Source organism: Phascolarctos cinereus, unplaced genomic scaffold, assembly GCF_003287225.1.
Source record: "Phascolarctos cinereus isolate Bilbo 61053 unplaced genomic scaffold, phaCin_HiC Scaffold_1;HRSCAF=81, whole genome shotgun sequence".
NCBI classification, from domain to species: Eukaryota; Metazoa; Chordata; class Mammalia; order Diprotodontia; family Phascolarctidae; genus Phascolarctos; species Phascolarctos cinereus.
Window position 1 is genome coordinate 198,970,061 of NW_027555514.1, and position 144,179 is coordinate 199,114,239.

The window sequence follows — 144,179 nt, forward strand, 5'->3', positions numbered from 1 at the left end:
TTCCTAAGTGCATATTTCAAAATGCTTATAAAAATAATTATTAATAAACAAGGGGAAAAATGGATGGAGAAAAAGACAGATAGTAATTGTAACTGTGAATGTGAATGGGATGCACTCTCCCATAAAATGGAAATGGATAGCAGAATGGATTAAAAACCATAATCCTACAATATGCTGTTTACAGGAAACACATTTGAAAAAGAGTGACACATACAGGGTAAAGGTAAAAGGCTGGAGCAGAATATATTATGCTTCAGTTGAAGTAAAAACAAGCAGGGGTAGCAATCCTGATCTCAGACCAAGCAAAAGCAAAAATAGATCTAATCAAAAGAGATAAGGAAGGAAACTATATCCTGCTAAAAGACACCATAGACAGTGAAGTAATATCATTACTAAACATATATGCACCAAATAGTAGAGCATTCAAATTCTTAGAGAAGTTCAGGGAGTTACAGGATGAAAGAGACAGCAAAACTATACTAGTGGGGGACCTCAACCTCCCCTCTCTGCACTAGATAATCTAACCACAAAATAAACAAGAAAGAAGTTAAGGAGGTGAATAGAACATTAGAAAAGTTAGGTATGATAGACCTCTGGAGAAAACTGAATGGGGATAGAAAGGAATATACTTTTTTCTCGCAGTACATGGCACATACACAAAAATTGACCATGTACTAGGGCATAAAAACCTCACAATCCAATGCAGAAAGGCAGAAATATTAAATGCATCCTTTTCAGATCATGATGCAATAAAAATTATATGTAATAAAGGGCCATGGAAAGATAGACTAAAAAATAATTGGAAACTAAATAATCTAATCCTAAAAAATGATTGGGTCAAACAACAAATCATAGAAACAATCAATAATTTCATTCAAGAGAATGACAATAATGAGACAACATACCAAAACTATGGGATGCGAAAGCAGTTCTTAGGGGAAGTTTTATATCTCTAAATGCTTACATAAATAAAATAGAAAAAGAGGAGATTAATGAATTGGGCATACAACTAAAAAAACTAGAAAAAGAACAAATTAAAAATCCTCAACTAAACACAAATTAGAAATATTGAAAACCAAAGGAAAAATTAATAAAATTGAAATTAAGAAAACTATTGAACTAATAAATAAAACTAAGAGCTGGTTTTATGAAAAAAACAATAAAATAGATAAACCTTTGGTTAATTTAATTAAAAAAAAGAAAGAAGAAAACCAAATTACTAGTATCAAGAATGAAAAGGGTGAAGCTACCACCAAGGAAGAGGAAATTAAAACAATAATTAGGAATTATTTTGCCCAACTATATGCCAACAAATTTGACAATCTTAGTGAAATGGATACATATTTACAAAAATATAAATTGCCCAGATTAACAAAGAGGAAGTAAAATACTTAAATAACCCCATCTCAGAAAAAGAAATTGAACAAGCCATTGATGAACTCCCTAGGAAAAAATCTCCAGGGCCAGATGGATTTACATGCAATTCTATCAAACATTTAAAGAACAATTAATTCCAATACTATATAGACTATTTGGGAAAATAGGTGAAGAAGGAGTCTTACCAAATTCTTTTTATGATACAAATATGGTGTTGATACCTAAACCAGGAAGAGTCAAAATAGAGAAAGAAAATTATAGACCAATTTCTCTAATGAATATAGATGCAAAAATTTTAAACAAAATACTAGCAAATAGATTGCAGCAACTTATCACAAGAATAATACACTATGACCAGGTAGGATTTATACCAGGAATGCAGGGTTGGTTCAATATTAGGAAAACTATCAGCATCATTGAGCATATCAACACCAAAACCAACAGAAACCACATGATCATCTCAATAGATGCAGAAAAAGCTTTTGATAAAATACAACACCCATTCCTATTAAAAACACTAGAAAGCATAGGTATAAATGGAGTCTTCCTTAAAATAATAAATAGCATCTATCTAAAACCTTCAGCAAGCATTATATGTAATGGGGACAGGCTAGAAGCATTTCCAATAAGATGGGGTGAAACAAGGATGTCCATTATCACCACTGTTATTCAATATTGTACTGGAAACTTAGCTTTAGCAATAAGAGAAGAAAAAGAAATTGAAGGCATTAGAATAGGCAAAGAAGAAACAAAGCTATCACTCTTTGCAGATGACATGATGATATACTTAGAGAATCCTAGAGAATCAAGTAAAAAACTACTTGAAATAATAAACAACTTTAGCAAAGTTGCAGGCTATAAAATAAACCCACATAAATCATCAGCATTTCTATATATTACCAACAAAGCCCAACAGCAAGAGATAGAAAGAGAAATCCATTTAAACTTACTGTAGACATTATAAAATATTTAGGAGTCTACCTCCAAAACAAACCCAGGAACTCTATGAACACAATTACAAAACACTTTTCACAAATAAAATCAGATCTAAATAATTGGAAAAACATCAGTTGCTCATGGGTAGGCCGAGCTAATATAATAAAAATGACAATCCTACCTAAGCTAATTTACTTATTCAGTGCCATACCAATCAAACTACCAAAAATTATTTTATAGAGTTAGAAAAAATAATAACAAGATTCATTTGGAAAAAAAAGGTCCAGAATATCAAAGGAACTAATGAAAAGAAATGCAGGGGAAGGTGGCCTAGCAATTCCAGATCTTAAATTGTATTATAAAGCAGCAATCATCAAAACTGCTTGGTACTGGCTAAGAAATAGAGGTGGATCAGTGGAATAGGTTAAATATGCAAGACACAGTAGTCAATGACTATAGTAATCTATTATTTGATAAACCCAAAGACCCCAGCTTCTGGGATAAGAACCCACTCTTTGAAAAAACTGCTGGGAAAACTGGAAAAGAGTATGGCAGAAACTAGGCATAGACCCAAATCTCACCATATACCAAAATAAAGTCAAAATGGGTTCATGACTTAGATATAAAGGCTGATACATAAGTAAACTGGGAGAACAAGGAATAGTTTACCTATCAGATCTATGGAGAACAGAAGAATTCATGACCAAACAGGAGATAGAGAACATTATGAAAAGCAAAATGGATAATTTTGATTACATTAAATTGAAAAGTTTTTGCACAAACAAAGCCAATGCAACTAAGATTAGAAGGAAGGTAGAAAATTGGGAAAGAATTTTTACAACCAGTCTCTCTGATAAGGCCTCATTTCTAAAATATATAGAGAATTAAGACAAATTTATAAGAACACAAGCCATTCCCAATTGATAAATGGTCAAAGGATATGAACAGACAGTTCTCAGATGAAGAAATTAAAGCCATCTATAGTCATATGAAAAAATGCTCTAAATCATTATTGATTAGAGAAATGCAAATCAAAACAACTCTGAGGTACCACATCACACCTATCAGATTGGCCAACATGACAAAACAGGAAAATGATAAATGTTGGAGAAGATGTGGGAAAATTGGAACACTAATACATTGTTGGTGGAGTTGTGAAATGATCCAACCATTTTGGAGAACAATTTGGAACTATGCCCAAAGGGCTAAAAATGTGCATACCCTTTGATCCAGCAATAGCACTTCTAGGGCTATATCCCAAAGAGATCAACAAATGGGAAAAGGACCCACATGTACAAAAATATTCATAGCAGCTCTTTTTGTGGTGGCAAAGAATTGGAAATTGAGAGGATGCCCATCAATTGGGGAATGGCTGAGCAAGTTGTGGTATATGAATGTAATGGAATACTATTGTGCTATAAGAAATGATGAACAGGCTGACTTCAGAAAAACCTGGAAAGACTTGTATGGTCTGATGCTGAGTGAAGTGAGCAGAACCAAGAAAACTTCGTACACAATAACAGCCACGTTGTGTGATGACTAATATTGATAAACTAACCCTTCTCAGCATTACAAGGATCTAAGACATCTCCAGAGGCCTGGATGGAAAATGTTATCCACATCCAAAGAAAGAACTATGGAAGTTGAATCGCTATCATTTTTTTTCTCTTCTGTTGAGTTTTGTTTCCTCTTTCTGATGGTTCCTCCTATTGGTTTTAATTTTTACTTACAACTTCACTAATGTGAAAATACGTTTAATAGGAATGTAAATGTATAGCCTATATCAGATTGTGCACTGTCTTGAGGAGGGTGGTAGGGAGGAAGGGGAAGAAAAATTTTAAACTCAAAAGCATAGGGAAGTGATTGTTGGTAAATCAAAATAAGTTAGTAAAATTAAAAAAAAATAAAAATAATTTTTTTAGGCAATTTGGGTTAAGTGACTTGCCCAAGGTCACACAGCTAGTAAGTGTCAAGTGTTTGGTCTGAGGCTGGATTTGAACTCAGGTCCTCCTGACTTCAGGGCCAGTGCTTTATCCACTGCACCACCTAGCTGCCCCAATAAAAATAATTACTAATATCCATAATTTTCTCCCAGAAGATACAGATTCCCAGGAGACTTACGGTACTACTAAAAGATATTTTGTTGTTGTCTGTCCTTCATTCTCAAAGAGGACCATGACATCAGGGAGGTGATGCCATGACTTGCAAGTGAATTGGATTTAAGTGAGGGAGGGCTGTGCAAAGTCACCAACCTTACTCTCTCCTCCAGAGCCATCTGGGTCCAGTGGTAAGATATAGATCAGGACAACTGGAGATGGCCCTGGAAAAGATATTTTATATTGACCTTGGATTGGTACTCTCTGAGCATCTCACAAAGTCCCAATCTTTGGCCAGCTGGGCATGACTTGATCTTGTTTTTTCAGCCAAAGCATCCTCCTAGTGGTAATCATCTTCTCTTGCCAAGAAGGATGTAATTGCAGGAAGCACTTGCAGAGGAATAACTAGCACCAACTCAGAAACTCTAGTCCTCTTGAACTTAGGAGGTAGTCACAAATGCTAAAGATGTCTGTTATTGTTCAATTATTCTGCATATTACCAACACAACCCAGCAAGAAGAGAGAGAGACATTCCATTTACAATAATTTTAGAAGCTATAAAATACTTGCCAAGACCCATATATAAGATTGATATGACTATAACCTGAAATGATTTTTATATAAATACAGATCTAAATGATCAGAGAAATATTTCTTACTATTGGTTAGTTGAAACTAATATAATAAAAATAACAATAAAACCTAAATTAATTTACTTATTTAGTGTCATAGCAATCAAACCACCAAAGGATTACCTTGTAGAGCTAGAAAAAAAAAATGAAATTCATCTGTAGGAACAAAAGAATCAAATGTTACTAATTAGAAAAGTGGGAAGGGGGTCTAGCAATATCACATCTCAAACTATGCTACAAAGCATTAAACATTTTAAAAAATGGTCCTGAGCTTAGATTCTTATAATCTAGCCAGTAGCTCACTAAAATTCAGGCTTCTTAAGATTCTGCCCAATATGACAGACGTTCTAATAAACCTTGTCTTTGGCTGAAAGAAGGCTGGGGTCGAATTCTTTCAGGCAGGACCCGTGTGTTGTGATTTCGGGGCACCCCTAACCCTCAACATTTTGGTGGCCCATATGGGGAAACTACCTAACTCCAAGTTCTTCTCTGGCCAAGACTAGAAGGTATGTAAGCCTCCCCCCTGCCCTTTCTTTCTTTGCAGTTGAGGTCACTCTCCAAGCACCAAGGCTTGGAGTTGCTTTTTCAGGCAGACAGTTACAAGGCTGTCTCACTCTCAGCCTGACAGTCCACTCAGCTCTCGGTCTACTGGTTTGGTTCGAGGCCATGGACCTGGGTACACCTTCTGTAGCATAGAGAACAAGGACAGACTCCTTATCCAGAAGGGTATGCCCAATGCTGTCAATTCTCTCCACTGCTAGAGAATTGGGGGAAACTGCAGTTGCTTTTTGGTTCCCTGAGGCTTACTAACTCCCTTCCCTCTACACCCCTGAATACTCCTTCATGGAGGTTTCAGGGATAAATTAGAACAGCTAAAAATATCTTGGCAGATTCTGGAGGTTTTGTGATTGATCATTAAGGAGTTTTGAAATTCCTCCTTACAACTCTGGTCATTCCTTTCTCCCACTCCCTTCCCTTCAGTCAAGAGGGTATCTGTTAACCCTTCTCATAGGAGAAGAGAGTTTTGCCTTTTATCCCTCACCTTTGATTTTGCCCTCCCCCACCTGGGAAAGGAAGGACGGGGGAACAGCAGCACCTACAGTGTGGGCCCCCCTGCCAATGGCCTTGGGCCCTAGGGCAACCTTTGCCTGGAAGCATCACCCAGGTTCAGCACATCCTGCTCAAGGTAAAGAAGTTGTCCTCTTAACTTGGGTAAGCAAGCTTTTTTTTTTTTAGGCAATTGGGGTTAAGTGACTTGCCCAGGGTCACACAGCTAGTAAGGGTCAAGTGTTTGGTCTGAGGCCAGATTTAAATTCAGGTCCTCCTGACTTCAGGGCTGGTGCTCTATCCACTGTGCTACCTAGCTGCCCAGGCAAGCTCTTTTAAAGTTGTAGTTTTAACTGCTAATGATAAGATGTTAATTCTCTTGTATAAAGTAATTCATTTTTGTTTTTGTTTAATATAAATTTATTTATTTTTAGTTTTCAACATTCACTTCCACAAATTTTTGAGTTCTGAATTTTCACCCCATCTCGCCCCTCCCCCCACCCCAAGATGGCATGCATTCTGAATACCCCTTCCCCTACTTTTATCTCTCCCACCTTCTCTTATCCCCTTCCCCCTTCTATTTTCCTGTAGGGCAAGATAGACTTCTGTACCACATTTCCTGTATTTCTTATTTCCCAGTAACATGTGAAAACATTTTTTTAAACATACATTTTTTAAAATTTTAGGTTTCAAATTTTCTCTCTTCCTCCCTCCCCACCCACACTCATTGAAAAGGCAAGCAACTCAATATAGGTTACACATGTGCAGTTATGCAAAACACTTCCATAGCAGACATGTGAAAAGCTAACTCTATTTCCCTTCATCCTATCCTGCCCTCCCATTTATTCTATTTTTTGACCCTGTTTCTCTTCAGAAGTATTTACTTCTGATTACCCCCTTTTCCCAATCTTCCCTCCTCTCTATCATCCCCCTGCTCTCTTGTCCCCTTCTCCCCCTATTTTCCCGTAGGGTAAGACAGATTTCCATACCCAATTGAATGTGTATGTTATTCCCTCCTTAAGCCAAATCCTATGAGAATAAGATTCACTCATTCCTTCTCACCTTCCCCCATTTCCCCTCCACTGTAAGAGACTTTTCTTTTTTTGTGAGATAATTTACCCCATTCTACTTCTCCCTTTCTTCTTCTCCTGAGTATAATCCTCTCTCATCCCTTAATTTTATTCTCCAGATATTACCCCTTAATCTTCAACTCACCCTGTGCCCTCTATCTATCTATCTATACATATATATAATTTTTTTCCTCCAACTACCCTAATACTGACAAAGGTCTCATGAGTTATAAGTATCATCTTTCCATACAGGAATGTAAACAGTTCAATCTTAATAAGTCTCTTATGATTTCTCTTTCCTGTTTACCTCTTCATGTTCCACTGGAGTCTTGTATTTGAAAGTCAAATTTTATATTCAGCTCTGCTCTTTTCCTCAGGAATATTGAAAGTACCTATTTCATTGAATTACCATTTTTTACTCTGAAGGATTTTACTCAGTTTTGCTGGGTAGGTGATTCTTGGTTGTAATCCTATCTCCTTTGCCCTCCAGAATATTATATTCCATGCCCTGTGGTCCTTTAATGTAGAAGCTGCTAAATCTTGTGTTATCCTGATTGTGTTTCCACAGTACTTGAATTGTTTCCTTCTGGTAACTTGTAATATTTTCTCCTTGACGTGGGAACTCTGGCATTTGGCTACAATATTCCTAGGAGTTTTCCTTTGGGGATCTCTTTCAGGAAGAGATCTGTGGATTCTTTCAATTTCTATTTTGCCCTCTGGTTCTAAAATATCAGGGCAGTTTTCCTTGATAATTTCTTGAAAGATGATGTCTGGGCTCTTTTTTTGATCATGGTTTTCAGATAATCCAATAATTTTTAAATTCTCTCTCCTGGATCTATTTTCCAGGTCAGTTGTTTTTCCAATGAGATATCTCACATTGTTTTCTAATTTTTCATTCTTTTGGATTTGTTTTACAGTGTCTTGATTTCTCATAAAGTCACTTGCTTCCAATTGCTGTATTCTAATTTTTAAGGAAGTATTTTCCTCAGTAAGCTTTTGGACTTCCTTTTCCATTTGGTCAATTTTTCTTTTTAGGGCATTTTTCTCCTCATTGGCTTTTTGGGCCTCTTTTCCCATTTGGGTTAAGCTATTTTTTTAAGGTGTTATTTTCTTCAGTATTTTTTTTGGGTCTCCTTTAGCAAGGTGTTAACCTGTTTTTCATGATTTTCTTGCATCACTCTCATTTCTCTTCCCAGTTTTTCCTCTACTTTCCTTACTTGCTTCTCAAAATCCCTTTTGAGCTCTTCCAAGGCCTGGGACTGATTCATATTTTTCTTGGAGGCTTTGGATGTAGGAGCTTTGACTTTGTTGTCTTCTTCTGGTTGTATGTTTTGATCTTCTTTGTCACCAAAGTAAGATAATATAGTCTGACTCTTTTTGTGCTTCTTACTCATGATTCTGGCCAATTACTTGAGTTTTAACTCTTTGTTAAGGTACGAATCTGCTTCCAATGTGGAGAATGTACTGTCCCAAGCTACAGGGGTTTGTGCAGCTGTTTTCAGAGATACTTGTAGGGACCTGTATATTTTCAGTTCTTGCAAGGTGGTATGATAAGGGGTGAGGTGTTTACTCCTTTCCTGGCCTGTGACCACAAACACTCCTTTCTGTCCTGGAACTGTGAGGAAGGTTTCCTGTCCAAGGACACTATAAGCTCCACTGTGCCAGTGCTCCTCCTCACCCCAGCACTGCTGCCCAGAACTGTGACCCAGATCCAAACACGGGCAAAGCAAAATATTCCTGCCTCAGCACTGGCAATGAGATCCCTGCAATCCCTCTCTGATCAGCTACTGGATTCCCCCTCAGTCTATGTGCCAGAAGTTCAGGAAGCAGCTGCGCCCCCCAGGGCTGGGCTGTTGAGGAACTGGACCTGAGACCCCACGTTCCTCTGTCAGCATCGCAGAAACAGACTTTTCCCACTGACCTTCTAAGTTGTCTTTTGCATTCCTGGCTTGAGGAGTCTGGAAACCTCCACAGCTACCAGAGATTCAGTTCTCTGAGGCCTGCTCCAGGTTTGCTGCGGCCTGAGCTCCCAACCAGGCGCAATATACCTTTCTGATCAACCATCCAGGTTGTCTTGGGCTGGAAATTTGTTTCACTCTGTCTTCTTGTGGGTTCTGCTGCTTCAGAATTTGTTTAGAGCCACTTTTATGAGTATTTGGAGGGGTTTGGGGGAGAACTCAAGCAAGTCACTGCTTTCCTCTGCCATCTTGGCTCTGCCCCCCTTGTGTAAAGTAATTTGGTAATGTATTTAACAAAACTGAAGTCACCTGATTGGTAATGGGTTTGTTTCAAATTGGTGAACTTTTTGTATCAGTTACATCAAGCAATTTTTCATAATTTGATTACCGCTAAAATAAGTTGGCTATTGTTGGTTATTGTTTTAATGTGTAAACTTATTTGGGTTTTATCTTGCTGAGAATTTGCAAGTATGCAGAAATAATTTCTAATGATTGGCTTGTTACACCAGGACAAATTTGAATTTGAGATATGAATCCTGGAAAAGTTTTTCCTAAGCTGTGATTAGTAAAACTTGCTGTGTGAGGTAAAAGCTCATAGGATTTTATTATGAGTTGTCTGATGGATCATAATAATACATTGATAATCAATAATCCACCATCTGAGAAATTCCACAAGCTACTCAGAGAATGTGATGGGAAGTCAGCATCAGGGAAAGCTGAGCACAATTTTAGCCTCAGTCTAAAAATGGGATCCTCCCGGCTCAGTCTCCCCATTATGTTCCTTTGAAAAGGAATGTTACCCACCTGGCTATTCCTGAGTCTGGCTATGAGGTGGATTTGATACTCTATGGTTGGAAAACTGAGTTATCTGAATCCAAACAGATCTAAGGATGTTTTTATCCTGTCATTTGGGCCCTGCAGCCTTTTCTGTAATATTTGTATCTTCCAGGCTACAGTCCATTTACCTACAATTGATAGCAAACAGCAGGTACCAGCCAATGTGCCCCCCATTGTTCCCTGGATGCAGCCTGTGCTAGGTTCCAGTGAATCTGCTCTTTGGGACCCCCTCGAGGCAGGGATAGCTCTATGCCCCTTGCCAGCAGGAAGCAGCTTCAGAGGCCGAGACCTTTGCCCTTTACCCCAAAAGAATTTGGGTCCCATTTGTTTGATGGGCGAATGATGAGGATGGGATCGAGACCCCAAAAAGGCAAAACCTTGGACTTTCCCACATGGCCAAATTTCTGGTGTTGGCCTGAGGCTATAATCCCATCAACTGGCCTTACTCTCAACCTTGCCTAGCCCTCCATTGTCTTACCTCCCTACAGCCCCCAGCCACTTCCCACCCTTAATTCTAGCTAGGCTCCATTCTCCCTTGGCCACATGGTCCAGGTCCCTGGAGTTCTGTTCTCTCCAGTTTACTGGCCACTCCCATTCAGATCTTCCTTAGACCCCTCCTCCAGTCATCCCAAACTACTTATATACAGAAAGACTGTGGGAGGGATCTAGGAGTCTAGATCCCTCCCACAGTCTTTCTGTATATAAGTCCATCTTGTCTCCATTAAGGTGCTTAGATTCTTAAAATCTAGACACTGCTCAGATTCTTATAATTTAGCCAATAGCTCACTGACATTAAGACTCCTTAAGAGTCTGCCCAATATGATGGATGTTCTAATAAGCCTTTTCTTTGGCTGAAAAAAAAAATTGGTACTGGTTAAAAAATAGAGAGGTCAATCAGTGGAATAAATTAGGTACACAATATACAAAAGTATATGTGTGTGTGTGTATATATCATATGCATATATATGCATATATATATATACATATATATACATATATATACATATATATATGCGTGTATATATATATATATACATATATATACATATATATATATGTATATATATATATATATATATATATATATATATATATATATATATATATATATGATATATACACACACAATTTACAGCAGCTTTTGGCTAACCCAAAGATCCCAGACATTGGGGAAGAACCCACCACTCACCAAAAATTGCTTAGAAAACTAGCAATCAGTCTAGCAGAACCTAGGTATCGACCAACATCACAAACCTCATACAAAAACAGGCTTCAAATGGTTACATTACTTAGATGTAAAAAGTGACATTATAAACAACTTAGAGGCACAAGGAAGAAATTACCTCTCAGATTTATGGCTCTGGGAAGAGTTCATGATCAGATAAAGGATAAAGAGAATCACAGAAGGTGAAATGGACAGCTTTGATTACATAAAATGAAAAGTTTCTGCACAAACCAATTCAGTTAAAATTAGAAGGGAATCAGATAACTGGGAAGAGGGTTGTGGTGAAATCTTTACAGCAAATTTCTCTGATTAAGGTCTCATTTCTAAGATATGTAGGGAACTGATCTAAATGTATAAATAAGGAGCCATTCCCCAATTGATAAATGGTCAAAGGATATGAATAGGCAATTTTGAGAGGAAAAAAACCTAAGCTATCAACAATCATGAACAACTGAGGAAATATTCATTGCCCTTGGTTAGTCTAGCCAATATAACAGAAATAAAAGTACTAACTAAATTAATTTATTTATTCAGTCCTGTACCAAACTGCCAAAGGAATATTTTATAGAGCTAGAAATATTATGATATTTATCTGTAGGATTCAAAGGTCAAGAATCTCAAGAGTAATAATGAAAAAAAGTTGGATTAAAAAAAGTAGATTTTTTAGTATAAGACAGTCCTGTACATCACACCCATAGGCCACTTGCAGCCTGCCAAAGGATTTTGGACAACCCGCAAAAATGTAGAGGTTATAAAAGAAAGTAAAGATGTAATGAGTGCTTTGTTCATGCCCTTCTTAACCCGCCTTCCATTAGTCACTACTGTGCCCATCATGTAACTTGGATGGTGGGTTGCCACTATACACGCTCTCCTGTTTGTCACATCACCCATGGCAACCAACCATTGTCAGTATGTCTCCAGTCTGAGAGGAGTGAGAGTCCTACCTTATAGATGTATTTTCCATCATTACTGGTGTTGGAACAGGGACAAATTGAGTGCAGCAAAGCACCAACGCAGCTGATACCCACTATGTAATGAGCCACAGCAATGCAAGGGCTTCTTCCCCTCCCTTGCTGCATAGCTGCCCTCCAAGTTACATGAATGTCTGGTGCTCTCTCCAAGTTCAGATGCTCAGTTCAGTATTTCTTTGTATGCGAGCATTTGCTGTAGAGATTTTTTGTTTCTAACATTAAAATTTTGGGGGTAACTTTTTAAAACGGGCAATAAAAAGATATGGAAGATCAAATCAGAATGTAGTGTTTAATCCAGAGTGGACAAATAGATACTTGTTTACTTATATGAGAGACAAAATAATATGCCTTGTTTGCTGAGAAGTAATAGCCGTTCCAAAGGAATACAATCTTTGTCACCACATAGAATCAAGACATCCTGCCTTAAGCAAATCGGACACCAATGAAAAACAAGTTAAAGCATCCAAATTATTGAAAAATCTCAGTAGGGAATGACAGCTTTCAAGAAAGTAAACAGAAAATGAGGTAGCTACTAAGGTTAATTTTCAGATTTTTAAAGAAATTGCTGCTGCTGGGAAGTCTGCTGAAAGTGATTTCATAAAGAAGTGTTTGCTGATTGCAGTTTCTTGATTACGTCACAATAAAAAAAGAAGTGTTTCTGAGAAATAGTTTAACCATTAATTATATCTTTACATGTAAAGTGAGTCCTTAAAAACCTATCTGCAGCCCAAAGGAGTTTAGCCTATTTTAATTCTGGCCCCTACCTATACCAGGTCTGGTATAAGATCTCAAATTGTACTATGAAGGAATAATCATTAAAATAATTTTGTGGTTGTTATTGTTCAGTTGTATCTGATTCTTCATGACTCCATTTGGGGCTTTCTTGGCAAAAATATGGGAATGGTTTGCCATTTCCTTCTAGACTTAGTGACTGATCAATACAATGATCCACTACAATTCAAAGGACTCATAATGAAAAATGCTATTCACTCTACAAAGAGAACTGAGAGACTGAGAAAATTAAAGTGTGCTCCCCCTCAACCCCCCTTTTTTTTCTTTGCTTTTTTTGGCAGGGGTGGGGAGGGGGGGTGCTAATGCAGAAATATACTTTGAGTGACTTCATAGGTGCAATGAGTATTGTATTTCTTGCCCTCTCAATGGATGGGTGAGGGGCTGAAGGGAAAGAAAGAATTTGGAACTGGAAATAAAAATAAAAAACAAAACCAAAAAAACAACATATGATTTAAAAAACCCATAAAAAAGTAAAAATGAATACATGACCTAGATTTTTAAAAATGTTACATCATAAATTATAGGAACAAGGAAGAAATTATCTTTTAGGATCTATGAATATGGAAGAGATCATAAACAGAAAGTGGGCAATTTTAATTATGTGAAGTTTAAAAGTTTGTGCACAAATAAATCTAATGTAGTTAAACTTAGAAGGGAAATGAGTAACTGGGCAAAAATCTTTGCAGCAAGTTTTTTTTAGCAAGTTTCTTTAAGAATGGTTTTATATCCAAGATTTATATATAACTGGTTCAAATGCATAAGACTAAGAGCCTAATTGATAAATGGTGAGAGGATATGAACAGGCAGTTTTCAAAGGAAAAAATCCAAGCTATCAAGAACGGTAAGGAAAAAAATGCTCCAAATCACTAACAATTAGAGAAATGCTCATTTAAAGCATCTTTGAGGTTCCACCTCACACTCATTAGCCTAGCAAAGATGATAAAATGGGAGAATGGCAAACACTGGGGTGAGGGACTGTGGGAAAACAAGTGCATTCCTGTACAAGTACACTAGTGAATTGCTCCAGCCATTCTGGAAAGCAGTTTGGAACTATGTCCAAAAAGTTACCATACTGCGCATACCTTTTGGCTTAGGGATACCAAGACTAGTCCAAAGAAATCCCCCCAAAAGAGGGAAAAGACACATATGTACAAATATATAGTAGTTCTTTTTGTGATGACAAAGAACTAGAAACTAAGGGGGTTGTCCTACTGGGTAATGGCTAAACAAATTGTATATAAATGTCATAAAATATTATAGTATTGTAAGAAAGGAAGAATTGGGGCAGCTAGGTGGCGCGGTGGATAGAGTACCAACTCTGAAGTCAGGAGGATCTAAGTTCAAAAACGGCCTCAGACCAAACACTTGACAACTAGCTGTGTGACCCTGGGCAAGTTACTTAACCCCAATTGCCTAAAAAAAAAAAAAAAAAAACAGGAAGGAAGGAAGAATTGTCCAATGTAGAATTTACTTTGCTGGCATTATATTTCAGGAATAAAACAAAATAATAATTTTTTAAAATCTCTTGGTGTGTGTATGGCAGGGTGGAGGGACAGATTAATAAAATAAAAAACGGGGTTATTCTCTGGGACTGTAGGCAATAGAGAAATTTGCATGATGTGTAAAAATATTATTTTTTTTAATAAGACTAGAAAAGTAGGAAACGGCTGGGTTGTGAAGGGTTTTAAAAGTCAGAGGATTTTACATTTGATCCTGGAGCTAATAGAGAGTCCCTGGGTTTAGTAACTTAAAGCTCCTACACGCATCCTCGTCTCAATTTCTTCTCTTGTAAACTGAGACAAAGGGCGGTTGTTGTTTTCTCCGCAGTCACGTCGGTATTAAGCACTGAAGTTGAAATTTGAACCCAGGTTCACTGACTCCCAAGCCTGAGATCTTTTCTCTATCCCAAACGTCTCCCTGATGTAAGATAACAACCAGTTATTCAAAAGTGCAAGGAGTTGCCTCGGAAGCGGCGGGTTCCCCTTCACTGGAGTTTATCAAAGACTAGACAACCATTTTTCCTGCGCAGGGAATTCTTGTTTAGGTAAGGATTGAACTAGATGACCGCTGAGATAACTTCCTGCTCTGGAATTCTTGGAGGAGCTGGTGATGGATTCAGGAGTAAATTCCATGAGGATGGAGGATGTGCCGCCCACGGTCAGCCTTTTAAGGTTTGTTTGTTTTTTTAATATGAACTAATTAATTGAACCCAGCCGTCTCTCCTTCCCTTTTCCTTCCCCTCTCCTCCTATACCTTCTCTTTCCTCCCACTCCCTTTCTTTCCCTTACCCCCACTCCCCCTAACTTAAAGGGAGGAGCTCCTCAGAGGAGCAACAGCACCGCCCCCTGTTATACTCGACTCGATAGGAGGCGGGTCCTCCTGCGTCTCCTAGCAACGCCTTGCAGGCCCTCGCTGATTTGCTGGCTGCTGCCCTGCCGCCATTTTTCAAACCCCTAATGTTGACTATGGTGGCTCCTTCCTGACAGAAAGCCTTCCGCGGAGGCCTCAGGCCGGATCCTTGTTTCTTCCGCTCTCCCCAGCCCCGGTGAGCCCCCTCCCCCGAGATCTCTCCTTCTGCCTCCCGTCCTTCTCCCACGGCCATGGAGCTGGAGCCGGCGGCGGCGGAGAGCCCGGCCCCGGAGCCCGAGCAGCCCCAGCCTCGGAGGCGCGGCAGCCGAGCGGCTGGGTCCCGGACGAACAGCGCGGACGAGACGGAGGCCCGGCCAGATGATCCTGCCTCCGGGCCTGACCAGCGGAGGAGGTGGGAGCCTCGGAGGAGGGTCTGGGGGGAGGGGGAAGGGGGCCGCGGACGGAGTGAGGGTGGGGGGAGGCTTGTTTACGTTAGGACGAGACCTCCACCAGCCCACCTCGACTCCTCGGGGGGGGGGGAACGACCTGTGGGGTAGGAGGCACCCACCTACCCTAGAGAATGGAAGGAGCCCATGGCAGAGGCAGCGTGGCCTAGTGGGCAACGTGCTGAGCCGGGAATTGTCCAGACCTGGGTTTGCATTCTGCCGTGGACACCTAGCAGCTGTGTGATCCTTGTTCGGCAAGTCACTTAGCTTTTCTCAGCCTCAGTTTCCTCATCTGCAAAATGAAAGGTTCTGAGGTTCCTTCCATGTCTATGATCCTTTGATCTTAAGAAATAGAAGACTTGGAGAACCTTACATGTCTTTTATCTGATCCAGGACTCACTTTTTATATATTATACTTTATTTTAGCATTTTTTTTAAAACTCTGGGTTATAAATTCTTCACCTCCTCCTCGCCCCTTCCCCACTCATTGGGAAGGTAAACAATGTATCATTTATACACAGTGAAGTCATGCAAACTATGTTTCCATATTAACCATGTTGCAAAAAACAAGAAAAATAAAGATGAGAAAAGTATGCTTCACTGTGCGCTGGGAGTTCATCAGTTCTCTCTCTGGAGGTAGAATTTTTCAACACAAGTCCTTTGGAACTGTCTTGAATCAGTATTTTGATCAGAGTAACCAAGTTCTTCACAGTTCATCATTGTTAAAATATTGCTGTTGTTGTGTATAGTGTTTTCCTGGTTCTGCTTGTTTTACTTGGCATCAGTTCATATGAGTCTTCCCAGGTTTTTCTGAACCACCCTCCTCCATCATTTGTTATAGCACAGTAGTATTCCAATCATAATCATATGCCACAATTTATTCAATCATTCCCCAATTAATGGACATCCCCTCAGTTTCTAATTTTTCGACATCACAGAAAAGAATTGCTATCAGTATTTTTGTACATATAAACCTTTCCCCTATTCTTTACTCGCTTTGGTATACAGACCTGGTGGTGGTATTGCTGGGTCAAAGGGTATGTATAGTTTTATAGCCTTTTGGACATAGTTCTAGATTGTCCTCCAGAATGGGTATACCTGTTCACAACTCCACTGATAGTGATATTAGTGTCCCTGTTTTTCTACATCTCTTCCAGCATTTGTCATTTTCCTTTTCTGTCATGTTAATCAACCTGATAGATGTGAATTGTTTTTAATTTGCATTTCTCTAAACCATAATGATTTAGAACATTTTATATGACTATTAGTAGATTTGATTTCTTCTGAAAACTACCTGTTCATATCCTTTGATATGAATTTATTTTCAGTTTTCAATATTTACTTCCAAATTTTCACCCCATCTCACCCCTCCCCCCACCCCAAGATGGCATGCATTCTGAATATCCCTTCCTCTAGTCTGTCTTCTCTTCTATCTCTTCCCCCCTTCTCTTATCCCCTTCCCCTTCTACTTGCCTGTGGGGCAGGACAGACTTCTTTACCCCATTTCCTGTATTTCTTATTTCCCAGTAACATGTGAAAACATTTTTTTAAACATGTTTTTAAAACTTTAGGTTTCAAATCTTCTCCCTTCCTCCCTCCTCACCCACCCTCATTGAAAAGGCAAGCAGCTCAATATAGGTTACACATGTGCATTTATGCAGAATACTTCCATAGTAGACATGTTGTGAAAAACTGTTTCCCTTAATCCTGTCCTGCCCTCCCATTTATTCTATTCTTTCTTTTGACCCTGTCCCTGCTCAGAAGTATTTGTTTCTGATTACCCCCTTTCCCAGTCTGCCCTCCTCTCTATCATCCCCCTGCTGTCTTGTCCCCTTCTCCCCCTATTTTTCCATGGGGTAAGACAGATTTCCTTACCCAATTGAATGTGTATGTTATTCCCTCCTTAAGCCAACTCCTATGAAAATAAGATTCACTCATTCCCTCTCACCTTCCCCCATTTCCTCTCCACTGTAAGAGCATTTTCTTTTCTGTTTTTTTATGAGATAATTTACCCCATCCTACCTCTCCCTTTCTTCTCCAAATATAATCCCCTCTCATCCCTTAATTTTATTCTCCAGATATAACCCCTTAATCTTCAACTCACCCTGTGCCCTCTGTCTATCTATCTATCTCTCTGTCTGTCTATCTATCTATCTGTCCATCTATCTGTTTACCTATGCATACATATAATTTTTTTCCTCCAACTACCCTAATACTGACAAAGGTCTCATGTGTTATAAATATCATCTTTCCATGCAGGAATGTAAACAGTTCAACCTTAATAAGTGCCTTATGATTTCTCTTTCCTGCTTACCTCATCATGTTCCACTTGAGTCTTGTATTTGAAAGTCAAATTTTCTATTTAGCTCTGTTCTTTTCCTCAAGAATGCTTGAAAGTCCTCTATATCACTGAATGACCATTTTTTCCCCTGAAGGATTATACTCAGTTTTGCTGGGTAGGTGATTCTTGGTTGTAATCCTATCTCCTTTGCCCTCCAGAATATTATATTCCATGCCCTGTGGTCCTTTAATGTAGAAGCTGCTAAATCTTGTGTTATCCTGATTGTGTTTCCACAGTACTTGAATTGTTTCCTTCTGGTAACTTGTAATATTTTCTCCTTGACGTGGGAACTCTGGCATTTGGCTACAATATTCCTAGGAGTTTTCCTTTGGGGATCTCTTTCAGGAAGAGATCTGTGGATTCTTTCAATTTCTATTTTGCCCTCTGGTTCTAAAATATCAGGGCAGTTTTCCTTGATAATTTCTTGAAAGATGATGTCTAGGCTCTTTTTTTGATCATGGCTTTCAGATAGTCCAATAATTTTTAAATTCTCTCTCCTGGATCTATTTTCCAGGTCAGTTGTTTTTCCAATGAGATATCTCACATTGTTTTCTAATTTTTCATTCTTTTGGATTTGTTTTACAGTGTCTTGATTTCTCATAAAGTCACTAGCTTCCAATTGCTGTATTCTAATTTTTAAGGAAGTATTTTCCTCAGTAATCTTTTGGACTTCCTTTTCCATTTGGCCAATTTTTCTTTTTAGGGCATTTTTCTCCTCATTGGCTTTTTGGGCCTCTTTTCCCATTTGGGTTAAGCTATTTTTTAAGGTGTTATTTTCTTCAGTATTTTTTTGGGTCTCCTTTAGCAAGCTGTTGACTTGTTTTTCGTGATTTTCTTGCGTCACTCTCATTTCTCTTCCCAGTTTTTCCTCTACTTCTCTTACTTCTCAAAATCCTTTGAGCTCTTCCAAGGCCTGGGACTGATTCATATTTTTCTTGGAGGCTTTGACTTTGTTGTCTTCTTCTGGTTGTATATTTTGATCTTCTTTGTCACCAAAATAAGATAATATGGTTTGACTCTTTTTGCACTGCTTGCTCATGATTCTGGCCAGTTACTTGAGTTTTAAACTCTTTGTTAAGATAAGAGTCTGCTTTCAGTGTGGAGAATGTACTGTCCCAAGCTTCAGGGGTTTATATAGCTGTATTCAGAGATACTTGTAGGGACCCGTAAATTTTCAGTTCTTCCAAGGTGGTATGATAAGGGGCGAGGTGTTACTCCTTTCCTGGCCTGTGCTGTGGTTTATTAGTGACCACAAACACTCCTTTCTGTCCTGGAACTGTGAGGAAGGTTTCCTGTCCACGGCCACTACAAGCTGCACCGTGCCAGCGCTCCTCCTCACCCCAGGACCCCTGTCCAGAACTGTGACCCAGAGCAAAGCAAGAGATTGCTGCCTCAGCACCAGCAGAGAGATCCCTGCAATCCCCCTCTGATTAGCCCCTAGATTCCCCCTCAGTCTGTGGGCTGGAAGCTCAGGAAGCAGCTGCCCACTCGTTCTCTGGGGAACTGGAGCTGAGACCCCGCCTTCCTGTCTCAGCACCGCAGAAACAGACTTTTCCCACTGACCTTCTAAGTTGTCTTTTGCATTCCTGGATTGAGGAGTCTGGAAACCGCCACAGCTGCCCGTGATTCAGTCCTCTGAGGCCTGCTCCGGGTTTGCTGTGGCCTGTGCGCCCACAGCTTGCTGCGCTTCTCTCTCAGCCTGGCGTGATAGACCTTTCTGATCAATCATCCAGGTTGTCTTGGGCTGAAAATTTGTTTCACTCTATCTTTTTGTGGGTTCTGCTGCCTTAGAATTTGTTTAGAGCCATTTTTATAGGTATTCTGAATTGGGCACTGGCCTTTCAGGGTTATTGGGCTCAAATAGCTGCCTAGATGCCATGGGAAAATTTTCTTCATCCCAGCAAAATTTCCACTGAGGAAAAAAAATTGTAGCTAACAGTACACAATCAAAACAGTTTGGATACTGTTACTCTAGAGCAGAAAACGTGGATGTTTAACCTAATGTATTGGGATTTTTTGTTTATTTGGTTTTTTATTTATTTTTAGTTTTCAACATTCACTTTTATAAGATTTTGAGTTCCAAATTTTTCCCCCTCCCCAAGACGGCATGCAATCTAACGTGGGCTATACATGTACAATCATATCAAACATATTTCCACATTAGTCATATTGTGAAAGAAGAATCAGAACAAAAGAGGAAAAAAAGAGAGAAAGAAAATAGTATGCCTTGATCTGTATTTACACTCCCATAGTACTTTCTCTGGATGTGGATAGCATTTTCCATCATGAGTCTTTTGGAATTGTCTTAGATTATTGTATTGCTGAGAAGAGCTAAGTCTATCAACCTTTGATGAGTAACACTGATAGACTTAGCCTTCTCAGTAGTGCAAGGATCTAAGACATCTCCAAAGGTCTCATGATGGAAAATGCTATCCACATCCAAAGAAAGAACTATGGAGTTTGAATGCAGATTGAAGCATACTATTTGCAATTTTTTTCCTTCTGTTTTGTTCCTCCTCTTGGTTCTAATTCTTTCTTATAACATGACAAATGTGAAAATATATTTAATAGGAATGTGTGTGTATACACACACACACACACACACACACAACATATACATACATATAGCCTATATCAGATTGTGCACCATCTTGGAGAGGGAGGTGGAGAGGGGAGGGGAGAAAAATTTAAAACTCAAAAGCTTATGGAACTGATGGTTGATAAATCAAAATAAATTAATAAAACAAACAAAAAACCCTCCTTTTATGAAACAAATATGGTGCTGAAACCTGAATCAGGAAGAGCAAAATTTTAGACCAATTTCACTAAGAATATTGAAGCAAAAATCCTAAATAAAATACTAGCAATATTTGAGTTTGTTTTTGCTGTCAGAAAGCATGATTGCAGTTCTTGCTGTTTTAGATTCATTTAGTGAATTGTAAATATTTTTAATCCTTTCAGTTTCAATTTGTGAATATCTTTGTTTATATATATGTATATGTTTTTGTATATATACATATGTATGTGTGTATATATATATATATATATATATATGTGTGTGTGTGTATATGTGTATTCAGTCATCACTTCTTCCCTCTCTCTCACTTCCCATATCCAACCAGTTACTAAGCCTTACAGATTTTTTTCTTCACATGCATTGTATCTGTCCTCTTCATTCTCACAACCTCCGCTATTTCAGGCCTCATTGTCTTTTACTTGGGCTACTGCAAGTATCCCCATTGGTCTTTCTATATCCAACCTTTCCTTTCCCTAATCTATCCTACTCAGAGCTGGAAAATTGATATTCCTTCAGTATAAATATGACTGTATCTTCTACTGAAGAAGCTTTAGCAGCTAAATAAAGAGGTCACTAAAGGGAAGTTGAATTCTAAGTAATGGAAAAACCAGTGAAGGTCCTGGAGAGATAACTAAACATACCTTCTTCCTCATGTCAGAGAGGTGTGGAAACTAGGGCATCCTATTATTTACATTACCTGAAAAGGGTTTTGTATCTGATATTTTTTGCTTCTTGCTTTTATTTACCTGAAAGCTGGGTTCAAAGGAGGAATGATTGCAAGCAAAAGACGAATACGTTCTTTTTTTTAAAGAAACTTTAAAAGTTCTCTACTACCTCTCAGATGAAATATAAACTCTTCTGTTTGCCATTTAAACTTCTTCATATTCTGACTTCAACCTGTCTTTCCGGGCCAATTACCTTTTGTATTTACTTATCTGTATACATATTGTTTTCCCCTGGTAAAATATAAGCTGAGTACAGAGACTCTTGTTTTTGGATACACTTTCTATACCAGGCCTGCACGGTTTGCACCCAAGGCCCTCAGTTGCATGCCACATGCCAAAGGATTTCCTCTATAAACAAATGAAGTTTTCCTCTATGATTTTCAGGGGCTGCCCAAAATCTTTTGGCGTGCTGCAAGCGGCAGGAAGGCTATAAGTGGCCCAGAGACCACAAGTTGTGCAAGCCTGCTCTGTACTCTTGTATTTTGTATACTCTTAGGAATATTTTTTGTGTGCCTATGCCAGAATACTCACTTGATCACTACTTGTTGAATGAATAAATGAATTGTAACATGGCTTTGATGGATGCCCACGTCACGTCAGATGAACCTATGTGGGAGATACCAGGGATCTGCTTCTAGTGGAAGATATACTGCATTTCAGGCTTTGAATCTGTCTGAAGGAGGCACAGTCCAGAGATGAAGATCTTTTTCTCTCATAGCATGGACACCATGTACTTAACCTGGGCAGTGGTGGGGAGGGTGTTTGGCGGAAAGAACATCTTTTCCTTTCCTCTTAGGCCCTATGGTCCCAGGAACCAGTCTTGGTATTTTTCATTAGTCCTTTTCAATTTTAGATGCAGGGGGTAGAGTTCTCAGACCCAGAAGGTTAAGCTGTGATATCCTTGGAGCCAAGGCTTCCAAGTCAGATGTTAACTATATAACAGAGTTTACCAAACTATTCTTAGCATGCAGATCATACAAAAACAGGTACAAGGCCATATTTGCCTCATGGGCTATAGTTTGCCAACTGTGCTATATTGAGCTGAGTTAAGCCATGAACTTAATCCTCTCCCCTCCCCAGAGAACAATGCCCTCCCTGCCTGAAAGCCAGGTCTGTTACATTTCATCTCTTCTTCCTGGTTCTCCAGTGTCCTTAAGGAGTTTTGGAGGTATCTAGTCTCTGCCATTGGCTCAAGCCCCTATTGATTGTGTTTCCCTAATTTTACGAGTCTAATCATTTCAGTTCCATTTATCCCCTTAACAGATTAGCTTTTACAAAGGAATATTTACTTCAGAGGTATAGCAAGAATAAATATATAACTATTCCTTCCCCCTCACCCCAGGTTGTCATCTTAATCCCTTCCTATTCTTCCATGGTCTCTGGAGAGTGGAGAGGGTGTTCAATTTACAGCTTAATTCCATTCCTGTATAACATTAATCCAATCAGGTTCCAAGTCCAAATTCCCACCTCTTGGGTTTGCATCCGAGCACCCTGGCTTCTCAGGACTTCTCTGCCAGGCTGGCTGCAGCATCTGGCTTGGAATCTGGGGCTCCAAGGTTATGGTTCAAGCTCCCAGGTTCAGGGATTCTACCTTCTGCTTCTAGAACTGAAAAGGACAAGGGAAACAGACTAATGCCCAAACTTTTTTTGGCACCAGAGGGTTTAAGGAAAAAGGGAGAGTGGCAGGCATGGTGCCCATGATGTAGGTGAATGAGATTTTCACTCCTTGATGCCATCAGAAAGATAGAGCTACTCTGCCTCTGGCAGGTAGATTTAAAGACTCAGGAAGTTCTGCCTACATAGCCAATGGAAAAAGGTTACTCCTACCCACATGGTAGAGGAACTCAGAAGCAGGTTCCTGGCATTTTCCTGGCCTCCATTTTAGGTTATCTGGATCCATCCCCAAGCTATGTGACAGAATGTCATTTAACTTGTCTGAATCTCAGTTTCCTCATGTGTAAAAAATCGATAATGCTTGTAAAACAGTACATACTTTGTAGGGTTGTTTTACAAACCTCATGATACTATATGGTTATTACATATTATATACCATTTTATTTTTGTGTTTTGCCTTAAAAAAAGACAAGAATTCTGCATTAGTGGAGAGTTTTTATAATAGGAGCACCAATGAAGTAACCTATTTAAATTACAACCCCCATCAAAAAAAACACAAGAGAAAAACATTCTTTACTGTGCAGTTGTAGCTATTAAAAGAATTACTTTAATCTCTAGCAAATTGTAGAAGCTAATTTTTAAAAATAGAATATTCCTTCTAAATTTATTTTAAGATTGAGTGGTATTATTTTTATGAGTTGTAGTTCAGGATATAATAAACAGTAGTTTGAATTGTCTTCCTCGAGGTGGCAGTAGAAGCTAATTTTATATTTAGAATGAAGTCAGAGTTGAGAAGCTCCTCAACAGTTTGTGAGAAAGCAACTCAAAAAAAACATATGTAGAATATAACATTATCAGGCACTGAGCGATTGAGTGATTTCTTTCATTAATTTTTTTGGTTAAGGTTAAGGAGTTCACATCTGTTGAGCTGTGTTTTCCTTTAAGTGGCTCTTTTTTTCTTTTTAATTTTTAAATAATCAATCTATATTCAGATAGAGTAAAACATCCTTTTAAAAATAAAGACATTTGGAGCCAAGATGATAGAGTAAGCAGTAAATGCCTGTGACTGTCCCATATTTACCTTCAAACAACCATAAAATAGTGCCCCAAAACAAATCCGGGAAGAGCAGAATCAGCAAAAAGGCAGGGTGAAACAGTCTTTTAGCTCGAGAAACTTGGAAGATTGGCAAGAAAGGTCTGTCTCACTCAGGCAGAAAGAGAATGCAGTCCAGGACAGGGAATGTCCAAGCAAGCCAGCAGCAAGCCCCATCTCAGCAGACCAACAGGAGATGCTGAACCCCAGTGCAGTGAAACAGGCAAATGCCAACCCTAGAGCATGCCTCAGCATAGCGGGGGAAATAGGCAGACTCCAGTTCAGAGAATAGCCAAGTGCTTCAGCATAGCCCCAAGCAAACAGGCAATCTCCAGTGGCTAGCCCATGTGATTCAGGGTACCTAAGCAAACAGGCAGCTGCCACCTTAGGGTCCCCCACCACATGCTTCATTGTACTGCGGGAAATACAGAAACACCCCACTAGCCTCAGCACATACCAGACACCAGCACTAGTACTCTGGCTTAGCACCAGGTAAGCTGCCAGACCTCTATGGCCTCCAGCAGTGCCAGCCACCACCCCTAACCCTTACCCCCTCAGCACAGCACCAGACACAAGGGTCCGCCATGGGCCTCAGGGCAACATCAGGTAAACAACCTGGTACGAAAAGCCTGAGGTAGTGCCCCTATCACCTGAGAGCATAGCTCAAATTTAAAAGAAAGGGAAAAGGCCAACGAAGATGAACAAAAAACAACAACAAAAAAAGAATCAGACCGTAGAAGGTTATTATGGTGACAGGGAAGATCAAGACACAAACTCAGAAAAGTAAGACAGTGTCAAAACGCCTATGGGCAACACCCCAAAGAAAAACAGGAAGTGGTCTCAAGCTCAGAAAGAACTCATGGAAGAGCTCAAAAAGGAGCTTAATGATCATATAAGAGAGGTAGAAGAAAAATTGAGAAAAGAAATGAGTGATGCAAGAGAATTATGAAAAAAGACACAACAGTTTCAAAAAAGAAAACAATTGCTTAAAAAGTAGAACTGGCCAAATGGAAAAAGATATACAAAAATCCACTGAAGAAAACAACTCCTTAAAAAGTATAGTTGGCCAAATAGAAAAGAAAGTACAAAAACTAATTGAGGAAAGTTGGAATAAAAGTTAGAATTAGGCATCAAGAATCAGTCTAATTCAAAAAAATGAAAAAATAGAGGAGAAAATGTAAAATACCTCATGGGAAAAAACAATTGACCTGGAAAATAGATCCAGGAGAGACAATATCAGAATCATTGGACTACCTCAAAGCCATAATCAAAAGGAGGACCTGGACAGCATCTTTCAAGAAATTGTCAAGGAAAACTGTCCTGATATCCTAGAACCAGAGGGCAAAATAGGCATTAAAAGAATCTACTGATCACCTCAGGAAAGAGATCCCCAAATAAAAACTCCAAGGAACATTATAGCCAAATTTCAGAACTACCAGGTCAAGGAAAAAATAATGCAAGTGGCTAGAAAGAAACAATTCAGATATCAGGGAGCCACAATCAGATTTACACAGTACTTAGCAGCTGCAATATTAAAAGATCAGAGGTCATGGAAGATGATATTGTGGAAAGGCAAAGGAGCTAAGATTACAACCAAGAATCACCCACCTGGTGAAATTAGGCATAATACTTCAAGGGGTAAAAGTGGTCATTTAATGAAATAGAAGGATTTCAAACTTTCATAAGGAGAAGACCAGAATTGAACAAAAAAATTTGATCTCCAGTATCAAGACCCAAGAGAAGCCTAAAAAGGTAAAAAGGGAGAAGAAAACATAAAGGATTCAGTAGAGCTGAACTGTTTGTATCTATACATGGGAAGATGACACTTGTAATTCTTTCAAATTGTATCACTAATAATACAGCTAGAAGGAATATACATCAACAGAGGGTACAGATATAAGGTGAATTTGAGGGAATGACAAAGGAAAAATAAAGAATGAGAAAGAGGAGTATACTGGGTACAGAAGGAAGGGAGAGGTAGAGTGCGGTAAATTATTTCACATAAAAGAGGCATGAAAAATCTATTACAGTAAAGGGAAAGGTGGGAGGATGGGCATCACTTGAAACTTGAACCTCATCAGTATTGGCTCAAAGAGGGAATAATATACACAATCAGTTTAATAGAGAAATATGTCTTACTCAGCAGGAAAGTAGGCAGGGAGGAGATTAAGTAAAGGGCAGAGCAGGGCACCTACAGAAGAGAGGGCAGACCCAGGGAGGTAGCAGACAGAAACAAAACACTGTTGAGGAGGGAAAGGATGAAAGGAGAGAGAAAACAAACAGAAGGAAAAATAGGTTGGAGGGAAATACACAGTAACCATAACTGTGAACGTGAATGTGAATAAAAGAGAAGCGAATAGCGGAGTGGATAAAAAAAACAGAATCCTATAATATATTGTTTACAAGAAACACATTTAAAGCAGAGACACACACACAGAATAAAGGTAAGAGGCTGAAGCAGAATCTTTTATGAACTGAAGCTGAAGGGCTGAAGTAGAAAAAAAAATGGGTAGTAATCATGATTTCAGACAAAGCAAAAGCGAAAATAGACCTAATTAAAGAAGATAAGGAAGGAAACTACATCTTGCTAAAAGGTACTGTAGATAGTGAAGTAATATCAATATTAAACATATATACTCCAAATGGTATAACATCCAAATTTTTTAAAAAGTTTTTTTAGGGGTTTTTTTTGCTTTTTTTTAAATTTTATTGATTTATTTTGATTTTACCAACAATCACTTTCATATGCTTTTGAATTTAAAATTTTTCTCCCCCTTCCTCCCCACCACTCTCCCCAAGAAGGTGCACAATCTGATATAGGCTATACATTTACATTCCTATTAAACATATTTTTGCATTAGTGAAGTTGCAAGAAAAATTAAAACCAATAGGAGGAACCATCAGAGAAAGGAAACGAAACTCAACAGAAGAGAATAAAGTTTTATTAACAAGTGTTTTTAAAACTTTGGATTACAAATTTTCTCCCTTCCTCCCTCCCCACCCACCCTCATTAAAAAGGCAAGCAACTGGATACAGGCTATAGATGTGTAGTCATGCAAAACACTTCCATGGTAGTCATGTTGTGAAAAACTAAGTATATTTCCCTTCATCCTATCTCACCCCCCATTTATTCTGTTCTTTCTTTTGACCCTGTCCTTCCTCAGAAGTGTTTGCTTCTGATTATCCCCTCCCGCAATCTGCCCTCCCCTCTGTCATCCCCCTGCTCTCTTGTCCCCTTTCTCCCTTATTTTCCTGTAGGGTAAGATAGATTTCCATACCCAGTTTTGTATGTTATTCCCTTCTTAAGCCAAATCCTATGAGAATAAGATTCACTCATTGCCTTACCGTTTCCCCCTCCACTGTGAAAGCCTTTTCTTGTCTGTTTCATGTGAGATAATTTACTCCATTTTACCGCTCCCTTCTTTCTTCTCCCAATATAATCCTCTATCACTCCTTAATTTTATTTTCCAGATATCACCCCATCATTTTCAACTCACCCTGTGCCCTCTCTCTATATATATATACATACATATAATTTTTTTCCCTCTCACTACCGTAATACTGACAAAGGACTTATGAGTTACAAATATCATTTTTCCATGCAGGAATGTAAACAGTTCAACCTTAGTAAGTCTCTTATAATTTCTTTTTCGTGTTTACCTCTTCGTGTTTAACTTGAGTCTTGTATTTGAAAGTCAGATTTTCTATTCAGCTCTGGTCTTTTCCTCACATATGCTTGAAAGTCTCCTATTTCACTGAATGACCATTTTTTACCCTGAAGGATTATACTCAGTTTTGCTGGGTAGGTGATTCTTGGTTGTGATCCCATCTCCTTTGCCTTCCGTAATATTATATTCCATGCCCTCTGGTCCCTTAATGTAGAAGCTGCTAAATCTTGTGTCATCCTGATTGTTTCCACAATACTTGAATTGTTTCTTTCTGGCTGCTTGCAATATTTTCTCCTTGACCTGAGAATTCTGAAATTTGGCCACAATATTCCTAGGAGTTTTCCTGTGGGGATCTCTTTCAGGAGGTGATCAGTGGATTGTTTCCATTTCTATTTTGCCCTCTGGTTCTAAAATATCGGGGCAGTTTTCCTTGATAATTTCTTGAAAGATGATGTCTAGACTCTTTTTTTGATCATGGCTTTCAGATAGTCCAATAACTTTTAAATTCTCTCTCCTAGATCTATTTTCCAGGTCAGTTGTTTTCCCAATGAGATATTTCACATTGTTTTCTAATTTTTCATTCTTTGGGATTAGTTTTACAGTGCCTTTAGTTCTCATAAAGTCACTAGCTTCCAATTTTTCCATTCTAATTTTTAAGGAAGTATTTTCTTCAGTAAGCTTTTGGACTTCCTTTTCCATTTGGCCAATATTGCTTTTTAGAGCATTCTTCTCCTCATCGGCTTTTTGGACCTCTTTTCCCATTTGGGTTGGGCTATTTTTTTAAGGTGTAATTTTCTTCAGTAATTTTTTGGGTCTCCTTTAGCAAGCCATTGACTTGTTTTTCATGATTTTCTTGCATCACTCTGTTTTTCCTCTACTTCTCTTACTTACTTCTCAAAATCCTTTTTGAGCTCTTCCATGGCCTGGGACCAATTCATATTGTTTTTGGAGCCTTTGGATGTAGGAGCTTTGGCTTTGTTGTCTTTTTCTGGTTGTATGTTTTGATCTTCTTTGTCACCAAGGTAAGATAATATAGTTTGACTATTTTTGCACTGCTTGCTTGTGACCCCAGGCAATTACTTGAGTTATAAACTCTTTGTTAAGGTAGGTATCTGTTTCCAGTGTGGAGAATGTACTGTCCCAAGCTTCAGGGGTCTTGTGCAGCTGTTTTCAGAGATACTTCTAGAGACCTGTAAATTTTCAGTTCTTCCAAGGTGATCATAGGATCAAGGGCAAGGTGTTTATTCCTTTCCTGGCTTATGCTCTGGTCTGTGAGTGACCACAAGCACTCTTTTCTGTCTTGGAAATGTGAGGAGAATTTGCTCTACAAGCCACTACAAGCTCCATCTTGCCGGCACTCCTCCTTGCCCCAGGACTGCCACCCAGAACTGTGACTCAGATCCATGTACGGGCAAAGCAAGAGAATCCTGCCTCAGCAAAGAGATCTCTGGGATCCCCCTCTGATCAGCCACTCGATTCCCCCTCAGTCTGTGGGTGGGAAGCTCAGAAGGCAGCCACCACCCCAGGGCCGAGCTCGGGGACTGGAGCTGAGACCACCATACTTTTCCCTCACCACAGACACAGACTTTTCCCACTGACCTTCTAAGTTGTCTTTGGGTTGAGAAGTCTGGAAACTGCCACAGCTGTCCCGATTCAGTCCTCTGAGGCCTGCTCCAGTTCCCTGCGGCCTGCGCCTCACACTGAACTGCATTCCTTTCTCAGCCTGACACGATATACCTTTTTGATCAACCATTCAGGTTGTCTTGGGCTGGAAATTTGTTTCACTCTGTCTTTTTGTGGGTTCTGCTACTTTAGAATTTGTTTAGAGCCATTTTTTATAGATGTTTGGAGGGGTTTTGGGGAGAGCTCAAGCAATTCACTGCTTTTACTCTACCATCTTGGCTCCGCCTTAGCATCCAAATTCTTAAAGGAGAAGTTAAATGAGTTATAGGTTCATGACCAAACAGGAGATAGAGAGCATTACAAAATGTAAAATAGATGATTTTGATTATATTAAATTAAAAGGCTTTTTTGGGAGAGGTTTCTGGGAAGGTGACAGAATAGGTCAGAAAACTTGACACTCCAAATTTCCTCCACAGAAAAAGACAGAACGTTGCCTCAGAGGAAATATAGAGCATTGGAAATAAACAAAAGTCAGGGTAAAGCAGTTGTTCTCGTAAAACAACTTAAGAAGACCCCAGGAAAGACCTGACCTCCTGGGGCAGATGATTGTCATAATGAAGTGAAAACACCTCCAGGCCAACTCTCTGGAATCAATAAAAATAAGCCCTGGGGGCAGCTGGGGTTGGGAGGCAGCCTCTGCCTTAGAAACTTTCCTCTCATGGACTGTGTGAGGGTCTGAAAGCTGAGGAGGATAAGATTGAAGCACCCTTCCACTGTCTCTAAGGACACTAAGCACAGCTGTGCTGATCAGATTTGTCCCAGGCTGTGACTACAGGGAGGAGCTAGCACACACCTGGTGAGTGCAGTAGCAGAGGGGCTGTAGGCAATTGCAGGAGAGCAGAGCCTCTGGTTTCAATTCCAGGGAAGTGAGGATAGCTGTAGTTTGCAGCCACCAGAGGGTCCACAGGGAGTAAGATCATTTGCAGGACAACTTGACTGGGGGCCCTAGTGGTAGCTTAGGAGAGGAGAGCCCAAGGTTGAGCCTCAGGACAGACCTCAGGAAATAACAGTAAGAAGGACCTGAGGCTTGGGGCATTATTCCCCATACCTTGGGACTAGAACTTGATCACACTAATAGCTGCAAAAAATAAATAAATAAATAAATAAAAATGAGCAACTAAAGGAGAAAGAACCCAACCATACATGGTTGCTATGGGGATAGAGAAGATTTGGATTCATATCCACAGGAAGATAATGGAGCTAAAAAAGCCATTCCTTTTTCAATGAGAAATGTCAGATGGTCCCAAGCACAAAAAGATTTCTTAGAAGAATTTAAAAAGGACTTTAAAAATCAAGTAAGAGAGATCAAGGAAGAATTAGAAAAAAAAATTAGAACAATCCAAGAAAATTATGGGAAAAAAAGTCAACCATTTGAAATAAAGAACTAAAAAATTAAAGAAGAAATTCCTTGAAAACTAGATTTAGGCAAAGGAAAAGCTAATGACAATCTTAAATAATAAAACAAAATCAAAAGAATGAAAAAATAGAAGAGAATATTAAACATCACATCAAAAAAGCAACTGATCTGGAGAACAGATCAAGGACTGCCTGAGAATTATGATAAAAAAAATAATCTTGATACAGTATTACAAGAAATTGTCAAGAAAAATTGCCCTGAAGTTCCAGAATAAGAAGGCAAAGCAGAAATAGAAAAAATACGCCAATCACCACCTGAAAGAGGTGTCAAGTGGAAAACTTACAGTAATATCATAGTCAAGTTTCAGAGCTCCCAGATTAAGGAGAAAATATTGGAACAAACAAGAAAAAAACAATTTAAGTGTTATGGAGCTGTAATAAGGATTGCACAACTGTCGGTTTTGGAATACTGTATATCACAGAGCAAAAGCACCGTCTCACATACCCCAGGACTAAAGGTGATTATAAAAATAGCTGTTACAAATAAGGGTACCTTACCCAGAAAAGTTAAGTATAATCCTGAATGACAAAAATTGACATTTAACAAACTCAAAAACTTTCAAGTATTTGTGACAAAATAGCAGAACTTAAGGGAAAATGCAACATATAACATCCAGAAGAAATATAAAATAAACATTAAGGACCAATTATAAGGGACTCAATAAGGTCAAATTGTTTACTTCTTATGTATGAAAATATCAGTTCTATTATGACTGTCTTTTTTATTTGGGTAGTTTGAAAGAAACGCTTGGGCTGAGCTGAGTGTGATGGGGGTGATTCTAAAAAAAGTAAAACTGTAGGGAGAGAGAAAAGGAGAAATTATATCATGAACGAGGCAACAAAGGAAAAATTGATACAGAAGCAGCTAGTGGGGGGGAGCGGGTAGTGCTGAAATCATACTCTCATTTGGAATGGGTTAAAGAGGGAACAACATATATCAGAAGGGTATAAAAGTCTTCTAAATTCAGGAAGAAATAAGAGGGCAACAGGATAAGGTGGGAGAAGAGGATAAGGGAAGGGATTGTTGAAGGGGATGGGTGGGTTAAAGAATAGGAGGGCAAGGTAGCAGGTAGAAGTAAAGCAGAGGAGTGACTTGGAATAGGAATAGGGTGAGAAGGCTAGTAAAAGAAAACAGAAAGAAGGAAAATATATAACAAGTAATTACAGCTTAGAATGTGAATGGGATGAATTTACTCATGAAAAGGAAACTGATCGCAGATCAAAAAGTTTAATTTAACAGTATGTTGCTTTTAGGAAATGCTATAAAAATGAGAGATACACACAAAGACAAAATAAAGGTCAGGAGTAGAATTTATTATATAAAAAAGCAGGGGTAGTAATCATGATTTCAGACAAAATTAAAGCTAAAATAGATTTAATCAAAACAGAAAAAATAAGGAAACTACACTGTGTCAGCCATGTTATTCAAAATTGTTTTAGACCATTTAAAATACCTAGATAGCATGAGATACCTGAGAATATACCTGCCAAAACAGATACGGAAATTATATGAATGTAAACATAAAATACTTTTTATACAAAGTTAGAGCTAAATAATTAAAGTAATATTTATTGTTCATGGGCAGATAAAGCCAATATAATAAAAAAAAAATGACAAGTTTACCTAACTAATCTATTTATGTAATGCTATCCCAATTAAATTACTAAAAAATTATCTTACTGAATTAGAAAAAAATACAACAAAATTCATTGAGAAGAGCAAAAGGTCAGGAACTTCAAAGAAACCAAGGGAGAGAGGGGATTCTGGGAAGATGGCAGAGTAGGTCAGAAAATTCCAAGCTCTCCAGATTTTCCCCACAAGTGAGATAAAATAGTGCCTGAGGGCAAACATAAAATGGTAAAAATAAATGAGAGTAGGGGCAAACAGTGGTCCTCCTGGGAAGATCAGAGAAGATCTGAATAAAAATCCCAGGTTGGTTGGTCCCTGAAAAGAGTAAACACCTCCAGGCTAGGTCTGCTTAAACAACAAGCAGCTAGCCGAGGGCTTAGCCCAGGTAGGAAGGCTGCCTTGGCCCCAGCCATAGTAACTTTTACCCACTGGGACTGTGAGGGGAGTTGAGCTTCTGAGCTGGGGAAGATCTAGAGAACCTCTGCTGACAAGGAAAGCCAGACCCAGCTGTGCTGGGAGACAGGGCTGGGGATGAGAAGGAACCAGTACACAACCAGTGAGTGGGGAAGTAGTGGGGCTGGGACGCTGCTGGCTATGGGTACTTACAGGAGGCTGGAAGGTTTGATTTCACTTCTAGACTAGAGGAGGAGCTAAGGCCAGAAGCACCATCTCACATACTCCAAGACCAAAGGTAATTATAAAAATAGCTGTTACAAATGAAAATTTTTTTAAATGAACAGGCAAAGGAAAAATAATCCAACTATAGTTACTATGGGAACAGAGAAGACTGGGGTTCATCTTCAGGGGAGGATACTGAAGCAAAGAAACCCTCTTCTACCCCAAAGAGTAACATAAATGGTCACCTGCCCAAAAAAGAATTCATAGATGAACATAAAAAAAAGATTTTAAAAATGAAATTAGAGAGATTGAGGAAAAACTAAAAAAAAAAATCCAAGAAAAACAAGATTATGAAAAGAAAGTCAACGAATTAGAAAAGGAGATCCAGAATCTTAAGGAAGAAAATTACTCCTTGAAAATCAGAATTGGGCAAGGGGAAGCCAGCAAAGTTATAAGAGATAAAAAATAATAAAACAAAATATAAGGAATAGAAGAGAATGTGAAACATCATATAAGAAAAACAACTGATCTGGAGAACAGATCAAGAAGAGAAAACATAAGAATAATCACACTACTTGAAAGCTATGATAAAAAAAGAATTTTGATGTAATAACACAAGAAATAATTAAAGAAAATTGTCTTGATGCATTAGAACAAGAAGGGAAAGTAAAAATAGAAAAAATCCACTGATCACCACCTGAAAGAGATCCTCTGAGGAAAACCCACAGGAACATTGTACTAAAATTCCAAAACTCCCAGCTCAAGGATAAACTACTATGCACAACAAGAAAAAAAAGCAATTTAAACATGGCAAAGCCACAATTAGAATCACACGAGACCTGGCAGTGATGACACTAGAAGACCACAGGTATTAGAACACTATATATCAAAGAGCAAAAGAACTGGGGTTCCAGCCCAAAATATCTTACCCAATAAAGCTAAGCATAATTCTGAATGGGGGGGGGGGAGGACATTTAATGAATTGTCAGACTTTCAGGATTTTGTTTTTTAAAAAAACTGAACTTCATAAAAGATTTGACATACAAGAGCCAAGAAAAAATATAAGGTACATAGCAAAGACTAATTATGAGGGGCTCGATAAGGACAAACCGTTTACCTTTTATGTATGTGAAATGTAAAACATATGTCCAAGATTGTTCTTAGTAATTGGATAGTTTGTAAGAAAGATTGGGGTAGACCTGAGTATAGTATAATTTTAAAAACTTTTAAGCTGTTTAGGAACAGCTGAAAAGAGTAATAATTGTCTTATATAAATGAGGTGTGAGAGGAAGAACCAATACAGAGGAATTAGATGGGGGAGGAGTGATGGTAGTTCTGGAAATCTATAGGGAACAATAGGTAAATATCTAGAAGAGTATAAAAGTCTTCTAAATTCAGAAAGAAATAAAATGGTAAGGAAATAGAGAATGGGAAAAGGATAAGGGAGAGATCTTTACAAGGGAGGGTGAGGGAATCAGTTAAATAGGGGTATAGAAGGGTGTTTAGATTAATGGGAATTGGAGGATAAGTGAGGGATCTTTGGAGGGGGGAGGTTAAATAATAGGAGGCAAGGTAGTGAATAGAAGTAAAGTAGAAGAGTCAGGAGGGATAGGAAATAAGAGATATGCACAAACATAAAATAAAGATCAGAAGTAGAATTTATTAGGGAAAAAGGAGCAGGGGTGGTAATCACGATCTTGGAAAAAGTTAAAGCTAAAACAGATTTACTCAAAAGAGAAAAATAGGGAAACTACACTATGTGTCAACCATATTTATCAACATTGTTTTGGACTATTTAAAATAACTAGACAGTATAAGGTGGGAATATTGCTGTGGTGTAGGAAATGATGAGTTATTGGACTTGGAAGAATATGGACTTATGAAGGAAGAGGTTATCCACCCTCAGAGAAACAGAGGATAAGTAAGTATAGTACAGTCTTCCATAGGTGCATATGAATGTATATGTCTATATATGACTGATTATTGATAACTAAGTATATGTATGTGTATGGGTATATGTGTGTATATGTATATCTTTGTGTGTATTTATCTATGTGTGTGTGTATATGTATATATCCGCACTTAATTATAGCCTGGTGAGGGGGGAAGGGGGAAAAAAGAACACAGTAAAAGGTGCACAGCAGAGAACAAAAGAAAACCTATAAGGAAGCAAAGAAAAGCTGGACAACTTTGAAAAAATGTGTAGTATTTATTATATAGGTTGTGATATCCTTCATGCTGTTCCTACATAACTTATTGGTAATATATTGCAGTATACTTATACACACCTGCACTTCTTCATTGTTCTTTGAGTGATCTTCAACTTTTAATTCTTTAGAAATTGTTGTATGATCTTAATCCTTTAATTCTTAGAGATTATGATATTCCATGACTTACAACTACGTAGTATCCTTGGATGAATATTGACATTAAAATGATCAACCTTTCTTTCAGGAGAAGCTTGGAATCATTAAAAGTACTATAGAACTCCTCAAAAGCAATCTAGTTATAAATATAGATTTTATTTTGGATTTTAAGTGCTAGAAACAGGAGGAGAATAAACTGGATAACCACTTGTTGATCCATGCCAGTTAAAAAAATTATAATAAGAAAATACCCACTTACTATGCTTTTGTTATAATAATGTTAAAATAACATTAATCTTACTGCTGAAAATGTATTTGTCAACCTGGGGGAGAAAGAATAAATGGAAGTGAGTTTTTTATTCTGTTGTTAAATATCTTAACTGTTTCTTCAGAGTATTTCAAAAGTATCCCAAAATTATAATCAACTTTCTCTTTAGCTGCTACTGTAGCTTAGTATCTCATAAATTTGTTTTATGTATTTTCTATTGATAGATACTCCCTTCGGAGAGGCAGTTCCTTCACATTTCTAACACCTGGGCCACACTGGGATTTCACTTTGGTGGGTAAATACCTTTTATATGTTTTAAAAAGTTCTTTAAAATTTGCTAGCATTTGGAATCCTATAGAGTTAACATTCTTCATAAAGTACATACTAAAGTATTATTTCAATTGCTGTAGCATAGTTTTTTATAGAAATAACACAGCCATGGCAAACAAACTTAATTGGCATGTAGAAGTAATAAATCAAGAAGCCTATTTAAATTAACAATAAAAAACTATTCCAGAAACCCAAATGATGAATTTTAAAATCAGTTGGAGGTTTTATGACCCCTTGGTAAACCACTTCAACCTTACCCTTTCCCCTTCTCCTTTGTCCGGTGCCTCCTTTTCCTATAGATCTTGCCTTGCCAAGCCTTAGCCTTGGATCACTCCTACCCTCCACTGCCCTTGGTCCTACTCACATGCTGATGAACAAAGCTGAAGATCTGGAAACTGCTTCATTGGGTCCACTATGTATTTGTTACATAACTGAGGCAGGGCAATTCTTTTGTGCCTTCCTAACTGATTCACTATCTCACTTACCACAGTGACCTTTCCAAACCATTTCATCTTCTTAAAATGTGAAGTCCTGGGACCAGAGTCAGGAAGACCAGAGTTCAAATTAGACATCAGACAACTTACTGGCTTGTGACCTCGAGCAAGTCACTCAACTTCCACCTACCTTAGTTTCCTCAATTGTAAAGTGGGGATAATTATGGTACCTAAAACCTCTCCTCCCTCAGGGTTGTTGGGATCAAATGAAATATTTGTACAATGCTTGGCATTTAGTAGATGATTAATAAATGCCTGTTTCATGCTTGTTTTACAGCTCCCGTTCTCCACTCTTTTCACCTGAGAACCTTGCTACTTATTTCACTAAAAAGTTAAAGCCATCAGTGGATTGGCCCTATTCTCCCCTCCTCCTCATTTCATATCTCCTAGATGCTTTCTGCTACTCTCTCTTCCTTTGCCCATTCACATAAAGAGATAGCCCTTCTTGCCAAGCCTAACCCTTCTGCATGCACTCTTGATTCCATTCCAGCCTGTCTTCTCCAGATGATTGCACCATCTATTATTCCCCCTCTCTCATTTGTCTCCAGTTTCTCACTTTCTATTGTCAGCTTTCTTACCATCTACAAACATGCCCTTGTCTCCCCTGTCCTCAAAAATCTTCATTTGATCTGTCCATCTCTCTTAGCAGTTGTCCTGTGTTGTTCCTCCCTTTCATGGCTAAACTCCTTAAGAAGGTTGTCTGTAGTCTGTGCCTCTACTGAGTCAACAAGTATTCATTAAGGACTTAATATGTAGGAGGGACTGTGGGGATACAACTACAAGCAAAATGAAGACCGTCTGTTCTCAAGGAGCTTAATTCTAATGAAGAAAGAATACATAAAAAGGGACCTGAAAAGCAGGAGGGATAGAAGAAAGAAGTGAAGAAATTCAGAGAATGAAGGATGAAGTCCATTTCCTTTCCTCCCACCAACTTTCTGTAACCTGGCTTCTGACTTCATCATTCAACTGAAATACCTCTCTCCAAAGTTACCAATAATGTCTTAATCGCCGTATCTAATGGCCTTTTCTCAGTCCTCATCCTTTTTTATCTCTCTGCAGCTTTAGACCCTATTAATCACCTTCTTCTTGTCTCTTTAGCTTTTCATGACACTGCTCTTTCCTGACTGTCTTCCTCCTCCCCAGTCTCCTTTGCTGCATTTTTATCCAGATTTTACCTGCTAACCATGGATATCCCTAAAGCTCAGTAGTGGGCCTTCTTTTATTCTCCTCCTCTTTGTCCTAGTAATCTCTTCAGTTTCCATATATTCAATTATTATCTCTATACTGATCATTCTCAGATGTACTTGTCCAGCCCTGACCCCTTTTATGACCTCCAGTCTCACATCTTCAACTTTCTATTGGATATTTCAAACTGGATATCATATAGATATATGAAATTGACTTGTCCAGCTCAGATTCTTGGGGCAGCGAGGAGGCACAGTGGATAGAGCACCAGCCCTGAAGTCAGGATGACCTGAGTTCAAATCCGACCTCAGACCAAACACGACACTTACTAGCTGTGTGACCCTAGGCAAGTCACTTAACCCCAATTGCCTAAAAAATTTTTTAAAAAAGAAAAAAAAAAGAAATTGACTTATCCAAAACAAAACTCTATTTTTCTCCCAAACCCTCTTCTGAACTTCCCTGTTCCTGTCAAGGATTCCCAATCACACACAGATTTGAAAGTTAGGTGTCATCCTCTCCTTCTCACTCACTTTTCCCCCATATCTAATCAATTGCTAAATCCTGGGTACCATGGAAATATTTCTCAGGTATACCCTCCTCTCCTCTAACACTACCACTACCCTGCTGTAGTCCCTTATCATCTCCCACCTAGAGTATTGCGGTATCTTGCTGATTGGTCTCACTGCCTCAAGTCTTTCCCTACCCAGCACATCCTCCATCAACTATCAAAATGATCTCACAGGTCTGCCATATTACCCCCTATTGAGGAAACTGCAATGGCTCTTTATTACCTCTTGTTTTAAATATAAAATTCTCTGTCTAGCTTTTAAAGCTCTTTATTTATAACCTAGCCCCTTGCAGTTTTCTTATATTCATTTTTCCTCTACGATCCAGTGACACTGGTCTCCTTGCTGTTCCTTGCATAGCACACTGCATCTCTTGACTCAAATACTTGACACTTACTAGCTGTGTGACCCTGGGCAAGTCACTTAGCCCCAATTAACTTAAAAAAAAAGAAGAAGAAAAAGAAAAGAAAACAATTGTCTTCTGAGAACCCTAACATTTTCAAGAGTTATACAGAAAGATAAATATGACAGACAGGGTCCAGGAATGGTTTTGTTCTCTTTTAAGGAGAAGGCAGAATCAGGAGAGATAGGGATCTATATTGGGGAAGAAAGGAGTAGGAAGGGTAAAGAAAACGTCAAATAATAGAGGTATATACGATGAAGAGTGTTCAATCATGGAAGAAGGAGCAGAATGTATGAGTGCCCCATTAACCTCAATTTCATCTGAACCAGAGGAAAAAAATGATTGAGCACATAAAGATTATAGCATAAAAATACATTAAGCTCAACAGGGAACCTCAGAGAGGGAAAGAGGAGTTTGAGATGGAATGTAAAATAAATAACAAAAAGGTATAAGCAAAACAAAACCCGATGTCCAGGAGAGGAATATGAAGAGAAAATTAAAAGGGAAAGAAGTTAAAAACTTGGAATCAGAATTAGGGGAAAGGAAAGAGAAAGCAACTCACAAATAGAAGTAATCCTCTTCCTTTATAGATCATAAATATTAAAGAGTTTTTCCTTTTACTACCTTCTTATTTGTAAAGAGAGGGAAGGAACTAAAGAGGGAGGGGGGACATACAAGAGGACAAAATGGAGGGAAATACACATGAACCTTGGACATGGTTGACATGAACTTGCCCCCATAATGGAAGAAGATCACAAAATGGATTAGAAAACAGAATCTAACAATATGGTGTTTACTAAAAACACACTTCAATCATAAAGATTCACACAGAATTAAAATGAAGGGCTATTAATACTCTAGCTGAACTTGAAAAAGGCAGAGTTTGCAATTTTGGTTTCAGATAAGGCTACTATAAATTTTTAACATGATTAAAAATAATAAACAGTGAAATTACATGTAAAGTCACTATAAACAGCGAATCGATATAAGTGCTCGTTGGTGTGGCTTCTAGATACAATGTATCCTCCTCAAGCCAAAAAATGTCTGACAGAAGATAAACAAGGAAAAAGTTCAGAACTTGAAAAGAACTTTTAAAAAATTAGAGGTGATTGATCTCTGATTGATCCCTAATCTACTGAATGGAAACAGAAAGGAATTTAAATACCTCTCAGCTGTATTTGACGCTTTTACAAAAATTCACTATATGCTGGTGCATTAAACCCTCACCAAAGCAGAAATGTGAAACACATAATTTACCATAATGCAACAAAATGATATTCAATAAAGAGCTTTTGAAGACAATTTAAATTAATTGGAGACTAAATAAATTTTTTTGGAATTTTTTTTCCAATTGCAAGTAAAAGCTATTTTTAACATTTGTTAGAAATTTTGAGTTCCAACTTCTCTCCTTTCTTCCCTTCCTTCTCCCCTTCTTTAGACAGTAAGCAATTTGATATAGGTTATACGTATGTAATCTTGTAAAATATAGTTCCATATTAAGATTAAATAACTTATTACTAAAGAATTGGTGGCTCAGAACAAATTATAGAAAAAATAAAACATTTCATTAAAAAAATGACAATAACAAAGCAATACACTAGATATAGCTAAAGCAGTCCTTAGGGGAAAATGTTTATCTTTAAATGTTTTCATCAGCAAAAGAGGGGGAGAAATCAATGAATCAAATATGCAACTAAAAAAAACTAGAAAAACAAATCACTCCTCCCGACTAAACAACAACAACAGAATTTGTATTGCTAAATAAATTAGGTTTAGATATATAAACTAATCTGTTTTTTTAAGAGAAAAAAATAAAATTATTCTTAACAAAGATTTAAAAGATTAAGAAGAATTCACAATTGAAGAGAAAATAAAAGGAAATAATCAGAAACTGCTTTGTCTAATGTCATGCCAAAAAATGATAATTTAAAGGAAGTGAATAAATACTTACAAAAATATAAGATACTTAAGTTAACAAACATTAAAGAGCTTACTTAAATAGTGCAATATCAATAAAAGAATTTCATTTTACAATTCAAATTACATCAATTACAAAATCTTCACTACCGTACAACTGGGCCTGAAACATAGACTTTCTTATTTTGAAGGAAGGTAATTCTGATCCGTACTTACCATCATTTCACAATGAGCTACTAAAGATGTGTACTCCTCCGCTTTTGTATCTTTTGATAATGAAAAAGAGCACTCATTCTCTTTGTTGTGCCTTAGAGTGAGTGTTTATGTTATTCTTTTGGTTGTCTAAATGTTCTGTTTCAATAATGACATTTCCTTACTAGTGATTAATATATGCCTTTGTATCTGTTTTTTTATGCCTTTATTTCTTAAGCTGTTCTGAATATAGTTTGCTTCCCTTTCCAGTGGTTAATATTACCAGCCTTTTCCTTCATACAAAATCTAAATGCCTCCATTTTACATTAGGTACACCTTACGCACTTGTTTATATCTAACTGGTCAATTATTTTTAAAATTTAATTCTGTATTCTTGTCTTACTTATCTTATAAAAGCGCAAAATATTTAATCATGAACTTCTTCCCAGTAAGTAGTCTTTCAGTGCCCTTTCAGTCCTCAAAATTAGCATCATTGATAGCAATATTATCATAATTTGTATAACATGTTTTACTTTCCAAGGTTTTTCCATATGTATATACTTATATATCTTTGTATCTTTTGTATAGTTCTGTTAGGTAGATAGAACAAATGATTTGATCATGATTTTCCAAAGAAACATAGATTTAGAGCTGGAAGGGACCTCAGAAGCCATCTAGTCCAGCCCTCTTATTTTATAGGTGAGGAAACTTGAGTTCCAAGGAGCGCTTGCCAAAGGTCACATAGAAAGTAAGCATCAGAATTAAGCATTAGTATCCAGGTCCTCTGACTCCAACACCAGTGTTTGTTCATACTGCTCGCCATAGAAGTATAACTTTCTTTTCAGCTACTAAATAACATGATTACTAACTTTTCTTAGTCAAACCCTAAATGAGCCCTGTAATTTTTGACATCAGTAGTAACATTTTTTTAATAAACAATACATAGTAATGGGGGGGGAATGGAATAATTTGTTAATATTGACCATTAAAAATATGGATAAAGCTCACCTAAACTCTAACTTAAGACCATTATAATTGCCTTTGTAACATCCTTTGAATTAAATCAATTAAATTAAATTAAATTTTAATCATTTCTGGATATTGTTCTGTTCTTTTATCTGACATTATTTTCTCAGTACTCATTCTTTTTGATCTATCTGCTCCATTTGGCCCTGTTGAAGACTTTTTTTTTCCTCTGGGTGTTCATAACACTGCTTTCTTATAGTTTTCTTCATATTTGACTGCTATTTCTACATCTACTTTGCTGTCTTATACAAGATAAAAAATGCAAGAGGGGAAAAAAAAGCAACAAAATGAGAAGTAAAGAGAAAATGGGGGAATTTTTAAAAAATATTTATTGATTCTTTGTAGTTCCATATTGTTGTATGAAATCCTAAATTACTGTAACATGCTAAGCCTCATGTTTTATACATATTAATTTTTTTATGTTATGTACTTTTTTTTGCTTGATTTTTACCTTTAAGGATCAAAGCCTTCAGTTTTGATAGGCAAATTGTGCTTGCCAAAAACTGTATGTAAATGATGTTGTTTCATATGAAATTTATCTGTAGAGTTCTTTCCCCTAATATTAAGGAATCTCTTAAAGATCACCAAATTTCTATGGCATGGTTTTCTTGTTTATATTAATGCATGTGACCTTATTGCCTAAAATCTAAATTTTGTAAGACTATATTAAAAATTAATTCTGATTAGTACTGTAGATTAATCTATTTAGAAACATACTTTTAGACCAAATCTATCCAGTTTTAAAATAATTTTGATTTCTTCAGACCAGGGATGGTCCCATTTCCATGTACTCAAGATTTTTCTGTTTACATATCCTATACATGTCAATCAGTTATTAAACATTTATTAAGTGCCTGCTTTGTCCAGACACTGTACTAAGAGCTGAGGATACAAAAAGAGACAAAAGATAGTCTCTGCCCACAAAGAGATTACTATTTGATGGGCGGGACAACGTGCAAACATCATACAAAGCAAGCTATATGCAGAATAAATAGGAAATAATTAACAGAAGGAAGGCACTGGAATTAAAAGGGGTTGGGATTTTAGTTGTAACTTAAAGGCAGCCAGGGAAGTCAGGGTGGAGGAGAGAAAGAATTCCGGGTTCTGGAGACAACCAGAGAAAATGCCTGTAGCCAAGAGGTGGAGTGTCTTATTCTTAGAATAGTCAGCAGATCAATGTTGCAGGATCAAAGAATACATGTTGGGAAGTAAGGTATGAGAAGATTGGATAGGTAGGAGGGGCCTAGGTTTTGAAGGGCTTTAAATAACAAACAGAGCATTTTGTATTTGATCCTTGAGTTGAGAGGAAGGAAGCCACTGGAGTTTATTGAGCAAGAGTGGGGCAGGATACATGGTCTCACCTGCACTTTAGGAAAATCACTTTGGTGACTGAATAGAGGATGGATTGGAGTGGGGAGAGACTTAAGGCAGGCAGACCCACGTAATGAGGCCTGCCCTAGAGTAGTAACCTGGTTTCATAGGAGAAAAGTGAGCATATTCAAGAGATATTCCAAGGGTAAAATCAACAGGCTTTTGCAGCTGACTAGATTTGGGAGGTGAAAGATAGTGAGGAATAGAGGATAACTCCAAGATTGCAAGTCTGAGTGTCTGAGAGGATAGTGTTGCTCTTTACAGTAACTAGGAAGAGTTTAGGGCAAAAGAAAATAATTTGAGGTGTCTGGAAGGTCGTTGGAGATTAAAGGTTGGAGGTCAGCAGAGAGGTTGGGGCAGAGTAGGTAAATTTGAGAATCATCAGCATGGAGATGGTAATTAAATTCATGGAAGCTTATGAGACCATTAAGTTGTATAGAGACAAGAGGAGAGGGCCGTATACTTATGTACGCATACATGCATACATATAAATGGTCATTTGAGAGAGCTTTCATTTTAAATTTTTTAATTTGAGGATTGATGATTTCCTCACTGTTTTAATAAATGAATAATTACATATATTACCAAGTTAACTGGCTCACAGGTACATTTACTACTATTAAAGAAAGTAGTTCTTGGTCCTTGGTGAATGTATGAGTATGTTTAGTTTTTTTCACTAAGAAGAGGGAGAATATTGAACAGAAAAGCTTTGCAAATTAGTTGAACTCAACCAGAATTTTAAAGTACTCTCCAAAACAATTTTACCAACCTTTCTCCTCTTAAAGAATCTTATATTCTGTCTAAATAATCTATTTTAATCAGCATAGTAAGGAGATGCCCCCCCTCCATTCTCTTTTAGCAAATCATTTTATCTGTAATCCTGTTTACCATGCTTGAGAAGAAACCATTTGATTAAAATTAGGGATAAATGGAGTAACATCCTCAAAGGGCAAAGGTGGTTAAGAGTAGGGGCATTTGCTTTCTTCCCTTTAGAAAATGATCATTTTTCATGTAACCAAAAATAGAGAAATATTTGGGACCTTAACTTTTTATTTTTTCATTTTAAAATGTATTTTGATTAGATGATCATTAAGGTTCTTCCTAGCCCTAACATTGTATAACTCTGTAAACAAAATGTACTTTTAAATTGTAGACAAAAAAATTGTGTATATGCAGCTTATATATGATGGTGGTAACAAAAGGCTGTGTTAAAGATAACATTTATCCAGGCAAATAAATTAAGCCCACCATTCCTTTTTTCCTGCGTCCTACATTTTGCCATTAAGAGACAGACACTAAACCTCTGGCTTAGGCTCTCCTGAAAGCTATAGTTATAGAGAGTTGCATAGTCCTAGAGGATTGACAGGTTAAGGGAGTTGGCCCATTGTCACACAGTCAATATGAACAAAGAACTGGAACCAAGGTCTTTCTGATTCTGAGACCAGCTCTCTGTTCATTACACCATCCTGCCATTTAAGGCTGTTATTTTATAAAACTATATTTTCTCATGACTTTCCTCCTGAATTTTTATATGTAACAGAATATTTGTAATGGTGCAACTTAACTCTTTTTCATATGACTTTTCAGGTTATGTAGAGTTGCTTATTTTTTTAAGTGTTAAATCTTCATATTGAATTTGAGAATTTAAATGAGTTTTTTTCTTTTTTATAGAAAAGAAAACGAAGAGAAAAAGAAGATGATGTTGTAAGTCTTAGCAGCCTGGACCTTAAGGTAATTGATTTCTTGGTTGTCTCTGCTAAAGCAAAGCACTGTGTATGTGTGTGTGTGTGTGTGTATATATATATATATATATATAAATGATGTCCAGACCTGTGACTTCAGTGTTATCAAGAATTCTCAGTGAAGAAGCTCCTTAACCAAGGCAGATTAGCAATTTTTCTATAATTTATGGTCTTAGATAATTATCTGAATATTTGAACATGTTCAGATAACATTTTATTAACATGTTTTAAGACACTAACTTGTAGTAATTGTTGTATTACATTAGAATGAAAGAATGGTATCTAAGACTCCTCCTGAGTAATATAGGTTCCTTCTGTGTCTTATTTTGTAATTCGTAGCATCCTTTTTTAATATCACTATCTAAAACAAAAATGAAAGACAGCAAAGGAATATTGAGGTTTAAATGATTAAATGACATTTATATACATGTAATGGTGAAAGCAAATCCAAAAACCCAATACCTGGCCATTCAGGTCTAGATGAACTTGACAAATGATGGAGAACATGTTTGATTGAAGCCAATCAGTTTTTTAAAATATATTTTAAATATATATATATTTAAATAAATATTATTAAATATGTATTGTGCATTTTAGAAATCAAAAACTTTTGTAGAACTTCTTAAGACATATTGATTAGGAATTAAATATTTTTAGAAATGTTATTTTGTGAGGAGCCTGAGCCAAGATTCAAGAAAAGACAGGGACTCACCTGAGCTCTCCCCTAAATGCCTCCAAACAACATTAAATAATACCTCAAAACATATTCTGGAGCAGCAGAACTCACAAAAGGATGGGTTGAAACAATTTTCCAGCCCAGGACAACTTAGAAGGGCAGCAGAAAAGGTCTGTTGCACTGGATTAGGAGTGGAATGAAGACTGCCCCAACAAAACAGCAGTAGAATTTGGGGGCAACAATCAGTGACAGCAGTGGTGGTTTCTGACCCTCTCAGCCTACAGACTATAAAGGGTTAGTAAACTGGTCAGAAGGAGATTACAGAAGTTCCTTTGCTGGCAACTGGGGGAAGGACTCTTTTGCATTACCTATACTTGGACCCAGGTCACAGGCCTGAGTGGTAGTCCCAGGGCGAGGAGGAGGACAAAAACACCAGAGCTTGGGGCTGCAGGGGAGCCGGGACCCTGATCACAGTTCTAGTGTGGAAAAGAATGTTTATAGTTGCTCACAGATTAGAGCACAGGCCAGGAGAGTAGTAAATACACCTCTCCCTAGATCATACCACCTTGGAAGAACAGAAAACTTACAGGTCCCCAGAATTATCTCTGAAAACAGCTATACAAAAAAATCTGAAGCTTGGGATGGTAACCTTTCCACCCCAGAAGTAGAGTGCTACTTTAGCATAGAGTAAAACATCAAGAAATAGGCTGGGAAAATGAGCAAACAGCAGAAAAAGATCCTGACTGTAGAAAGTTACTCTGGTGATAGAGAAGATCAGGACCCAAACTCAGAAGAAGACAACAGAATAAGATCTAAATCCTCATCTGCTACATCTAAAGCTGCAAAGAAAAATATGAATTGGTCTCAGGCCATGGAAGAGCTCAAAAAGGATTTTCAAAATCAAGTAAGTGAGATAGAGGAAAAATTGGAAGGAGGAATGAGAATGAGGGAAGAAAATCTTGAAAAAAGAGTCAACAGCTTGGTAAAGGAGGCACAAAAATATAATTGAAGAAAATAACATCTTAAGAAACAGAATAGGCCAAATGGTTAAAAGAGTCACAAAAATCTAGTAAGAAAAAAAATGCCTTGAAAAGCAGAACTAGCCAGATAGGAAAAGACAAAAATTCACTGAGGAAAAGAACTACTTAAAAAGTAGAATTGGCCAAATGGAAAAGGAGGTACAAAAGCTCACTGAAGAAAATTATTCTTTAAAAATTAGAATTGGGCAAGTGGAAGATAATGACTACATGAGACAGCAGGAAACAATAAAACAAATTCAAAAGAATGGAAAAAATAAAAGACAGTGTGAAATATCTCATTGGAAAAACATTTGATCTGGAAAATAGATCCAGGAGAGATCATTTAAAAATTATTGGATTACCTGAAAGCCAAAATCAAAAAGACAGCCTAGACATCATCTTTCAAGAAATTATCAAGGAAAACTGTCCTGATATTCTAGAACCAGAGGGTAAAACAGAAATTGAAAAAAATCTACTAATCACCTCCTGAAAAGGATCCCAAAATGAAAACTCCCAGGAATATTATAGCCAGATTCCAGAGCTCGCAGGTCAAGGAGAAAATACCTCAAGCAGCCATAAAGAAATAATTCAAATATTATAGAGCCATAGTCAGGATCACACAACTTAGCAGTTTCTACATTAAAGGATCAGAGGGCTTTGGAATATGGTATTCCAGAGGGCAAAAGAGTTAGGATCACAACCAGGAATCACCTACCCTGCAAAACTAAGTATAATTCTTTAGGGGAAAAAAATAGACTTTCAGTGAAATAGAGGACTTTCAGATATGAGGCTCAAGAGCAGCATAAAAAGGTAAACAGGAAAGAGAAATCATAGTGATTCAATAAAGTTTACATTCCTACATGGGAAAATGACACTTGTAACTCCTAAGAACTTTCTTATTATTAGAGAAGTTAGAAAGAATAAACATAGAGGGCACAGGTGTGAGTTGAATATGATGGGATAATTATCTAAAAAAATAAAACTAAGTGGTGAGAAAGGGAAATATACTGGGAGAAGGGGAAAGAGAGAGGTAGAATGGGGTAAATTATCTTACATAAAAGAGACCCAAGAGGAAGATGAGGGAGGTAAGAAGCAGGGAGCATGTGAACCTTACTCTCATAAGAATTGACTCAAAGAGAGAATAACACACACATAGAAGTATATCTTACTATACATGAAAGTAGGTAGGGAAGGGAATGAGGGGTGGTGGGTGGAGGGGGTTGCTGATAGAAGGGAGGGCAGATTGAGGGAGGTAAAAGTTAGAAGTAAAACATTTTAGAGAATGGACAGGGTGAAGGGAAAGAGTAGGATAAACAGGGGGAATACATAGTAATCATAACTGAAAAAAGTTTATAGCAAATTTCTCTGATAAAGGTCTCATATCAAATATATAGAGAACTAAGTCAAATTTATAGAAATAAGAGTCATTCCTTAATTGATAAATGGTCAAAGGATATGAACAGTTTTCAGACAACTAATCATAGCTCTCTATAGTAATATGAAAAAATGTTCTAAATCACTATTCATTAGGAAATACAAATTAAAACAACTCTGAAATACCAACCCATATCTATCAGATTGCCTAATGTGACAGAAAAGGAAAATGACAAATGTTGCAGGGAATGTGGGAAAAAAGAGACATGCATACAGTTGGTTAAAGTCGTATTCAGCCATTCTGTAGAGCAATTTGGAACTATGCCCAAAGGGCTATAAAACCATGCATACTCTTTCACCAAGCAATACCAGTACTAGGTCTGTATCCCAAAGAGATAAAAAAAAAAAGGAAAAGGGTCTATATGTACAGAAATATTTATAGCAGCTCTCTTAGTAGTGGCAGAGAATTTGAAGTTGAGGGGATGTCCATCATTTGGAAAATGGCTGAACAAGTTGTTGTATAAGATTGTGATGGAATACTATTGTGTTATAAGAAACAACAAGCAGGATTCTCTCAGAAAAACCTGGAAAAACTTACATGAACTGATGAAAGTGAAATGAGCAGAACCAAGAGAACATTGTATATAGTAACAGAAATATTGCATGATGATCAACTGTGAAAGACTTAGTCATTCTCAGCAATATGATCCAAGACAATTCTGACGGACTCATGAGGAATAATACTGTCCATCTTCAGAGAAAGAACTGATGAATTCTGAATGCAGATCAAAGCATAATTTTTCTTTACTTCATTTTTCTTGTGTGGTGTGTGTGTGTGTATTTTCTTTCACAACATGACTAACATAGAAATATGTTTTGCATGACTGCACATGTATAACCTATATCAAATTGCCTTCCCTCTCATTGGGGGAGGGAGTGGCTGGGGAGACAGGGAGAGAGGATGAGAATTTGGGACTCAAAAATTTTAAGAAACAAATATTTAAAATTGTTTTCACATGAAACTGGGGAAAAATAAAATATTAGTTTTTTTTTTAAAAAGTATTTTGCTTTTATGCCTTTCTGGGTTTGGATAAATCTATCAAATGTTTTTCATTGTTATTGTAGGTATATAATATCATTTTAGACATATGACCTGGAAATTTTACAGCACTATTTTAGTTGCAAGAATAAACTTGCTGTAGTGGAAAGAGAGTCAATCTTCAGAGTCAAGAAAATTAGGGTAAAAGACTTGCCTCTGACACTACTGAACATTATGATCCTAGATATATCATTTAAACTTTCAGTGCCCTAATCAACTCAGAGACTGTAAGTTGCAGAGAAGACAGTGATCTGAATTAGTATGTGTCATTACAAAAATGGCTACCATGTAAAAATGAATCTTTTCAGATTTGTGTAAGTCTAGTTGAGAATTTTTTCAAAAGTGTTAATCTGTTGGGGGGGCGGGGTTCTCCTTCAATACAATGATGAATTCTATTCAGTATGAGTGGTCATACTAATTTATGGACTTAACTTGTGATATTTGTATTATTACATTGGAAGAATTGGTATCCTTCCTCTTCCAGTGATGATTCATCCTTTGACATATTTTACATTATTGTGGTTTTGCAGGTCATGAATCAGTTAGAAATTTTGACATCAAATTTTCAGCTGAAACTAATATGTAATTATTGAATTAATATAATGGAATGATTGTCTTTCTTAAACTAGGGCAATAATAATTGAACTAAAAATTACATATACAAAGTTATGGTTCCATTGTATTTGGAAGTTAGAACAGAAAACAACCAAATTCACATTTAGGTGTCCATGTTAGAGGTTACTCTTATGCCAGTATTCTCTTAGATGTTAGCACAGAATGAGACATTTTCAGTTCATTGAGTAGTTAACAGAAGTCTATTTAACCACAGAAAAAATATGTAACAGGAAGAGAATAAACATTTATTAAGTGCCTACTATGTGCTAGTCATTGTAGTAAGCACTTTACAATAATATCTCATTTGATGAATGATCCCTGATCAATAAGGATATATTGGCACTCAGCTTCTCTAGATGTGGTCCTTTTCATCTCCATATGGAAACTTTCCTGGTCCTCAGGAAGGACGTGGTAAATAGAATGTTATTCATAAATCCACCCTGAGTCTGAGGTCCCTTGACTGTCTGTGGCTGGGACTTTTTGTGCCTCTGGGTGTTTTAGGTAAGCCTGGGCTACTTAGGTCATAACATATACTATATAGTATATATAGTAAATGCTTAAGAAATACTTCTTGACTTAACATGTTGACATATGATACTTTATCCAAATACTCTCTAACTTGTTTGCTCCCATATGGTTCATGAATTTCCTTATGCGACTAGATCTTCTTAATATAGAATATTAGTACTTCCCAACCTTTACCCTATCCTGTGCCTTTCAAATAAATTATATCTTCCTAGTACCATTTATTCCAATCATAAGTTACATCATATCACATCAGAATGATAAATCTGTGAGGTCAAATTTGCCTCCTTGCATTTGCATCTCTAGTTCACTTTGCTTCTTACTCATATTTTGCATGTGAATTTAAAGTGTTAATAGACAGGTGAAAAAAATTTTTATCTTGGAAAATAAAATGGTCAAAATGTTCGTCAGTCAACAATATTTATTGAGCTTCTTTGGGTAAATGCCAACATAGGACAGTGTAATAGAGTTTTGTCCCAATTCTTTAAAAGCCAACTATAGTAGGAACAACTAAAGAATAATTTAACAGTAAAAAATATATAAATAAGTACTAATCAACATACAACAGAGTGTTTAAGAGTAAAATAGACAGTTATAAAGAAGGGGCAAATCATGGAAGCATTTCTGAGAGGTGTTTTTGAGTTGGGTATTTAAAGTAAGTAACCTAGACTGACAGTGCAAAGCAAAGAACATGTGGTAGTTCAGGCAGAGGTACTAGCACATACAGAAGCAGAGTTGTGTACAGGGAAGAGCAAGCAAAATAATCTCATTAAATTCCGTGGGTTTAATTATATGTCTATAACTATAGCTATACAAGTAATTCCCAGATCCATATATACAGCCTCTAGTCTGTCCCACATCAGCAATTCTTATTCAGTATTTCAAACTGGAAAAATCTTAAAACTCAATATGTCTAAAACTGAATTTATTATCTTGCTCTCTAAATCTTGCCCTCTTCCAAACTTTCCTATTTTTATCAAAGGCACCATCATTCTTCTAGTCTTCCTGGTTCATAATCTCGGCAGTATTCTGGATTCTTCATTCTTCCTCACCCCACACATCCAATCACTTGCCATATCTTACTGTTTCTACCCTCGTATCTCTCACATCTGATCACTTTTCTCCACTGGTGCAACTGCCACCTTAGTTCCAGATCGCATCGCCTCTCACTTACATTTTTGCAACAGCCTGTCTCACTACTTTCCCTGCTTCAAGTCTCTGTCATTTCCTGTGAAAGTGTGCAGAGCCTGGCTCTGTCACAAAGTCCCAATTTAGAAAGTAAGGCTGTAAAAAGAAATAAATAAGATACTGATAATTAAAAAATAAATTATAAATTCATGGATTCCTAAGGCACAAATCTAGATGAAGAGAATGAGTCCACAACATCTATAAGAGAAGTCTCAAACAAAAATACAACTTGATTTCAAGGTTAACTAGAATTTGTACAAGAGTTGAAGTGAGAAATTTTGAAATGTTATTAAATATGAAAGCTTTAGAGCAGTAAGTGTGAAACTCAAATAGAAATGGATCCTTGTTGCTGCTAACTTAGGAAACCACAAATTAACATTATATTTCTTATATCTTTATTTATTTTGTTAAGCATTTTCCAATTATATTTTAATCTGGTTTGGGCCTCACTTGAGAGTTTGCCAATTCAGCTCTAGAAGAACAAATGGGAAAAGAAATGAGAGATCTAGAAGACTTAAAGGAAAAATTCTGAATACACAAAGAAGTTCTTCAGGTGAGGAAGAAAAGAGAGAATTTTCCAAGGGTAATGATGTGTATGCACACAGCACATCAAGCAGCTTACTTTTTTTTTTTTTAGATCACACACAGAAGATGGAAGGTAACAAGGATGAATACAAAAGGGTGGCAGAATCTGGCAAAATAGCATCAGTACTGCTAAAGTTTGAAATAACTATGTCTGGCAAGGAAAACTAATGATAGAAAAATGGGTGTATCCCAAAAGTCTTAGTGCAGTTTTAAGCTTCATAAGTATAAGACTACTAATCAGGGACGGTGTAACAGACAGTAGAAAGAAGGCATAGCTGCTCAACTCCTATTTTGCTTCTGATTTACCTGCTAGGAAGAATGATGTTTGGACTAGAAAAGGTAGTATATAAATAAGTGACATTTATGTAGCACTTTAATGTTTGCAAAGCACATTAAGTACATTGTTTCATTTGAATCTCATGGCAACCTTGTTGATATTACATGTATTATCCCCATTTTATAGATGAGAAAACTAGGCTCTGAGAGATTAAGGTGACTTGCCAATGGTCACAAAGCTCATAGATATCAGAAATAATATGTGAACCTAGCTCTTCTTGTCTCCAAGTCTAGCACTCTATCCTCTATGCCATTCTAGAGAGATAATAAGAAAGTAGTCTTTGGTTAGTTACATCTTAGGGTATTGAAAGAGGGGTCAGATGTCTTTGCTGAGCCACTGTCAGTGATCTCTGATAAATAAAGTATAGCAGGAGGGATGCTATAGAAGAGCATATGTTATCTTCCCTTTTTGAAAAATCAGAACAGTATGATCTGCATATGGTAGGCAAGCAAGTTTGACTTTTATTCCTGACAAAATTTTAGGTTTGGAATGAGTTTAATGTCTAGACCCAAAGAGTAGTTATTAATGGTCTGGTGTCAAATTGGAAAGAGATCTCTAGTTAAGAGGGCACCAGGAATCTATGCTTGATGTTTTTATTAATAACATGCATAAATGCATAGGTGACATCTCAAGTATGCAGATAAGACAAAGATGGGAGGGACAGCCAACAGACTAGAGAGTAGAGTCGGGATTGAGAAAGACCTTGACAAGCTAGATCACTAGACTGATAAGTAAGATGTAACTTAATAATGATAACTCTGAAATCAGTTTCACAAGTAAAAGATAAATGGAGTGGGGCCACTCAGTAGTTCATCTGAAAAAGTTTGCTTGGTATGAGTCAGCAATGTAATGTGGCGGTCTGAAAGGCTATTTCAGTCTTAGGCTACATTTAGAAAGCAATATATACTCTGCCCTGGTCAGATTGCATTTGGAATACTGTATTCTCTTCTAGATATCACAGTTTTGAAGGGTCATTGTTAAGCTAGAGATCATTAGAGAAATGCATCTGGGGGGCAGCTAGGTGGCGCAGTGGATAGAGTGCCAGCCCTGAAGCCAGGAGGGCCTGAGTTCAAATGTGGCCTCAGACCAAACACTTGACACTTACTGGCTGTGTGACCTGGGCAAGTCACTTAACGCCAATTGCCAAAAAAAAGAAAAAAATGTTAAAAAAAAAAAAAGAGCGAGAGAAATGCATCTAGATTAGCGAAGTGCCTTTAACATGTACTTAGTTTAAAACATATGATTATTTGCTAAAAGAACTAGGGATATTTAACCTGAAGAAGAGATTTCATGAGTGACATTAGCTATTCTCAAATATTTGAAAGGATTACCATATAGTTGAGTATTAACCACTGATTTTGGCAAAGCATCCTCATTGAGCCTCAGTTTTCTCATTCGTAAAATGAGGATAATTGGACAGAAAGTAGGCAGGGAGAGAGAGTCAAAGAGTGTGAGTGAGTGTGTGTGTGTGTGTGTGTGTGTGTAAATAATACATGGTAAACTAAAGTGGAGTACTAATAGCAAGGGACTGGGATAAGAAGAGGTAATGATAAAAGTGGGAGTGCATCCTAGGATGCATAGAAAGTGGCTTACACACATACATTTAGAAATGAGATAAAGTATCAGGTTTGGGGAACAGCTAGTAGTCCATTTTGGATGGTTCCTAGGGTGAATGAAGGGTACTTGTGTTCTTACTCTGGAAAGTTGAAGTTGGAAGTGGTTTATACTCTAGATCTAAGTCAATAAGTACCTGGAGATCAAGTATCCAGAGACCACATCAGAGCTCAGTAGCTACATGCTAAGAAGAGACAATTCCAGAACATAGCTACATGTGAAATTCAGGCTTTATGTCAGGCAGAGTCCGTACTCAGATGGATGTATACTTTGTAAAGTGCAAAACACTTGTATAAATGTAAACTATTATTCCTTTACTACTTCACAGATCTGTGATTTCACTGATATGAGTCCATGCACAAAGATTAGATTCCCATACCTATATGAATTAGTGAATGGTCTTAGTTGTTATGGTCAAAAATTCATCAAACTGCAACCAACCTTATGATGAGCGTCTTACAATTTAATTAGGCTAGTTAGAGCAATCCAACAAATATTTATTAAGTTCTTACTGTGTTCCAGGCCCTGTTTTAGAGATATAAACAAAGCCTAAAACATGGTCCCCTACCCCAAAAGAGCTTCTGTTCTAATAGGGAAGATAATATGCAAACAACTATGTAATATAAAATGTTTAGAGGATTACTTGGAAGTAATCTCAGAGGAGAGGCACAAGCAGTTGGAATTAGGGGTGGGGATGAGGGTCTTCTTGCAAAAGGCAGAATTTGATCTGAGTCTTGAAGGAAGACAGGAGACAGAAGTATGAAGAGGGAGTACATTCCAGTTATAGAGGTAGCCAGTAAAAAGGCACAGAGTTGGGAAATGAGGAAAAGTATGAAGAGGCCAAGTTGCAAAGCTCTTTAAAAGAAAAATAAGATTTTATATTTGATCTTGTTGGTAATAGATAGAGCCGTGGTCAGACCTGCACTTGAGAAAAATCACTTTGGCATCAGAGTGAAAGGTGGACTGGAGTGAGGAGAGGCTTGTGATGATCTGATCTACCAGGAAGCTATTGCAATAGTCTTGATGTGAGGTGATAAGGGCTAGCCTCAGGCAGTGTCAAAGGAGAGAAGAGGGTATATTTTAAGAGATGTTTGTTGTTCAGTTATTCTCAGTCGTATCTGACTCCTTGTGACCTTATTTGGGGTTCTCTTGACAGAGATACTGAAGTGGTTTGTCATTTCCTTCTCCAGTTCATTTTACAGATGAGGAAACAGAGGCAAACAGGATTAAGTGATTTGCCTAGGGTCACAAAGCTAGTTGTGTCTGAGGCCAGATTTGAACTCTGGATGACAAGCCTTCCTGCCTTCCAGGCACTCTAGTGCTGCTCGCTTAACAGATGTTATGAAGGTTAAATTGACAGGCCTTGGCAAAAGATTGAATGGGGGGGGGGGTCGGTGAGGGGGGTGGAGATAAGAAAGAGTAAGTAGTGGAAGATGATGCCTAAGTAAAGAACCTGGGATGTTGGGGAGTATGGTGGTACCCTCAACAGTATTATGGAGGTTTGGAAGGAGGGAGGGTTGGGGGGATGATAAGTTTGGACTTATTGGACATTTTGAGACATGTGTGAAGTAATACAGAGTGAAGTGAGTAGAACCAAGAAAACAATATATATGTAAATAGAAAGAACAACAATCATAAAACAATCAAAAGTGAATGTTGCAAAATTACAAGAAAAAAACATGGCCCCCAAAGAAGAGGTGTGATAAGACATCCTTCATCCTACTCCTTTGCAGAGGTGGGAGTTCAATGAGTGTAGAACCACTGTATTTATTTTCAGACTTTTTTGATGTATTTATTAGTTTTGTAGTTTTTTTTTTCTCTTCCTCTTTTTCTTTAAAAAGTATTTGTTATATGGGATGAGTCTGGGAGGGTTGGAAAAGGAGGGATATTGAGATAAGCTTTATTAATGCCTAAACAAAAAATCAATTTAAAAGTACTTATTCTTTGCAAACATGGAGTGGTAATGACTGAGAGGAAGCAAGCAGGTTGGATGTTAGTAGAATATTCATGCTGGTTCTTTGAGTACTTATTGGGAAGACCAGGATGGCCATGGGAGCTAAGGCTTTAATCACACTTAAATAAGACCCAGAGGCTACAGGGGCAAATGGCACAGAAAGTACAGAGACAGGCAGTGAAAGGATTACAGAGGTAGATCACATGCAGACTGGGAAGGGGTGGTGGAGGAAGACAGGAAGCCTAGGGAAGAGAATGGGGAGGAAAGGCACAAAGAATAACTCACATAATATATTAGAATTAGGAGCATTCAGCATCATGGACTGAGATGGAGATGGAAGAGGGCTGGGGGAGAGAGGCCAGAATTCGAGTTTGAGTTTTTATAGGTTTTTCTTTTGAGGGAGGGGGACATCAACTCATTTGTGCACCTTGGTGTTATTCCATTAACATACTCACATGATCTCAGAATTGTCAGTAACATGCTGATCTTATTGCAAGTTATATGGAACTTATCTGAGATTTACGTACCATAGGACAAAAAGGCCCTGACAGTGAATCCTAAATGGCTTTCCCCAATTTAGCACATAATACCAGGATGTGAGTTTTGGTTAATTTCTAATAGTTTGCAAATTATGTTCCTTTGATATTTGGAACAGTCTGTATGTGACTTGTAGACTTCCCTATTCACTTCCTGCTATTGTTATTTTATAGAAGCTACTTATAAACTTACTGTACTGAGGAGTAGGAGAAAGTGGGCAGTGGTCAGGGGGCCCAGAACAAGATACAATTTTAACATACTATGTCAAATCATAGTAGAAAATATCTATTGGTATCAGCAAAGAAAATTGTGGGAGTAAGTGCAATATCTGTGATTTTGTTTGCATGAGAAACTCTTTCTGTGGGATTTTCCACTTGTAAGATCATAGTTCTAGAGCTGGAAGGGACCTTAGAGGCCATTGAATCTAACCCACACCATTTAGGAAATTGAAGTACAGAACAGTTAAGACCCTGTACCCAGCAGCAAGATATTCCTAATTCTAAACTCAGCACTCTATCCTCTGGAAAGAAGGAAAGGAAGGGAGGGAGGGAATTAAAAGATGGGGATAGAAATAGAAATATGGATAGCAGGTAGGTGGGATATAGTGCCTGGCCTGGAGTCCAGAAGATTCACCTTCCTAAGTTCAAATCTGGCCTCAGGCACTTACCAGCTCTGTGTCCCTGGCCAAGTCACTTAACCGTTTGCCTCAGTTTCCTCATCTGTAAAATGAGCTAGAGAAGGAAATGGCAAACTACTCCAGTATCTCTGCCAAGAAAATCCCAAGTTGGGTCATGAAGAGTCACACACAAATGAAATAACTCAACATCATAATAAATAATTCAGCTCCAGGCCATATGGAAAGGCCCTAGCTATCCTGGATGGTCTCTTCCTCCATCTGTCCAAGAGGTGAAGAACAGAGGCAAGACAGGGAAGGGCACCTTCAGTAGTGGAAGGAAAAAATGATTATGTGTTATAACACTTTTCCAGTTGCATCCAACTCTTTGTGACTCCATTTGGGATTTTCTTGGCAAGCGTACTGGAGTCCAGTTCACTTTACAGATGAAACTAAAGCCAACAAGGTTAAGTGACTTGCCCAGGGTTATACAGCTATGAAGTGTCTGAGGCTGGATTTTAACGTGGTCTTCCTCACTCCAGTCCAGGCACTCTATCCACTGTACCACCTAGCTATTAGAATTGTTTAAAAGCCGAAAGTTTCCAGTTTTCAATTTTAACAATAATAATATAAATATTACATTGAATGAGTATTATATTGAAATAGCATGGGGGCAGCTAGGTGGCGCAGTGGATAGAATACCAGCCCTGAAGTCAGGAGGACCTGAGTTCAAATTTGGCCTCAGACCAGACAGTTAACATTTACTAACTGGGCAAGTTACTTAACCCCAATTGCCTAAAAAAATTAAAAAATAAATTTAAAATAAAAAAAAAGCATATAAAAAAAACTTGGCTGTTTTGATTAAACAATGAAACATGACCCACTTATTAGAAACCCTATAACAAGAAACTAAAATTTTATTTTATTATAATTTAATATTCTTCCTAAGTGGCTATTTTATCTTATAAATCATCACTGAACTGCGTCATTTCATTTTTTTTCCCTTAGCTAAAGTTTTATTATACTCAGTTGTAAATCCACCTTTACTATTTCATTAGGTTTCAAATGATTCATTTTGAAAAGGGCGCAATGTTTGTCTTTCTTGAGGTGTGTCCTTGTTAGCATCCCTTGCCATTGTTATCTAACAAAAGGGGCTGTTTACCTTCAGGAAGTAAAATGATACTGTGTTGAGAAATATTGAGTCTGGGTTTTTGACCAAAGTCCTTCAACTGTGATTGTCAGTTATTAACCTAGATTTCTTTTTTTTTCTTTTTTTTTTAACTTGGATTTCTTACAAAATAAACTCTAAATACTTAGGAAATAAATGTTAAAAGATAATGTTTTGTGTTACCACTTTCTTTAAATTTTATTTTTAATTTATGGAATAAAACAAGTGTTTCCATGACATGGTACAATAAGAAAGATAATTGCACACTAAACTACAAATCTACTATGTACAACCTGCTATTGCTTTCAACTATACAACAAAATTATCATATAAATTTCTTTTTTTCTTCTCTCCCCTCCAAGATGACTACCATTAGATCCAAATGGGTATATATGTATGTGTGCGAGTGTGTGTGTGTGTGTGTGTGTGTGTGTGTGTGTAAAATTATTCTGTACTTCTACTTATCAGTTCTTTCTCTGGATGCAGATAGTATACTTCTTTATATGTCCTTCAAAGGGAATTTGGGTATTTATAATATTCAAAACAACTCATTCACTCAGAGTTGTTCTTAAAACAGTATTGTTGTTACTGTATTCAATGTTCCCTTGGTTCTGCTTATTTCGCTCTTATGTTGTGCAAGTCCTTCCATGTTTCTCTAAAGTCATTGTGCTCATCATTTCTTACAGCACAGTAGTATTCCATCACAGTCATATAGCACAACTTGTTCAGCCATTCCCCAACTGATGGGCATGTAGTTCTTTGCCACCACATAGAGAGTTACTATAAACATTTTAGAACATATAGGTTCTTTTCCTTTTTCCCTAATTATCTTCAGAAATGGACCATGGTAGTTTAATAACTCTTTAGGCATAATTCCAGATTACTTTCCAAAATGGTTGGGTCACTTTACAAATCTACCGACAATGAATTAGTGTCCCAATTTTTCTACATCTCGCCAACATTTGTCACTTTCCCTTTCTATCATTTTAGAGAATCTGGTAGGTATAAAATTATATTTCAAGGTTATTTTAATTTGTATTTAATCAATAATGATTTAGAACATTTTTTATGTGAACATAAATTATTTTGATTTCTTCATCAGAAGATTACCTGTTTATATCTTTTGGCCATTTACCAATTGGGGAATGACTTATGTTCTTATAGAGTTTACAAAGTTCTTTATATATTTTAGATATGAGACCTTTATCTGATAAACTGTATAAATTATTTCCCCTAATTTTCAGCTATCCTTCTGATCTTGGTTACGTCTGTTTTATTTGCACAAAACCTTTTTAATTTCATGTAACAAAAATTATCCATTTTATACCTAACTTTGCCCTCTATCTCTTGTTTATTCACAAATTTTTCGCCTATCTATAAGTCTGATAAGTAATATGTTCTGTGTTCTTCTAATTGTCTTATAAAATCTCTCTTTATATCTAGGTCATATATCAATTTTGGTCATATCTTGATAAATGGTGTAAGATATTGGTCTATGCCTAGTTATTTTTTGTTTTCCTTCTCAGCCTCTCTTTTTCACCCTGTCCTTATTACCTTATCTTCTCCCCTTACCCTCTTATTCTTTATATTACCCACCCCTCTAAAAATCTCTTCCTTATCTATTATCTTTATCTATTCACCTCACCCTCCTAATCTTAATCTGTATACCCTTCTAAAAGTCTCTCCCCCACCATATCCCCCTTTTCTCACCTTTCTAGAAGTGCAGAAGACTTCTGAACCTCTTCAGAAGTATGTGTTGTTTCCTCTTCAACCCAGATGAGAGTAAGGTTCCAATATTACCAGTCTTCCACCCCTACCTGCTTTTTCTGTATTAGTTCTTCCTTTCGTTGTCTGTTTTCATGAAATAATTTCTCCTTTTAATTTTTTCCTACCCAATTTTGTTTTTTAGAATTACCTATCATACACAACTCAGCTCCAACCTTTCTTTCAAACTACCTTAGTAATGATGTTTTAAGAATACTATTACTAATAATAACTAATATTAATAACATTTTCATATATCATAAGTAAACAGTTTTACCTTAATCAGTGCCTTATAATTAGTCTTTAATGATTTCCTTATATTCTGGATCTTTTATATCAACTTTTCTGTTGAGTTCTGTTTTTTTGTTACAAATATCTGTAAGTCTTTCAGTTTATAAAATGTCTCATAAAATGTCTCTTTTTTTTTCATTTAGGATTAAACTCAACTTTACTGGATAAGATATTCTTGGATGCAACCCCAGTTCTTTTGCTCTTTGAAATATAGTGGTTAGGAAAATGGATCTCATCTTTTTTTTTTTAAGTGAAGTAGTATGTTTAAAGTATCCCTGTTCAAAAATCAGTGTACCTAGAATAAGGATGGAAGCAAGGGTGGGAGTGAAGCCAGGAATATCTTGATATTAACTATTTCTGATAAATGTCTGATATCCCAGCTATATATGGAATAGAATTTACAAGACCAAGGACTGATCCCCAGTGGATAAGTGATCAAAGAATATGAACAAACACTTCTCAAAAGAAAACTTACCAACTACTAACAACCAAATGAGAGATTGTTCCACATCACTAATAATAAGAAATGAAAATCAAAACAACCTTGAGATTTCATTTCACATTCAAGCAAATAGATTGACAAAAAGATAGACAAATGATAGAAACAGGTAATGTTGGAGGGGCTGCAGAAAAGTAGACCCTGTTGGAGCTGTAAATGGAGTTTTCCGTTCTCAAAAGCAATTTGGCATTATCCTTTTTTTTCCCCTCAATGTAACTAAAATGTTCAAACTTTTTAACTGAGAAATCCCACTTTTATGTTAGGCATAAACCCTAGTGAGGGTAAAAACAAAACAAACATCCCAAAATATTCATAGCAGCATATGGAAACAAATGCACAGTGATTGGGGAATGAATAAATTAATTCTATTTCATTCATATTTTGTAATATCACTACATTGTAAGAAGTGTTGAATTTGAAGTCCAAGAAGCATAGGAATATTTAGATGAACTGGTACAGAATGAGTTAAGACAAAATAGTAAAACAGTGTTCACAGTGATTATTATGTTGTCATTGGAAAGAACACAACAAACAATGAAACTTAAATCTGTATAATTTTAATGAGAAAGTTTGACCCAGAGGAAGAGATGAGTACCTTCCTCTCCTTTTTGGTGGATTATGGGTGTGAAACATTTCCTATATTGTCAAGACTCCATATGCCCACCTCCTTCTTCATCAGGGATGGCTTTCTGGGTTTTAAAAACGAGGGAGAAGGGTTGTATTTGGTAATGAAGATGATGGGAAAACAAAAGATGTCAGTAATAAATTAAAATGTACAGTCTGTTTTATTGTTTTAAGGAAAATCAATTTTTTAGATATGCCCCAATTCTAGTTAGATTATCATTTCCTTTTATAATAAAATTAAAACAGAAAGTTAATAAGCAATTGAGATTAATTTGTCAAGACCATTATTAGATTTCTCTATGTAGGGAGAGTAAGAGATGACTTACTGATTAATGGGAAAACCAGTGAAGTTTCTAGAAAAGAGATAAGTGAAACATACTCTCATGGCAGAGAAATGGGGGAAACTATCAGAACAGAAAATGGGTAAAACCCTTTTTAGACATGGTTGCTGTGGGATGGGTGTATGTGTGCATGTGTGTGTGTGGTGTATTTTCTTGGTCACAAGGGAGGATTAAATGGTAGGGTGATGGGGAAGGATAGAGAAAGGAATGTCCACGGAGGAAGTAACTTGGAGGGTGTTGTTTCAATTTGCTGGCTAAAATAAAGGTTTCATATGAGCCTTTTAATCTGAGTTAGTTGCTTTTAATCAATTGTTAAGTGCCTACCGTATGCCAAGTACTATGTTGGCCCCTGGAAAAACAAGAGCAAAGAAATAACTCGCTTATGAGGAGTTTACATTTTAATAAACAAATACCTTTAACTGTTATATGTATATACGTATATGTAACAAGCACAAAGTTACTACAAATAATATACAGTGTAGTTCAAGGTAGTTTGTGAAGGAGAACACTAGCATTTGGGATGGGAAAAGCTTTGTGCAGAAGGTGATGGTTACGTTACATCTTAAAGAAAGAGAGGGTCTTTGAGCCAGAAAAAAGGAAGGAGCATCTTCTGGGCCTGAGAGGAGTTTACATTTTGTCGTATGAGTAATAGGAAGCCACTGGAGTTGGTTGAGTAGGGGAGTGACATGGTCAGACTTGTGCTTAAGGAAAATTGGACTGATGTGATGAGACACAAGGCAGGGAGACCAAAGAGATGACTCATGATTGACAAGGATAAATAGTGCTGTTTAAGATGCTGTTTGTACAGGCATAAAATATATTTCAGTATTCTTTTTTCCTTTTTTAAAATAGCATTTTATTTTTTCAAATTACATGTAAAGATAATTTTTAACATTCATTTTTTATTAAATTTTGAGTTTCAAATTTTCTCCCTCCTTCCCCTCCCCTGTTCCCTCCTTATGATGGTAACTAATTTGATATTATATATGTGCAATCATATAAAATGTATTTCCTGTATTAGTCATGTTGTGAAAGAAGAAACAGACCAAAAGAAAGCAACCACAAAAAAATAAAAAGTAAAAATAATGCTTCAATCTGCATTCAGACTCTATGAATTCTTTCTCTGGATAAGGATAAAATTTTCCATCATGAATTTTTTGGAATGGTCTTGGATTATTATGTTGCTGAGATGAGCTAAGTCAATCATAACTGATTGTTATGTGTTGCTGTTACTGTGTACTGTGTTCTTGTTCTGCTCATTTCACTTTGCTTCTGTTCATGTAAGTCTTTTTTCCAAATTCCTGCTGCTTGTCATTTCTTATAGCACAATAGTATTCCATTACATTCACATACCACAACTTGTTCAGTCATCCCCCAATTAATGGGCATCCCCTCCATTTCCAATTCTTTACCAACACAAAAAGAGTTGCTATAAATATTTTTGGACATGTAGGTTCTGTTCCCTTTTTGATAATTCCTTTGGGATACAGACTAGTAGTGGTATTGCTGGATCAAAGGGTAAGACACAGTTTGCTTAGTGTCTCAATTTTTCCACATCCTCTGCAACATTTATGATTTTCCTTTTCTGTCAATCTGCCAATCTGATAGGTGTGAGTTTGTATGTCAGACTTGTTTTAATTTGCATTTCTCTAATCAGTAGTGATTTAGAGCATTTTTTCATGTGACTATGGATAACTGATTTCTTCATCTAAAAACTGTTTGTTCATGTCCTTTGACCATTTATCAATTGGAGAATAAATTGTATACTTATAAATTTGATTCAATTCTTTATATATTTAAGAAATGAGGCCTTTATCAGAGACACTTGCTGTAAAAATTGTTTCCCAGTTTTCTGCTTTCCTTCTAATTTTGGTTAAATTGGTTTTGTTTGTGCAAAATCTTTTCAACTTAATGTAAACAAAATTATCCATTTTGCACTTCATAATGTTCTCTATCTCTTGTTTGGTCATAAATTCTTTCCTTCTCTATTGATCTGACAGGTAAACTATTCCTTGCTCTCCTAATTTGCTCATGGTATCACTCTTTATGTCTAAATCATGTATCCATTTTGACCTTATCTTGGTATAGGGATTAAGATGTTGGTCTATACCTAGTTTCTGTGATACTCTTTTCCAGTTTTCCCAGGAGTTTTTGCCAAATAGTGAGTTCTTATCCCAGAAGCTGGGGTTTTGTATTTATCAAACCCTCGATTACTGTCGTCATTTACTACTGCATCTTGTGTATCTACTCGATTCCACTGATTCAACACAGTTTCTTAGCCAGTACCATATAGTTTTGAAAATTACCACTTAATAACATAGTTTTAGATCTGTTATGGCTAGGTAACCTTCCTTTGCATTTTTTTGTTTTTACTAATTCCTTTATATTCTTTACCTTTTGTTCTTCTAGATGAATGTTATTTTTTGTAGATCTATAAAATATTTTTTGGTAGTTTGATGTGGCACTGAATAAGTAAATTTAGTCAGAATTGTCATTTTTATTATATTGGCTTATTCTACCCATGAGCAATTGATATTTTTCCATTTGTTTAGATCTGACTTTATTTGTGTGAAAGTATTTTGTAATTGTGTTCATATAGTTCCTGGGTTTGTCTTAGCAGGTAGATTCCCAAGTATTTTATTCTCTTTCTATCTCTTGCTGCAAGGCTTTGTTGGTAATATATAGAAATGCTGATGATTTATATGGGTTTATTTTATATCCTATAACTTTGCTGAAGTTGTTAATTATTTCAGCTAGTTTTTCAGTTGATTCTTAGGATTCTGTAAGTATACTATTATATCATTTGCAAAGAGTGATAGTTTTGTTTCCTCATTGCCTCTTCTAATTCCTTCTATTTCTTTTTCTTCTCTTATTGCTTAAGCTAACATTTCTACTACAATATTGAATAATAGCTGTGATGATGGGCATCCTTGCTTCACCCCTGATCTTATTGGGAAGGCTTCTAACCTATCCCCAGTACAGATAATGCTTGCTGATGATTTTAGATAGATTTTAAGGAAAGCTCCATTATTCCTATGCTCTGTAGTGTTTTTAATAGGAATGAGTGCTGTATTTTGTCAAAAGCTTTTTTAGCATTTATTGAGATAATCATGTGATTTCTGTTAGTTTTGTTACTGATGTGGTCAATCAAATTATGCTGATAGTTTTCCTAATATTGAACCAGCCTTACATTTCTGGTGTAAATCTTGCCTAATCTTAGTGTATGATCCTGGTGAGATGTTGCTGTAATCTCCTTGCTAGTATTTTATTAAAATTTTTTGCATCAAAAAAAAATTTTTTTTTGCAGCAATATTCTTTAAGGAAATTGGTCTCTAGTTTTCTTTCTCTGTTTTGGCTCTTCCTGGTTTAGGTATCAGCACCATATTTGTGTCATAAAAGGAATTTGGTAGGACCCCACCTATTTTACCAAATAGTTTATATAGTAAGGAATTAATTGTTCTTTAAATGTTTGATAGAATTCACTTGTAAATCTATGTGGCCTTGAAGATTTTTTCTTAGGGAGTTCATTGATGGCTTGTTCAATTTATTTATTTTTAATTTTTTTTCTTACTAAAGTGGGGTTATTTAAGTATTCTATTTCCTCTTCGGTTAATCTGGGCAATTTATATTTCTGTAAATAATCATCTATTTCACTTATATTGTCAGATTTATTGGCATACAATTGGGCAAAATACCTCCTAATGATCACTTTAATTTCCTCTTCATTGGTGCTGGAGTCATCCTTTTCATTTTTGTTACTGGTATTTTTTTTCCTTTCTTTTTTAATCAAATTAACCAATGGTTTATCTATTTTATTTTTTTTTCATAAAACCAACTTTAAGTTTTAATTCAATGGTTTAGTTCAATGGTTTCCTTTAAATTTTATTAATCTTTCATTTTCAGGATTTCCAGTTGTTTAATTGGGGATTTTAATTTTTTTCCCTAGCTTTTTTAGTTTATGCCCAATTCATTAATCTGCTCTTTCTCCATTTTATCGATGTAAGCATTTGAAGATATAAATTTTCCCCTAAGTATTGCTTTGCCTGCGTCCCATAAATTTTGATATGTTGTGTCATTGTCATTCTCTTTGGTGAAATCGATTGTTTTGATGATTTGTTCTTTGAACCATTCATTCTTTAGAATTAGATTATTTAGTTTTCAGTTAATTTTTAATTTCTCTTTCTATATCCCTTTATCAAATGTAATTTTTATTGCATCATGATCTGGAAAGGATGCATTTAATCTTTCTGCATTTGATTGTGAAGTCTTTATACATGGTCATTTTGTGTGTGTATGTGTGTGTGTGTGTGTGTGCCATATACTACTGAGAAATAGGTATATTCCTTTCTATCCCCTTTCAGTTCTCTCCCAGAGTCTATATCATGTCTAACTTTTCTAAAATTCTGTTTGTTTTATTGCCTGTTTCTTCCTGTAACTCATTTAACTTCTTTAGAAATTTGGATGCTATATTATTTGGTGCATATATGTTTAGTATTGATATTACTTCATTATCTGTGGTACCTTTTAGCAAGATATAGTTTCCTCCCTTTTCTCTTTTAATTTAAGATCTATTTTTACTTTTGCTTTGTCTAAGATCATTATTGCTATCCCTGCTTTTTTTTTTTGCTTCAGTTGAAGCATAATATATTCTGCTCGAGCCTTTTACTCTTTGTGTCTCTCTCTATATAAGAAACAATCAAATGTTTCTTATATACAACATTGTAGGATTTTGATTTTTAATCCACTCTGCTATCCATTTCCATTTTATGGGAGAGTTCAGCCCATTCACATTCACAGTTATGATTACTCCCTGTGTATTTCCCTCCATCCTATTTTTTCCCTGTTTATACTTTCCTCTCTTTTCTTTTACCCTGTCCCAACCACCATCTCCCTCAATATGCCATTTTTTCTATCAGCCCCTTCTCCCTACCCCTTTCCTTATCTTCCTTCCCTCCTACTTCCCTTTAGGGTAAAATAGATTTCTATACTCAATTGAGTGTGTATGTTATTGCTTCTGAGCCAAATCCAATGAGAGTAAGGTTCAAACAATGCTCATTCCCCCTGAATTTTTTCCCTCTGCTCTAATAGGTCTTTCACACGTCTTCATGTGGTATAATTTACCTCATTCTCCCTCCTTCTCTCAGTGCAGTCCTCTTTCTCACCCCTTAAAAAAATTTTTATGTCATCTCATCAAAGTCAATTTATACCCACACCCTCTGTTTATGTATACTCCTTCTCAGTTTATGATATTTGCTAGATTCTGTTTCAGTAATGAAATACCCAAAGAACTGCTTTTCTCCCCTGATCCACTAAATGATGATATACCAGAGAAATAAATTCTGAAGAGTAAATGACTCTTTGCAATCCAATCATTTGGGGAATGACTGAACAAAATATAATATCTAAATGTAATGAATACTTTTATGCCATAAGAAATGATGGAGACCATTCCAGAAAAAAAATAGGGAAGACTTATATGAACTGATCCAGAGTGAAGTGAGCAGAGCTAGGACAATTTATGAAATATTTAAGTACTCTCATCAGTTGATTGATCAACCATGATTCCAGAGGACTGATAATGAAGAATGTATAACCTCCTAAGAGAGGTGATGGACTAAATATACAGAATGAGACACACATTTTTGACATTGCCAACTTTGGAATTTGTTTTGCTTGACTATGCATATTTGTTACAAAGATTTCTCGCTTCTTCCTTTCCTCCTTTTCTTCCTTCACTCTCTCCCTCTCTCCCTTCCTACCTGTCTGTCTTCCTCTGGGTTTTACTATCCCCAGAAACGTTTTTATCCTGCAAGATCAGTTCAGTCCTGGAACTCATCTCATCAGTATCTTTTTGCTCCCCTCCTTTCTCCCTCTAATTGGAGAGTGGGGAGCTTGTCCCAGAACCTTCAATTAAGGAGGGGAACCTAAACTAGCTATCTCTTCACTTACTGCTTGGTGCACTCCTCTGGACTTCATCATGTCCCCACGTACTCCCCAGCCCTTTTGCTCCTCACTTTTTAGTTTCCTTTCGTGTGTTGTCTTCTCCCATTAGATTGTAAGCTCCTTTGTATCTCCAGAACTTAGCATGGTACCTGATATGTAGTAAGTGCTTAATAAATGTTTATTGTCTAACTGACCTCCTTTGTGTAGATTATAAAAAGTGGGAGTGAAAAATTAGGTCCTTGTTTAATAAAAAAAAAAATTTAATTTAAAAAGTAAGTTCATTTTTTATGGAAAAACTGTTTAAGTGTAGTCACTAATAGAATGACTGCTTTGACCAGAATTAATAAAACAGTCTGGGAAAAGATTATAGAAATAGAATGTGGAATTCATTCATGGACAAGCCAAGCCATTGCAGCAAAGATGTTGGAGCCATTGTGCACAAACTGCTACCAGATATGGTTAGTTTTATAAAAATACAACCTTCAGGGGCAGTTAGGTGGCACAGTGGATAGAGCACTGACCCTGAAGTCAGTACGGCCTTAGACCATACACTTTAACACTTATTAGCTGTGTGACCCTGGGCAAGTCACTTAGCCCCAGTTGCCTTAAAAAAAAAATGTAACCTTTAGATATTAGAACTATACAATAATAAAAAAGCATTTATGTATGCTATATGCAATTATTATCTCATTTCCTCACAACAACCCTGGGAAGTAGCCCATTTTACAGTTGAGGAAACTGAAACAAGCAAAGCTTAAGTAACTTATGCAGGGTCACACAGTTATTAAGTATCTGAGATAACATTTGAACTCGGGATCTCCCTTACAGTCCAGCAGTCGTATCTACTGTGCTACCTAGCAGCTAATTCTTTGTAATGAGGTAGAGAGTAACCATGAAAATCATCATCCAGAGGTTCAGTAGTTATCTCACAGCAAGGTGCTTAAAAGGACTGTTGAACTTAAAGATAAGTTACACATACCAAAAAGAAGTGTTCCAAACTTACTAGACTTTTCTGTGATGGCAAGTATTCTCTTGTTAGTATGCTATCTAGCAGATATTTTGAAAAAAATAAACATACCCTCCCTTCAAGGAAAGAGAGATCTGTGCATATAGAAAGAACATTTTGAAAATGGTTGTGTACAAAAGTTTTCATTTTTATATTTTATTGACCAAAATTATGTTATCTATAAAAACTATTATATTTGTACCCTTAAACTGGGAAAAAGAATATTGTAGCTTGTTTACAAATATTCCAAAGAGTTTCAGTGGGTTTTGAACCTAATTGTAAAAAAGAAAGAAAGAAAGAAAGAAAGAAAGAAAGAAAGAAAGAAAGAAAGAAAGAAAGAAAGAAAGAAAGAAAGAAAGAAACGTAACACCTTCTAATTAGTTTTCAAAAACAACTGATTAGTGTTAGAGAAGATGGAAATAACTTTGCTGAATTTCAACAAAAACCTTTGTGTAATTAGTGAATGCAATTGGAAAATGAATATCATTTTTTAAATAAGCACAACCAGCCATGTACTTCTTTGATCTGGATTTTTCTGAGTTCTTTTTCAGCTATGTGTCAACTAAGTATCAACTAAGTTGTGTATTCAACTACAGTAATTCAAAGGTATAATTCTATCACAAAGTGTTAGGCCAAGATTTGGAAACATAATGAAGCATATTCAATAACATTAATTTCATCAAAATTATTAATAATACACTATTTTTTAAAAATATTGTTTATTTAACCTAATCATTTAAAAATTTCTAGATTTCTGTTTTATAATGGACATATGTAATAAACTACTAATAAAAAGTTGTATATATACACATAATGTGTAAATATCAGGAAATATATACACATATCTGTTGTGCTCAAATTTTTTTTTACTGATAAAGTATGTAATCAAAAACGTTTGATGACCACTTATCTAGACAATAGGTATTTTTCATCCACTTGGAGTTTTTCTTTTGTAGATTTTTAAGCCAGTATTCCTTTCATGATGGTGGAATTTGTAATGTCTGCTAAGATACTTTGGAGGGAGGGAGCAATAGAAATGGAACACTAAACTGTACATAAGGATCCCTGTGGGCTATATATTCATTTTGTTGTTCAGTCATGTCTAACTCTTCCTAACTCCATGGACCATACCACACCAGGCCCTTCTATCCTTCATTATCTCCCGAAGTCTGTCCAAGCTCATGTTCATTACTTCTATGGCACTATCTATCCATCCCAGCCTCTACTGCCCCCTTCTCCTTTTGCCTTCAATCTTTGTCAACATCAGGGTCTTTTCCAGTGAGTCCTGGACTCCACTGAGTCCATCCATACATGTAGCCAAAGTTTTTCAGCTTCAGTATTTGTCCTTCCAGTGAATGTTGTTATTGTTGTAGCATTGTTTCAGTTGTCTTTCTGATTCTAAGCCCAATGCTCTATCCACTGCACCATCTAGCCACCCATTCAAATGAATAGTCTGAATTAACTTTTTTAATTTATTGACAGATTTGATCTACTTGCTGTCCAAGAGATTTGCAAAAGTCTTCACTAGCACCACAATTCAAAAGCATCAATTCTGTGGTGTTCGGTTTTCTTTATTGGTCCAACTTTCACATCCATACATGACTACTGGAAAAAACATAGCTTTGACTATATGGACCTTTGTCAGCAAGGTGATGTCTCTGCTTTTTAGTGTGCTATCCAGATTTACCATAACTTTCCTTCCACGAAGCAAGCATCTTTTAATTTCATGGCTGCATTTGCTGTCTGCAGTGTTCTTTGAGCCCAAGAATATAAAATCTGACACTGCTTCCATTTCTTCTCCTTCTATTTGCCAGAAGTGATGGGAACACTTGCCATGATCTTAGTTTTTTGTTTTTTGTTTTTTAATATTGAGCTTTAAACCAGCTTTTGTACTGTCCTCCTTCACTCTCATCGAGAGGTTTCTTAATTTTTTCACTTTCTGCCATCAAAGTGGTATCATCTACATATCTGAAATTGTTGATATTTCTCCCAGCAGCCTTAATTCTGGCTTTTGATTCATTCAGCCTGGAATTTCACATGATGTACTCTGCATATGAGTTAAGTAAACAAGGTGACAATATACAGACTTATCATACCCCTTTCCCAATCTTGAACCAATCAGTTGTTCTATGTTCTGTTTTAACCGCTGCTTCTTGGCCCACATACAGGTTCTTCAAGAGACAAGTAAGATGATCTGGTACTCTCATCTCTTTGAGGACTTGCCAAATTTTGTTGTGATCCACATAATCAAAGTTTTTGATGTAGTCAGTGAAGCAGAAGTACATGTTTTTCTGGAACTTTCTTGCTTTCTCAATCTAGCAAATGTTGGCAATTTGGTGTCTAGCTCCTCTGCCTCTTCTAAAACCAGCTTGCTCTTCTAGTAATTCTCGATTCACATATTGCTAAAGCTTAGCTTGCAGAATCTTAAGCATAACTTTGCTGGCATGTGAAATGAGCACAATTGTTTGGTAATTTGAACATTCTTTGGCATTTCCCTTCTTTAGAATTAGGGGGTAACCTGATCTTTTCCAATCTAGTGGTCACAGTTGGGTTTTCCAAATTTGCTTGCATATTGAGTGTAGCACTTCAACAGTATCATCATCTTTTATCATGCCCATTTTTGAATGAAACATTCCCTTGATAGCTCTAATTTTCTTGAAGAGATCACTTGTCTTTTCCATTCTGTTGTTTTCTGTTTCTTTGCATTGCTCGTTTAAGAAAACCTTGTCTCTTTTGCTGGAATTCTGCATTCATTTGGGTATATCTTTACTTTAGCTTTCCATCTTTCTTACTTGTAAACCCTCATCAGAAAGCCATTTTGCTTTCTTGCTATTCTTTTTCTTTAGAATGTTTTTATGGTTACCTCGTGAGCAATATTGTGAATTTCTGTCCGTAAGTCTTTAGGAGCTCTGTCTACCAGATCTAATCCCTTAAATCTATTCATCACTTCTACTTCATATTCATAAAGGATGTTATTTTGGTCATACTTACATAGTCTGGTGGTTTTCCCTTCTTTCTTCAAATTAAGTCAAAATTTTACAATAAGAAGTTCATGATCTGAGCCATGGTTAGCTCCAGATGTTGTTTTAGTTGACTGGATAGAATTTCTCCACCTTTGGCTGCAACCTGTATAATCGATGTGATTTCAGTATTGACCATCTGGTGATGTCCATGTGTAGAACTGCATTTTGGATTGTTGAAAAAGAGTGTTTGCTATGACCAATGAGCTATCTTGCCTTGCTTCATTTTGTACACTCAGGCCAAACTTGCCTGTTATTCCAGTTATCTTTTGATTTCCTATTTTAGCATTCCAATCCCCTATGATGAATGTGACAATTTTTTTTTCTTGGTCTTATTTCTAGAAGATGTTGTAGGTCTTCAAAGACTTAAGCAAGTTTGGCTTCTTTTGCATCAGTGTCAGAGCATAGATCTGTATTACTTTAATGTTAAATGTTTGCCTTGAATTTGAACAGATGTCATTCTGTCATTTCGAGGTTATACCCAGTACTGCTTTTCTCATTCTTTTGTTGATTATGAGGGCCCCTGCATTTCTTCTAAGGGATTCTTGCCCTCAGTAATATATGTAATGACACCCATTCCTATCCATCCAAGATGTCAGTGTTTAATCTTCTTTCTATCTCCTGTTTTACCACATCCAACTTACCTTGGTTTATAAATCTTACATTCCGGGTTCCTATGAAATATTGATCTTCACGACATTGGACTTTCCTTTCATCACCAGACACATTCACAGTTGAGCTTCCTTTTGGCTTTGGCCCAGCCACATCATTCTTTCTGGAGCTATTTGTAGTTGTCTTCTACTCTTCCCTAGTAATGTGTTAGACACTTTCCTACCTGAGGGGCTCATTTTCCAATGTTATATCTTTTATCATTTTAATACTATCCGTGGGGTTTCCTTGGCAAAGATACTGGAATGGTCTGCCATTTTCTTCTCCAGTGGATCACCTTTTGTCTGAACTCTCCACTATGATCTGTCCATCTTGGGTAACCCTGCATGGCTTATAGATTCATTGAATTACAACATTATGTGCGTTCTATTATTTTTATTTATGTGTCCCAATAACATTTTAATCTGATTCCTTTTATACTCTGGACTGTTGCAATAAGTGTTTGACACTTCTGCTCCAGAATACCAGTCCAGTGCTGGGAGTAGGGAATAAGTGCTACTCTCTCCTTTCTGGCTACTTACTATCTATCAGCCCTGCTATCTAAACCTCACCCAGGACTTGGCCTGAGGTTATTTGGTAGGAAAATAAGTGTGAGAACCAATAGAATTCACAAATATTGGTATTGAAGGGAGACAGTGTATTCCTTGGGGGTGGTTGTGTGTTGGGGAAGAAGATGATGAATATGTGATGAACTATGAGGGTTAATATGACAACATTACCCTGTTGTTTGAGATTCAGTGTTGGGACAAAATGAGGTACTCATAGGTCATTGAACAGTTAACAAAAGGTTTACTTAGCTCTAACATAACAAAGATATGCCATAACACTTATGAAAATGTGTCTGGTCATCTAGGTATCATGAAGAATCCACCTAAGTCTGTAGAACTCTAACCCCGGTGTGGATGGGTATCCCCCTAACTGATCCAGAAGCCACATCAACAAAGCCAGAGGTCACCAAGAGGTCTCAAGAAAGGCATAGATAGGCTTTGTGGCCTTTTAGGGAAAATATAGCATAACCCATGCTGTAAGGGGAATGGGGAAATTGGCCCTCACATACCATTCCATGATGGCAAAATCACAAAGATCTCTTAGGCCCTAGAGGATCTTCCACCATTTGCATTCTTTTAAGATTTTTACTAGACTGTCCTGCTGGAATAGGTAGTACTAAGAAGAAAAAGAAGGAAAAAAAAATTTCCAACACTCCGCTCCTCCACAAGAATCACAATAAAGAAAAAATGTAGAAAAAAACAAAGCCAGAAACTCCATGTTTACTCCCCTCCCCCACCTAAAGTCTCGACAATCTAGTCCATGTGGTATGTGATACCATATTTTTGAGGTTCACAGTAGATCTCCTAATGCAGGGTGGTTAATGATTAGCTGGAACACACCAGTAACATCAGGGTCATAGCACAGATTTGGATACTTCTGGCAAACACACTTCAGGGTCATCTGTAGTAAAGTGGCTAAGAATTCATAAGCCTTTTGTATGCAACCTGTCCTAGGATCTAAGTTGATACCAGTGCTGTCTCTGTACTGCCCACCTGCCAAAATCTCTCCCTTTCTTAGAGCTACACCAGGGAAATGAAAATCTTTGTCCACTTAGAGGCTTCTGTGAAGGGACTGCCTCCTTCTTCTACAGGAGCTAAAGACTCTCACATCCAAGGGGTCAGAATTACCGCCAAATCAGCTGAGGGAACCCCTTTTTTCCAAGTAAATACACACCCATGATAGTTATATAGCAACAGTTTCACCTCTCCCATGCTATTAAAAAGCACTACAGTACCACCTGGGGGTGGAGGTAGGTGGGAGAGGAGTGTAGTTTTCCCCTTTTTTTTTCTGTTACTTCTGCTTATATCAGGAAGATTGTTTAGTAAAAGACCTAAAAGGAGTTAAATGGGAGAAGGTCCTTTTTAAGATCCTTAGGACTTTGCCCCTATGAGGGTGGTATGTGGTAGGCCATGATCCTCCATTTTCTCCCAACAGGGATTAGTTTTCTGTAAACAGCATGTCTCACTTCTATTTCCTTTTCTCCATTCACATACAGTTAAAGCCTTCATCAATCAGTTTTTTGCCTAGACTTTTGTAATAGTCTCTTTAACTCCATTCTTTCCATCTCCAGTCTGTCCTCTACAAAACTACTAAAATAATCTTCCTGATTCACAGGTCTGACCATGCTCAACAACCTTCAAATTGATCTTCCTAAGGCCCAGGTCTCGCTAGGACTTAGCACAATGGCTCCATGTTGCCTCTAAAATCAAATATAAAGGCCTTACTATGAATTTAAGGATCTCCACCACCTAACTCTAATTTACCTTTACATATTATACATTGCAGACGAAATGTACTGTTTCCTGAACTAAGCTATCCCCTCTATGCATTCCCTCCTCATCTGTTCCTTTGCCTTTCAAGATCTTCCTTTAAGGATCAGTTCAAATACTATTTCCTTCTTGAAAGATTTCCCTAATCCCCCCAATTTTTCAATGCTTTCTTTCTTTCTTCAGATTTTCCTTTACTGCTTTGATTTCTTTCCTCCTGTCACTCCTTACCTTGTTTTGTAGTTATCTGTGTATATGTTCTTTCTGTCTAGTAAGAAGGTATGGACTTTCATTTTTGTGTTTATATCCTATCTCAAGTGTCTAGTATCGACAGGTCAACAAGCAATTTATTAAACACCTACTGTGTGACAAGCACTGTGCTTATTTCTTATTTCTTTGCCTAAGAAAGGCAGAAATAGTATCTACTCCCAAGGAGTTCATAGTCTAATAGGGGAGACAACATGCAAACAACTATGTCCAAACAAGAAATATACAGAATAAATTGGAGATAATCTTAGAGGGAAAGGCATTATCATTAAAGAGGAGAAGAAAAGGCTTTTTGAAGAATTTGAGACCTGAAGTTAACCCCAGAGATGAAGATGAAAAGGAGAGAATTCCAGGCAGGAAAACCAGAGTAACTGCCTGGAATTAGGAGATAGAATATCTTTTGTGAGGCCCGAGTAACTGATTTGCAGAGTAAGAAGACTGGAAAGGTAGGAAGAGACCAAACTTTTAAAAACCCAAGGATTTTTTATTTGATCTTAGAGGTAAGCCACTGGAGGGAGCCACTGGATTTTATTGACTGGGAAGGAGGTTAACATGGTCAGACTTGTTCTTTAGGAAGATCAGTTTGATTAGCAGAGTGGAGGATATTTACAGTGATGAAAGGCATACAACAGGGAGACCAACAAGAAGGCCAGGTAGGGAGGCAGAGGGTGCATTGATTTTTCTCTTCCTTCAGTACCATCCTATCTCTTCTTGGGTATCAGTCCATTAGCAAGCAGCTAGTAAGAACCTACTAGGTGCAATACACTGTGTTAGATGCTGGGGTTACAAATATAAAAACTCAACCCCTGAATTCAAAAATTTACATTCTCCTGGCGGGATACACAGCTTACAGATAAGCTCACAGATGTGTTGCTCACAACCAGAGCACTTGAGGTCATGGGGAGAAGCCAAGTCATTAGACTTTGTTGCTCCCTAAAACCATTGACTCATTTTCACCCTGACCTTTTTCTGCCCTGTGTATATCTCACCCCTTTCCACTCCTCTTCCTAAGGACTGTAATCATTGCTACCATTGCCTTAGAAAAGGTGTGCTATGGACTGCCTTTTCCCATTTAATTATTGTTGTGACTTCCCTAGCTACCACTCCTCCTATTAGAATGTAAATTCCTCCAGGGGCTGGCAGAAATATTTTGTCTTTCCACAATAGAAAGTGTGTTTCTTGAAGGCAGAGCTTTTCTAGCTTAAATATTTATATCTCCTGAGGTTCAACAAGGTGTTTGTCACTTTCACTGTAGTAACTAAGTACTTCTCATTCATTCATAAGTAAATACAAGATTATAGGAAAAATAAATATAGTGCAATAAAGCATTTAAAATTATATATTAAAAAAGCATACAAAAATTCTGAAAGGGACATAAGTTTTATACTTTTGTTTTTTAAAGAGTCAGCAAACATTATTAAGGGCTTACTGTGTTCCAGGCACTATCCTAAGCATTGGGTATACAAAGAAAGGCAAAAGGTCTCTCAAGGACCTCACATTCTAATGGGGTTGATATACAAACCATACAGTTTCATATACAAACACCTTTTTTAATGTTCTTTGTACATTCTTTTTTTTTTTTATGTTTCCCAAGTTAACAAATTATCTATAAAGGGGAAGGAACTAACAACTAAGGGAATGAAGAGACTGGAAGGTTATGACAGTTACATAGATTACTGATTTATTTTAGCCTTTATGCCAAAGATTAAATACTAAATTAAATAATTTAGTGCATTTTTTAAGCATTTTTAAATCCTTCATTATAATGTAAGTATATGAGAGGAGTTTCAGCTATACATTAGGAACATCCACCCTACCCAAGCCTAGTATCCCACGGAAGAAAATATTCATTGAAATAACTACAGACATTCCAAACGTCTCATATAAAGGATTTTCTCCTACACAATGAAAACTGAGCAGCCTAGGTGTGCCAGCAGCTGTCAGTTAACCAATGTCATGTGATTTCTGGAGCCAGCCTATTAAGCTAGTTTGCTGTTGCTGCTGCCCCTCCTCCTGAGGTTCCTGTACTTTGAACTCCCAGAAGTTAGTGAAGCCATGAGCTTTACCACAGCTAGAAGCTTGGGCAAATGTCAGATAAGGGTGGCTAAATGCTTAGGTTGAAAAAACCCATATAATTCCATAGTAATTCTTTGTAGACCCGAATCTGATGTGGATTATTTCAAAAGATCGTATGCGAAACTTTGTAAAGCATGGTGGCTCATGATGAAATTGGAAGTTTCCTGCCTATTAAAAGGACTATTCGTGTCCTAGATGTTAATAATCAGTGCTTTAGAGAACAAGAGGTAAGGCTTTGAAAATGGTTTTAGTGCTTTTCTCAGTTTTAAATGTTACAGTTCAACTTCTATGAATGTTTGAAACTGATTTAAGGGCCAGAAATGTAAATTTAGTTACTGTTTATTTTTACCAACATAGTTTAAAATGTGTGCATTGTTTTAGATACCAGGCTATTAAGTATTTTAAGAAATAAAAAAAAGAATTTGTTTCTTAGTGGGAATTGGGAGTAGAAAGTTGTCTGATATTTTAACTTTATTCATTCTGGATCTGTCAGCTTCTTTTTTATGTTGTGCCCTTCCTCAAAAGGAAAGTGACATGTTAAACTGTTGTCTGAAATAGTTATTTGTAAAATTCCTTGTAAACATATCTTTAAACAAATTAGTGGATGTTTTATCTGACAATATTTTAAGCAAGATTTGTTTGTTAAACATTATTCTCCAGTTTTTAGAAAGGCAGATTATGAACAGAAGTGTCATTTTGTATTTAAACTTATACCTATTGGTGTTTAAAACTGCTTCCTTTATAGATCAGTTTTTGTATGTTTTTTTTACTTGTGTGTTTCATCACAGTGTTAAATAAAAGGGCTGTTTATCAATAGTGTTTGAAGAGGAACTTAGCAGTGTCAATACTTTGCTAATTTTGTTCTGTTATCAACTAGTTTTGTTGTTTTTTCCCTCACTATTAAGGTTTAAAATACCTGCGGTATTTTAAATATAAGTTCATTCAAATGACTAAATAACAACTGGGCAAGTTTTAGAACCAAGAAACTAAACTGAATTTCTCCAGCTCTCATTTCTTCCTCTAAAAGGAAAGGGAAGCAATGTTGTATATGGCCACAATCCATTTTTTTCTTTTTTTTAAATAATAAAAATGAACATTATTTTGTAGTTGTAAGTTGTCTCTGAGTAGAAGTTATGTAACCTATAAATACTCCCTTTTTTAAGGTAGCCCTTTCTGTGGATTTTACATACTTGTCCTTTGTTAACAAATTTATTCTCTTATTATGTGCAGCCTCAAGTGCCATAGCTTAATACAAGACAAAAATTACTTAAATTTTAAAAAGTCAGAGAACTCATTTAACCAAAGATTGCAGTGATTCCAAATAACACACTCTTAAATCCTGTATTATTTGATAATTTCATGTTTAAATATATTATAATTCTAAATCCATTTTTATAATAAACAAAATCTGAAAAATCAATTTCTCATATTAACATCTAGGTGAAGTAATACAAAATTGTAAGTTTAAACTGGCAGTCTATTCAACCATGCAACTTCTAAATACCAGATGATATAGAGATATAAACCTAAGCTAAACAGTTCCTCTAGTTTAGGTCACTCTAGTAAGTGGCAGAACTGGCCAAGCTCTCCTGACCCCTGTTCTTATGTTCTTTCCATTGCACCAGAACTACAACTCCAGGGCTAAATCTCAATCTCCAGAATTAGTCTTACTGGTTCAAATTACTTTTCATGGCAGGGAAGAAGATATACCTGCATGCCCATCCCCTTACTTATGACTCCTTCCCTCCACCACCAACAGACACAAGAAATTTCATTTTCCCTTTAGATAAAACAGTTCCTGCTCTCAAGCAGCTTACTATCTATTGAGGGGAGCAACATGCACACACAAAGGTATATACAAAAAGCGTGCATAAATGCCTAGAGGAGGAGGCACTGACTGTAGCCCACCAGAAATGGCTTTGAACTGAGTTTTGAAGGAAACCTGGCCTGGACGATAGCCAATACAAAGGCACATACAATAGAAATGGAGTGTTGTTTGTGAGGAATAACAAGAAGTTCCAGCGTTGCTGGACTGTTAGTGTATGTGAAGTGGAATAGCATGTGATGTAGATGAGAAGGTAAGACAGGGCCAACTTGTAAAAGATTTAAATGCCAAACAGTGGAGTTTATATTTGTCCCAAGAGTTTATCGGGAGACTAAAAGGGGCCAGGGGTTGAAAGAGTGTCACAGTGACATGATCGCACCTATGCTTCAAGGTTTTGTAAAAATGGACTGCAGTGGGGAGAGGCTTGAGACAGGGAGACAAATTAGAGGGCTGTTGCAGTAGGCTAGGTTCTCAGTAACTAGGACCGAGGACTGAGCTAGGGTGATGACTGTGTGAGTGGAGAGAAAGGTATACATACAGGAGAGAAATGTTGTGGCAATACTAATGATACAATGGAAATTTAAATTGCAGAGTTTTGTGTTGTTTCCCCTCCTCCATGACAAATGACCTTTGCTGTTGGTTAAAGGTTGCTTATAGGAGAAAGTCCTTTAGCTCATATGATACATATTGCTGCCCTATTGTTTGCCTGAAGAAAAAAAATTTGTATTTTTTATATTTGCCTTTTTTCAACATTTGTTTTTACTGTAAGGAAAATTTTTTTTTTGTTACTTAAATTGATTTACTATATAGTCATATAATACTTAAGTTGTAGATAATATCAAGAAATTTTCCTTTCATCCTAGCCAAATTTCTCTGCCATTTTAAATTCACTGGAAGAGCACCTAGGAAAGCCAGATCCTCTTTGCCTTAAGGAAAGGAGTTAATTTAGTCCCCAAAAAAGAACCAAACTAACACCTGTTTTGTTTCTACTTAATATTAGCTTATGTTAATATGAATCTTAGTTTGTTCTAGGGGAATGGTAACTATGTCTCCATGTTAACAGAAGTCCCTTTGTACTGTTTTTACTAAATGGAAAGGAATGCCTTCTGTTAGACCTTCTGCACATGCATGTGTCACTTCAGTCTTGCACAGATGTGTAGTGTAAAGACATTCACATATGTCCTTTACCACAGTGTGTCAGTTAACCACATATCTGGAAAGCCTCTTATTTTTCAGTTCACTTATGACTTGCCCCATTTGTTTAATATTCTTAAAGTTGGAATTATTTTTTTTCCTGAAACTGTAAATATGCTCTTGGAATTAACATAGCTATTTTTAATCACTGTAAAGTTCTCTCACTACACATTGTAGTGTTTAGTATGAAATAAAGTACAGAAGCTTTGCTAAATACAAGTTTTATGGTCCTTTGGAATTTGGGACCATTTATTAAGGAGATTTAGTTCTTTACCTAAAGAACATAGAATATACTAATATTATATACCTTATTTCTTCTGATAGTAATTTTAGGGATATCTTTTCCTTGCTCCCCTTATTTCTTGATTAATTCCAAGCATTAACCGTATGATTATTTTGTTTTGGTTCTTTTAAAGTAAAATATTTGTGATGTCAGCCATTACCTTTTCTTTTAGAGGTCAAGGCCATGGGAGACCTGCAAAAAATATATGCTGATGTTCATGAGCTGATAAATTCAGTGATCACATCTGATTGTGATCAGCTTTTAAAATATTAAAGTTATTGGTTTACATGAACATTCCAGAATTATAAAAGACACTAATACAAACAGTAACCCCAAAATAGAGACATTACAAAGAAAGAATGGGTTTGTTCTTGACTCTGAGCCTTTCTTCCTCTTGAAGTAGAAGAATCATCATATTCCAAGCATCAGTAAAACTAAAATAATGATAATGATTGTTTAATAGTTTTATGAGATACTTTGTAACCCCTGGATGAAAGGTAACATTCAGGAGGTATCTAGGGGCTGAAGAGATAAGAAAAAAATGAAAACATTCTGTCCTAAAAGCTTCTATTCTACTTATCTAATAGCATTATCTTCTAGAAGAAAGGACTATAAATGTACTGTAATGTAATATTTTTGTATTCTCCTTTTTAAGTATGTTGTATTAATAAAAAAAAACAATATTTGCTATGGAAAGATAATTAACAAATTTCAGGTATTGACCTAGCAAGCATTTATAAAGCATTTTCTGTGTAAGAAAAATCAGAAGCAAGCCCTACCCTCAAGGAGCTTACATTCTCAAAGAGAAGACAACATACAAGATAAATGCAAAATTTTTCTCTTAGAGAAAAAGGGGAACTAGGATCTAAGGGAACCAGGAAAGGTATCTAGAAGGATGTGGTTCTTGAGCTAAATCTTAAAGGAAGCTAGGAATTCATGAGGCCAAGGTTGGAAGGAAAGAGCATCCCAAGTGTTAGGGAGCAGCCAGTGCAACGGCTCAGAGGTAGAAGGTGAAGCAAGGAACAGCAAATAAGTCAATATGGGCTAGATCATAGAATTGCAAGGAGGGGTTTAGAATGTAAAAAGATTGTAAAGGTAGGAAGGACATGTTATAAGGAATTTTACACATTTGATCCTGGAGGTAATAGTGAGCCACTGGAAATGATTGAATGGAGTCATGGTGGCATCCTCAGACCTAAACTTTAGGAAAATCTTTTGACAGCTGTTGACTTTGACAGCTGTTTGGAGGATAAATTGGAGCAGAGAGATTAGAATCAGGTAAGGGGGAAGGGAATAAGCATTTACATAGTACCTACTATGTGGCAGACACCATGCTGGGTGCTTTACAAATATCATCTTATATGATAGCAACAACAACCCTGCATGATAGGTGCTATTATTATTCCTGTTTTACAGTTGAGAAAACTGAGGCAAATAGAGATTAAGTAACTTGTCCAAGGTCACACAGCCAGTAAGTTTCTGATACTGCATTTGAACTCAGGTCTTCCTGACTCCAGGCTCAGTGCTTTATCCTGTCTGCCACCTAGCTGCCAATTTGAAGGCTGTTGTAGTAGTTCAGGTGAGGGGGCCTGAACTCTATGGGATTGACTATGTGAGTGAAGATTACATATGTGAGAGATGTAAAGAAAAAAATAACAAGATTTGGTAACTGATTGGGTATGTGAGGTATTTCAGAGAAAGGAGTCAAGGATAACATTGAATTGCAAAGGTAGGTGACTAGAAGTATACTGGTACCCTCAATAATAATAGGGAAAGATTTAGAAGTAAAGTTGTTTTGGACATATTCATTTTGAAAGGCCTACAGCAGTCAAAGTGTCTAATAATTCAGGATTAGAATTCAGGAGAGAAACTAGGGCTGGATAAATACATTTGAGAATTATCTGCATGGAGATGACAGTTGAATCCATGGGAGTGGATCAAATACAAGTGAAAAGGTATAAACAGAAAAGAGATAAGGGCCTTGGGGGTTCGGGGGGAAACACCCACCGAGTAGTTGTGACATGGATGAAGATCCCACAAAAGAGATCAGGAGCCAGTTAGGGAGAGATTGAAGATTAGAGAGAGACAGAGAATAGGGAATGGTGGGAACAGCTTTTTGAAGAATAAAGGGTATGGGATCCAAGGGTACGTGTTGAGGGTAGAGAGTTGGCTTTGACTAGTCAAAGGTCCATCTCATTGTCAGAAACTGGGGTGAAGGAGATGGTGAGCAGTTATGTCAGAGGGTGAGACAAGGGAGTTTACTATGAATGTCATCAGCTTTGGAGGCAAAGTATGAAGTGAGGTCCTTCGAAGAGGTGCGTAGGGAGAGAATAGCATGGAATGCTTGAGGAGAAAAGGTTTGAAACCCATGCTGTGATTGAATAGATCAAAAGGAGAACTGTTAGGATTACCTTAGAGTGAGGGCCAGTTTGATATTAGCCAGTATAAATTTGTAGTGAATTGAGCACAATTTCATGATTTCTTCTAGTTCCATTCAGTAACAGAAGAATAGGTGCAAAGAAGGTAGGTGATAGAAGTAACTCAAAATTGGGATTTTGGAAAATGGTAAGTTATAGAACAAAAGAACAGGGGATTTAGGAATAGAGTATAGTGTAGAGTTGAATAGGTTCACCAGATGATCAAGATTGTGAATGGAGAAGTACTGAGAGTAAGGTTAATGGACTGGGTTAATACTGAGACATGGAGAGATTAGAAGTCATGCATGATAAGGACAAAGAGTAAGTTTGGGAGGAGTAGGGAAGGTAAGGGTGTGGTGAAGAGATAAGTGATTGTGATCAGAGAACGAAATTAGTTGAACATGGAAGTAAGCTTTGTGAGTGATGTCAAGATCCAGGGCATGGTCACCCATCTTTTGGAGTAGAGGTCACAAGAGGTGATCTGTTGGTGAACTGTAAAATAGGGTATATGACAGGCATTAAAATGAATGAAGAAGCCCTCTAGAATGAGAAAAATTGGAGTGGAGAAGATCACTGTGATCTAGGCACTGAACTCAGTGAGAAAGGAAGGAGAATGACTGGGGTATCAAAAAGCTATCAAAATCTTGATTGGGTTCTTGATTTGGATTAAATGAATTTCAAAGGAGGAAAGGTTGTTGAATGATGGCAGCAGAGGCAGATCTAGAAGCAGCAATAGGGAGCCAAGAGTATTCTGTATCTATCATTTCTGCATCAAACTGCTCCTTATCAGTCTGATCTCAGGACCTCAACCTCTTAGTGCCTCAATTTCCTTATATATAAAACAAGGGATTTGAATGGAGGGATTTGGATATTGCCTTTGTTGTTTATTTCCTATATTACCTTAGGCAAGTCACAGTTTCTTCATCTATAAAGTGATAAAGTTGAGCTCGATTGGCCTTTCCAATTCTTGACTTATTGACAAGGTTATGTCTAAGGTCCCTTCTAGATAAATTCTAATGATTCCAATCTTGCTTCATCCTATTATAAAGAATGTCGCATAGAACAAATACTTGGATAGTATGAACCAATGGAGAGTGAAGTGAGTAGTCCCAAGAGAACCATTTATATAAGGATAGAAACATTGTAGAGATAAACAACTTTGAAAGCCTTAAAAACTCTGATCAATGAAATGACAAAGCATGTCCCCAGAGGATCCATGATGAAGCGTGTTACTCATATGTTTCATCACAGTGAGACAATGGGCAAAACGTACAGAGATATACATATTTTGGACATAACCTGATTATGCTTATTTGTTATTCTATTTTCATTGGGGGTTAGGGGAGAGAAGAGGAGGTTAACAAGTGGTGCCCAAAAAAGTGACCCATTGTAACATTTTTAAATACATAGAAGACAAAAGAAGGAAGCACAAACAAACAGGACAGTTTTGAAAATAATATGTGGACTTCATTATACTTTTTTTATGATAAGTACTCTGAAGTAGAAATTCACAATTTCATAGAGAATTCTCTAGTGTTCTGTGTGTATGGAAATACGTTTTTTTCTCTTATTGGTGTTTACATTTAGAATTAAAGATTAAAAAAAAAACAAACAGAAATTCAAAATCCCTGAATGAACTCCTACACAATAAAAATTGAATATCCTAGGTGTACTGAGGATACCTCAACTCTGAAATTTTAATCAATAGAATATTTGTTCTCATTTTTTTAAATTTGATAGTGTCCTCACTTTGCCATCCACTATACAGAAAAATACTATGTAAAAGCCATCTTAAGAGGTGTCACACCAACTTTTAGTATTTGATAGATAGGAAGAATGTTTTTTATTCTTCTCTGGCTTTCTTCAAAAGTCATTTCAAATCTAGAGACCTTTGTGGTCCCAAAGCTACCTTCTTATTACTTTCCCTCTGACATTATTTTCTGTCTGCTCTGTATATTGTTTATTTATATACATAGTTATTTATATATTGTCTTCTCCATTAGAATATGAACTCCTTGAGATACAAGAGACAGTGTTTTTATTTTTTTCCTTTCTTTGTATCCAAAGAGTTTAGCATAGTGCTTGGCACAAAGTCAGCGCTTAATAAATGCTTAACTGATTGCTTTTAGATTAATAATTTGTCAATTGACCAGAAAAACTATAAAAGTTAAAAAAGTCAATTAGTAAACCTAATTTTCTTATATCTACAGGTATTTCTCTCTCAGATATTTTTGTCATAAATCTGTTTGTGGGTATTGAGGAACAACACTTGATTAAATAAATTAATATTGATATTATACAATTCAGAGACCAAATGAGGATATATACCTTACTCTATCCTAAAACTGATAAAAATTTGATGTGTTTGTTAATATTGAATATTTGACATTTTCAAATGGAATTAGAATAGATACTTTGGTGTATCCCTGGCACTAACTGTTGTATTCTAAAAGTGATTTTTGGGCATTTTCTTTCATTTTTTAGCTAAGTACAATGTAGTTATTTCAGAAACTCACATTTCTGTTCTTTGTAATATGCAAGCATGTGTTTTCTTATTGCTTCAATATTGTCCTGGCTTGTTTGTAAAAATAGTGTGAATACCCCATGTTTAGTATAACCTGTTTTTGCTTTCACAGGAGCCAAGCAATAAAAGAGTTCGATCCCTGGCCCGAGTCTCATCTTTAGCAAATTTAATCTCTCCTGTGAGAAATGGAGCAGTCAAACGTTTTGGTCAAACAATACAAGTAAGCAAAAAGTTCCTTTTTGAAGGAACTATACTTTTTTGTAGAAGTTTTTGTTTTGCTTCATTTTTGGTCTAGGCCTGTGAATTCATTGGCATGGGAAATTCCTGTTGAGGAAATTCCCTGTTCCAATGTAGGCAATTGTTCTTTAACTTACATTCTTAAATAGTTACCAAGGGCACACAGTTTGTGTCAGAGGCACTTGAACCCAGGTCTTACTGATTCTGACTTTATTTCCTGTACTGCCACTTTTATGAGAAATGGAAATATGCTAACAGATTTTGGAATAATTAAGTAGCTAAATAACATTGTTATCAAAACAAAATCATAATCTCAATTTGTGACAGGAATTTTCTTGAATGATGTGTACCCCAAAATTACAGTTCCAGAATAACAGGTTTGGTCTGATAGTGATAGACTGTGTGGTAACAGAAAACCTTAACCTCTTTTTTTTAATGCTTTTTTATTTTCAAAATAAATGCCTATTAAGATTTCATTTCATGCTAAAGTATTTTCTGATTATTGGGTTTTTTGTTTGTTTTTTGTTCCTTGCCCTTTATAGTCATTTACACTTCGTGGTGACAACAGATCTCCTGCTTGTGCCCAGAAGTCATTTAGCAGGGCTACTGTCCCAACTCCTTCTAAAAGAAGAAACAGTGTAAGATGGTCAGAGATGTTAGATATCAACATGAAAGAATCTTTAACTACCAAAGAAATCAAGCGTCAGGAGGTAAGTTGTGTTTCCAAAAATAGAACCAAACTCATTAATGCGTGACATCTGTCATAGGAAAAAGACCTGCTAGAGTTTTAGGAAGTTGTTAGTACACGTAAGTGCATTTCTCTAAATTTATCAACTTCGTTTGCAATACTAGCAAAAATAGCTATGGAATAGTAATTAAATTAACAGAATGTTGATCCTAATGCTCTAATTAACTTATGTTAACATTAGTGATTCCATATATTCCATATTCCTAAAGTATGTATAATCATTTCAAATTATTTCATGAATCTTTCACTAAAGTCATGCCTCATCATGGCATGGAAGGTGATACTGAGTTTTTTTATAGCTACACCAGTGAAACACTAGCACTGATAGGGCCTACCACGCTAGCTAGGAGCAGTGAGGTAGCTCTATGTCTCTAGGCCAAGAAGCAGCCTAAGTAAGCTCAGTGACATCATCAGTAGGCTTAGCCCCATAAAATGATGATTTTTTCAGCCTCAACAGCTCATAAAGAAAGGTCAGGTGCTAATATATACCATGATTGTGATTTGCTTTGGTAAAGGGAACACCTACTCTGACAAAGAATCACGGATCCTTGAAGCAGTGATGTAAGGGTTGTGAATTACCAAAAGTATCATTTTGCATATTCACCCCCTTCTCTCAGCTCACATTGCCTTAGTTCAAGCCCTCATCACCTCTTGCCTATATTATTTCAACAGCCTCCTAATTGGTGCCCTTGACTCTTTTCACTCCGGTCTGTTGTCTATCCTACTGCCAAAGTAATTTTTCCCTCAAGTACAAATTTGACTATGTCACAGCCCTACTCAACAAATTCCAGTGCCTTCCTATTGGCTCTAGGATAAAATATGAAGTTGTCTGTCTTTTAAATCCCATCATCTCCCAGCCCTTCTCTACACTTTGTGATCCAGCCAAACTAGCGTGCACTCTGTTCCATCAAATATGGCAGCTCCATGCCTTTGCACTGGCTGCTTGCCCTGCCTCACCTCTGCCTCAGAATACTTCTTTTCCTTCAAAATAAAACTCAAACACTACTGTCTATGTGAAGCCTTTCATGATAGCCTTCCCCAATTTTTAGTGACCTCCCCAAACAACTTTGTGTTTAGTTATTCTTCTTAAATTTGTTCTGTATACACACCTTGTCATCTACTTCATCCACTCGCCCTCCCCCCCCATTAGGTTGTAAGCTCTATGTGAATAGAGATTGTTTCACTCTTTGTATCCCCAGTGCCTAGAACATAGTAGGCAGCTTAAGAAATTTTTGTTGGCTGATACAGCTCTTTTAGATGGGATTGTCTTAAAATGAAAGAATTGTAATGGGTTGTAATTCTAAAAAGTCTGATAGTCATGTCATTAGAGCTTTTACACTAAAGAATTTGCTATTTTCAACTAATTCTAGATGGCACACATTATTTCTAATCATGTAATGGCCCCCAGGTGTTCCCCTTGGTGCTCTTTTTAGTACACCAAACACTGAATAATAATATATGTGTTGCATAGGTAATTATATGAAATGATGATGATTATCACAACTACCATTTATATAGAACCTATTATGCCAGACACTATGCTAAGTATTTTATAAATATTATCTCATTTGATCCTCACAATAACCCTTGGAGGTAGGTGCTATTATTATCCCCATTTTACAGTTTAGAAAATTGAGGAAGACAGAGGTTAAGTAACTTGCCCAAGGTCACACAACTAGTAAGTGACTGAGGCTGGATTTGAACTCAGGTCTCCCAGACTTCAGGCCCAGCATTCTATACACTGTGCCACCTAGCTGCCAAACCAAAAAAAAAATTAATTAAGAACCTAGGTCTTTTAAACTAGTATTTTGAATTTATGCTTTGATTATGATTTCCATATAAGCAATTTTACATTAGCTACCCTTTTTAGAGAGAGGCAAAGGAGAATTGATTTATGTAATGCACTTCCTTTTCAGGCAATATATGAAATGCTTCGAGGAGAACAGGATTTAATTGAGGATCTTAAGCTTGCTAGAAAGGTTAGTAAGTAGTTTTTGCTCTTAAGAATACTATTTCCCCAATTTCTACCACATCCCTCCTCAATTTCACCAAAATAATTAAAATCCCACCACTTTTTCAAAAATTCTTCAAAATGCTTATTAATGTTTGTACTTGGAAATAGAAAATATCTATTCCTATCTTTTGAAATAAAATCATTTTACAGGGTTATTACTTCTACATGTAGCATTTAATATGGCCCATTTTGTGGCTGACTGTACTCAGATGTATCTGTGGTAATCTTGATGTAATTAGCTAGTTCTTCATGTGACAAGTTTACTCCTGTACCAATAGGCCTACCATGACCCCATGTTGAAATTATCTATTATGTCAGAGGAAGAGCTCACACACATATTTGGAGATTTAGATGCCTACATACCTCTGCATGAAGGTAAAACCTTTTATTTAATTTTCAACTGCATATGAAGATCTATAGCACATCACTTTAAGAACAACTTGTAAATTTTAATTTTAATTGAAATTTAAAATTTTTTTGCCTTTTAAAAATTTCAGATCTGTTGGCAAGATTAGGAGAAGCAACAAAGCCAGATGGGACAGTAGAGCAAATTGGTCATATTCTTGTGAACTGGGTATGTGATGAATCATTTAACCTGATCAGTTTGTTGAAAGGATAGTTTATTGAAATGTATCGGCAACTTTTTGGAAGACCTGAATCATTAAACCAGCTACAAATAAGACACTACAACTGAGCATATTAAATAACAGTAATAGTAATTGCTTATATAATGCCCTAATGATTTACAAAATGCCTAATGTTTACATCATTTAATCTTCATCAAGAGAAGGCAAAACAATTTCTCTCCATCTCCCCAAACCTACCCCTCTCTTTTTTTTAAACAGTTGAGTTCACTAAGTCTTACAGGGATTAGGTGACTTACCTAGTATCACACAATTATTAAATGACAAATCAGGAACCTTGTACCCATGTTTTTTGTTTGCTGTCCAGAAAGGAGAACTCATTAAATAGTTAGAGTTGGGGAAACTCTTTGTCTCCAACTGGACAAAATTCACGATGAGATTGTAAATTTAGTACTACCCAAACCCATTGTGACAAACATGTAGATTTTTAGAATTTCCTGTGAAAATTGTTACATGTATAAGGCTTTCAGTGATGGCATTTATCCTAAAATGATTGAAGTTTTCTTTTACCTTCTTTTAGTTGCCAGGTTTAAATGCTTATAGAGGATACTGCAGTAACCAGCTTGCAGCTAAAGCTCTTCTTGATCAGAAAAAACAAGATGCAAGAGTTCAAGATTTCCTTCAGCGATGTCTTGAGTCTCCCTTCAGTAGAAAATTAGACCTCTGGAGCTTCCTGGATATTCCTCGAAGTCGCCTAGTCAAATACCCTTTGTTGTTAAAAGAAATTCTCAGACATACACCCAAAGACCACGCTGATATAAAACCTCTGGAAGAAGCTGTAAGTAATTAAAGCAATTTAATCGTGTAAATTTTTACAAATGTTTAATTGGATTACCTTAGAATGATGTAAAGTGGTACCTTCAGGTTAATCATCAGCATCAACAAACATTTAATATGTACCCTCTTTGAAGTGATCACTTTGTTCTGTGTTTGAGTGCATGGAAGATGGCAAATGCTGCCTTTTAATATAATTGAGGAAGTGGGATATTAATGATGTTATGATATTTGCTAAAATTGTCACTTCTACAAAGGTGTTTTTGACTTTTAGCTGTTGGTAATACAAGGAGTACTTTCTGATATCAATTTGAAGAAAGGAGAATCAGAATGCCAATATTATATTGACAAACTGGAATATCTGGATGACAAGCAGAAGGATCCTAGGATTGATGCTAGCAAGGTGTTGCTTTGCCATGGAGAACTGAAGAATAAAAATGGACATGTAAGCTTATTTCCTTATTAGTATAAAGTAAAATTAGACACAGTTATTAAACCTGTTGGGTGTTTTTCTACCCCAAAAATGTCTGGAGATGTATTTTGAAAGGTAAGCCACTATATAAAAAAAAGATCATTATTTTTTACTTTGTGTAGTCAACTTCAGGTAATATTTCAAATATTTGATAAAGTGATTATAAGATAGTCAAAACTATTTTCTAAATACTTTTGTTTAGATCATGGAATTTTCAAAACTAGAAAGGACATTTAGAGGTCATTTTCATTGGCTATTGCCCATTCATGGAGTTTTCTGCCTCCTGGCTTCCCTAGCTTCCTTTAAGTCTCAGCTAAAGTCTCACTTTTCTGCCAGAAGCCCTTCATAGTCCTTAATCTTAGTGCTTTCCTTCTAAGACTGTCCCCCAATTTATTCTATATGTATTTTGTTTGAACATGTCTCCATACCCCTCCTCCATCCCCCAAGTGTTTTTGCCTTTGTATCCTCTATTTAGCTAAATATGTGCCTGGCACATAGTAGGAACTTAATAAATGCTTGTTGACATGACTTGATCATCTGTTCCAAATGTCTCATTTTATGGACAAGAAGATTGAAGCCTAGATTGAACTAACTTGTCATAATCCCACAGATAGTATCATTTTCTCAACTTAGATTCTTACTGTTTCTCTTCAGATAGTATACAGAGGTAGCAAAAAAGGATATCTCATCTTTAGATTGGACTATCCCAGATTTACTTTGAAGAACTTATATGATCATGTAAATCAATCAATTTTCAACTCTATTAAAATGGTAATACAAATTATCAGCTGCTCTTGCCTTCCATCCTAACTACTTTCTATTTGTTTTATACTTATTCTTTATACACTTATATATGTTGTAATTGTCTCCTCCATTAGAATGTAAGATCTTTGGGATTAGAGATTGTTTCCTGTCTCAGAGCTAGGCATATACCAGAGGCTTAAAATATACTATCTGATTGAGTGATTGATTATCAGGATTACTACTAGGAATCTATTAGTTTTTTATAATATCTTAAGTTTTTTGAGGACAAGGGGCTATTTTGTTTTTGTCTTTTCATCTCTAGTCCCTAGCCCATATAGTAGGTACTTAATAAAATTTCACCTAATTGAACTGTCATTTGCATCTCAAAAACAAAATGCATAAATTGATTTCATGTTTATCTTCTTAGGATTTTAATCTTTACTGTACTGTAAAACATGTATAATAGTATTTCATGTTATGTTGCTATTAATAGACATTCTATACCTTAGCTGTTTCTGACTTTAATGATATACCAGTTGTTGAGAACAGGAGTCATAGTCTGAAATCAAACATTTTATGGGATAGAGCTCTGGCCTTGGAGTCAGGAGGACTTGAGTTCAAATCCAGCCTCAGACACATAACACTAGCTGTGTGACTCTGGGTAAGTCACTTAACCCCAATTGCTCTCACCAAAAAAACAACAACAATAACAACATTTTATGAAGAAAAACACTTACACCTAGAAAACTAGATAATTTTGAGAATATTTTCCTTGGATAATAAAGACAGTTTTCAATAAAGTAATTTATTGAGATAAATAGTATTGTCAAATCAACTCAGTATTAGCATTATGGTTGAGGTGGTGGTTGTTCAGTCATGACTGACTCATCATGACCCCTGGACCATACTGTCCATGGGATTTTTTTGGCAAAGATACTGGAGTGGCTTGCCATTTCTTTCTCCAGTGGATTAAGGCAAACAAAGGTTAACTGACTTGCCCAAGATCACACAGCTAGTAAGTGTTTGAAGCTGCATTTGAGCTCAGATCTTCCTGACTCCAGGCCCAGCACTCTATCCACTTGAGCCATCTAGCTGCTATTAGTAATATGGTACCAGTCTTCAAAAATAATAGTTTCATATTTTATGATTTTTTTTCTCTCATTTCCCTAGAAACTCTATATTTTCTTGTTTCAAGACATCCTTGTCTTGACTCGTCCTGTTATACGAAACGAACGCCACTCTTACCAAGTCTACCGTCAACCTATTCCTGTCCAGGAGCTGGTTTTAGAGGACCTGCAGGATGGTGATGTGAGAATGGGAGGTTCATTTAGAGGTGCTTTTAGCAATTCAGACAAAGGTAAAGAAAAAAGTTTTCAATAATTTCATTTTTTAAATGTTAATGTATGGATGAGCCTTTGAGAGGTTTAAATAAATTAAATCCCTGGATTTCTTTTGTATGCATAAGTTGTTAGATCACTAAGTATAAATGAATGTTGCTAATTAAAGATAATTTTGCTAATTTATTGTAAATCATTTTAAATGGTATCTGGTACTGAGATGTGGCATGTAGCATCTTTTCCTGTAATTCACCGAAGTATAACCCAAAGTTTCTTTGTTCTAGGAAAACATTTTTTCTCTAATTGTTCAAAATAAAACCATCTTGTCCAAATGGTCTAAAACATCAAAAGTGAAAGGTAGCTTTGGCATCATCAATAAACAGGGAAAGATACCTCCCCCCCCCAAAAAAAAAGTACTAGATTTCACAGAAATTAGTCCAGACTTCAATCATCTAGCAAATAACTAAAGACTAGAAATGTTCTTGTGTTTGTATCTTTTGAGATTTATAATGCATATCCAACATCCATCAGATTGTCCTCATATTAGTAAAGTGAGAAGGGCTGAAAATTTAAATAAGTCTCCAAATTCCCTTCTGTGTCTGTAAAATCTTTTAAGTGAAGTAAATACTGGTATAATCTCTTTTTAAAAAATAAGATTTCCTTTTCTTTTTTTATCTTTTCCAGCTAAAAATATCTTCAGAGTTCGTTTCCGAGAGCCTTTGCCAGGGCAGTCCCACACTTTACAAGCTAACGATGTGTTCCATAAGCAGCAGTGGTTCAATTGTATCCGAACCGCTATTGCCCCCTTTCATCAGACTACTAGCCCAACAGAGTTTAAGGGTTTGTCAGAGCTCAATAAGGGGTGTGAAAAGAACAGCTCTTCAGCATCACACATCAGAGCCCAAAGGAAGTCATCAACGCTTTCTGGTCTCATTCCTCTAGAAGTGGATGAAAATTCCCCAGAATATACTTCCAGTGTAGCTGTAAATGAAGACTCCACAGGTATAAAAGCATACAGAATACAGTCTGGGTCCCAAAAAGCACAAGAGAAGGCTCAACTGAATGATAAAAGGAAAGAAACTTTGGTATAAAGGGGACCATGTACCAACTGAAGAAAAGACTTTATAAATATGTACATTTTTTTCATGTAATGTGAACATGCTAGGGTTACTTTATCCTAATGTGTTGGTTTTTTAAATGGCAGCTACTGGTATACTAATAACTTTCAAACAAAGGTCTGTTTTTTAAAGAATATGGAATTTATATTTTCTTAATTTGTCAAACATTTTTAAGGCTTAGCATAATTAGATTGGAAATTTAAAAAGTAGATCGTTCATAAGTTCTGATCTCTTATGGCTTCTTTTTTTTCCCTAATTACATATAAAAACAATTTTTACAATTTGTTTTTTAAAATTTTGAGTTCCAAATTCTTCCTCCCTTCTCATCCCTCAATGAGAAGGCAAGCATTTTGATATAAGTTTTCCATGTGCAATCCAGGCAAAACATTTTCATATTAGTCATGTTGTGAAAGAAAACACAAAGGAAGAAAACAAGAAAAATAAATAAAGTAAAAAAATCTACTGTAACTTCTTGAAATTTTAAATGTCAGCAAAACTCACAACTTTGCAAATGCTAATTCTTTATCAGTATTTTTTCCATAAACCTTGCAACTGAACTTTCGTTAAAATTGAATTTTTACACAGGCACTTAAAATCTGCATCGTATGTATCTCTGTTATTTTAAAATCTGAATTGAAATAGAAATTCTTTGGAAAACAGACCATGGAATTCAATAGTTTCTATTTTTGACAACTGGAACTCTTTGTTTTTTTACTGCGCATTCTTCATTTTTCATTCACATAACCTGCCAATTATTTACTCTTTTTTTTCCATTGTAAAGTAGTGTTAAGGATTTTCTTTTTAAAAAATTTTGATGGTTGTTCAAGTTGGCATTTCTTTAAAGTTTGACCTTCCTTGTGTTAAAATATGTGTATATATGTGTGTGTGTATACATATATATATTTTTTAAAATAATTTTAGCCATATTATTTCTTGAGCCAGTAAAAAAGGTGGCATCATTTAAATGTAACATTTGGGGAGGTGGTAAACACATTAAAGGGCTTGATTATGCTCTGTACTACTGAAAGAGGGCTGCTGTGATGCACAGTGAAAGTCTTGGGGCAAAAAAAGAGGGAAGGAGAAGGTCAGGTGGACAAGCTTCAAAAGGAAAAAGGGAGTGGTTTTGTCTTAAAGTAGAATAGCTGGTCTCTGCCAGAATGTGAAAGAATAAAGTACTGAGGACAAACCAAAGGGGTATAAAGCAAGTTGAAGAGGGCTGGAGAGAATTGAACTTTATTTGCAAGGTACAAGGTGTTAAGAACAGTGAATTTGGGGAGAGAAGTGACATGGAGAAAATTAAATCTTGACAAAATTGTCTAGTGGTATTATTTTAGTGGTTTAATTTCACAAGAAGGAGCTTTCCAAAATGTTTCCAAGGTAAGGTATTAAAGTAAAGTCGTTAGAGTTTTGTTTTCCATCTGTTAAACACACGCATACACACAAGTCTGGTGCATCCCTACAATGGCTAAAATTTTAATCACGGCTTACATATTTTGCAGTAGAAAGGAGAATTGGAAAAGTTTGTGAATACATGAAACCAAATGAGGTGGGGGTGTCTGTATAAATGAATTATATTATTAAAAAACCAAACTCACCCCGAGTTTCTTGCATATGTGTGTATTCGTATATATGTTGTATAATATAACTATAGGGCATGTTGATGTATTAAGAAAGTTTACTTCTTTTCAAATCACCTACATCACTCTCTGACCTCTCCCTTTCAGCAGAAGACCTTAACAAATACTTCACTGGAAAAAATGAAGTTCTCTATCCCAAGTCCTCTTTTTCCCATAACTATACTCCAAAATCACCTTAGCCTCACTCCCCACTCTCTTCCTTTACTTAAGTCTCAGAGGAAAAGGTGCACCTTCTTGTAGATGCTATCCCCTCTACTTGTGCCCTTGATCCCATTCCCTTCTGTGTCTTCTGGGGAATTTCTCTTTCCCATCATCTTGTCCTCTCTTCTCTTTCATCTCTCCTTAGCCATTAATTCCTCGCTGCTCAAATCTAAATACTCATCCTTTAAAAAAATCTTTACTTGATCCCCCTCAAGCAATCCTTTATTTCTTTTTTCTTTCAGAGCCAAACTTCTAGAAAAGGTCATGTCTATACTAATTTCCTCTCTTTTCTCACCTGCCACTCACTCCTCAATTCCTTGAAATCTGGCTTCTAACCTCATCACTCACCTGAAACTATTCTTTCCAATGTTAGCAATGATTGCTTAATTGAAAACTTTGATGGCGTTTTCTCAATCTTTCTCCAGCACTGTTGACCACCTTCTCCTAGAGTGTCTTGCCTCCCTGTGTTTTCATGACATTGCTCCCTTCTGATTCTCTCTCACCTGTATGGCCCTCCTTCTGAGTCTCCACCATTCTTGTTCTACCTCTATGCAGGAGTGTACCAGATGGTTCTGTCTTGGGATGCCTTCTCACTATACATTTATTGGATCTATTCAGATCCAGTAGGTTCAGCTATCATCTCTATGCAGATGACTACTAGATCCATATATCCAGCCCTAATCTACATCTCTGACTGGGTATTCCATAGTCATCCCAACTCAGAAGTAAAGTTGTATGTCCCAAACTCAGTATGTCCTAAACAGAATTCACTTTCTCTTCTCTGTTCCCTCCGTACCCCCTTCCCAATCCTCCATTCCTACTTTTTATTTCTGTTGAGAGCACTGTTATTCTTCCGTTTGCCCAGGTTCTCAATCTTGGATTCATCCACAACTCCTCCCTCTTTCTTAATGCTCATATCTAATAAATTGCCAAATCTTGTTGATTCCATCTCCATGATATATCTCACAGTCCTCTTTTTTTTTTCTGCTCACATGACCACCACACTATACCGTCATCACCTCTTGCCTAAACCATGGGACTAATTGATGTCCCCTCCCCATCCACCATACAGCTGCCAAATTGATATTTCTAAAATAAAGGTGTGACCATGTACCTGCTCAAGAAGCTCTAGTAGCCGCCTCTTGCCTCCAGAATAAAATACAAATACCTCTTTTTGGCTCCTCATGATCTGATTCCAAACTGCCTTTCAAGACTTACTGCATGTATCTTATATTTCAAACTGTACGTGGCATTCTATCACCCTTCACTGTGCCTTTGTACATGCTGCCCTCAGGACATCTGATCCATTTCTCTCCTCTACCTCAAAGGATCCCAAGTTTCCTTTAAAGCTTGGCCCAGGTGCCACCCCCTATAGAAAGTTAGACTGATCTTCCAAGTTGCTATTGTCCTGCCCTTAGAAATTACTTTGTGTGGAGGAACTATTTCAAGCCTCCCCTGAACATCCAGCAGTCGTGCAATATTGCTAATTAAGCATTTCACATTTTATTTGGGCACTGGATATTTTCCAATCAAATGGCCCGACTTGGTCTTTTTGGGGTGAGTGTTTCATGATGTGGCTAAACTCTCCAATGCCAGCAACTTCCCCTGCTATCAACCACTACCACTTTCCTCTAGCTCTTTTGAAACTTACAAGGTCACGGAATACTTTCATCTTGGGTTATTCATTCATGTAAGATCAAGAAAGGACAAACACAAAGAGATGGGGAAGCAGCCAGGCCCCCCAGCAAAATCTTCCTGGTTAAACCCTGCCACAAGTGCAGGATTGCTATTTCTCTGTTCTGGAGAAGAACCTTGTCCTTTCTGGAGTTATCTTGTCACCTGGAGAGCCACAGCCAAGAGGCCTCAGCCAGAAACTATCTTTTCACAGATCCCCCAAATCTCGTGGCTAAACAGCCAGTCAGGGTACTGACTGGGTACAAGCCCCTCAGTCACATGTATATATAGAAATAGACTCCTACCATATTTCCACAAGGTTCAACTGTAATCAGAGAGTAACCTCACATGTTCCAAGGAATGGCCCTCCTAGGCCAATTCACCTATGCAACATTCATTCCTATACACATACATACATACATACACACATATACATATACACATACATGTTTATTATATGTGTGCCTCCCAATATTATTTCATTTTTTACATGTGTATTTTTCCTCCCAATAGAATATAAGCCTCTTAAGGGCAGGAGTATTTGGGGCTATATATGTTCAGCACCTAGGAGTTTTTGGAACATACATGCTTAATACTTGTCATTATTCTTGAAAGTACCCCATAGCAATCTGATCTAAAGACAGTGTTGATCTATAAAAATTATCTCCCGTTCATCTTCCCCCTTTTCCACTTTTTGCTCTTGTAGTTATACCTTTTGAAATAGTTATAGACAAGAAAGATTTGTCCTGACAAATGAAAATTAAAATCAAAATTTCCTAGTCACTAACTGTAGACTAGATCTATAAACTGCACAAAATACTACAGCAAGCCCAAGTTGATTTATTTACCCCAGTCTGAAAAAAAAAATGAAGCCAAAACAAGTGATGCCAACTACAAAGTCTTAGTGGCACAGTTTGAAGTTTTAATAGATTAAAACAACCACTCAGACTTTTGGGTAGCTCTGTATGTACTTCTGTAGACTGATCTATGTCACAGAAGTTGAGGAAGGACTAGATTTAAACTCAGGTCCCTTGACTCAAAATCCGGGTGAAAGGAACCTCAGGGTCCATCTAGTTCAACCCATACCTTTAAAAAGAACCACCTTTATAGTCATCTACTCTCTGTTTGAAAATTCTAGTGAGGAAAGCCTAGTTTGTCCTTGTAACAAAGCTAAATTTTCCTCTTTGCAGCTCCTGGTGCCAATAGAATAAATCTTAACCTTCTAGAGATAGGCCTTCAAATATTTGAAGACAGATAATGTATCTCCCCTAAATCTTTTCTTTTCCAGACTAAATTTCCTTTGCTCCTTTAGCTAATCATATTGCACGGTCTCAAGGCCCTTCAACCTAATTGCCATCAACTTTCATTCAGCAAACTAATACAGTAACCTGGAGGGAAGGGGCCTTTTAATTTCTAAGATTACGTTGCTATCTTTTATTTTTATATCATTCTCATTTCCAAGTACCTTTCTTCCCTCTCTTATCCCATGAACAATTCCTTATAATGATGATAAAAATTAAAGTCAGGGAAAAAAAACAATTCAGCAAAGCTCACCAGCTCACATCTGATGATATATGTCCCCCACATCCACCAAAAGAGAAAGAAGATACTCTTTCTCAACTTTCTCTGGTACCAAGATAGATCATTATAATTATAAAACATAGGGTGTTTTTTAATCCATTTACATTGTTGTAGTCATTTTGTAAGTTATCTTCCTGGTTCGTCTTACTTTGTATCATTTCATCTGAGTCTTAACTTCTCTGAATTCATAATATTCATTGTTTCTTATGGCTCAGTGATATCCATTACATTTATGTACCACAGTTTGTTTAACCATTCCCTAACTGAACTTTGTTTCCATTTCTTTGCAATCACAAAAAGATGCTGCTACAAATATTTTAAGGTATATGGGACCTTTTTGAGTTTAACCTTCTTGGGGCATACACTAATAGTGGAAACTCTGGATCAAAGGGAATAGATATTTTAGTCATGTGTTTACTCTAGTCTAATCCCAAATTGTTTTCCAGACTGGTTGGACCAATTCACAGCTTTACCAATACTAAAATATAACAGTTTCAGTTGTTGTGGGGCAACTCAATTCAATCTGTACCCTCAAAATTTCATCTGAGAAACCAGTAAAGAAAGTGTTTTATCATCTGGTATCTGTATACTTCAAATGAAGCAGAAATATAAAGACCCAGTTGTGTAGATTCAAAGAACTAACGACCTCCCAGGAAATCTCAGATTTCTCAGTGGCTAATGCCTTAGTGTATTTGTATTATGTTTTCATCATAAATCAGAATTTGGAAGCTAAAAAAATTTAAGGACCACCTAGCCCAATGCTTTCATATTACAGGCGAAGAAACTAAAATCCAAAAATGTTAAGTGACTTTGCCTAAGATTACACAGCGGAAAATACCTTATCTCTCTTAGCTTCTGGGCTAGTACTCCTTCTACTACACCATTAGGCCTCTCTTAGAGGCCAACTTTTATGATTTCTTAACTAGATCCTCTTTGTTGATAAGCATTTAAAGAATAAAGAGGTGGGGGTGGCGGTTTCTTTTTTGGGTTTTTGTCTTTTAAAAAGAGGATGGGAAAATGAATTGTTCCACAACAGTTATAATTCCTATGAAGAGGAGCTTACATGAATTTCCCAGTCTAGGAAACTTCAACCTTACTTCCCACAAGAACAGAAGCAGCTGGAACCCTTTAAAGAACTGGTTTAGTTGCAGTCCACAAGTACTGGCGTTGAGAATGCCCCTGGTTCTCCAACCAGATTTTCATAATCATATCACCTTTCACTTAATGGCACTTTGTATATAATATTTAAAGCACTTTCATATCCCATTAATTTTATTTACAGTAGCCAGTAAGGTGAGGGAGTTATTTCTGTTTAGTCAGTAAGCATTTATTAAATGCCTACTATGAGCTAAGTTCTGGAGATACAAAAAAAGAAAGGCAAAAGATATTCCCTGCCCTTAAGGAGCTCACAATCTAATGGGGGACACAATATGCAAACATCTATTTACAAACAAGCTATCTCCAAGATGAATGGGAAATAATCAATAGAGGTAAGCCATCAGAATTAAGAAAGATTTGTAAAGGCTTCCTATTAAAAGGAAGAGTTTTATCTGGGAAGGACAAGCCAGAAGGCAAAGATGAGGAGAGCACTCTAAGCATGGAAGACAGAGAAAAAGTCTAGAGCAAGCTGAAGAGATGGAGTGGCTTTTTCATGGAACAGCCAGGAGGCCAGTGTCAGTGGATCAAAGAATATGTGTAAGAAGACTGGTAAGGCAAGTTGGGGGTGTGGGGTGGGCTGGGTTATAAAGGGGCTTTGAATGCCAAATAGAGGATAACTATATTAGACCCTGGAGGTCACAAGGAAACATTGGAGTTTATTATGGGTGACATGATTGAGCCTGTACTTTAGGTAAATCACTTTAGTAACGGAATGGAGGGTGGACTGGAATGGGAAGAGTTTTGTGGCAGGTGGGCCAACCAGCAGGCTATTGCAGTCAACCAGGCATGAAATGTTAAGTGATGGCAGTGTCACTGGAGAGAGGGTAGCATTAACAGATGAGGAAATAGAGGTTAAATTAATTGCCCAAAGTCACCCAGCTCATCAGAGATAGACTTGGAACAATAATCCAGATCTTTTGACTCTTAATTGAGGGCCCCTTCTACTTCCCATAGTAATTTTGTATGTGTTCTGGGCATATTTATGTACCTGTTGTCTCTCAATGGAATATAGCTCTTTGTGGGCAGGAACTGAGGGGGAGAGGAGAGTATCCCTCATGCCTAGCATAGTAACTTTCACTTAGTAGGCACTTAATAAGTGTTTGTAATCTTTTGAGAGAACTTCCAAAACAGGGACATTACAGATCCATTTGAATATTTGAGAGATTCACCTGCTCATTTTCAATATCTATAAACTTCATCCCCAAGTTTGTGAAATAATCCATAGGAACACTAAGAAGTATTTGAAAAAGACGTGCGAGAAGAAATATGTAATATACTGCAAAAACATTTTCAGTTCTAGAGTCAAGTATTAGGAAAAGCACAAACACTTTACTCTGTAGTATTTATTTGGCCAAAACAAACCAAAAACCTCCAAAAAACTTTTAACCTAAAAAGATTACTTACATTTCACATTTTGTCCACATTTTCTCTTCTAGTTACCTCTCAGCAAAGAACTTAAAAGTGTTGAACTTTTAAGATGTCTTATGCTAACCAGGATATATTTTTACAAATAATGAACGAATTTAATCTATTGTTTTAAAGGTGACATTTTAAATTTTCTGTTACTGGAGCAACTAGATGCACAATGGATAGAGACTGCCCTGGAGTCAGGAGGACCTGAGTTCAAATTCAGCCTCAGACCCTTGATATTTAATAGCTGTGTGACCCTGGGCAAGTAACCCCATTGCCTAGCCAAAAAATAATAATTTTTTATTGCTATCTCTTGTCCTTATTTCACCTTTATTTCCCAATAGAGCCCTCCCTCCCTCTTTCCCACACAGAAACATTCTAAATTGGTAGCAAAGAATTTTTTTAAAAGGGGAGCAAAACTAACCAATGCAGCAAATCAAGTCCAATGCTATATGCAGTGTTCCTCATCAATAATCACCCATCTCTGCAAAGAAGAAAAGGAAAGGGTTTTCTCATATGTCTTTTTGTTTTTTTGTTATTGTTCTGTCCATTTGCATTGTTGGTATTGTGTATATTGTTTACTTGTTGGCTAAACTTCACACCAGTTTTATGTAAGTCTTTTCACATATTCTTCATATTAATTTCTTGTTTGTTTTTTGTTAGGCAATTGGGGTTAAGTGACTTGCCCAGGGTCACACAGCTATTAAATATCAAGGGTCTGAGGCTGAATTTGAACTCAGGTCCTCCTGACTTCAGGGCCAGTGCTCTATCCACTGCACCACCTAGCTGCCCCCATATTAATTTCTTATGGCATGGTAATGTACTACTTACTCACATACCACACTGTTCAGTCATTCCCCAGTTAATGGGCTTTGTTTCTATTTCTTTGATATTACAAAAAGTGCTGCTATAGACGTCTTGGTGCATTTTGTCCCTTTCTATCTTTGACCCACTTGGGTAGCCTCGTAATGTGCTCTCTGGACCAAAGGATATGAACATTTTCATCACTGAGAGCATAATGCCAACTCCCACTTCCACCAACAGTGCATTAGTGCTTCACCCTCCAACACTGACTAATCCCACCTTTGTCATCTTTGCCAATATGCAGATTGTGAGGTATATCCTTAGAGTTGTTTGGATTTGCATTTCTCTTATTGGTGATTTGGAACAATCTTTCATATGGTTGTTAATTTGCATTTGGCAATAACTTTTGGTGTTACATATTTGTATTAGTTCTCTATACATCTTTTATTCTGAGCTTATACACTCGAAACGGAGTATTTCCATTCACGTAGCAGAACAAAAAAAAATTCTAAATGAACCTGAATTTACATTTTATACTCCTTGCTTTGGAAAAAAGGGGGGGGAGGGGATAAAATAAACTCTACATATTACTTCCAAAACTTCTGTTTATCTCTTCTGAACTTTATTCTCTTTTCTGTGGAAATTTATAATTACCCTCTTTGGGGGGAATATCATTATTACTAAATCCCTTCTTCCCACCCCCAATTAAAAATAAATGCAATCAGTTGCCATGTCCAAAATTGTATGTCTCTGCCCCATGTGTCCATCATCTGTCATGAGGTGGGTAACATGCTTTATCGCAGATTCTATGAAGATATGGTTGGTTATTGCATTATTGTATTTATCAGTTCTTATGTTTGTCTTAAGATTATATATGAAACTGTGAACCTCTATTTCATACTATTTGCTTCATATATATATATATATATGTATGTATATATATATATGTATATGTAATAAATTCTACAAATTACTTTCAAAGTGTCTGGCTTATTTATGCTTCCTTCTTTATGCTTCCTTCTGAACTTTTTTGTTCCCTTCTGTGAATTTTTTTTTAATATTAAAAGGCCCTTTTTTGTTGTTTTCATTATTGTTTCTAACCTTTTCCCACCACCTCAACTTTTAAAAATGTTGGAGGGGGGGAACTTTGTAACAAAGAAACATGGTTGGGCAAAGTGAATCCACATGTTGGCCATTCCCAAATATTTCTTTCATCACTTTGAGTCTATCCCCTCTCTGTCAAGAGGTAGATAACATGCTTCACCAAAGGTCCTCTGGAAACATTGTTGGTCTCTGCATCGATCAGCATTCTTAAGTCTTTTAAAGTTGTTTTTCTTTACAATGTTGTTATCCTTGAGCAAATTATTCCCCTGGGTTGGCTTGCTTCATTCTCCATTAGTTCATAGTACCCAGAATACTGTTGACATAGTCCCTTTCATCATTTCTTATGGTGCAATAACACTCTGCTACATTTAGCTATTGAAAAAAAATTATAAAATAATTATAAAGTACTTTCACCCAAATAAAGACAGTAATAGGAAAAATAGGAAGAGAGGAGTTGTTTTTTCTGAGGTGTGGGAGCAAATAATGCATTCAGTTTTAGACATATTGAGTTTAGGATATTTATAGAACATCCAGTTTGAGATGTCCACTAGGCAGTTTGAAGATGCAAGACTGGACATCAGGAGAAAGTATAGAGGTAAATACATCTGAGACTCATCTGCATGTATGCATAGAGATGACAACTAAATCCACTGGAGCAGATGAGATAACCAAGTGAAATAGAATAGAGGGAGAAAAGAAGAGGAGCCAGGACAGCTCCTTGGGGACACCAATTATTAGGGAGCATGACCTGTATGCTGATCATGCAAAGGAGAACAAGGAATAGTTAGACTCATAGAGGAAAGAGAATAGAAGAGAAGGTAATCAACAATTTTAAAGGCTGCAAGGAGTTCAAAAAGGATGAGGACTAAGAAAAGATTCTTGGGCCATTAAGAGACACTGGTAACTTTGTAGAGAGCAGTTTCAAATGAATGATGTTGAAAACCAAAATGTAGAGAAAGAAGAAAGTGAAAGGGAGTGTAGACACCAAAGGGCCTTCTTAAGGACTTTAGCCATGAAACAGAAGAGAAATATAAGATGATAGCAGAGATGGACATTTTTTGAAGATGAAGGAGATAAGAATGTTTGTTGTCTTTAGAAATAGATTGAGGATAAGCAAGGGAGTAGGGATGAAAGAGAAGCAATCTGCTGGAAAAGATTGGATGAAATGAGATTACTGTGCATTTAGAAGGGTTTGCAAGAAGAAAGGCCACCTCTTCCTGTGAAAGAGGGATAAAGGATGAGATAATAACAAAGCACATCTGGATGATGTGAGAAAATGAGGGGAGAAGAAAGTTTTTCCCAAATGGTCTCATTTTTTTCCAGTGAAGTATGAGGCAAAGTTCTCAACTGCGGCATGAGGAATAGGAAGCTATAAAAGATTTGAAGAGGGATGAAAGGTTCAGAAAAACCATTGTGGTGAGTGCAATAGTGAATTGATTAGGGAGGTATACAAAGATTGCCTTACTACATTGAGGAACCAGTTACAATTACATAACAAATTTGTAATAAGCCCAGTCAGCAATCATCATTTTCTCCAATTCTATTTGATAGTGTTTGAGTAGTGGTGCTGTGAATGGTAGGAGTAATGCAAAGCTTGAGGCTTGGCAGGGCAAGGATAAGAGGGTGAAGAACCTGTGGCCTCAAGGCCACATGTGGCCCTCCACGTCCTCAAATGCAGCCCTTTGACTGAATCCAAATTTTACAGAAGAGGATTTGTTCTGTGAAGTTTCAATTCAGTCAGAGGACTGCACTTGAGGACCTGGAGGGTCACATATGGCCTTGAGGCTGCAGGTTCCTCACCCCTGTAACTGGAATGAAGAGGAGAGTGTAGAGTGTAACTGGCTCACCAAAGGGTCAAAATCAGAAGAGAAGTGTGTTTAGTGAGTGTGGAAGGTTTGGGGGTTGTGGTAAGGATGAAAGATAGTGCTTAGAGTTACATGGTAGAGGGGAAGGTAGAATGACAATAGATTATGATCAGATAAGAAGGAAATGGCAAACCACTCCATTGTCTCTGCCAAGAAAACCCCAAATGGGTTCACAAAGAGTTGGACTTGATTGGAAAAATAACTGAACAACAAATGACCAGATGAAGGAATTTCAGAGTTCACGAACTTGGAGGTAAAGCTCTTATCAGTGATGGCAAGATCAATGGTCTGATCATGTCTGTGTGTTAGTGGAGTGGGTGGAGGAGTAGGTCATGAAAAATGAGCAAATTGAAGAACTGGGTGGTTAGGGTAGGAAGTATCATTATGTATTTTGAAGTGCTCTGGTATAAAGAGCAAGAGTTGTGGAGGAGAGAAACCAGAAAGTGAGCCAGAAACTTAATGAGTTGAGGAAGAAAATATCTTGAAGATTGGTGGACAATAGCCATCAGAATCTTCATTGGGTGATAAATACGGATTGAATGACCTTCGAAGGAGTGGCTTCTGAGTGATGGTGGTAGATGGAGAGCCTGGAAATGGTAGTGAGGAGCAATGAGGGTTGGCTATGAATGAGAGAATAACCAGTGCTAAAAAGGAAGGCCATGGAGACTATGTCGTCAATGGAGTCAGGTCTCAGTGAGAGACAGAAGAAGAAATGAATAGGAAAGAAAAAAAATTAAGATGAAAATTAGTTTGTAACCTATGAAGCAGGCATCCTGTGGAAAGGATGGGTAGCTTTTAAGTGTGACATTGAGGGGAAGGTCTGAGAAGTAAGGGAATAAGGAAACATCCAGTGGGAGCCGAGAATGAGATTTGAACAATGACAGCAGGAGTTAGGAAACACTGGCGTGGGATGGCATGGGATGGGATGGGATGGGATGGAATGATGGGATAGAAGTATGTTCATCATTGAGGACTTAATTGAAGTAGATTTTCGTTGTCCATTGGGATTCAGCTTCAGAATGGAGCAAGTGCAGACAAGGCATTTGGTTAACTCTTCTAATTTTATTTTGGGAAGAAAAAGTCAAGGTATTATGGATAAGGTGGGAGTGGAAGTTAGTGAGACTAATGTGACTGCAAGGAACAGTTCCTAACAGTAATGTCATTCTGCTTGGCAAGATCAGCTAACGTTGTTTGAGTTCTCTTGCTTCTCTTAATGTGGCAATTGTTTTATATCAGTTTCTATATTCTTTAAGAAATGATGATAATCCACATTCTCCCTTTAATTCTAATTTTTATGTAGTATTTTTAGGTAAACTTTGGGCTACCTCCCCCAACTCAATGCTTACAAGTTTGCAAGCTAAGATCACTAATTTCACGTTCTAGGGAACCCTGTGGTCCAGGTTCCTGCTCCTGTTGTTCCCAGGCCCCTGCCAGTGTACTTTCAATTAAGAGCCAGACACAATTACTTTTCAGTAAAGGCATTTACTAAAGTAGAATAATGAAAACAGTAGCTATAAAGTACTCATTCCATAAACTTGGGGCACGTTTTCCCACAAATACACAGTGTCCTAGGGAGACTGAATGGACATAACCTTAAAGTACAATGGTAGTAAGACAAATATGGAAAACACGTAGTCAAAGCTACTCACTCATCCAGTACTGCGTTGCCTAAAAGTCCTTCCTCTCCTAGTGGAGTCCTCATAAAGCTCAACTCTCTATTGCTAAGCCTCATTTTCCCTGAATCTAGAACTAACTCTTCACTTTGCTTGCATACTCATGCTCCTTGAAGCTACTTCTTGTCATAACTGGTTGCCTTTCTATAACCATATCTTTGGAGTATGTGCAGCCTCTACTCCCTCAACTATGCCTCCAGCATTCTGAAACTGATTCTTCAGTGGAAAAATTCTCTCCTTACCCCCAAGAGGTAAAGAGCTTTGTTTATTACAAGCTATTATCTCTTGCCTCAACTTCTCTACAATGTGGAACTGTCAAGCTTAACTGTTTAAAGTATGCAGAACATAGCTAATTTTTGACACAGCTAATCATGTTTCCGCTTTTGATTCAGAGAGTGAAACTTCATTTTAAAAAATTCACTTAGTGCTAGCACCTTAAACCAATTCTGGCAGCACCCTTGATTTGTCCCGCAAAGGAAACCCTATGAATACTTCCATTCAGCTAGAATTTCCTCATATCTTTCTCTTCTTTTTTCTAGCAAGAATGTCAATATTTACATGATTTAATTCCTCCAGTATTATGTCAATTTGTTGGATTTCACATTTAAAATAATAACAGTTAAAGTTTGTAGATAATCTAAAAACAGTAGTTCTTAGTTCTTTCTATCCTCCTTTTCAATCTGCTATTGTCATTGCAGAAGCACAAGATGACCAGATAGTGTTGAGTGCCATATTGCATTTTACTTTGTTTCATTGGTTGCTATGGCCAGAGAATTCATGAGTTTGTATTTAGCTAGATTCATCTGTGGATAGCAAATATGACTGAAATCATAGCTGAAATCTTTTGAAAGCAGTGTAATATGGTGGAAAGAAAGAAGATATCTGGGTTCAAATTTTACCTCTTAAATTTATTAACCCTGTGACCACGAACAAGTCAACTAATTTCTTTCAACTTCACTTCCTTATTTGTAAAATGGGAATGATGCCAACTTGTTTCACAGGGTTATTGTGAAAATCAAATAAGATCACATACATAAAGTGATTCGCAAACTTTAAAAGTATTAGATAAAATACCAGCTTATTTTTGCTACTGTTTCCATGTCAGTAAATCTGTTAGAGTCCACATTCTGTTGTTATAACCTGGGAGCAGCACCTAGAGTCATTTTCCACGTGATGATGAGGCATCAGAACAGAACATAAACATAGTAACAAACACAAGTCAGTACACAGACTTTTTTTTTAATTCGTTAGCTAAAAAGCAAGCTTCGTCTAGTATGAGCCTGATGACAGACTATTTGTGGTATTGCAGACTGCCTCATGAACTCTCATACTCTGAGTCTCTTTGAACCTGGTCCTTTAGCCCCAGACATTCTCTTTTCCTGTGGAGAATGCCAGGGGCTCAAAATTGTGTTGATCAGATACCTCTCATTATCTTGGTTTGGTCATCCCAGCTTCTTGGGAACTGGCACTAGAACCCAGATCCATACAACCACTCCAGCCAGCTATAGGGGTGAAGATGCCTGCCTCTAACCATCCCTATGCATGTATAACCCAACTCACTCTAAATATAAGTTTGGGGGCTCTTTGCCTAAGGTCCTTAAATGTACCCTCAAATTCCCCAAAGATCTGTACCCAATACACCCCTTTAATCTCTGTCTCTCTTGTACCTCAAAATCACTCTAATGTCTTTCTCACACTGTCACTAAAAGTAAACACTAACTCTCCATACTCAACCCACTCAAATACATAAGGAAAGAGAATATCGAGTATACTCTACGCACACCTGTACTCAAACACCACCTTATACTTCATCATTAATACATAGGAGTTAGGTTACTAACAAACCCGCTGTACTCATTGTCAGGATCACAACAAAACTCTATGTAGTCCAGAGGGTTGTTTACACCTGCAGGCAGCTGAGATCCATCATCATCTTAGTGCATAGCTGACCCACTCCACTAGATAAGTTCAAAGATGTACGTTAGCAAGTTCACTGTAAAGTGCCAAACTTTTTAGCCACAGCAACTTTGGAAGACATCTATAAATGTATATACCATTTACCATCTGTGTTGGTTGGGGAAGAACACATCTCAACAAAACCTGAGAGCTTTGGAATATTAAAGTATCATGATTCCTATCTCACTTCATGGCTCTGCTCAAATGATGCCCCCTACACCAGGCTGGTTACCAGTTACTGTAGCACTCTAGAAGTACAGCCCCTCCTCGTCATTTCATTATATTTACTTTGTATACAATTATGTAGCTAGGGATATGCTGGTAAATAATTGACAATTGCCTGGGGGAAGGGGGGATGGAATGTACTTACGACCCACTTTTATGTTATATCTGATTTATTAACATTTTCTCCGTCTCTTTCTTAAGTCTAGACACTCAACCTATGTCCAAGTTATAAATGCAGTCAGGTCTCAAGTCAATTGGAGCCTTGTGTGTAGTCCTGACTTATTGAAACTGAAGGCCAGAGAGTCTCTGGAGGACTTTGCCAAGATGAGAATCTTTGGACTAGATTGGTCACAGATATATAGGAAAACCCATTCATTTTGGGGTCCCAGAAGGGCTTTCTGTCCAAATTTGGTGGTGGCAGAGAGGTGATAACAAGCTATATGCAGACCTGAGAGAAAAGATGGACACATGTGAAGCTGAGATTTGGTCAAGTTGGTGAAAGTAGAGGCTAGTCAATAATTTCTTTATTTCTTCTTTTTTCCCCAGCACAGTCCTAGGAAAATTTCCACCCAAAATGTTAAATCTCAATCCTTTCTTTGGAATCCCTCTTGGACAAACTCTAACTATGTATCCTTCAGAGTTCTTCTTGACCTGTCTTCTATTCTCTCTCTATGCTACTTCACCTGGTGATTTCATCAGCTCCCATGGATTTATTTACTGTCTTTACGCTGATACATCTACCTATCCTGCCCTAACCTGTCTCTGAATCCCAATATCACATCTCCTTCTGCCTTTCAGACATCCTGAACTGGATATCCAGTAGACATCTTAAACTCAATATGTTCAGGACAGAACTCATTATCTTTGCCCTTAAACTCTGCTCCATTCCTATCTTCCCTATTACTGTAGAAGGCAACACCATCTTCCCAGATAACATCAGGCTTATAACCTAGGGGTCACCCTGGATTCCTCACAATCATGGCCCCTTTATCCAAGCTGTTACCAAGGTCTGTCTATTTGACCTTTGCAACATCTCTCAAATAAACCCCGTCTGACACTGCCACCACTCACCACTTCATCACTGTAGGCCCTTATCACTTCACACCTGGTTTATTAGCTCCCTGGTGGGCCTGCCTATCTCACTTCTCTTCCCACTCCAATCCATACTCTATTCAGCCACTAAAATGATTGTCCTAAAGTCTTAGTCCAATCACGTGATTCCTCATACTCAAGCTACAGTGGGTTCCTATTACTTCCAGGATCAAATGCAAAATGCTCTGTTTTGTATTCAAAGCCCTTCATAACCTAGCCCTCTCCTACTTTTCCAGTCTTCTCACACCTTACTCTCCACCCCAAGTACTCTCTCCTGGCTGTTCCACAAGTAAGGCACTCATCTCTTATCCCACAGCATTTTATCTGACTGTCCCCTATGCCTAGAATGTTCTCTGTCCTCTGTTCCAACTACTGACCTTTCTGGCTTCCTTTAAGTCCAAACTAAAATCTCATCTTTTACAGGAAGCCTTTCCCAATCTCTCTTAATTCTAGTGCCTTCCCTCTGTTAATTATTGCCTATTTATCTTGTATATAGCTTCTTTGTACAATTTGCGTATTGTTGCAAGGAAAGAACTAGAATTTAGAGGATTTGGGGGGAAAAAATGGGAACTTAGTTGGGACTTGAAGGAAACCAGGGAAGCTAGAAGGCAGAGCAGAAAACAGAGAGCATTCCAGGCATGGGGTCAGAGGAAATGCCCAGAGACAAAGAGATAGAATGTCTTCTTCATGGAACAATGAAGAGGTCAGTGTCACTAGAACAGAGTGCTTGAGGGTAGGGGAGGTAAGGTGCAAGAAGACTGAAAAGGTTGAAGTGGGACGTGGGCAGTGGGGGGAATGTTGGGTTATGAAAGACTTTAAACATAAAACGGAGGATTTTGCATTTGATCCTGGAGTTTATTGAGGGGAAAGGGTGGAGGGGACGGTGTGTGACACCTGTGCTTTAGGAAGATCACTTTATCGGCTGAAAGGAGAATAGATTAGAATGGGGAGAGATCTGAGACAGGCAACCTACCATCAGTCTACTGTAATAATCCTGATTTGAGGAGATAAAATCCTGCACCAGAGTGGTGGCAGAGTAAGGGGAGAGAAAGGGAGCATATTCAAGAAATATTGCAAAAGTCTTGGCAACAGATTGGATGTGGGGGGAAGGTGAGAAATAATGAGGAGTTTGAAGAGGACATCTAGGTTTTAAGCCTGGGAGACAGAGAAGATGGTGGTGCTTTCAATAGTAATAGGGAAATTTGACGAGCAGGGTTTGGGGAAAATATATGTTGGAAGCAAAGTGTGAAAGGTTTCAAATGCCAAACAGAGGAATTTTAATTTTATCCTTGCTGTTTAATCATTTTCAGTCATGTCTAGCTCTTTGTGACCCCTTCTGGGGTTTTCTTGGCAAAGATATTAGAGTGATTTGCCATTTCCTTCTACAGCTCATTTTACAGATGAAGAAACTAAAGCAAACAGGATTAAGTGACCTGCCAAGGGTCACACAGCTGGTAAAGGTTTGAGGCTTGATCTGAACTCGGGTCTTCCTGACTCCAGGCCAGTGTTCTATCCACTGTGCCACCTAGTTGCCTAATTTTATCCTAGAAATAGTTTATTGAGTAGGAGAGGGAAACATTCAGACTTGTATTTCAGGAAAATCACTTCAGCAGATGTGTGGAGGATGGATTAGAGAGGGGATATCAAGGAAAAGAGACCAATTTAGAGGATATTGCAGTAGTCCATGTGACAGTCTTGAAGACCTGAACTAGAGTGGTGGCTCTGTGAATAGAGAAAATGTGATGAAATGAGAAAAATGTGTAGAGTTAGAAAATAACAAGACTTTGCAATTCATTGGGTATGTGGAGTGAGGAAGAATAAGGAGTCAAGAGTGACACCAAGGTAAGTCACTGGGGAGAAGACAGTGTCTTTGGCAGAAATAGGGAAATTTGGAAATGAAGTGGGTTTGTAGGAAAAGTTAGTGGTTTGTACATATTGGGTTTGAGATATCCATGCAGTATCTGCTCTAAAATATTCAAAAGACAATTGGAGATATGGAACTCATGTATAAAGAAGAGCAAATAAGAGTATGACAAGACTCAAAGCCCTGTCATACATGCCATATATAGATCAATATAGATTTAGATGTAGATATAGATGTGTTACAATATAATTAATTTCCTTTGTAATCCTATGTGTTTTATTTTATGCATGTAAAAACTGTAGTTTCATCATAATGCCAAAGGGGTTAATTACACAAAAAAAGATTAGGAACCCTTGACCTAGGAGGAACTGGGTGGCTGTCTTTCAGATATTTAGGGGAAGGTCATATGGAAGAGAGGGAGGAAAAGTCCAGAGAGTCAATTCACAAATGAGAAGTAAAGACTTTGCACTAACTTTAATCTGAAATCTGTCCCTCTATGACTTGCTCTCTAGCCCTCTATCCCTCTCTTTACATTCCCATTGTTACCAGCCTGGTCTAGATAGTCACCATATTTAGACTACAGAAATAAGTCCTCTAATTTATGTCCCTATTTTGTCCCCTACCTATCTATTCTTTACCCTTCTTTGAAAGTAATCTTCCTGGGGCAGCTAGGTGGCACAGTGGATAGAGCACTGGCCCTGAAGTCAGGAGGACCTGAGGTCAAATCTGACCTCAGACCAAACACTTGACGAGTAGTAGCTCTGTGAAATCACTTAACCCCGATTGTCTCACTAAAAAAAAAAAAGTATGTTCCTAAGTCACAGCTGTCATGACCTCATGAGATAATGTGTGACCTGGTCATGTTGTGTTTAATTATGTCTCATGTCTAATCGTGGGGCAGCAAGATGTAGTATAAAGGACACTGGATTCGAGTCAAGGGAGGGCAGGGGTTGAATATTGCCACTGACACTCCCTAGCTGTGTGGCCATAGGCAAGTGGCATGAGGAAACTGAAGCTCAAATTCCTCATCTATAAAATGCAGATAATAATACTTGTAACGTCTACTTTATAGGTTTGTTGTGAGGGTAAAATGACATAATGCTTGTAAAGCACTTGATAAATTTAGAACACTAAAGAAATGTCACTTATTCTTGTTAATAGTATGTCATGATCCCCCTCAAAAAAACAAACAGTGGTTTTCCATTGCCTACTGAGGAACTCTTTAGCTTGGGGCAGCTAGGTGGCACAGTGGTTAGAGAGCCTAGCCTGGAGTCAGGAAGACCTGAGCTCAAATCTGGTCTCAGACACTTATTAGCTATGTTGCTCTGGGCAAGTCGCTTAACCAATGTTTGTCTCTGTTTCCTCCACTGTGAAATGTGGATAATAATAGCACCTACCCTGCAGGGTTGTTGTGCACTTAGCACGGTGCCTGGCCTGTAGTTAGTGCTATATACACATTAGCTATTATTATTAGCTATTATTCAAAGCCTTTCACAATCTGGTACCAATATAGCTTTCCAGTGACGTAAGATTATTCATTTTCCCTAGAATTTGTTTTATTCTCTTCTGTAGCTTTATCTAGTCCATTCTCCTCACTTAGAATGCCATTCCTCTGTCTTAATGTCTATCCTTGTGAAGATTTTCTTCCCAAGTCCTATCTCAAACTCCATCTCCTCCTAGATACCTTCCCTAATTATCCTTCTATACTTGGTGCTCAGTAGCGGTGATCAGCACCACTCACAAGGCACAGGGGTCCCAGGTGTTAAGTCTTTGTTGATGTGCCTAATCTCCTTGCCTAGACTGTATCTTCATCTAGCTATGAAACTCTCTACAGAGAGTATTTGCCTAGAGCCTCATAGGCTAGTGTTTGTTAAATGAATAACTGAAAGAGGGAATGTCGGTTCAGTTGTTTCAGTTACCCCATTTGGGGTTTTCTTGGCAAAGATACTGGAATGGTTTGCCATTTCCTTCTCCCTCATTTTTCAGATGACAAACTGAGAAACACAGCTAGTAAATGATTGAGGCCAGATATGAACTCAGGAAGATGAGTCTTTCTGACTTCAGGCCCACCACTGTCTCCACTAGGCCACCTAGCTGTCTATAAATGAAGGAGAAAGAAGAGTCAAAAATGTTCCCTGACTTACAAACAATAAACTCAAATGAATAGTGAAGTCATAATTCACTTTTAGGGAGAACTGGGCTTCTTGACCATCCCAAGCTTCTCAACTGGGCGATTTGGGCCAAAGGTTAGCCTGGCAAGAATGCTAGGGAGTGCTAGGAAGAGCAGTTCCTGGGATATGTGTAGCTCTAGGAGGCAAAGGGAGTGGCAGGGTTGGGCAGACTAGGTAGGTATGTAACCAGATAATTTCGTCATTTGCTCCAAAACAGCAGGATTTGGGCTTGGCCAAACAGCAGAACCTCCTCCCTCAGGCTAGTGGAAATCTGGAAAGCTCTTTGCTTACCCACCTGGGATATTTCCCTAAACTACTGTGCTGATCTGTCCAGAGGAACAAGGATGGGAATTCAAAATTTCCAAGGACAAAAAAAAATAGATCAAAGCACATGGGGAGGGCCATAGTTGTTGGGTGTGTGTGTGTGTGTGTGTGTGTGTGTGTGTGTGGAGGTGTAAGTGGGAAGGAATTGAAAGAGGAGAGTAGTGCCAATTTCCTTGGGAGTTGAGGCCATCTGTAACAAAGAGAAAGATTAGAGAACCATAGAGCCATTGAAAGAAGGTAAACACCTCCAGAGAAGGAAGAGAGAACCTAAGAGTAGTGAAGTGGTTTGGTCACCATACCCCATTACAGCAAAACCAAACAAGCTGTATGGGTGGGGCACAATGAAACAATGAGGTCATCTATGGGCTGGGTCACAGTAGATGACCTAGTTTTGTTGCTACCTGCTGGGTGAAAAACTGGATTTAGCTCCTCCTAGGGACTGATCAGGCATCAGTCCATTGTCTAAGTTAAACAAAGTGGCCGATTGCATTGTGGGTGCTTTTGGGGTATGGAGTAAAGAACAGCAATGTGGCTTGTTCTTCTTGGAAATTTAGCCAACTGGTCTGGCATCATGGAGATGTGTTTGGCCTTTGGGATGGTAGTTGCCCACCTTGCCTGGATCAGCTTTCTGTCTCCTTTTCCTAGAATGTCCAACATTATCTTCTAAGTCTGGAGGGGGTGAAAAGAGAATGATGGTTAGTGAATTCTCAGATCTTTATGATAGTGGTAAAAACTACCAGTTATAGTACTTAGAAGATTGGCACCAATGGTAGAGATGATACAGAAGTTCGCTCTTTCTGATAACCTTGGTCTGACCATTTCTGTTCTGGTACATACAGCCTGGGAGGGTGGACCCAAGAGAAGATTCCTTTAAAACATTGTTTTCTAAACCTTTCTGGTATTCTAGTATTCCATGAAATGTAAATGCCTAGTCTACAAGAAATTTTTGATGTTAGCAATAGTTATTAAGGAACTGGAGAAGAATGGAAGATTCTTCTCCTTGAATTTCAAGAAAGTAGGGAAGACCCTCCCTTATTAAACTCTGAAAGCCCAGAAAATATTGCCCCAGGAAAAACCCTGGAACAGCTGAACCAGAAGAAAGATGGGGTGCAGCAGTCCAGTAGTCCAGGTAGCTTGAGGGATTAACAGGAAAGGCCCCTTTTGCCCTGGGGGAAGGGAAACAGTCTAGTTCTTCCTTACAACATCACTAATGTGAAAATATGTTTAATAGGAATGTATATGTATAACCTATATCAGATTGCACTCTGTCTTGAGGAGGGGGGTGGAGAGGGAGGGCGAGAAGAATGTAAAACTCAAAAGCTCATGGAAGTGATGGTTGATAAATCAAAATTAATTAATTAAAAAAATAAATCCCATAGTATCTAATGTTGCTCGGTCTTTGTATATAATTAAAAATATTTGTATGTAAATTAATACCAGCAGTTTATAATAATTTGTGGAACATTCTTCTTATCCCTCACTTTACTTAGGCCAGGGAAAATGTGAAAATCCATTTTTGAAATGAGGGTCTAAAAAGTTAAAAATAGAATTTTAGTGACTCTACTTAGAATTTAATGTGCATCCTTGTAAAATATTAAATATGTTATTATTATGTTAATATAACAGTTACATGATTTTTTGTTATTATCAATGATGGTCACCTAGTATAGATTTTAAATGCCATCAGTGAATCTACCATTTTAAAAAAATTTCCCTTTTTCTAGTAAAAACATTTCAAAGTTTAAAAAAACTAAGTAGGGAAGAGAGATGGAATAAAGAAGAGAGGGTTATGGGTTATATAAGCAAAAGCAAGCGATAGGCTGGTGTGTTTTGTCTCCCATGGAAGGAGCAGGATACATAGCAAATCCAGCAAATATTGCTGAAAGGTGTGGTGTTTGTGGGTACTGATACATGACACTGGGATATAGCCAGAGAAATAGTGGAACCAGCTCTGACTGGCTCAAGAGAAAGACAATTGTTAAATTTTCAGTGTGAATAATTTATACCTTGGAATTTGGCAAATACTACAGAACACAGTTTAATTTATTGTTTTGTTAGTTGTCTAGACTTAAGAAAGAGATGGAGAAAATGTTAATAATGCAAATCAAACTTAAAAGTGTGTGGTGCATTTTTGGAGAGCTGATTTTTAAGCATTTTTCAATAGACCTTTGATGAAGCAAAGAGCTGAGTATAAATCAAAGATACACATGTGGTAAATTTGAAGGGAAGGTCTGTTGAAAGAAATGGGAGACCAGATGAGAAAAAAGAGAACTCCTCAGCTCTCACACCTTATCTGATACACTGTGGTCCCTGATGTGGTCCAAGGAGTCACCATTCATAGGCCCACAATATTGTGCTTCCAGAACATCATTATACAAATAGATATAATCTCGATCTATATCATCTATAGATATAATCTATATATGTATATGTGTGATGTGTATATACGTACACACACATTCATACATACATACATACATCAGGACCCAAAGATAGTAACATCTTTCCTCTAAGAAACTCCTCAAATCTCTCTAAATTCCTGGATATCCAACTGTACTCTAATGAATTTATTATATCTGAGGCCTACACACACTTGCTCCAACCTGATTTCATTCTCCATCCCAGGCATCAATGACCTTAGTTCTATTAATTTCCATGATTTAACATCAACACAGAGCACAGTCATGTGACTTCTCACCTCTGCCCTGAGTTGTAAATGCAACAAATGTAGAATATGCTCAACTTGGTTTTGCCATCTCCAAAGCATTTTCAAATTTTTATAAAAAATTTTTGCCATGTCAGAGCTGGATTCCTGGCCATTAGGCCTCTTGAAAGTAGAAAGATATTTCCACTGAAGCTCCCCATTAGCCAGTCCCATTTCACTATGTAAAAGACCCTCCTATTATGCAGTGCTACTAATACGCATGTAATAATGACACTTATTCCTCAAGGGAATATGGTAAAACCCACATTTTTCTGATACTGCTTCTTTCCTCTTGCCTACAACATGGGAATATCCTCTGAGTGGCCTATATGATTGACTACAGCTTCCCTGGCAAAGCTTCCTTCCCTGTCCACTCTGACTCCTCACCTTCTAGTCAACTGTCTCTGGACTTGATTGGCCCAAGCTTCCCTGATACAGCTTTCTGATCATCTAAGGGCATAAAAAGTCCCAGTTACATGGACTCTAGGCTCCTTGGACTTGGTAGATTCCTGAAGCCCATTAGACACATTTCTATATGGAAGTGACAGGGACCATGTCTAAAGAAAGTGCCACTGTTGCATGTCCTTGCCATATTAGGGTAAAGTAAACCTTTTGTAAATGGACAATAACTTATGAAGTGCCTCATTTCTTGAATGAATGAACTTGAATTAAGAGCCATGCCTCCAGAAAAGGGCATGAGTCTTCTCCTGAGAAAATTCCCAAATTGGCTTACTGGACTTTCTCTGCTATGATATACCTCCCATCAGATGGAGCTTTTTTTGACTAATCCAGTGGGCCTCTCCCATTTTTTTACATTCAGAAGAGGTTTCACTGTGGGACTCAAGGGAATTGGTTCAACTCCAACATCACCTTCTATCACGTTCCATCCATCCATGTTCCAGTGACTTAATGGACCTGGCATTGTATTGTCCCCTTGATCTCACCCTGACATTATTCTCAAAGGAGATATCCTATCTTGGACCTCTAAATAAAAGTAGAGAAAAACTCCTTACTTGATGGAATACAGCCTCACCATCACCACTATATTTGTTTTCTATTGAAGCTGGTCAAGGTTTTTCCTTAACTTCTTGTACAGGTAAGAATCCACATGTATTTTTAAATTTGATCCTGAATCTCTGTATTCTATTTGCCCCTTTGAGTTATCCTTTTATCACATGGAGGATTAGAGATATCCCAAACCATTATCTAGTAGTTATTCTCTATCTGATTTTTTTTCTAACTTATTATGTTCACATGATTCTGACAATTTATATATAATACATTCACAGTGGCTTGTCCTAAACCCCTTCCTAGGTTGACTATCCTACTGTCCCCTAACTCACTTACATTGTGTTTCAAAACTTTGTGCATAAAATCTTCACTTTCACACACGTGGCCTATTACAAATACCAGTAAACACTTACATCAGTACTTGCAAGGTGGAAATATTTTGCCAATAACTCTATTGGAGGATCACAATGCAAATATTTAGCTACTTACTTAAGAACAGTATACAGTTGACCAAGCAATTTAGTTAAATCTGATGTAGCTCAGCAGCAGAAATAGTTTAGTCACAAGCATACTTAGTCACAAGCAAGTGATATTCTAATAATAACTATAATAATAAAGATAGTCACAACACAGGTGTTATTCTTGTTGGTGGCACCAAATACCAATCATTAATATTTATAAATGTTTGCCCAGTGTATGAGGGCCCCACCAAGAAAGACTTGAAAAGATACCAATTCCAAAACCAGCAGGAAAAGAATTATATCTCAGAAAAATCCAAACAGCACAGCATTCATGATAATTGATATACAAAATTCTTCTCAAAATTAGACACTAATAGGCTTAATTCAGCTTCTAACTCAAGTGATAAAACAAATAATAGTGATAACAATAAAATTCATTTTAAAATCAAGATGAGAAATAAATCCTGGTAATGTTGCTATCATGGGTTCTTATGCAATATTGAAAAAAAAAACAAGAAAAAAATTGATGAGATTATCACAATGTGGGGCAGCTAAGTGGCACAGTGGATAAAGCTCTAGCTTCGGAGTCAGGAGGACCTGAGTTCAAATCCAACCTCAGACACTTGATACTTACTAGCTGTGTGACCCTGGTCAAGTCACTTAACTCCTATCGCCTCTCCAATAAATAGATAAAATAGATTATCACAATGTAACATTGACTTACATCCTACAGAGCAGATTTATAAAATATGACCCTCATTCATAGTTATGCTACACTTAAATATATAGTTATGAACTGGCTTGTGCTTATGCCTCCAATTAGAGAACAAACTCTGACGACTCTCTCCATTGTACCCTCACGTCTCAAACAAAGGGAGACCAGGCAACGTAAGGACGGGGCTAACCACAGGCGTGAGAAATGGTATTAAGTCTGGCAAATGTATTCTTTAACAGAATTTTCATACACATACACACACACTCAAATTACCTGTCTGCTGCTCTATTTAGAACTTATTTCTCATGATCCCTTGAGAAGGGAACTGCAGATGTGGCAGACACTTATGCTGCCACATTGCCCAGAAGCTATGGGATGACAGCCACCTCTCCTTTCTCCTCTCATTTTTCTATTTGAGAGACCCAAAGCTATGGTTTTCCCCATATCAATGAATGGCTATGAGAACTGAACAATAATGAAAGCTAAGTGCCACAAAATCAACGCTTTCTAATTGTGGTGCCGTAGAAGACTTTCAAAGTCTTCTTTGGAAGACTTTTGAAGAGTCCCTTGGGCAGCAAGAAGATCAAATCAATCAATACTTAAAGAAATTAATTAATTCAGGCTATTCACTGGAAGGCCAAATACTGAAGCTGAAGCTTAAATCCTTTGGCCACATAATGAAAAGATGGGACTCATTGGAAAAAACCCTCGTGTTGGGAAAGACTGAAGGTACAAGGAAAAGAGCACAGCAGGGGATGAGATAGACAAATAGTGTCATGGAGAGAATGAACATGAACTTGGACAGACTATGAGAGACAATGGAGGAAAGAAGGGTTTAGTGTGCATGGTCTACAGAGTCACAGAGAGTTGGACATGACTCAACAATTGAACAACAGCAACAATTCCCACCATGACCCATTAGTGAAATCAGACCAAGGGCTCAGTTAATGTCCCCTCTTCCCAAACTGGAAAGAACTACAATCCCATGATTCTTATGGTCAGCCAGCCCTTTGCCATTTAAAATGTTTTATTGATACCCTTTTCTTTTCCCTTCCCTTTCTCTTTCTTTCTTTCATTCTTTCTTCCTTTCTCTTTTCTCCCTTCCTTCCTTTTGTTTCTTTTCCTCCCTTCTTCATTTCCTTTCTCTCTTTCTTTTTCTTCCTTCTTTCCTTCTGTTTAGCCCATCCCCTCCCTTCCAAGAGTGGGAAGCCTGATTCCTAATTAGTCTTCTGGAGTCATGATCTGTCACTACATTGACTGCGGTTATTATATTTTTCAAAATTGTTTCCTTCACAGATCACACTTCAGGTTCAGAAACAGTAGGATAGACTGGAGCTATACACCTCCAGAAAACCAGGGTGTCTTAGCATTATCTAGCAAGGGAATGTAGATAGTTTATAATTTTATTCACCAGGAGGCATTCTACCCCAGCCACCAGCTCAGTGGTCTTATCAAAAAAGATTCTCTGTGTATGTGTACACGGCCCAGTTCAATGAAATTATTGGCTTCAAAGAGATGGAACCTTACTGATTAGGTTTTCAATTTATGTAGGAGATGAAAAGTAAAATACCACTCTGAAACATTAAGAATACAGAATCTGTTTTTAGTCCCCATCCTATATTTGGGAAATGTCTTGCTCTTTGTCATCCAACTCTAATATTCATATGGCTCCTTCAATGGCCAGCCCAGTGAATTATAGATCTAATATACAACAGGCACTTCTGGACTAAAACATCCAATTAAAAGCAACTTTACCAATTAGATACTTGTAGACCATATAAGTTACAAGGATCCTTATCTCAACTCCTACCCTGGAGACTAGGGACTCCAAATCTTGAATAGCTACATCTCTATTCAGGGTTGGGGGGGGTACTCCTGAGGATTCAGGGGTTTTCTCTAAAGTCATTAGCTTGAACCTAAACCAGTGTGCCTCCCCCACTGAGATTATCAGTTGTGAATTAGTTGGTCAGTTAGACTTAAAGTCATTTTTAGAAAGAGATATCTATCTACTAAGGTGATACAATAAGAATAGTTGGTACAAAGTATCCTCCCTCCTCCTCCCCAAACTGTGACACACTTTCCCATAAATGTATAGAGTCCAGGGGAAAGTGGGCTCAAACTTAGAGAGCACAGGTGTGAATGGAGTAACTCATAGCTGCTGCTTGTTGGAAGTCCTTTTATCTCATTTGTGGGGTATTCAAGAAATTCCCCTTAAACATGGAGCAGTCTCTTTGCTGAGCTCCTTAAAAAGCCACAAATCCATCTGTCTCTGTCTCCTGACCAGGGTTGGGGAACTGCGGCCTCAAGCCACATGTGGCCTTCTAGGTCCTTGGGTACAGCTTTTTGACTCACTCTAAGTTTTACAGAACATATCCTTTTATTAAGAGATTTGTTCTGTGAAGTTTGGATTCAGTCAAAGGACTGTGCTTGAGGACCTGGAGGGTCACATGTGGCCTTGAGGCTGTAGGTTCCCCCCCCCAAATTTTGTGTAGGCCTGCTCTAGAGAGAGAACTGATGAATTCTTGAGTGCAGATTGAAGCATACTTCTTTAACTTCATTTTCCTTGAATTTTTTTGAAACATGACTAATATGGACATAGAAACATGTTTTGCATGACTTCACATGTATAACTGATATTGCTTGCTTTCTTGATGGGTGGGGTAGGAGCTGGAGGAAGAAAGAATTTAGAACTCAAAATTTTTTAGAAAATGAATGTTAAAAAGAAATAAGTAATGAAATTTTTTTAATAAAAAATTATAAAAACTACACTTTTCTTTCTTAGAGCACCAGGTAATGAAACTCAAAAGAACCACTGTCTATTCAATATAGACCCAAGAGGCCGAGGCATTCAATAAGAAATTCAATAGTCTCTGCCAGTTTTTTCCCCTCCAGACTAAGACTTCAAACAGCATGTAAAACACCTGGGTTAAGAACAAAGTGGGATTGAGAAAAGTATGATGGGAGATGAAGCAGGCCCACAACCCCTTCCCAATGATGGCCAACTTTGTACCATAATATTGAAAATGAAAGGGAGAAGTATTCATCACCTCTCCATAGACACTAGCCCCACTCAAATAATGAAATAATCTCCCTAAGCCATAGGTCATCGAAAGGGAATAAAGGAATCTGAGGTCTCAGCTCCCACTGCCTCTACTGGTAACAGTAAAAAAACGGTGAAGAAATGGGCATTGGGGAGTTTCCCAAAGTCAGTAGTCTTAGCCTGCTTGATGTGGGGGGAACAAATACAGAGGAGCTGGCAGAGAGAATCAGTCAACATTTATTAAGTGCCTATTATTTGCCAGGCTCTGTGCTAAACATTGAGCATATAAAAAGAAGCAAAAGACAGGCCCTTTCCTCAAAGAGCTCCCATTCTAAAGGGAGAGAAAACAAACAAATATGTAGAAACAAGTTCTATACAGGATAAGATACAATTAATAGAGGTAAGGCACTAGAATTAAAAAGATTTGGGAAAGACTTTCTCTGGAAGATGGAATTTTAGTTGTATTTCAGTGCCTTCTTTTAACTTCAAGGCAGGGAAGATGGAGATTTCTGAAATAAACATCACTGATGATGACTAAACTATATAGTTCCAGAGATTCTCAGTTTCCTGAGTCAAATGGGGCCACCCCAGGCACCCTTTAGTTGTTTTCCTAGTTTAACAAAGGTCATGCTCATAGGTACCTTTTCTGGTTCCAGGGGACCATGTTGGAATGTGGGGGCCCTTCATCCATGTGGTAGCTCAGCACTTAGAGGTGTTGGTGCTTTCTTACAATATGGTGAGCCTTGAGTGGACCTCGGATGCTACTCATCTTGCCCTTACTCTGATAGCAAAAGGTGGGGCAGGATGCTACATCAGTTAAAAAAGAGACAGCTTCAAACTCAGCCTTCAACTCTCATGTAGCCAGTGAGGATTGAAGAAAGATTGGCCTTTCTCCATCTTGGCATCGTGGCAACCATGCCCATGAGGCAGGTAATTCAGGGGTATTCAACTTTCAGTTCAGGGTATTCAAATAAGCTTGTGCTTGGGCTTTTTATCTTTTGAGTTTCTTTTCCTGGGTGGGTAAACAAACAGCAGCCTTGAGACGGGGATGTCCTTAGAAGTTCAGTCTGAAAGTCTGTGAGTATAGCAATTGGCAGTATCCATCAGCATGATTGTGACTGATAACAGAAGCTTCTATATCAGAGAGAATACCCACCAGCAGGACAACTGGCCCGAGACTGACTTTTTTACTGCTAGATCTAATAAAGGTGAAATGCAAAATGCCTAATTAGCAGTGCTGAAAACTGTTATTCCCTGATAAGGCCATTATATCTGTAGATTTTCATGGTAGTTGTAAAGGAAGTTACTGAATCTTGTTCTGTTAATGTGGAGCTGTGAATCATTTATGTTCAGCTTATCTTAGGTGTGTAGTAAATTACCCGTTCCATACCTAACTCATATGGTACAATGATTCCCTTATTTCTCCACCCACTTCTTAGGGAAAGTCCTTCTAAGCAGGATTCAATAAATAGAATTTGAGAAAAGGGATCCCTCTCTCAAAGGCAGATTCCTCTAGGACTAAACCTGGTCTAACAATATCATTGAGTCTAGAACAGGGTGGGGGGGAAAGGACCTCAGCACGTTGGCCCCAATAGGGGTTCCTCGAGGTTAGATTAGATAATACAATGAGTATTTTCTATACTAGAAAGTATAATGAGTAATCTTCCCCTTTCCTCTTGAAAGATTGATGGATTTTTGAGGGAACATTAACTGCTTAGTTTCCCCTTACTGCAAGAGGGGGAAGCAATTTAGGAAAAGAAATTGGGCTAAGCTATAGTCCTTGGTGAAGGTTGGAGATGGAGGAGTTGGGCTGGAATTAGGTAGAGTGTTAGAAATGTTTCCACTAGTGTATTTCCTTGTATCACAATGCTTGTTATTTTAAATAAATTTCTCTGTTTTACTAATATCCAATATATGATTTTTTTTTCCTGTGGTGGAATTCTAAGAGGAAATGGGGGATTTCCAGTGGTATGAGGGTCTGGGAACTAGTGAATCTAGATATTGGAAGTCATAGGGGAACTCAATAACTCCTCATTTAAGATTACACTCTCCTTTACAATATATTGCAAATACCACCCTCCCAGAAACTGATTAAATAGGGAGAATACTATTTCCCTTAATATTAACAAATATATAAGCAGATAATAATTATATATCCCCTTAAAGGGCTATATAAATACTTGGTTGTCATTTAAATTCCATTCTCTGTTTCCTATTGCCTGCTCTTTTATTCCCATTCCCCTCATCCAATACTCCAATGTCCCTCTCCAAAGCTACCTACCTCTTCCACTGGGCTTTCTGGAATGCATGCTCCATAGGTAACAAACTTGGCTTCATCTTAAATCTTTTCCTTTTCCATTCCTTCCATCTTCTTGTACTCACTGAAATCTAGCTCCCTTCTTTTAACCTCACATTCCATTACCATCCTCAGTAACCTCTCCTTCGAGGATCATTAAATCTGTATCTATGACCCAATCAAAATTCTAGTAGCTACTGTCTACTGAACACCAGCACAGTCTCCTTCTTTTCTCGTGAGTTCAGTATCTAGTTCATAATCTTTCTTCCCCAAATCCTGTTCTCATATTTTAGAGGATTTCAACACACTTAACTGATACTAGCTCAAGCACTCTAACTTCCCAGTTCCTAATTTACTCATTTCCCCACTCATGTCCTATTCCACCCCCATCTCAGCTATGCATAGATATGACCATCTTGATCTTGCCATCCCCAGCAAGAGTTTTACTTCCGTGTTTATGAACTCTGAAATTTCCTTATCTAATTGCAGTTTGTTGTCATTCCACCTCTACCTTTCTTCCTAGCATCCCCAAATCCTGTTCTTTGTCCTCACTTTGACCTTAATCCCTCCACCCCTCAGTTCTTCCCTAGGCTATCACCCTGTACTGGCTATATTCTCTTCCCTTCCATATGTTGACTTCTTGTGTAAACCAGTTTAACTCTATATTGTTCTCTTCTCTTGAGTTCCTTTGTTCTCTTTCTCATCAATACCCCTTTCGATGCCTGCCCCACCCCATTTTACAAACAGGGGTTGGAGGGGGCACTTTTTAACAAATTAAACAAAGAAAACAAATCCACACAGTGGCCGTCTTGAAAAATGTGTTTCTACTTTTTCATAGTCCACATGTAAGATGCTTCATCATAGGTTCTCTAGAGATAGGCTTAACAGTGCTTTGATCAGAGTTCTTAAGCCCTTCAAAATTGTTTTCCTTTACAATGTCATTGCTCTTGTATAAATTGTTCGCCTGTTCTCACTTTACTCTTCATCAGTTTCTATCTCCCAAGTTTCTGAAATTATCTTTCCTCATTTATTACTGTGTAATAAAATTCCATTACATTCATATACCACGATTTGTTTAGCCATTCCCTAAATAATGGGTACTGGGGCAGCTAGGTGGTGCAGTGGATAGAGCACCAGCCCTGGAATCAGGAAGGCCTGAGTTCAAATCCGGCCTCAGACACATAACACTTACTAGTTGTGTGACCCTGGGCAAGTCACTTAACCCCATTGCCTAACCCAACAAAAATAAAATAAATAATGTGTACCCTTTTATTTCTAATTCTTTTCATTATTTTTACTTCTAAGCCCAACATCTAAACATCTGGATCAAGAAGTTTGTTTTGTTTATGATTGCTCCATCCCTAGTATCATCCTTACTATTAACACAGGCCCCCCACTCCTGTCTATTTCCCAAGCTCTGTGTGTGTATGTGTTTGCTTAACCTTCCTTTGTCCATTTCAGACAAGTGAGGTTCATCTGGTACTCACTGCCCTCTCCTTTTCCTCCTTGTTTGTGTATTCTTATATTTTTATGTTTTCATTCTTCTCTAGGGTGCACTGCTGACTCATCTCCACAAGACTTTCTCTACTGTCATAGAAACCTCTTCTCCCTAGAAGCTCACTCCACCCCAAACTACTTCTTACATTGAAGTACCCTCCACAATATGTTTTCCATGACTTCATGTGTATAATCAATATCAAATTACCTACCTTTTCAAGGAGAAAGGAGAGGTGGGAGAGAGGGAGAGAATTTGGAACTCAAAATTTTTTAAAATTAATGTTATTATTTGGAAATATTTAGCAAAATAAATAAAAATATATTAACAAAAATAAAACTATTAAAAGCATAATATAAAAAAAAGGAAGTGCTCTCCACCCTTGTGGCCTCTCCTTCTGATTGACTGGTTCCTCTCTCCAGTTTAAGGAGATACATATTAGTATATTATTATAATGACTATACTATATAAAACATAATATATATTATGTTATAATACATATAATTTATATAAATTACATATAATATAGATATATATTAATATAATTACTATACTAACCAAATTTTCAAAGGCATACTTTACAGAACTTGGTTGAAAAATAAAATTTATTTGGAGAAACAAATGATGTAGAATATCAAGGGGAATACTTTAAAAGATATAGATGGAGGGGTAATAGTTCTTCCAGACCTCAAAACAGATTATAAAGCAGGGTCATCTATTTTTAAAAAACAGAGAAGAAAATTAATGGAACAAACTAAACAAATATAGATATATAGAGATAAACATATACCAAAAAGACCAAAAATCAATAGCCAATACATAAGTGGTTAAAATACGTGAACAAGCAGTTTAAAAAAAAACAACTAATTTCAAACTGTTAATAACCATATGAAAGAATGTTCTAAATTACTACGAAAAACTCAAATCAAAACAACTCTGAGGTTGTTTTGATACACAGAAAATTGGCAAAGTTTACAAAACATAAGAGTAGTCAATATTGAAGAAGATACAAAAGTTCAAGAACATTAATAGGTATGCTTAAAACACATCTTGGAGCTATGAAATAATATAATCATTTTGGGAAGCAATTTGGAATTATGCTAATAATGTGATTAAAATGTCCATACCCTTTTAAGCCACAGACTCTATTATTAGGCCTAGAGTAGACTCTAAGAAAGCCAATAATAATAATAATAATAATAATAATAATAATAACCCATACTCCAAAATATTTATAGCAGTACTTTACACGATAACTATGAGTTGGAAACAAAGTAGATACCTATCAACTGGGAAATGGCTAAACAAATCACGGTATATAATGTAATGGAATATTACTGTGCTGTAAGAAATGATGAGTGTGATAATACAGACAAGCAGGAAAGAGCTATATGAACTGATGAAAAGTGAAGTAAGCAGAGCCAAGAAAACAATATACACAGTAACTACAACAATGTAAATGGAAAAAATAAATACATATCCCCCCCAAAATCAAAAGTAAATGTGACAAAATTACAAAGATTCAGTAGGACTTAAATGAAGAGATATGAAAAAACATCCTGACCTACCTGTTTATGAAAGTCTACAAGTGTTACGCATTGCACCTATTTTCAACCTATCAATCAGTTGTACTGATAATTTTTTTTTCTCACTAAAAATACTATTTGTCATATGGGAAGGCTGTCTGGGAGGGGAGGAGAAGGGATATTTGGAATAACCATGGTGGAAAAAAAAAACAGAAAATATCAATAAAAACTTATTTAAAAAAAGAAAAAGGGAGTTTGGGGTGCAAGATCTATGTAGCAATAAAATAGAAACCATTTGGAAGAAAGAACCTAAAGTAGGTTTAATCCCTACTTTTAGGAAATAATTAAATTTTTTAAATTATTATTTAATTAATAATTAATAAAAAACTAAAAAAGGATTAAATAAGCTTATGAACCACAAATTAAAAAATAAAAGTCTGCAATAGATAGAAAGGGAAGAGGTTAGTGACGTACTCAGGGTCACAGGCTAGTTAAGAATCTGAGGAAAAATTTGAATCCAAGTCCAGAACTCTATTCACTTTGCTCCATTGTCTCTCCAGAGAGGTGGGCAGTCGACAGCTGCAGAGCAATCCAACAATTAGACGTGATCTCTATATCATCAGATTTTGCTTAACTCTTTTTCTTTGTTACAAAGAAAGTGCTTTGAAGATTCTGTGTTTCTACTGAAAAATGTCTGTGGCTTATGAACCAAAAGATACCAATTTTAAAATCCTACAGATAGGGCAAATGTCTTAAGCCATGCCCCCACTTCCCCAAAGAGGATCATCGTAGAATCTCTGCATTGGAAAGGACCTCTGAAGCCTCTAGTTTGGTCATATATGAATGGCATGTGACATATGACATATCTGAATTAAAATGTTAATAAATGTTCATTTAGACTTTGCTTGAAGACCTCCAATGAGAGGAAACCAATTAACTTCTGAGGCACCCCACATTTTGACACCTTTAATTAGGAAGTTTGTCTTCACATTAAACCCAAATCTGCCTCTTTACAACTTCTACCCAAGCTTTAATAATAATAGCTAGCATTTATATAGTTCTTTAAGATTTACAAAGCACTCTAGAAATGACTAAATTAAAAACAAAAGTGACTCATAAAATTTAAAAGAAAAATACCTTGTTGTAAGTATTGGATGCCAGAACAGATAACCTCCCTAAGACGAGTTGAACAAATGCCAATATGTTACAATGGAGTAGAAGGTTCATAGGTATAGCAGGCTACCTCTTTGTCTACTATTTTCTGCTCAATGAAAAACTAAAAAAGTAATACATTTTTTGTTTGCCCTGTGGGACAATATTGTTATGCTGACAGGGAAATGTGTTGGGAACTAGAGGTGGGAGTTGAGGATGATTGAGTGTCCTTCTATGCAGATATTTAGACAATTGGCTGAAGAATATCATCTTCTACTTTCCTACCAATTTGAGCCCTATGCTTCAATAACTCATATTAACAAATGCTTTCTGTGGGTAGAATCCATCTGAGAAGCTAGACAAACCAGTCTCAGACCAGTATGCTGGAGCAAAGAAAGATCTCATCATTCATTTGCATGGAACAGCTTCACACACCCATATGAAAGCCTCTCCCTTCATTACAGAGATGTTTCCAGAAATAACTGAGCAATAACTTCATTTATCAAAATATAGGACATAAAAAAATAAATATAAGACAGACTTGGAATTTTCTCTCCTCTCTAGAATAAGCAATAAGTCAAATTTTGTAGGTGGCATCAGTCAAACCATTTTCCACTCATTATCATTTTATCCAGATCAGACTCAGAGTTTTAGAATCATAGGGATCATTTAGTCTAACTTAGTCTTTTTAAAGATGTGGAAATTGAAATCTAGAGATGAAATGGCTTGTCCATGGTCACATAGTCAGAACAAAGGCTAGCTTATTAATAGAAATGGAAATAACAAACACAAATATTACATCCACAGAAAGTTAGGCACATGGTAGGCACTTAATAAAAGGCAGTTCGGTGGTGCAGTGGATAGAGTGCCTGCAGCTGACGGTCAGGAAGACCTGAGTTCAAATTTGGCTTCAGATACTTGATACTTTCTAGCTGTGTGACCCTGGGCAAGTCACTTCACTCTGTTTGCCTCCATTTCCTCATCTATAAAATGAGCTAGAGAAGGAAATGGCAAACCATTCCAGTATCTTTGCCAAGAAAACCACAAATGGGGTCACAAAAAGTCAGACACAACTGAAATGACCGAACAACAAACAACATGAAGAGAGGAAGAAGCAACACAGAGTAGTCCACTGATGGCCAGCTTTGGAATCAGTAAGACTTGGTTTCAGGTCCTGACTTACACAAACTTGCTGTGTGATCCAAGGCAATTCAACCTTTCAGTGCTCCAGCAGCTCTCTAAAATTGAGTTAAAAGGGAGTTGCCAGTTTTGCCCATTGGGAGTTCCATAGTAAGAGGCAGAGAGCTAAGAACAGAATGTATCAGACTCTCTGGTAACCACAGGAAGTGTCCCACTTACTCAGCACTTCCATCCTAGCAGCATATAACCCCAGGGAGTAAATATCTGTGCCATCTCATAGTTACACAAGGATAAGATGATTTCCATTCTCCTATAGTTTGTGTGTGAGAACATGCGTGTGTGTAAGGGTGGGTAGAGGGAAGATCAGACATAACACATACATAAATGACTACAGTGCAAAATAAAACACGATGAATGTGGAAAAGAAGTACAAAGTGCTACATGAGTTTCCAGGATAGGGAAAAAAAAATCATGAGACAAGGGCAGGGCAGGTGCCATGCAGAAGGCAGTTATGTCTTAAAGAATGATTAATACTTCAAGCAGTCCCTGATGGGATATTTTTAGGATCGTGAGATATGCTAGTCCCAGTTTGGAAATCATCTTTTTCACAATAGCTCAAAGTGAATTAGCACTGGTTTCTCAAGCCTAAGCTATAAGGTGGCAGTACCATAACAGATCTCTGCCCAATTCATTCTTCACAGGAGGTGTGATTATGATTCTTCCTGAGCGGTGCAAGTGTGACAGACTAGTGTGCCACCTCACCAAGGGTCTTTATGGTCAGAAATAGCATGGGCCCTTTTTCAGGGGAGCTCACGTTTAAGGAGACTTACCTAGAAAGACAGCATTCTGTAGTGGATGGAGAGATAACCTCGGGGTTGGGAAGAGCTAGGTTCATGTCAGCCTCTGACACATACTAGATGTGTGACCCACACGGGGAAATGTTGCTTAACCTGTCAGTATCCCCTAGACAACTCTCTCATACTATAAATTGCTGAGGAGGTGCCAATCTACATTGCCAGAGAAAGTTTCCTCCACATGAGAACTTCTAAATTAAATCACAGACAGGAATTTAAAAAAAGACTGAGTAGATGTACATATTCTTGGAGTGTGGTACAAGGATTTTCCTTTACTAGTCAGAGACTGCTATTGAGGTTTCATATTTATTTAGTGCCCACAGTGGTGCCAGGACTGATTAGCATAATTGTGAAAAGCATTTCTCAACCTTTTATAGTTTCTGACACACCTGCAGGCTTCTCAGTGAACTTGTCAGGACACATTGGCAAGATGGAGGAATACTGCAGAATCGTTTTTGTCCCAGATTTAGAGTGTGTGTGTGTGTATGTGTTGCCCATATGTGTGTCTACATAAATGGGTTTGTCTAGATGTGGCTCACAGATTGACATAATTTTTGCTTGTATGACGATCATGCTTTCTTTTAAAGTTCCTCCTCTTTCAGATTGTCTTTCACTTCCATGTATTTGCATTCCCAATCAGTTATTCTCTCTTGCTTCTTTTGAGAGACTTGCTATTGTGGATTCAGATTTTTTTTTTAATCTGTCTATTATTTCTGCTGGGCAGACCTTAAATTCTGCTTTCACAAATCTTATTTTTCTTTTATACCATTCAGGAACAAACTGCTGTGGTTCCATCCCTTCTCAGGAACCCAGGAACCCTACTTTTTCAGGTGTTGATTTTGCTTTGTCTTGGAATATTTATTCATAGATATCTAGATTATTTTGCCTGATTTGGAGGTCATAATCCATCTTATTATTAATTATCTCCCTTGTTGGCTCCCTGTTCATGCTCAAGGTCTTTAAATGAATTTTCTTTCATCTGAGACTTTGGTAATTTCAGTCTTTCATATTGTTATTTACTACTACTGTCTGATTTCTTTCTGTTTAGTTTAGTTCCCCTGGGGATTTGAACTTAAAGCTCTCTGAGACTCTCCCAATGCTGAGAAATTTACAATTCGCTAACCTTGGTTTTTGTTCTAAGTGACTTGTGGGGGCACAGAACTGGCCCCAGATGGATGCTGGGCTCTTTCCTTCAGGCTTATTGGAATCTCACACAGCCAAATACATCTTCTGTCCCAGTTTCCTCTTTTCCTCAGTTCTCTGGCTAAGCTCTGGCTAAGAAGAAGGGAGGAGTAGAGTTGAGCTCTGTTGGAAGTTTGTAGGTCAGTTTGTGCAGACTGTCTATGAAAAGCTAGTGGGCGGGGGGGGCGGAGCGGTGCTAAGTGACAGTAGTCTTCTCTGCCATTAGTTTATTAAGTTATTACCTTATTTAGGCTCTGGGTATCTTAGAGACAGATGAATTGATTTATCTCTTGCGTGTAATTCCTTTTTTGAAGTGGTTTGAGAGAGGTTGTATCAGAGAAAATGTCTAATCTTCCATCATACTGATCACATGACATAAAAATATGTGGTCATTGGATTTAATCTAAATTCAAGCTGCCTTTTTAGAACTTTTGCATCAATTACTGTAGACATTGTATTTCAGAGAAAGAGAGAAAGATAGTCTTTCTGCTTTCTTTGCTTTCTCAGCCAATACAAGTCTTTCTTTGGTTTTCTAAAATCTATATATTTGTCATTTTTTATAGTGCAATAATAATCTATCACTTCCGCATGTCATTGTTTGTTTAGCCTTTCCCCAGTCAATGCATATTCATTTGGTTTTTGTTTGCTTGGTTGCTCCTGTTTTTGTGGTTATTTTGTGTTATTGTTGGTTTTGGGGGTGCTTCTTGTTTTTATTTATTTGTTTTTGCTACCACAGGAAGGGCTGCTATGAATATTTTGATATAAGGTGCCTTTCTTCCTATCTCTGACTTCTTTGGAGTATATGCCCATTAGTGGAATTGCTCAGTCAAAGGATATGAACAGTTTAGTGACTGTTCACATTATTCTAAATTGCTTTCCAAAATAGTTGGACCAAGTCACAGCTCCACAGTAGTACAATTGCAGCATCCCTTGTGGAATGCTTCCCCAAATTGTCCCTGAAGACTCAGTCCCCAGGGAGTGGCTGCTTATACCAGGTTTCAGGAGTAACTTTATAGGTGACTACCCCTATTCTATAGCCCATGAGTACTTACTAACATTCTTCCCATGAACAATCAGCTGGTAGACTCAATTAGAGCTCATCAAATATATTTATTCAAATGGTACAGTAAAAACAGTAGCTATAAAACATTCCCCTTACTATATACTTGAGCCACACACTCTCATGAATATATACAGTGTTAATGGGAAGAGTAGCCTCAAATTTAGAGAACTGTTGTAAAAAGGCATGTCAGTAGGATATATAGATGCCAAAAGGAAACTCACAGTTCCTTGTATTGTAGGGTCAGGAAGTCCTTTCTCTTTATAGAGTCCTCACACTGGGTTCTCAGGGCACTCCTCTCCATAGACTGACTCTTAATGACCAGGGATCACTCTTTGAAGCTGTTTCCCCTTTGGATAACTATCTCTCTGTATACCTGAATGTCTGAAGTGTGTGTCCTTTAATTATGCCTGAAACTCTTTTGATGTACTTGAAGGGATGTCTCTTGCTCTGCTACTAGATGCCATGGATAATGAGAGAGGGGAAGAGACAAAATCCCTTTCACTCCCTTGATGAACCTCTCTGTGCAAGGGTCTTAACCACAACTTCTAGGACCCTCATTAAAACAGTCCACCCTTTAGAGAGGTCATTGGCTATGCAAGTCTGCTTGACAAAATGTACCAGATTAGTGACCCTAGATGAAACTCCCTTCATACACTAATGACTCCTGTTCTGTCCATCATGTAACATCTTTGTGTTGTAATTTGTATATAAGCAACTCTGTGTTTTTTCTGGAGTGGCATCTGCAGTATACAAGGCTAGGAAACACTGTTCCATCCAGAGTCTATGGGATTAGCTCAATTTCCAATAGGTAGAAAAAGTTTATGGTCTCCTTTTCTTGTTCGTCTGTGGGGACATAAGTGAGATAGATAATGAAATATAATTCTTCAGCTTTTCAAAATCTTTTAAGTTTGACCAGTGCAAGGTGTCTTGTATATCAGAATTCAACTACTGGATCATATTAGCGATCACGCTTTTCTCAGTGAGTATGAGCCTATGCCTTAGTTTTTCCATCTGGTAATGGAGAACCAGATATAGCCTTCTATGAGTATTCCATCACTAATTGGTCAAGAGACCAAGGGGAAGGTCAAAACTCAACAGCACTTCCAGGAAATTTCAATTGTTTCACCAACTATCTCTTAGTTTTAAGGGTGACACCATTGTCATCCAGGTTTTTCATAAGTTTTTACTGCCTTTTAAAAATATGTATCTGTTACGGCAACAATGTGAAGTTACTGCCTTTCATTGTGCTGAGAATGAGTTTGTTGATGTCTAAAACCACGTTACCTGACTTTTCTCTGTTAAGGCCGTATACCAGACCAAAATTAAAATAGGCAAAACTTCTTGGAGCTGCAGATAGGTTTTTAGTAGCTCATTTTCTAAGTAAAGGTATAATTAATGATTAAACTATTTTGAAAATAAACCATATTTTTAAAGCAGAAAATTTCAATTAATATCAATTAATTATACTTATAGCTTAAGATTTTTATTTATCATGAAATCATATAAATGTTAAAAAATTACTTTGCTAAGTGGTACAAGTTTTAATACATTTTTTGAGGTTTTCTTACTGTTTACATTTAGTTTTGGGACATTTTATACTTCTTATCAGCAATCAGTTTATCATACTCTGTAATCATGTTTAAAATTGATTTCTTTGGAAATCTGAAAACTAACCTTAGTAGCTGCCTCATTTTCTGAGTTTATTTTCTTGAAAAACTGTTGTTCCCCACTGAGATTTTTCAACAATTTGGATGCTTTATAGCACTTCTAGGGCTGTATCCCAAAGAGATCATAAAAATGGGAAAAGGAGGGGCAGCTAGGTGGCACAGTAAATAAAGCCTTGGAGTCAGGAGGACCTGAGTTCAAATCTAGCCTCAGACACTTGACACTTACTAGCTGTGTGACCCTGGGCAAGTCATCACTTAACCCTGATTGACTAAACCCTCCCCCCAAAAAATGGGAAAAGGACCCACATGTACAAAAGTATTTATAGCAGCTCTTTTTGTGGTGGCAAAGAATTAGAAATTGAGGGGATGCCCATCAACTGGGGAATGGTTGAACAAGTTGTGGCATATGAACGGAATGGCATACTATTGTGCTATAAGAAATGATGAGCAGGCAGGCTTCAGGAAAACCTGGAAGGCCGTCTGTGAATTGATGCTGAGTGAAGTGAGTAGAACCAGGAGAAGGTTATACACGGTTAGAATGCATATCGAAGCCTACTATTTGCAATTTTTTTTCTTCTGTTTTGTTTTGTTTCCTCTTTCTGGTGGTTCCTCCTATTGGTTCTAATTCTTCCTTACAACATGACTAATGTGAAAATACATTTAATAGGAATGTGTATATATAGCCGATATCAGATCGTGCACCATCTTGGGGAGGGAAGAGAGGAAGGAGGGTGAGAAAAATTTAAAACTCAAAAGCTTATGGAAGTGATTGTTGATAAATCCAAATAAAATTAATTTAAAAAAACAACGTGGATGCTTTAACTTATTTTTCTTTGTTGTTCAATTTGCTTAAGTCAAGATGTTTTGATTTGAAATGGCAATGAAGATTGTATTCCTTCAGAATGGCTATTATTTCTCAGCAAACAAGGCATAATATTTTGTCTCTCGTGTAAATAAACAAGTATCTATTTGTCCACTCCAGATTAAATGTTCTATGTTCTGATTCAATCTTCCATTTCTGTTTGGGTTTTTTTTGGTTGTTTGTGTGGGGGGGGGCAATGGGGTGAGGTGACTTGCCCAGGGTCACACAGCTGGTAAGTGCCAAGTATCTGAGGTCAGATTTGAACTCCAGGGCTGGTCTTCCTGAATCCAGGGCTGGTGCTCTATCCACTGCGCCGCCTAACTGTCCCCATCCATTTCTTTTTATCACCCATTGTACAAAGTCACCCTAAAAACTTTAATGTTAGAACCAAAAAAGTCTCCACAGCAACTGCTCATATACAAAAAAATACTGAACTGAGTGTCTGACCTTGGAGAGAGCGCCAGACACTGATGTAACTTGGAGGGCGGCCAAGGAAGAAGCCCTGGCATTATTGCAGCTCATCCAATAGCGGCGTCAGCTGCATTGGCGGAAGTGTGGCTACACTCACTTTGTTCCTGTCCAATGCCAGCAGTGACCAAAAACGCAGTGAAAAGATACAACTCTCGCTCCTCTCAGACTAGAGATGGTTGGTTGCCACGGGTCACATGACAAACAGGAGCGAGTACGCAGTGACAACCCGCCCGCCAAATTACATGACAGGCACAATAGTGACTAGTGGAAGGCTGGTTAAGTAGGGCATGGACAAAGCACTCGTTACATCTTTACTTTCTTTTACATCCTCTACATTGTTTGCGGGCCACAAGCGACCCATGGGCATATGTTGCGCAGGTCTGCTCTCTATCAATAATCCTATTATTCACTCACCTAGAATTCACCCAATACAATTTAATGGTGTTTATCTATGATAGCATCCTTTCCCTCTGTCTCAGAGGTGTCCTTACTTCTTGCCAAAATCAATCCTTTTACCTTGATCATGTCGTCTCCTGCTTCCTCCAAAATCTTGCTCCAGCAATCATCCACTCTCATGTATCTTCAGTCTCTCCCTTTCTACTGGCTCTTTCCTTTCTGACTATAAAGTTGCTGAGATCACTGCAGTCCTCACTTAAAAAAACAAACAAACAAACAAAAACAGCCGTCCTTGGACACGTTTACCTCCATCAGATCTGCCTTTCTTATCACTTTCATGGCTAGCATCTTGACAAAGTCTATGCTCAAAGCTCCAATTCCTTACCATCTGCCTTGATCCCTTCCCATCAGGCTTTCCATTATTGAAACTAGATTTTCAAAGGTCACCAATGTTCTAATCATTAAACAATGGCTTTTTTTTTCAGTCTTCATTATTCTGGACTTCTATGCAATATTTGATATTGTTGACTACCTCCTTCTTTTTGTATATACTCACTTTCCTTTGCTTCAGAGACATTACATTTATCTATTTGGTTCTCCAACTTTTTAACTGCTTTTTTTTCTGTCTCCTTTGCTGTTTTCTTTTCTTCTTTCTGAGTCATTAATATTGGGATATTTCTGAGTCATTAATCTTTTGAATATTTCCCAAGATCCTCTCCTTGATTCTCAAACATTACATTCAAACCATACACTTTTATTTTGAACTCTAGCCTTACATTTTCAGCTGGCTACACCAGGGGTCCTTAACCTTTTTTTTGTATAATAGACTCCTTTGGCAGTCTGCTGAGTGCTATGGACCCATTCTCCGAATGTTTTTAAATACAAAAAATAAGATACATAGAATTATAAAGAAAACCATGATATAGAAACAAAGATGTAATTTTTTTCACACCTAAGTTTATGGACTCCCTGAAATCTATCCATGTTCACATCTAAGTTTATGGACTCCCTGAAGTCCATCCATGTACCTATGGTCCATGGACTCTAGATTAGGAATCCTTGGTCAACAGTCTGCACATGGATATGTCACCAACACATCAAACTCAATGAGTTTAAAACCTAAATTCAGCTTCCCTTCCAATTTCACTATTTCTTTCAGTGGCACCACAATTCATTCACCCATGTCTGAAACTGTATTATTATTTTTTACTTTTTCCAGTCAGTTTTCAGGCCCTGCAAATTCCTTCAATTCAATTCAACAAATATTTAAGAAGTGCCTGATATATTAACTTTATCTCTTATAGCCTCCTTCCCTCTTACCTCTAAGGAAGGTGTCTTTATTCCTTGCCAAGGTTAATGTATAGTGTACCACGCAAGTTCTCCGAAGTTATCAGTGATCTCTTAATTGCCAGATCTATGGCCTTTTCTCAATCTTCATCATTCTTAACTTTTTTGTAGCATTTGACACTGTCTCCTGCTTTAGATGCTCTCACCTCTCTGATTTTTATGATTCTGCTTGGACTGGATTCTCCTCCTACGTAGCTGATGTTTCTTCCCTGTCTCCTTTGCTAGATATTCCTCCGGGTCATGCTTACTAACTGTATGTATCCCTCAAGGCTCTGTCTAGATTTCTCTTGAGTTCTCTTCTCTTCCCTCTCACATGGTGATCTCTAAGAGTTCAATGATCATCTCTATCCTAATGATTCTCATATCTATTTACCTAGATCTCAACCTCTTCTTGACCTCTAGTCTCATATCACTATTGGGCAAACTGGATATCCCATAAACATGTCAAACTCAACATGTCTCAAACTGAACTCATTACCTTTTCCCACAGACCTTCCCCTCTTCCAAACTTCCATATCCTTCCAGTCACCCAGACTCACAAACTCAGTGTCATTCTCAACTCCTTGTTCTCACTCATCCCATAAATCCATTCTGCTGCAAAATCTTATTGCATATGTATATGTACCCTTCTTTTTGCTCAGTTTCCCCCAACTTGCAGAACTTCATCACCTCTTGCCTGAACTATTACAGTTAACTTCCGTTTGGTTTTCCTGCTTTAATTCTCTCTCCGCTCCAGGCCATTGTCCACTAAACTACAAAATCTAGAACATGCAGACTGACCATGTCACCACCACCCCTCCCCCAGGCAATAAATTCCAGTGGCTCTCTGTTATCTCCAAGATCAACTATGAAATCCTCTTTTTGGAATTTAAAGGCATTCACAACCTGGCCCCTTTCTACCTTTCCATAAATTTTCCACAGAGTAACTACTAAATACACTGGAAGATCTGCCTCAAGTTCTTTAACGTTATGTGGCTCCTAGTCTCCAAAACGCAGCATCAGCTTCTCTTGACACACATTAAAACCCAGTTATGCCATCGTTGCTGTTCAATAGTTTTTCAATCATGTTTGACTCTTCATGACCCCATTGGGATTTTCTTGACAAAGTTACTGGAGTGCTTTGGCATTTCCTTCTCCAGTTCATTTTACAGATGAGGAAACTGAGGAAAACAGGGAAGTGACTGGCCCAAGGTTACAGGGCTCGTAAGTATCTGAGGCCAGATTTGAACTCAGGAAGATGAGTCTTCCTGACTCCAGGCCCAGTGCTCTATGTTATTTTACATGGGGCTATGGTGAGGCATGGTCAGTGAGGCAGTGACCACAGGCTTAGTTCTGTGGTTGTGTTGGGCTTCAAATGTAGGGGATCTTGAAATGACTGCAGGAGGACAGCCCAAGCAAAATATTGTAACAAACAACTTTCTTTTCAGCGCTCTTGTTTCTCTTTTTCCCCTGCTCTGATTCCACCTCTAAGAGACACACCCTGAACCCCAGGGTTCAGTATCTTCTCATATTCCATTTGTTCATCTGGCTGTTACCGAGATCTGCCTACTATAATGTCCTTTCTCTCCAGGCTCACCCTTTGAGAAAATATGCCATGCCCCTGGCCTCCCAATAAATCAGTTAACAAGCAATTATTAAGCACCTGCTATGTGCCAGGCACTATGCTTGGAGCTGGAGATACAAAGAGAAAAATTTTTTAAAAAGCTTGTTCCTCAAGGACTTTAAGTTCTAACATTTAATTCAATAAATATTAACTGTATACACAAGGTCCTGTCCACAGAGATACAAAGGCATGACACAGATCCTGTTTCTCTAGTACCTTGCACCCCAGTGGGAAGAGAATGGGCATGGATGACAAATACAAAAATCTCTATGATACAAAGGAGACTGGCATGAGAACAAAGAAGCATTCAGGGCATTATCTATGAAAAATGTGAGGGTGGAGAGGCCTCTTCTACCCGGGGAGAGTGTCAAGAAAGAGGTGGCACTTGAGTTGGGCATTGAGATGCTGGATCGTTGGGGCCTTTGCTGGCATCTCAGGACATTGATAGAGACTTCGAGGCCCCTGGGCTTGGGTCATCCTGGATTGAGAGCTGTAGCACCCCACTGCTATCACTCCCTGCAGCTTCCAAGGTCCCTGCTATGGAGTTTTACCCAGGGCTTTCTTTTTTTTTTTTTTACCTTAAGCAATTGGGGTTAAGTGACTTGTCCAGAGTCACACAGCTAGTAAGTGTCAAGTGTTTGGTCTGAGGCTGGATTTGAACTCAGGTACTCCTGACTTCAGAGCCGGGGCTCTATCTACCGCACCACCTAGCTGCCCCAACCCTAGGGCTTTCTTAGTAGAGTTCTTTTTTCTTGCCATCTCTGGCAAGACCCTGACACTGAGTCTTGATGGCTCTGCATGACTGGTGTTGTCAAATCCAGAGGCTACTCTGCACCAGGACTAGCTTTGCTGGCAACTCCCTTTCCAATTGTCCTTGGCTTCTGGATGGCTTCTTGTGCAGTTTGTGGGTAGAAGAAATGACTTGTTGGAGTTCATCATTGAATTTCTTGATCACTATTTAGTCTCGTGAGCACTTTAGGTTTTTGTTGAAATAAGTATGTGGTCTGCCCCTGTTTCAGCAACTATTTTGGCCAGATACCTGAATCCTGGACCATTATGCGAGACATTGTAATAAATGAAGCTGTAGATGCTTTGCTCTGGTGCTTTGACCTTGGGCTCAAAACCATGGGTTGTTTTTTGTTTATTTTGGGTTTTTTTTTTACAAAAAACAGAACAAAGTTTGAGGTAAGAGGTCCTCTAATCTTGAGTTCTGTGTGGTTTGATTCGTGACATGGTAAAAGTCATTCAAAGAAAGGAAGGATCTAGTGTGACCAGAGTGACCACAGACGCAGAGGAAAATAGTATTCCAATTAATTTAAAGTTTGAGAGTATCTGGGGGCTAGAGTTTAAGTCAGGAAAATGCTTCTGCCCTAATTGAACACTGTACTATCCAGTTTATATGTCATATGAAAATGTGTCTTAAGAGAAAAAAGGCCTGGTCTCAAATCAGTTCTGGTCAGAGAAAAGATATTAGAAGGCCTTTCAATTCATCTAGATAAGAATGTGTCTGTCAACTAGCATTTATTAATCACCTAATATGTGTCAGGCACTGTGCTAAATGTTGAGATACAAAGACATGATCAGACATATCACAAAAAAAACACCCGTCTCTGCTCTCAAGGAGCTCATAGTCTGATTGGGGAGTGGGGAAAGACAACATGTAAACAACTATTTACAAACAAGACACACACAGATAAATTGGGGGTAGTCTCTAAGGCAGGCCTTCACAACATGCAGCCCACCAAAGGATTTTGGCTAGCCTGTGAAAAGTGTAAAACAAATGTAGAGGAAAACCTGGAGGAAATCTTCTGGTTGGCTACAAGTGGTACAGGCCTGCTAAAGGAAGGACTTAAAATTAAGAAGGAATAGAAAAGGCTTCTGGCAAAAGATAGGATTTTACCTGAGACTTAAGGGAAGCCAGGAGGCAGAGATGAAAAGTGAGAGAGCTCTGGGCATGAAGGAAAGCCAGGGAAAATGTCTGGGGTCAGGAGATGGAGTGTCATGTAAAAGGCACAGAATGGAGGCCTGTGTCACTGGACTGCAGAGTTAATAGAGGGAAGTAAAATATAAGGAGACTGGAAGGTAGGAAGGGGTCTGGTGATGATCCTTTAAAAGGCCAAATGGAGGATTTCATATTGAATTCTAAAGGTAGAGACTCAAAACAGGAAGACTAAAGACAGGCTATTGCAATATTCCAGGGTAGTGATGGTGTCAGAGGAGAAAAGGGAGCATATATGAGAGATATTTGGTTTGTATATTGAAGCCTGATAGCATCATGAGTAACTCCCATTATTACCTTCTTCCATAAGTATTGGCTTGGCTTCAGTCTCTCGCCTGCCTCCCTACCTGAGTGCGGCACGCGCACACGCGTGTGCACACACACACACACACACACACACACACACACTGAGACATCTTGGTCCTTCTCCAAAGGGAATGTTGTTATAGAGAGAGAATCACCTAGGCTCCAGATTCTGGGTGGGGCAGTAAGGTTGAGCTGTACAGGCACAAGTTTCCTGGTTTAGTAGGACTTCTATTTCTACACAAAAACCTGTTCTACAGGAATTACAGCCCAGTCTGATCTGAAGCAGCCAGCATTGGCCTGTTGCCAAAGTCAATATCTTGTCTTTCTTGGGAGGGATAAAATCAAACCAAGATAATTTCTTGTCCTCCTTCTTTCCCTGCCCCCAATCTCCCCCTCTGAATTTAAAGAGGATGACTTGGTCAGGGGGCAACCTTAACAACAAGAAGCAAATATTACTTGGACCATAGACACTGTTTATTAGTCCTCTCTAACTCAAACTGCAAGATAGTAAAGTGAATGGAAATAGCCAAGTCTGGATTCATTTATTCTTTTATTTATTTTGTATGGGATGTTCATCCCTTCTATAAAAGAGTATGCTGGTGAAGCCATTTGTATCAATGGCTTAGGAGATGAAACACTAGGCCCAAAGTCAGTTAGTCACCTCAGAATCATAGAAATTTGAAAGCTGAAAGGGAGCTTAGAGATCACCTAATCTTGACATTTAACAAAGGAGGAAATCAAGATCCATAGGCAAAGGTGCTGGCTTAACTAAGCACCACCCTAGTTAGAGACAAGACCAGGACCCAGATAGCCTGATTTCTGGTGCTTCACTATATTGTGCTTATGTGCAAGGCTTTGGGGTAATACAGGGGAAGAAAGAAGTTGCCAGCAAGCTAAACTAAAAGATAGCAAAAACAAAAGATGTAGAACAAAATATTTTAATGGACTCCCCAAAGGAGCGATAAAAAATGAAAAGGGAAGATCAGAAATCCCAGTATTTTCCTCTCTCCTTCAGAAAATATCTAATGGAATTTAGTTCATATAGCAAGTGATATTAAATCTTTGCAATTCACAAATAAGATCTCCTTATAAATACAATCCTGTTTTCTACAGTAAAATACTGTAAGCCAGGCCTGACTCAGGCCAATCTGTGAAGAGTGAAAACTCAAACTACAAAACATCCCCCACCTCCAACCTGTAGTGGGAGGGAATATGTTTCCTAACCCTGGTAGTTCTTGTATTTCTATGTGGAGTTCCCACAAAGTTCACTTCTGGTTGTTGCTTTCTTGCTTATCTGGGTTGACTCTTTGCTGCTAGATAAAAGGCGAGGCACCCAAGATCAGGAGACAAGATCAGGAGGTGCTTTGCCTTCAAGGAAACACAGATCTTTGCATGGGGAGAATCAAGGCAGTCAAAGCTGCTGCTCCTCCCATAGGCTTACAGAAATTTTCCTTTTTGAAAGCCATAGGAAGAGAGAGTAAGCAGTCTGTAAATGATGGCTCTCATGGTTCGGGCTCAGTAAGCCTACAAGAAATAATCAGAGGATACCTGCCAGCCTGCTGTGCTGAACCTGGAAGGAAAGGTCACTCTACTATGCATGCCCAGAAACAAACTCACAAACCTCCATGGGGATTGAAATCAGCTTGGTCTTTTATATTGCCCATGCTCTAGGGACTAGACCTTCACTGGTCTACACTTATACAAGTACAGTTATCTCTTGCACATCGTGACTTTCCCCATCGAAGTTTCAATATATTGCCAGTCAGCTGGCCGGCAGAAGAAATTAAATGGAAATTTGGGGGAGAGTCTTGCAGAAGCAACAGGTGATACACGAAGGCCAGCAGATGACACAGAACAAGTTTAGAAACTCAGAAATGTATAAAATATATGTATAGTATTGTATAATATCAACCCAAATACAGTACCTTAAAGTATTGTAAATACCCCATGAAAGAAAAAAGAAAAAATTCAGACCTCTTCTCTGGTACCTTCGAAGGGAGAGCCAAAAACTTTTACACAAATTTTCCAGATGGCGGGGATGCTGCACCCCTAACCTCTGAGGTGTGGAAGGGATAACTGTCCATCTTCTTAACAACATAAAAATACTGCTCTACACACATCCCTTTTATCTAATCTGTTCCTTTTGAATAAAATATGTCCTTTTGGAACTATATTCCAGTCAGGTCAGGAGTCCTATTCCACTAAGTCTCTGCAATAACTATATTGTTAAAAATTGGTTGGCTGGTGATTGGTTGTGTCTTTCATTCTCAAAGAGGACCAAAATGACATCAGTATGTTAGAGTCGAGTTACAGTGTGTCTGACTATGGCTGATCAGACCGATATGAGCTCAGAATGCTGTACCACAGGTCAGGCACTAGCAGTCCATGTGAACATTTGGGGTGGGTTCTCTAAATTTATGCATCTCGTGTTTCTTTTGAGCTACTTCAATTCTATTTTGTTCATAGAGCACAACACCTTCTCTGATGAGGGTACATCATGCTGGGTGGTGCCAGTGTTT

The 144,179-nt window shown here is 37.4% G+C and overlaps 1 protein-coding gene across 2 annotated transcripts; it reads left to right on the forward strand.

The window, feature by feature from the left end:
- The first annotated feature begins 15,380 nt into the window (after positions 1–15,380).
- On the forward strand, positions 15,381–95,231 carry NET1 (neuroepithelial cell transforming 1). Of its 2 annotated transcripts, XM_020973711.2 has the most exons (12): positions 15,381–15,702; positions 36,180–36,246; positions 45,111–45,170; positions 85,656–85,763; positions 86,323–86,490; positions 88,445–88,507; positions 88,821–88,917; positions 89,040–89,116; positions 89,707–89,964; positions 90,235–90,405; positions 92,347–92,533; positions 93,198–95,231. In XM_020973711.2, the coding sequence occupies exons 1-12, from the start codon at positions 15,542–15,544 to the stop codon at positions 93,602–93,604; spliced, it is 1,824 nt and encodes a 607-aa protein (XP_020829370.1). In that variant the 5' UTR covers positions 15,381–15,541; the 3' UTR covers positions 93,605–95,231. The 2 variants fall into 2 exon arrangements, with proteins under 2 accessions (XP_020829370.1, XP_020829369.1); XM_020973710.2 differs by lacking the exons at positions 15,381–15,702; positions 36,180–36,246; positions 45,111–45,170 and adding an exon at positions 77,248–77,527.
- Positions 95,232–144,179: the final 48,948 nt, after the last annotated feature.

Excerpts from the sequence above, each read along its gene's own strand:
- NET1 (XM_020973711.2), top strand. The coding sequence starts at position 15,542 with ATGGAGCTGGAGCCGGCGGCGGCGGAGAGCCCGGCCCCGGAGCCCGAG. Across the intron at positions 89,965-90,234 it reads TAAAACCTCTGGAAGAAGCT|CTGTTGGTAATACAAGGAGT; the intron begins GTAAGTAATTAA and ends TTTGACTTTTAG. Across the intron at positions 92,534-93,197 it reads TTTTAGCAATTCAGACAAAG|CTAAAAATATCTTCAGAGTT; the intron begins GTAAAGAAAAAA and ends TATCTTTTCCAG.